The 144,179-nt window shown below is 40.5% G+C and overlaps 1 long non-coding RNA gene and 1 pseudogene across 2 annotated transcripts; both read right to left on the bottom strand.

Annotated features, from left to right (window-relative positions):
• Positions 1-39,815: 39,815 nt before the first annotated feature.
• Positions 39,816-42,238, bottom strand: LOC121034168 (40S ribosomal protein SA-like; annotated as a pseudogene).
• A 21,083-nt stretch (positions 42,239-63,321) lies between these two features.
• Positions 63,322-125,852, bottom strand: LOC121033601 (uncharacterized). Of its 2 annotated transcripts, none has more exons than XR_005792020.1 (4): positions 125,624-125,852; positions 76,609-76,891; positions 74,837-74,914; positions 63,322-64,644 (listed from the first exon to the last, which is right to left on the bottom strand). It is a non-coding gene; the product is annotated as an uncharacterized LOC121033601 (long non-coding RNA). The 2 variants fall into 2 exon arrangements; XR_005792019.1 differs by lacking the exon at positions 63,322-64,644 and adding an exon at positions 72,635-73,262.
• Between the last annotated feature and the right edge of the window lie 18,327 nt (positions 125,853-144,179).

Here is a 144,179-nt window from a genome sequence, read left to right as displayed (position 1 = left end):
TTCAACTCTGTCAGTTTTTTCTTCAGGTATTTGGGATCCCTATGTTCAATGCATGCACGTTTATGGTTGTTACATTTTCCTGAAAACCTTGTTATAACTTCTTTATTATTATAAAATGTGCCTCTCCTAGGAGGCTATTATGGTTTTCATTTAGCCTACTTAGTATGAATCTTCACACTTAATATTAATATGGAAAATGACATATTACCATCTTGATTATGGGCTACCATCCCAGACTTTTCCAGGGGCATTATAATAAATGTTTGCACCAAATTTTCTTTCTGAAATCCAAAAATTTCTGAATTCCAAAAAACAGCTGGCCCCAGGGTCTTAGATTAAGACTATAGAGCCAGTCAGTTTCTTATGGTTTCAATAGGTCCCAGGAACTGGGCTAAAACTTTCATGGGCATCTTGACATTTAGCTTTCTAGAGTAACTAGAAAATTAAACCACACTTCAGTCAATGGTATCCAGGGGAGCAGGTCACCCCCAGTTGCCATGTGGTGAGGCCAAATGAGCTCCACAGCCCAAGATCACAGCTGTCTGTTCTATTCCAAGCAAGTTCCTGTACTGCATGGCTCACAAACATGTAGAATCCCAGGGACAAGAAATTCCTGCTTGGCCTCCTCACTAAGAGGGAGCATCAGGCCCAGGAGATGAGTTCAAAAGGGCTGGGAACTATCATTGTGCAAAACCTGAGGCTTTTCCTCTTCCCACCAGAATATTAGCCTCACAACAGCTTAACATGAGGCATTGATTAATTAAGTAATCCATTTGGCTTTCTCCTAGATGAGGTTAGCTATCCTAAAGGACCAGCAGTTGTCAGCACAGAGTCATGGGGTCTGAGCAAGAGCTTTCAAATTGTTTTCTATGGGACCCTAGTGTACTGCAAAGGTGCTTTTGTGTTCCACAAAAGCCTGGATTCAAATTTCATTAAAAAAAAAAATAGGGGCGCCTGGGTGGCTGAGTCGGTTGAATGTCTGACTTCGGCTCAGGTCATGATCTCGCAGTTCATGAGTTTGAGCCCCACATCGGGCTCTGTGCTGACAGCCCTGAGCCTGGATGGAGACTGCTTCAGATTCTGTGTCTCCCTCTCTGCCCTTCACCTGCTCACACTCTGTCTGTCTTTCTCTCAAAAATAATTAAACATTAATAAATAAATATGTTCACACATATATATGAATATATATGCATATTATACTCATCTATTTAAATATTATAGATTCATGTATTATAAATACTATAGCAAACTTAACATGCACATTTAAATGTCATATCAAATTGAAATGCTCTAGAGACAACATTAATTGTGCAAGCACAAAAAAATTTGATTTTATACAAATCCTGGTATAAAAATTCTATCATTTCTTTGTGCTTAATTAGACTTCTTGTAACTGTATCAGTGATTCTAGAGGTTGTAGCTCTACAAGTGGTTTATTATTTTATTCAAGCCTGTACATGTCTAAAATTATTAGGTTGACTGCATGATTAATAAATGTGTGAGTCAGGATTGTCTTGATGTGTGCAACCAACAGAAAATAGAGAAAAAAATGGGATATAGTAATTGTCATTCATCACCCTCAATTTCACATATTCTTTAGAACGGTACTATGATTTTCCTTTATTAACTTTGTAATATCTTATACTATCTTATCTTATCTTATACTCAACATCTAACCTGTTACCTATCTTATACTCAACATCTAACCTGTACTTTGTTCTGACAGAGCCCAATGTTTTCAGCTATCTGCCTCCAGTGTGACCTGAGGGTGGAGAATGGGCAGAATATGAATCATATATTGCTTCATAATGGTTACCACAGACCTAGAAAGTTAAAACAACACTCATTATTATCTCAGTTTCTACCGGTCAGAAGCATGGACACAGAGAAACTGGCTTCTCTGCTCAGGGTCTCCCAAGCTGAATCAAGGTGTCAGCTGGGGCTGAGAAGCCATCCAAGGGACATTAGTCTCTTCCAAATCTATTCAGTCCATTGGCAGAATTTGGTTCCTTTTGGCTTCTTTGAGTTGTCTATTGCTGCAAAATAAATTATACTTTAGTGGCTTAAAACAATACCCATCAATTATCTCACAGTTAGATGTCAGAAGTCTGGGCATGGTGTGTGGATTCTTTCCTCAGGGTTTCACAGGGTGAAATTTGGGCATCAGCCACACTACATGGTTTTCTGCAGGTTCTGGGGAAGAATCTGCTTCCACACTCATTCAGACTGTTGAAAGAATTCAGTTCCTGGTGGCTACCGGTGTCAATCAGGGACTGTTCTCAGCTCCAACAAGCCACCCTCAGATCCTTGCCATATGGCCCCTGCATGTTCAAAGCTAATGGCTTAGAACCCTCAAGGTGCTGAATCTCTGTCACACTTGCAATCTCTCTCCAGCCGGCCACCAGAGTCTTATACAATGTAATGTAATCCCCAGAGAGATTATTCCTTCACCATTTGCCATATAACAATTTGACCAAGGAAATGACTATCCTATCATATTCAGTTTCCACCCACCCACAAGGGTAGGAGATTATACAAGACATGTACACCAAGGGTTGGGAACCTTAGGGTCTATCTTAGAATTGTGCCACCAAAAGTGGCAAGGGGAACCCTCTTCTCAGCTTCAGAGTGAAACTTATTTTGTATATGCCAATCATGATGGCCCTTTTCCGGGAATTTGTTTAAAACTATTGTGTGACCCAGGTGTAGGCAATAAGACACAAAGTGAGTCTGCTGGGACATTTCTAGGAAATGCTCCTCCCTGGTAACATGAGATCACCTCAATTCCAAATCTGTAGGTTTTCCAATGCAGGTGGGATGTCTGGTACCACTGCGGCCTCCTTATTCCCAGCGTGAGGATGAAAGCATCACACAAGGGAAGGCAGACCCAAGAAAACCACACAGAAGTGGGGCTGGAGCCCAAACCACCATGCCACCTCCGGACTTTTAGGGGAGACTTTTAATTCTTCTCATCGTGCAAGCCAGCTCGAATCAGGATTTCATTACTTGCAGCCCAAGATGTTCTGTGAATAAAAAAGTCAAGGTAAGATTTAATTTAGGGGGAAAAAAAGAGCCCAGCTGTTAGAAAAAAGTTTGAAAATCACAGATCCGCTAGATAGAGTCAGACAGAACTGGGATTGTGACCAAACTTCCAACGTTAATGAGCTGAATAGTTTTATCTATAAGATCAGGCAAAGTAATTCCTAACTTCATGAGTCATTATGAGGACTCAGAAGAGTTGCACACATGCAGCAAAATATTCCAAGTAAAACATAAGACTTGTTTCAAACAGGTGATTATAACCAGGAATTAGGGGGCAGGATGGAACAGGGGGAGGAGGATATGGATACCAGGAGAGAATGCGGGTGTGGGTATGATGGGATAGGGAGAATGAGACAGAAGGAAAGCTCTGTCTTAGGGGGTAATGTACCAGGCATTTCCTCACATCACTCCATATTGGTGTCTGAGCTCCAGGGAGAGAAGGGCTGCAAGCATATTTTAAAGTGAGGTTTACCCATATACACACATGTGGGGTCAAGTAGTTAGGGGCTGGCCAGAGCCACAGTGGTAGAAAAGAGGCACCTTCAAGGATATTCTTTCTCTCTGAAAAGAAAAACAAAGGAGCAAATATTGTTTGGGCAACACCCTTGAGATGTATCCTAGGTTCCAGAATTAGAAGGCAGGCATTAAAGAAGAAACTGTCAGTAAAGCAGCAATGTAGAGAGACAAGGAGAGGGTGAGGCAAGCATTCAGACAAACTTGCAGCATTTCGCATTCATTTTGCACCTCATCTTATGAGCCAGGCTCCAGGATGCCCTTTTTCTTTTTCCTTTTTTTAAGTTTATTTATTTATTTTGAAAGAGACAGAGAGAGAGGGATAGAGAGAGAGAGAGAGAGAGAGGAAAGGGTAGAGTGAGAGGAAGTCAGAGAGAATCCCAAGCAGTCTCTGTGCTGTCAGTGCAGAGCCTGATGCAGGGTTTGATCCCACGAACCATGAGACCATGACCTGAGCCAAAACCGAGTCAGATGCTCAACTGACTGAGCTACCCAGGCATCCCTAGGATGCCCTTTTAAAGCTTACACTCATATCTGCTAACTAAATGGAATTTTCTTTCCACTTTGATAAGGTGAGAGAGATCACAACTGATTACAGAGCAGTTTCACTTTTTTTAAAAAATTTGAGTATAGCTGACACACAATGTTACATTAGTTTCAGCTGTACAACACAGGGATTTAACAAGTTTATACATTATGCTGTGCTCACCACAAGTAGCTACCATCTGTCCCTACACATTCTTATTACAGTATCATTGATTATGTTCCTTATGCTGTGCCTGTAATTCCCATGACTTCCTCACTCCATAACTGGAAGATTATATCTCCTACTCCCCTTCAGCATTTTGCCCATCCCCCCAGCATCCCTTCCCCTCCGGCATCCATCAATTCATTCTCTGTATATATAGATCTGATTATGCTCTTTGCTTGTTTACTCTTTTTTGTTTTGTTTTGTTTTACATTGTACTTATGAGTGAAATCATAGAGTGTTTGTCTTTCTTGTCTGACTTATTTCACTTGACATAGTGCCCTCTAAGTCCAACTATGTTGTCTCAAATGGCAAGATCTCATCCTTTTTATGGCTACATAGTATTCTATTGTGTGTGTGTGCGTGTGTGTGTGTGCGTGTGTGTGTGTGTGTGTGTGTGTGTGAGTGTATATATATATATATATATATATATATATATATAATCACTTCTTCCTGATTCATTAGTCTATTGATGGACACTTAACTGGCTTCGATATCTTGGCTATTGTAAACAATGCAGCAATAAACATAGAGGTGTAGAGATCTTTTGTAATTAGTGTTTTCATTTTTTTGGTTAGAGTGCTTTTAGAAGGCTAAGTGTTTTAGTCAGTTCTTGTGTAGCAAACAATCCCAACATCTCAGTGGCTTATAATAAAGATAACATTTTTTTCAGTGCTAGGTCTATTCTACCAATAAGCTGAAACATCTCAGCTTCAAACTTCAGGTAAAGCTTATGTGTCCCATACACATCTTTCACCTTTCTTGGACCTGTGGGTGCTCAGGGAAAATTCTTCTCTTGATGAATCGTAAGAGGTGTGAGCAGAAGTACAACACACACTACCTCTTAAGACATCAGCTCAGAACTGGCCCATTGCCATTAGCATTCACAATCCATTGACCAAAGCAAGTAATATGGCCAAGTTCAACATCAATGGGGTAGGGAAGAATACTCTGTCCACTCTAGTAGAAGATACTTCGAAGTCACATGACAAAAGCCGTGGACTTATTATTCACAGGACTGTGAGAATTATGAGCAATAATTCCTTCTACCACAACAGGCCTTAGTGGGTATATAAAAGACACATCAAAGAGGCAGGAAAGAAAGCTAAAATGATGTTAAGGACAAAAAAAAATGTACCTGCTTTCATCTGGCCTTGAGCCTATCACACCCATAATCCACTGCCCATATAAATGTACATCATCTGCCTAATTTTGAAACTTCTCTTTGGCCCTTATTAGCCAAATCACCTTGATCAAATCACCTAACCTCAGGCTTCAATTTCTTCATCCACAAAATGGGGAACATAAAGACCCACCTCATATGACTGCTGTGTATACGTGAGATAATCTCAAGTTAATAGTTTACAGAAATTGCCAATAAGCTATCTATTTACAATAGTATTGTTACACACTATCCAAGACCCTTCTTTTGATCTGAAATTGATATATTTTATGCCTGCTATGTCCCAGGTACAGTGATGGGAACACTAAAATACACCTGTCATTGAAAACCTCACAAACTATTATTACACAAAATGGTAAATAAGTCATTATAAGACAGTAACTAGTATATTTGAGATCTGAATAAGGTATTACAGGCACCCAGATAAGAGGACTTTACAATATCTGGAAAAGAAAGAAAATAATTCACAAAAAAGGGTGAAATTTGAGCTAGGATTTGAAGATTGTAGAAGTGCTCCAGACAAGGCAGAAGGAAAGGACATTCTAGGACATAAATGCCATATGTGTAGCTGCACACCAGAATCAGTAGGTAATATTAGTTGTGTAACATCTACAAGAAAGCATGTTAGCTCCCCCATGTTGATACTAAATTTGCCCTCATAAAGAATTTGATGGCAGGAGGGGGGCAGCTATACAATCCCCTCCTAAAGGGAACAGTTGGAGTAAGCTTAATGGGGCTGGGGAATCCTTTTCAGCCACTTGAAGCTTCTGTTATCTTACACAAAGATTATCATTTGTGAGAGTAGATATTATGGAAAGAGAAACTTACAGAGTTTCAAACCAAAATAAATGCTTCCCCCTAGAAGATTATTGCATGGAACCACAGACTCGGGGAACACATTGCTCTTCTATGGGAAAGCTGTCTTGTTAACGTTAGCACAAGTAAATAGTCCTTTTCTGTTTATTTTTTCTTCTTATCCCATAAGAAAGGAGACAATGTAGACAGTTCAAATCAGAGTAGACAGTTCCCTTCTTTTTTTAAATAGCGATTGTTCTTCCCACAGGCTTTCTCAACACTCTACTTGGTAATACCTCCTTTGGGAATTTCAAACAATAAAATACATGTGCATTATCTTTTGGAAGGAAACATAGAAAGAAAATGATGATTTTTGTACATTCTTATTCCCCTCAGTTAAAGAACACTTCATATGTTGCTTCTTGAGTTTCAAAATGGACACTTACTAAAAATACCTAAAAGAAGGTCTGGCAGGTGCTATCAGAACAACACTCACTCAATTTCTTTTCCCAGCAGTAGCAACATTTTAATAATACCACCTCATATTTGCACAGTGTCTTGCCCATGACAAAGTACTGCTTTTGCATTCATTGTCCATTTTAATTCTCAAAGTAATCTTGGAAAGAAAATAACACTTTTACGTATGAGCAGACTGAGTTTCTGAGATCACCAGGTCGCTCCAGATACAACAGCTAATAAGTCACAGTCAAAATCTGAATGCGTGTCTCAGACTTTTCCTCCGTAAATTGGCAATAGTTAGCATGTTCTAGAGAATCCATAATCTTGGCCAGCTAAGGAACTCACTTAGTCTATGGATTAATGACATGGATTTTAAGATTCTAATGTCTGCTACATTAGCTGTATGTCCCAGGGAAGTTTGTTTATGGAACCTCAGTTTGCTTCCTCATCAATTGTATAGTTTGCTAGGGCTGCCATAGCAAAATACCCCAGACTGGATGGCTTAAACAAGAGAAATTTTTTCCTCTGGAGGCTATAAGTCCAAGGTCAAGGTGCTGGCAGGTTGGTTTCTTCTGAAGGCTTTTCTCCTTGGCTGGTGGATGGTCACCTTCTCCCTGTCTTCACAGGATCTTCCCTCTGTATGTATCTGTGTCCTAATCTCCTCTTCTTATAAGGACACCAGTCACTGTATTAGGGCCCATCCTACTGACCTCATTTAATCTTAATTAACCTTTTTAAAGACCTTATCTCCAAATGTAGTCATAGTCTAGATACTGGGAGATTGGACTTCAACATATCATTTGGTTCAGTCACTAACATCTATAGAATGGGAGGATGAACTCTGAAAAACAGTGTGGAGTTTCCTCAGAAAGTTAAAAATAGAACTACCCTAATGGCCCAGCAATTGCACTACTAGGAATTTGTCCAAAGGATACAAAAATATGGACTCAAAGGAGCACACACACCCAATGTTGACAGCATCAACATTGGTAATACCTCCTCCAATGTTGACAGCATCACTATCAACAATAGCCAAATTATGGAAAGAGCCCAAATGCCCTTCAACTGATGAATGGATAAATAAAATGCGGGGCGTGTGCATGTGTGTACATATAATGGAATATTACTCAGCCATCAAAAAGAATAAAATCTTGCCGTTTGCAATGACATGAATGGAACTAGAGTGTATTTATGATGCTAAGCGAAGTAAGTCAGTCAGGACAAGAAAAATTCCATATGACCACTCATACATGGAATTTAAGACACAAAACAGATGAACATAGGGGAAGGGAAGGAAAAATAAAATGAGATAAAAACAGAGAGGGAGGCAAACCATAAGAGACTCTTAACTATAGAGAACAAAGGGAGCATTGCTGGAGGGAAGATGGTTGAAAGGATGAACTAAATGGGTGATGGGGATTAAGGAGGACACTTGTGATGAGCACTGGGTGTCATATGTGAGTGATGAATCATTAAATTCTATTTCTGAAACCATGACTACAGTGTATGATAACTAATCTCAATTTAAATAAAATCTTGTTAGGAAAAATAAATAAATAAATAAATAAATAAATAAATAAATAAATAAATAAATGGGAGAATGGAAAGCTTTCATCATGATAAATTGTATTAGTTTTCTATTATTGCTATAATAAATTATGTCGAACTTAGTGGCTTAATACACATTTATATCTTACAATTCAGCAGGTCCTAAGTCCCACATGGGTCTTACCAGGCTAAAATAAAGATGTCAACAGAGCTGCCTTCCTTTACCTGGGCATGAGAGGAGGATGTGTTCCTGGCTCATTCAGATTCCCAACTTCTAGAGATATTAGATTCCTTGGTTCTGGGTTCCCTTCCTTCATCTTCAAAGGCAGCACCTGAGGGTTGAGTCCTTCTCACACTGCATCTCACCGACCCTTCTGTGATCACGTTTCTCTCTTTTTAAAAGCTCTCCACTTTTAAAGGCTCATGTGATCATATTGGGCCCACCTGGATAACCAGGGTAATCTCCTCACCTCAACATCCTTAGCTTTAATCACATCTGCAAGTCTCTTTTGCCATATTCACAGGTTCCCAGCATTAGGGTGTGGACATTCTTTGGGGGCTATTATTCTATCCATCATATAAGTGCTTAATGAAAGATAGCTATTATGTCTTTAATGGTTAGAGATAAACCTTTGCAAGCTAAGGAGCCTATTTTTTTTTTAATTTTTTTTTTCAATGTTTATTTATTTTTGGGACAGAGAGAGACAGAGCATGAACGGGGGAGGGGCAGAGAGAGAGGGAGACACAGAATCGGAAACAGGCTCCAGGCTCTGAGCCATCAGCCCAGAGCCCGACGCGGGGCTCGAACTCATGGACCGCGAGATCGTGACCTGGCTGAAGTCGGACGCTTAACCGACTGCGCCACCCAGGCGCCCCTAAGGAGCCTATTTAAAATTAGGTTGACTGGTTCAACTAAGTGGTTCCAACCAGGGAACATTTGGCAATGTCTTAAAGACAACTGGTGGGGGTGAGGGAGGGTTCATACTGGTCCCTACTTGGTTAAGCACAGGGATGCTGCTAAAGAATGCATAGGACAGCCCCCCCCCCAATAAATAATTAACTAAACGCTTTGAGTTAAGCTAATTGATCTATATGGAAAGAAATTTCTATCATGACCAAATGAACCACTGATGCCATAATCAAGTGGTCTCTTGTTCCATGAGAGGAAAAAACATGTTCTCTCTTTGAGATAGTGTTCTATGATATCTATAATACCTTTATCATTTTTGAGACATGGTATAAGTAGATGGTTTATGTCTTAATTTCACCTGGTCTAAGAAAACGGGAATAGACTTATTCTAAAACCTACACACACACATATACATATATACATACATATATATACACACACACACATATATATACACATATGCATATATATATATATATACACATATGCATATATATATATATATATATAAAGAGAGAGAGAGAGTCATTCCATTATTGAAAACCGAGCAAGGACCAGGCAGGCATTGTTTGAGGCATGCAGGATACGTCTGAGAACAATACAAAGGTTCCTGCTCTTGTAAAAGGTTAACATGATAGAAGAGGGAGATAGTCAATGAGGAAACAAATTTAAAAATTATAAACTGTGTGAGAAATACTATGGAAAAAATAGCTCAGAGACAGGGAGATTAGGGCTGCAGTGGGAAGGGGAAGGCAGGAGTTGGGGGGAGCAGGGACCCAGAGTGGAGGTATTCCATAGGGTAATATGTAATTACCTATTACATATTAGGTCAGGTCTGCCCTGACCTCCTTAAGTATAACTTGTCTACTTATGAAGACCAGATGCCATCTCATTTTCTTAACCTTATTTGCTAAGTATTTGCAAATTATATTTGTGAGACATAAACACTGACATAGTTTTGCATGTTTATTGAATGATAAAAATCAAATGGAAAAGAGATGAACCCATCAATATCAGCCCATCATAAACAAGCTCAGGGCTTGAAGCTGGAGCCCTTGAGTCACAAATTGCTTTTCCTTCCTTAAAGTCACTCTGCCTTCTCACTATACTCCAGTGTCAGGAACAAATAGGCATTATGTATAATGAAGCTCCTAGCTATGGAATAATCCGAGCCACCCCCCATTCTAAAAAACAAAACAAAACAAGACAAAAAAAACAGATCCAAGGACACATCAGGTGAGTTACAGCTCAGCGTATTATTTGTGCATTGTGTCAACTGCCTCATATTTGTCATTTAATATGAGTAAAGTGAAACATGAAAAACTGTTGTTGATTTAGTGATCATACATGCCTTTGATCCTTTTTAATAGCCATTAGATGCTAGAGAAAAGTTAACCTAAAGTACTATTAAACAATTCCTTTTTAAACATACTGGTCTCAACCAAAAACTAATTTCTGCCTTTGACCAATGAATTCAAAGATAAATAACGAATGACTTCCTGAAAAAGAGCTGGCTCCTAATTTGCAGCATGTCCTGAATTCCCAGAGCTATATTCCTCCATGATTTTTTTTTTTGTTCCATTCATCTTTTAGTTCTGGGTGCAAACATTTGGTCCTTGAATATTTTGAGGAGCACCACCATTTATTCTTCTAACATAAAAGAAGGATCCAATATAGAATACAACTGGGTTCCCTGCGATAAGCAGCATCTGATTATGACCATGCTATGAAAATTCAAGCCAGCAAGTTAAAACTTGTTGTTGGATTTGCTGCTTAACAAATCAAGGAGACAAATCAATATTTTCCGAATACAGCCTGGGGGAGAGCTATAGAAACAGAGGAATGATATTCTCAGCTTTCCAGGGAGTCCCTACAACAGAGTGGAAGCACACATTTAAAAATTAACTTTCTCCAAACATCCTTTTATGGCTCATTTTAAAAATATTTCTGGTTCCACATTATCCTGCAGTTTGGCTATTTTTTTAATACTCTCCCTCTCCAAATTCATTCCAGTGGGAGCTGCCCGTTGGCAACGGAGGCCCATGATTATCTCACTGTGTATAATTCATTTAGCAGCATAAAGTGCTTCTGCAAGTGCTGCCACAGCACAAAGAGAAAGTGCCAGCGTTAGCACTCCAGGGTCATGCAACCTGCCCCACCAGGCACGGTCATTTAGAAGAGACCCCCTCCGACAAGCTTTCTCACACCCTGTGCTGCACTGGGGAGGCTGGCCTAATACTACCCAAATGTCCCTATGAGGCAGCTGCTAACACTTCTACCGTAGGACCAGAAGTGCAATGACCTACCCCTCTCCTGCTTTGCTCCTCAGTGCAAGGTTCCTGAATAGCAGCATCAGAGACATCTGGGAGCTTGTTAGAAATGCAGGCGCTTGGGCTCCTCCCCAGACCTACTGAATCAGAACCTGCCTTTTAACCAGATCTCCAGGTGATTAGAGGACACTCTAAAGTTTGCGGAGTTCAGCTGTATGGGATGGAAGCCAAGAATGACAGAATTCTTCTCCAATGTTTTCTCCAATGTTTTCTGAGTTGTCACTATCATGGCTGGTTTTTTAGAAACTCTGGAGTTATGCCTACATCATAGCATTTATCATTTTTTACCTCTAACTAAAAATTTTCACATAAACCTCTCTCATCTGCACTCCATCATATAATAAGGTACTTTTATGTTTCAGACCTGGTTTTTGACCTTGTCTTTGACTTTGCACCATTCAGTGGCCTGGAGGTGATTAAGAGGATATGAAATGAATGCACTCAATTGTTTTTCCACTTTCTTTCTAGATGTTCAGAGACACTGTTGTGGGCAATTATTGTTTAGCCTTCCCAGCATCCTGCCCCACTTCCTTGTACCCAAGCCCTCCAATTTTCCTCTGGAAAACTACTTTTCTCCATTCTCAGGCTCTATGTTTCAAAAGTCCTGAATAGCCTTCTCCTCAGTAGCCACATGAGAGTTTTCCCGATCATGGCCTCTCTGATTGTTCAGGAAGCCCATACATCCCAAGCCAGGGCAGTGAGTGCAAACCACAGCATACCTGATGGAATGAAGTGAAAAAGGCAAGCTCTTCCCTCTGTGGTTGCTAAGCTGGTAAAATGGAAGCCTGGGGCTGCCTGTGGCCATCACTTCCTCTTCCTAAGGAAAGCCTGACTGAGAAGACTTCAGAGGCCATTGCTTGAATAACTGAATCATCCTGTGTGGATCTGCATAGACACTCTAGGCAAGGGGCAGACATTCACGGCAGTGAGGCCAGGACTTCTCCAGGTTCTTCCAAAAGAAGGCCCTCCTATGGTCAGCAGCATGCCTGAGATGAATGTTAATACTGCTCTTCCTGTGAGTGGTTGAGGGGGTGGGGTGTTATCTTGAGAGCCTCCTGTTATGAGTGCTCTTTGGTTTTAACAGGAAATAGTCACCCTTGGCCAGTACTGTCAGCAACATCCCCCAAGATCCTCAGCCTCCTTCCCAGAAAACCCCTCTTGATATATTCTTAGATTAGAGATGTTGCAAGTTGGCGAATTGCTTAGACATCACTTTTGCCAGTATGTTAGTACCATGGTCTACAAACCCCAGGGGGACAGGCATCCTGCCATTTAATCACCTGATACATACCTCATGCATGATAAATCACACTCAAACACACATACACAGCCAAAGCATCTGCCATGGAGTCTCTTCAGGCCAGAGGACGCCTCAGGTGTAACAGCAGTTGGACCTATGGACCCATGCTGAGTCTGCAATACCCAGTAAAGATCTTTTTAGGTTCAAATAAACATTCATACTCACAAGTCTACCATAGGCCACACTTGACATCCATCTATTAGGTTACAGGATAAAAACCAGAGCTTGCCTGAGGACAGCTTCAGGTGTTTTGTTTTCCCTGTAGTCCTTAAAGCAGTCTAAAAGCTCAGATACTAGAAGATGAGACCCATATCAGACAAGTACAGGATCTATCCTGACCTAAAATCTGCTAACTCAAAGGATCCATAGCTTCCAAGTTTCCAACAAGATACGTGCCCAGATATGAGTCCCAATGCTTAAGGACACCCAAAGTTTAGCTTCCCTATCAAGTATTTATAGTTCATTCATAGCCCTTCTAGTCCAGATGCAATTTGCCAAAGATCATTTTTAGCTCAAGCAGTCCTGCCTAGAAGCATAGTTGACATTCTGTCATTGTGAAGTTACCAGGGGAACTGAGCTAGCAAGTTAAAGGTCAAATTCTCATTCTGAAAGGGAAAGAGTTTTGTTAACCATTTGTCCACAAAGTTAACAAAGGTGGGAAACATCCTCAGAAAACACAGAGATAGCTTTAAAGAGATTCTGGTGCCCCGTAGTTCAGAAGGATACACTGGCAAAGAAATTATGTGGAAAACAAACACAAACAAAAAATAACCAGTTCCCTCCTAGAAGAACAGGATCATTTCAGAGATGGGCCAGGATTCTCCTTGCAAGGAGTGCCACGCACGGACTACTCCACCTGCTGAAGTACGGACATAGCTCTATCTGTCATCACTAGCCATGTTTTTTTTTTTTTTTTCAACGTTTATTTATTTATTTTTTTGGGGGGGACAGAGAGATACAGAGCACGAACGGGGGAGGGGCAGAGAGAGAGGGAGACACAGAATCGGAAACAGGCTCCAGGCTCTGAGCCATCAGCCCAGAGCCCGACGCGGGGCTCGAACTCACGGACCGCGAGATCGTGACCTGGCTGAAGTCGGACGCTTAACCGACTGCGCCACGCAGGCGCCCCAAGCCATGTTTAACCAAAGAAAACAAATGACCAGATATTTTTATACCAGTTCAACAACTCTTCTTGTAAAAGCTAAACTGAGGCATAGAGAAGGTGTGTTTTCTTTGGTTGTGTTTTTTGTTTTCTGAAAAATCATGAGAATAAGTGTAAGAAGGTGTCCCCTTCTGGCATCTGTGCCAATGGGACCTAGACTGACATAGCCAAGGGTGACTTCCACATACACAGTATGATAGTCAAAGATCCCCCATAGTCTTCTTCACCCAGTGTGTGTTTGCGTGCATGTGTATGTGTGTGTGTGTGTGCATGTGTACACACATACACATACAAGAAGTAAAGCCCACCAATATCTCAACTTTCCCAGTTTAGCAAGAAACTAAGAACAATGTTTATTTAGCTTCCTTGGAAACTTAGTGGCATTTGAGAGCTGTCATCTAGTTATCAAACTGTTACAAAATTTGGCAGGATATCGGAGTTGTCCAACATATCATATGGGTAGCAATACAGGTGTTGCCAACACCTGTAACCACCCCACAGTTTAAATATCATATTCATCAAAAGTACAAATGCCAACATCATCAAGCCATAAATGTTAGTTATATTGCCATAATTACCTCCAAATTCCATCACCATTAAGCACCCTATACCTTGAACCACAAGACCACTATTGTTTACAACTATAGTTAATATAACCCAGAGCCACAAAACTGCCAATATCTAAACCTATATAGACACTATCACCAGAAACACGTATGCAGTAGTATAGAAGTCATCTATTTTCACAATAATGCTGTTTAACAAATGAGCTCAAAACAAAGTGCCTTGAAAAACAACAACAACAACAAGATGCTCGTGTGCTCATGATTCCATGGACGGATGAGGTAGTTCTTTTGGGCTAGCCCAGGTTTGGCTGATCTCAGCCACACTTGTTTATTGGCTGCAATCAACGGGTAGGTTAACTAGGGGCTGGCTGCTTAAGGACATCCTCAGCTAGGATGACTCAACTCTACTACAAATGACTTGTCACCTTCCTGCAGGCTAGCCCAGGCTTGTTTATGGTGAAGGAAGAGGGATATCAGTGTGAACAAAAATACACGGGGCCACTTGAGGTCTAGGCTTAGAAGGGACATAATGTCATTTCAGCCACATTCTGCTCACTTAAGTGAGCAATAAGGTGGATTCAGATGCAAAGAGGGGGCGGGACACAATCTGCCTTGTAATGGTAGCTGCTGCAAAGTCCCAATGCAAAGGATACATCCAGGAATGCATGGAGAATTAGGACATTTTTGTAATCAGTCTACTGAAGATAACTTGAAACACAGTACCACATATATTTGGAATTAAAAATGACACCAATTGGTAAAGGCACAAGACCCATCAGGTGCCACTAGCTTTTGGTCACAAATATTTAACATCATAAGTATGTCACCATTACATGCTTAATACTACCCAGAAACAATATACATCTTAACCAAGCACCTTCATCAAGCACCTCCTGTGTAGCACAATGTCACAGATTAAGATATCTAAGTCATAGAATCCTCTCTCATTGGGTCCTGGTAAACAAGTCATGTAGCCTGTTATTTCTGTTCACCATTAAGTTATAAACTGCGAGAAGAAATTGATACTCTATTTCAATTGTACTTATTTTTTTACAACTCTCCCAGGAATACAAGAACATTTTGTAATACCATATCCTGACAAAGGGATCCCTAAGAGTAATAAATGACATATACGCATTAACTTTTTTGTTGTTCTTCAAATTGAAAAATATGTAAACGTAGGTTTTGGAATGGTCACCCTACCAGAATGTGTCAACTTTCTTCCTGTGAAAGGATCAAATATATTTCTTTGGGGGATCTTCCATGAGTACATTTCCCAGAAAGCATGTTTATTTTCTTGATAAGTAAATGTACTACTTTGAATAAGTTTCCTGGGAAGAAAGAGAAAATGAATAAGGTTGAATATTACTGGTCATTACTGAAAGAATCAGAAATTATTCACAAAATGCACATAGGTGAAATATGTTATATACCTACTGAAATAGTAAACTTGGCAGAAACTCAAGCTTAATGTGTTCTAGGACATGATTTTAGAAGAGCCGATAACCTTCTGTGAGCATTCACATGAACATGAGGTCTAGTCTTTTAAAAAAATTTTTTCATGTGTATTTATTTTTGAGAGAAAGAGACAGAACATGAATGGGGGAAAGGGCAGAGAGAGGGAGACACAGAATTCGAAGCAGGCTCCAGGCTCTGAACTGTCAGCGCAAAGTCTGACACGGGGCTTAAACCCACAAATCGTGAGATCATGACCTGAGCCAAAGTTGGACGCTTAGCCAACTGAGCCACCCAGGTGCCCCAACATGAGGGCTAGTCTTAAAGCCACCTACTTGTCCATATTCAAAGAAAGTGGACTCTTGGAGGAAGGAAGACAGAAGGACCTTCTCAAAGACCTCTCTATGGAAGGCCAGCAGCTCCAAACAAGCCAATATCCTCTTACATCTGACAGATGGGGTCACCAAGAGCCACCTCTATCAGTACCTCCAAAACTGGCGATGCTAGTGATACCACTGGAGGGAAGTACCAACTGATGGGGCCAAAGTCGCTGTTCCTCAGAAACAGGCTCATGTGGTCAAGGTCAAATAATACAGATAACAGAGGAAGATGTGAGCATATTTTGCTTAATTTTGTTTGTCCATCAATGCTGCTAGCAATCTATCCTCGCAGCTTTTAGATTTCACTGTGTGGTGTTTGCTGCCTTTTCCTGGAGGCAGGGGGAATATCCTGTGTATTGTTGGGTGACTGGTGAGTGGCCCTTGAAACTTAAGTAGAGGTCATTGAGGTAGGAGCCTAATTTTTTTTCAATTTTTTTAATGTTTATTTTTTAGACAGAGAGAGACAGAGCATGAGCAGAGGCAGGGTAGAGAGAGAAAGGGAGACACAGAATCCGAAGCAGGCTCCAAGCTCTGAGCTGTCAGCACAGAGCCTGACACGGGGCTCAAACTCACAAGCTGTGAGATCATGACCTGAGCCGAAGTCGGATGCTTAACCAACTGAGCCACCCAGGCGCCCCCTTTTTAAAAAAAATTTTTTTTTAATTTTTTTTTTATTTTTAGACAGAGAGAGACAGAGGTAGGAGACTAATTTTAAAAACCATTTCCATGACTATAATTTCAGGGTCACACTAGACCCAGGCATGTTAAGTTCCAATTATAAAAACTCATTCAACAAATGTTTATTGAACACATACTTCATGCCAGGAATTGTGCTAGGCACTGTGGATACTGCAGTGTAAAACAGACAAAGTTCCTGCTCTAATATACATTCAAACACAGAGGCCAGGTAATAAATTGGAAACATATAAATGACCAAAGGCATTACAGCTTGTGATAAATGTTAAGAAAGCATGAACAGAGAATGAGTTTGGGGAATAATGAGAGGCAGGAAGGCAGACCAGCCTACATTCAGTAGTGGTCAGGAAACAAGTCTAGAAGGTGACATTGAAGCCGAATCCCAAAGGATGAGAAGGAGGCAGGCATGCAAAGATCTGGAAGAACGGAGGAAATCAGAAGTGTGAAATCCCTAAGGCAGAAAAGGAGCTACTCTACAACCTTTCAGAAGGCAAATGTGGCCACAGCTGCAGGCCTGTGGGGAGACAAGCATGAGATGGAGACAGAAAGGGACGTCACAACCAGACAACGCAGGGCCATACGGGCCACAGAAGAGACCGCACAGTTTATTCTCAAAGTGGAAAGAAGCCACCGGCAGGTTTTCAACCAGGGAGTGGCATAATCTCACATGCTTTCTTTTAAAGATCCATCTGGTCGCTGGGTGAAGACTGCATTAAGCCTGTATTATCATATTTATTTAAATATTCTGAAATATCCCGGATATCAACATAAACGCCCTAGAGTGATATTGATTTGGACAAAGGTCTACAGATCACCTCATCTCCATATAAGAATAAACACTGCCTTAATCATTGCCAAAATCTGCATGCACCACACTTAATCAGATGTGTTAATTCTTAATTTGATGCTTGAGCTCCTCCTTGTGGTTGTATGGTTGAAGCTGTTTGGCAATACTAGCTTTCATACAGTGACTAGCGATTGGTGATCTTTTCTTTAAAAAAACAAAAACAAAAACCTTTTGTTTGTCAGTAAGAGGTGCAAAGCCTAAAATGCGGGTTTGAAATTTAACTAGTGCATTTTTTAAAAATAAGCTTATCTCCTGCTATTACAATCAGTACTTGTATAATATGTACTACATGGTATAGGGTGTAATACGGTTACATTCTCATCGAAACCTGTTGTTTTCTGTAACATTCTTGCCAACATCTGGTACAAATTAGAGTAAGATATAAGGTATTTTCCTTCCCTCAAAAATAATTCCACCAAATAACAGAACGTCTTTAACAAATCCACAGCGACAGAACAAAAAGAATAAATCTTAACGTTCCATCCTCAGAGTAAAAAATGAAGTGGGACATATTTACCTACTATGGAAGATGTGAATAAAAATAACCATTCTCTTCATTCATCACCATATATAGTTGGTGACTGACAACCTGAATTAAAGAGAACCCCAACCAGTTGGGCATTAGGGACTTCCTAACTGTTGGATCCCTTACTTAATAAGAATTACAGCTTCGGAAAATTGCTCTCAGAAGGCACATCCGTTCCAAAAAAATCTCATTTTCAACCCATTTTGATGTGTAGGAAGCTTTCATGCCATGCGATATCCCATGCAGATGTGAGCCAGAGGGAGGAAGAATATCTGTTCAGCCCGGGAGAGTTGGATGTTTTACCTGAGGATGAAGTCAAACCTTTACTGCCTTAATCCTCTATGTCTCTTCTTAGCTCTACTTATTATTCTCAGCATATTTCCAGTGTGTTTAGAATTTCCAAGTAGAGGCACCTGGGCTGTGTATAATAAAGAACACCGGGAACTGTATGGGGCCAGTGAGCCAGAAGGTAACCATAGTAATGGCACCATCCCTTGGATAGGCAGGAATATTGTGATAGATCATGTTTGAAACCTAAAAATATGCTCAAAGCATGAATGACAGTCACTGACTATTCAAGGTGGAAAACACATTAAACTTCCACTAATGTCACACTCCTTACATGTAGCTGACATAGCCCACTGAAGTACCCTGACTGTGATTCCTGTAGAAAATTGTACTTAACCACAAAGACCTGCTTTGGAAGAGCAGCAAAGCAAACTGCTACAGAATCCTCTTCCTGGCCACAACTCATAAAGGTGGGAGCACACTAAAGAAAAAATGTAAGTGCCTGCAGTTTCCTGCAAAGGAGTTACTGTATTTATTGGAAATGCAAATAAGTATTTCATGACGTAATACTGCTTTGCAATGGATGAAATGTAGCACCTCAGTCATAGCCATCACATCTTTTTGCTGTTAGTGTCAAAGAGTAATACCTCACTAAAAAAATGGAATCAATTTTGTGTAGAATTAGCTTACATAATAAATTCATAAAATGCAAAAACATTTGCAACAAAATAAAATTAAAATCATAGTATACACAAATACTTGAGAGTTAAAATGAATGTGCTCTATGTAAAATACATGATAATTTAAACTTATTGAAAATATAAAATTAAGACAAGTAACTGCAGATAGCCTGACTAGAAAATAGAGGGGCGTCTGGTGGCTCAGTCGGTTAAGCGTCCGACTCTTGATTTCAACTCTGGTCATGATCTCATAAGATCAAGCCCCATGCTGGACTGCTAGCATGGAGCCTGCTTGGGCTCTCTCCCTCTCTGCCTCTCCCCAACTCATGCTCTCTCTCTCTCAAAATAAATAAATAAAAACATTTTTTAATGAAAATATAAATTCCCTGAATAACAATTCAAGGAAGAGGTAAAAGTGTAATATCACATGTGGACTGTTATAAACATGATCTCCAACATAGTTTAGATCAGGACCCTTTGGGTGTAAATGATAGGAACTCAACACAAACTAGTGTCACTATTTCTTTTCATAACTAAGAAATACAAGGATACAAGGTGAAGAGGGTCACAGAGAAACAAAAAGTGTTCTCTTGCTCTTTGTCACTTCTGTCTCTCTTTTCTGCTCTGCTACTTACTGAATTTTGTCATCACTTTCTCCTGCTACAGACACCTTACTCTATGAAGCATGGTTTGGGGGGTAGAAGGAAATGACTACAGATATTCTTTGTCTTGGGAGCACCCAAGAACAGACAGAATTTTTCTCTCTCAGTGTCTATGAAATCTACAGAAAAGACTCCAAGGTGCCCCATTCAGGGCATATTCTCACCACTGCACCAGTATCCAAAGCTTGTGTGATAAAATATGATAGTTAGCCAGTCCTGGATCTTCTGTAGCCTGGTTTGAGGTGAGGGAGGGGCAGGAGGCAGGGAACAAGATATTGTGACTTGGAGCTCTTCTATACACAGAATACTCAAAGGAAGGTGCTGTCGCCAGAAGAAGTGAGTGGAGAGGGGAAGAAGAGGAATAGCTTAGAAGAATAAAAAGATACCCACTGCAGTGGCATTAGGTGAATCGATCACCAGCTTTAGAAATTTTATTATAGGGTATAAACCAATGGTGCAGTGGAGGGCAATGGGAAGCGAAGAATAGGAGGAGCCACATAGGAAGGCAGATTTTACCTCAAATATAGAAAGAACTTGCTAAAAATTTGAGGATATGAAAGATGCAAAATGTTATACCTCACAGAGTAATAAGCCACCTACCTCCAGAGGTATTCAGTCCTTAGCTGGAAGACAATTTGGCAGAGATGTTGAAAGGGGGAAGTAAGTTTCAGATGGGGTGAAGTTGAATCCACAGTAACCTTGACTATTTATGATTCTGCAAATTATGATATAATGAAATTTATCCTCAGACCTTGTTGGCTATTAGACATGTTGGTTCTTAGGGCCAGTCTTCTGGTGGAGATCACCAACTAGTAGTCCATGAGTCATACCTGGCCCACCTGTTTTTGATAAATATTTAAATAATTACCAGGGCACCTGGGTGGCTCAGTAAGTTAAGCATCGACTTTGGCTCAGGCCATGATCTCACGACTTGTGAGTTCAAGCCCCATGTCGGGCTCTGTGCTGACAGCTTGGAGCCTGGAGCTTTCTTCGGATTCTGTGTCTCCCTCTCTCTCTGCCCCTCCCCCCTCCCAAACATAAATAAATCTTTTTTTTTTTAATGTTTATTTATTTTTTGAGAGAGAGATTGACAGAGTGTGAGCAGGGGAGGGGAAGAGAGAGAGGAAGACACAGAATCCGAAGCAGGCTCCAGGCTCCAAGCCATCAGCACAGAGCCCGACACAGGGCTCAAACCCACAAACCGTGAGATCATGACCCGAGCCAAAGTTGGACACTTAACCAACCAATCAGAGCCACCCAGGCGCCCCGATAAATAAATCTTAAATAAAATAATTACCAACACTTCAAACTCTTGGAAAATTCATATAAAGGGTCCTGCTCTCCTGATTTCTAGCTCACCTCACTTATTTACACTGCCTCTCTTTCTCTTATTTATATTTCATTTTGCAATTCCTGTGTAAACCAAAATTAACACTATTCTTCACTCTGGTTACCATAGCTTTAGTCCTCTTTTTCTGTTAGACTGATCTAGATTCCACTACCACGATCATACACTTTTAACAGTTATAGCAACAAGAAAAGCAAGCATAATGATAAGAACTATAGGGTAACACTTACTGACTGTTCATTCTGTGCACTGTGCTAAAGCTGATAGATGCTACGTTAGTCAGGATAGACAAGACTTCCACCGTTGTAACAATTCCCAGTCTCAAGGACTTAACCCAGAAAAGTTCATCTCTTGCACACATTTCACATCCAATAAGGATCAGCAGGGTGTTTTAATCGACACAGTTACACAGGTAACTGACCAAGGGGCTGCCCAGACTCTACTATATTGCGGTTTCTTTTTTGATCTTCTCAAAACATTTATTAGGCTTCTTTCTCTTTGACTGCCAGAAATTCCATAGACCAACATCTGCATCTATAGTTCTTTGTGAAGCTTGTTTTCCAAAAATATTCTATTTTCCAGACTCTCCCCTAGAACTAAAAGTTCATTAGAACTTGACCTCCTTTACAAGTTGTATCTGATGACTGTACTGCCAAACATTTTGCCACTATGTAACATGGATTGCCCTCTTCTGACCTCTGAGATCACTATCCTTACCACCTTTTGCCCTCTATGAAGCCAATACTTAAAACATACATACTTTATGTTTTTATTATAACAGCATCCTCCTTCCTGTAAGATCTACATTATTTACAGTAGCCTCAGCTTATGCTGCAGTAACAAGTCATCCAAATCCTGAGTGGCTTCCTAATCAAAAAGTTTATTTCTCATTTTTGCTACCTATCTAATCACAGAAACTAAGCCTCTGCTCCACCCAGTCACTTAGGGACCCAGGCTGACTAAAGCTCTACAGTCTTGTATCCATACCATCTGTAATATGCTATCTTCTCAGTTGCCACAGCAAGGGAAGAAAGAGATTAGGGAATTACTCATCCACTTGCTAATGCCTCATTCTGGAAATGACACACAGTACTTTCACATTTGATTGGTCAAGAAAAGTCACATGACCCACCTAATTGCAAGTGATGTTGGGAAATCTTAAAGTAGATAGAAATTTTGGTGAGCACCAGTCTCTTTACCTCATTATCCCATTTAATTCTTTTTTTTTTCTTTTAAATGTTGGATCTTTTTATTAATCTTTTCACTACAGAATTCTGGAAATTTCTTTTATTTATTCACTTATTTATTTCACATCCAAGTTAGTTAGCATATAGTGCAATGATTCCAGAGTAGATTCCAGTGATTTATCCCCTATGTATAACACCCAGTGCTCATCCCAGCAACTGTCCTCCCTAATTCCCCTTACCCATTTAGCCCATCTCCCCACCCACAACCTCTCCAGGGACCCTCAGTTTGTTCTCTGTATTTAAGAGTCTGTTATGTTTTGGGGCGCCTGGGTGGCTCAGTCGGTTAAGCGTCCGACTTTGGCTCAGGTCATGATCTCACGGTCCGTGAGTTCGAGCCCCGCATCAGGCTCCATGCTGACAGCTCAGAGCCTGGAGCCTGCTTCAGATTCTGTGTCTCCCTCTCTCTCTGACCCTCCCCTGTTCATGCTCTGTCTCTCTCTGTCTCAAAAATAAATAAACATTTTTTTAAAAAAAGAATCTGTTATGTTTTGTTCCCCTCTTTGTTTTTAAATTATTTTTGCTTCCTTTCCCTTATGTTCATGTTTTTTACCTTAAAGTCCTCATATGAGTAAGGTCATATGATATTTGTCTTTCTCTACTGGCTAATTTCACTTAGCATAATACCCTCTTGTTCCATCCACATAGTTGCAAATGGCAAGATTTCATTCTTTTTGATTGCCGAGTAATACTCCACAGTGTGTGTGTGTGTGTGTGTGTGTGTGTGTGTGTGTGTGTGTGTGTTATATATAACATCTCCTTTATCCATTCACCCATTGATAGACATTTGCATTATCCCATTTAATTCTTACCACAATTCTTTAAGGTAGGTATCATTTTCCCCACTCTACAGATGAAGAAACTGAGACCCAGAGAACTTGAATGAATTATCCAAAGATAAGGTGAGTAAATCGAAGATTCAGGATAAGATTCCAAAATAAAAGAACCAAGCAGAGGAATTGCAACCAGAATACACTATCTACATCTTTCGGGTACTTCTAAATTTATTCATTTACCAAAAATTGATTTACCACACAGAAGTCCAAACTTCACCACCATAGTGTGATTGTGTAGAACTCATGACTTCAGACTCACAGGGCTTATTAATATGAGAATAAAAAGCACCCCCAGAACTTGTTTACTTTCCCATGATTAAAGAAAGTGGACTAGAAATTCTCAATTCCCTATCCACCTCAGGCACCACTGATTCAATTCTTAGGCCAAAGTGAAATTAAAGACTCAGATATCAGCCCTCCTGCTGTGCTACTTTATTACCCACAAAACGGTGGTGCCCTATCATGTGGTGGCATAATCTGAGAAAGGTGATCAGCATCATCAGTGCTTCTTTGTATTTACTAGAAAATTTTGAAATACTTTATTTCTCCTTCTTTTACGGAATTAGGCAATTGATATTACTTCCAAGTGGGATCCCCTCGATAAGAAAATTTACATTTCCATTGTTTTAACCCATTTTAAAACTGAGCATAAGAAGAGAGGGCAAAGAATTTTTTCTCCCAAGGTCTCACTACCGGCTGGTGAGGACGTTGGTGGGGAGGGTGTACATAGGGTCATTTGGGTTACACGGGTAGATCACAAGAGAAATATTTAGTCCTCCCCCCTGTTGTACTTACTCATGTGATGCCCAAGTCAACAAACATCAAGCCTTTTTTAAATTTAAATGGAAATCAGCAGGCTATCAACAGGTTGAGGACAACTAGGACTAAGGATCATCTGGGTACATTTGGAAACTGAACTGTGCCCACCAGAGGCCTGTTAACACAGAGATACTGAGGAGTTAGGAGAAAGAAGTCTGGAGAAGACATAGGACAGGCTCAGTAGCCTTTATATGAATGAAAGAGAAAAACCAAGCACAAAAGTTTTCCCTGAGTAAAGAAGCTTCAACTGCAGGATGGAAGAGGCAATTCCGAGTCTGAGTGAGCTCAGAGGCATAAACAGCACTATGTGTGACCCCTCTGACAAAGCAGAGCACAAAATCCAAAAGAAAAGCAAGTCATTCTACGCCAGTGATCTATTGCTGTATGATAAACTATTCCAATATGAGGGGTCTAAAACAATAATAATTTTAGCATATCTCATGACTCTAAGGGTCAGCAGTTTAGACAGGGTAGAAGTAGGAAAGACTCACCTTTGTGCCACAATGTCTGGGCCTCACTTGGAAAGAAGGAGAGGAACAGGGTGATTCAGACAGTTGGGCCCTGGAATAACCTGGAGGCTATTTGATTCCCATGTCTATTTCAGATGACTCAAAGTCTGGACTTAGCCAAGATTGTTGAACAAAGCACCTATACGGGGTATCTCGATGAGGCTTTGTCCTCTTGCAGTATGGCAGCTGGGTTCTGACAGAGAGTACCCAAGAGGGAACATCTGGAGAGAGAATATTCCAAGAGAGCCAAATAGAAATGCATGGCCTTTTATGACCCAGCCTCAGAAGCCACATAGCAACATTTCAGCCAAACTCTGTTGGTCAAAGCAATGACTGGCCTGCCCAGATCCTAAGGGAAGGGACTCAGACTTAAATTCTAGACTGAAGGAATATTAAAGAATTTGCAGCCATATTGTATACTTTTTGAATTATTGTTTAAATTTTTTTTTAATTTAAATCCCAGTTAGTTAACATATAATGTAATAATGATTTCAGGATTCAAATCTAGTGATTCATCACTTACATATAACACCCAGTGCTCATCCTAACAAGTACCCACCTTAATGCCCATTGCCCTTTAGCCAATCCCCCCTCCCAATATGCTACCAGCAACCCTCAGTTCTCTGTATTTAAGATTTTCTTATGGTTTGTCTCCATCTCTGTTTTTATATTATTTTTCCTTCCCTTTCCTATGTTTTGCTTCTTAAATTCCACATATGAGTGAAATCATATGATACTTGTCTTTCTCCAACTCACTTATTTCACTTGGCATAATACATTTAGTTCCATCCAGGTTATTGCAAATGCCAAGATTTCATCCTTTTTGATCTCTGAGTAATATTCCATTATATATATATATATATATATATATATATATATATATATATATACACATACATATACACACACACACATATATATGTGGTATATATACACACATATACATACATATATGTGTGTATATATGTATATATACCACATCTTCTTTATCCATTCATTAGTCAATGGACATTTAGGCTCTTTCCATACTTAGGCGATTGTCAATAGCGCTGCTATAAACATTGGAGTCCATGTGCCCCTTAGAATCAGCACTCCTGTATCCTTTGGATACATATCTAGTAGTGCAATTGCTGGGTTGTAAAGTAGCTCTATGCTCTATTTTTAATTTTTTTAAGGAACCTCCTAAACCTCCTGTTTTCCAGACTGGTTGCAACAGTTTGCATTCTCACCAGCAGTGCAAAAGCGTTCCTATTTCTCCATATCCTTGCCAACATCTGTTGTTTGAAATGTTAACGTTAGCCATTCTGACAGGTGTGAGGTGGTATCTCAGGGTGGTTTTGATTTGTATTTCCCTGATGATCACTGATGTTGAGTATCTTTTCATGTCTGTTGCCCATCCGGCTGTCTTCTTTGGACAAGTGTCTATTCATGTCTTTTGCCCATTTCTTCACTGGATTATTTGTTTTTTGGGTATTGAGTTTGATAAGCTCTTTGTCAATTTTGGATACTAACCCTTTATCTGATATGTCATTTATAAATATCTTCTTCCATTCTGTCAGTTGCTTTTAGTTTTTCTGATTGCTTCCTTCATGGTGCAGAAGCTTTTTATTTAGATGAGGTCCCAATAGTTCATTTTTGCTTTTGTTTCCCTTGCCTCCAAAGACATATTGAGTAAGAAGTTGCTGCAGCCAAGGTCAAAGAGGTTGTTGCCTGCTTTCTTCTCTGGGATTTTGATGGCTTCCTGTCTTATATTTAAGTCTTTCATCTATTTTGTTTATTTTTGTGTATAGTGTAAAAAAAAGTGGTCCAAGTTCCTCCTTCTGCATGTCACTGTCCAGTTTTCCCAACACCATTTGCTAAAGAGACTGTCTTTTTTCCATCAGATATTCTCTCCTGCTTTGTCAAAGATTAGTTGGCCATACGTTTACGGGTTCATTTCTGGGTTCTCCATTCTATTCCATTAATCTAGATGTCTGTTTTTGTGCCAGTACCATACTGTCTTGATGATGACAGCTTTGTAACACAGCTTGAAACCTGGAATTGTAATGCCTCCAGCTTTGGTTTTCTTTTTCAGGATTACTTTGGCTATTCAGGGTCTTTTCTGGTTCATTACAAATTTTAGGATTTTTTGTTCTAGCTTTGTGAAGAATGCTGGTGTTATTTTGATAGGGATTGCATTGAATATATAGATTGCTTTGGGTAGTATCGACATTTTAACAATATTTGTTCTTCTAATCCAGGAGTATGGAATGTTTTTCCATTTTTTGTGTGTCTTCTTCAATTTCTGTCATAAGCTTTCAATAGTTTTCGGTGTATAGATTTTTCACCTCTTTGGTTAGGCTTATTTCTAGATATTTTATGGGTTTTGGTGCAATCGTAAATGGGATCCATTACTTGATTTTTCTTTCTGCTGCTTCATTATTGGTGTATGGAAATGCAACTGATTTCTGTACATTGATTTTTATATCCCACGACTTTGCTGAATTCACGGATCAGTTTGTGCAGTTTTCGGTGGAGTCTTCTGGGTTTTCCACATACAGTATCATGTCATCTGTGAAGAATAAAAGTTTGACTTCCTCCTTGCCGATTTGGATGCCTTTTATTTCTTTGTGTTGTCTGATTACTGAGGCTAGGGCTTCCAACACTATGTTGAATAACAGTGGTGAGAGTGGACATCCTTCTCGTGTTCCTGACCTTAGCGGGAAAGCTCACTTTTTCCCCATTGAGGATAATATTAGTGGTGGGTCTTTTGTATATGGCCTTTATGATCTTGAGTTATTACCCTTCTATCACTACTTTCTTGAGGGTTTTTATCAAGAAGTGATGCTGTATTTTGTCAAATACTTTATCTTCATCTATTGAGAGGATCATGTGGTTCTCATCCTTTTTAAATTTTTTTTTAATGTTTATTTATTTTTGAGAGAGAGACAGACAGACAGAACGTGAGCAGGTGAGGGGCAGAGAGCGAGGGAGACACAGAATTCAAAGCAGGCTCCAGGCTCTGAGCTGTCAGCACAGAGCCCAACACAGGCTTTGAACCCACAAACTGTGAAATCATGACCTGAGCAAAGTTGGGCACTTAACCAACTGAGCCACCCAGGCGCCCCTCATTTTTTCTGTTATTAATGTGATGTATCACATTGATTGATTTGCAGATATTGAACCAGCCCTGCACCCCAGGAATAAATCATACTTGACTGTGGTGAATAATTCTTTTAATGTATTGTTGGATCCAGCTGGCTAATATCTTGTTGAGAATTTTTACATCCATGTTCATCAGGGAAGTTGGTCTGTAGGATCTTTGGTTTTGGAATCAAAGTAATGCTGGCCATGCAGAATGAGTTTGGAAGTTTTTCTTCCATTTCTATTTTTTGAACAGCTTCAAAAGAATAGGTGTTAACTCTTCTTTAAATGTGTGGTAGAATTACCCTGGAAAGTTATCCAGCCCTGGACTCTTGCTATTGGGAGATGTTTGATTAATGATTCAATTTCTTTACTGATTATGGGTCTTCAAATTTTCAATTTCTTCCTGTCAGTTTTGGTAGTTTATATGTTTCTAGGAATTTGTCCATTTATTCCAGATTGCCCAATTTGTTGGCATATAATGGCTGCTAATATTCTCTTATTATTATTTGTATTTCTGTGGTGTTGGTTGTGATCTCTCCTCTTTCATTCATGACTTTATTCAGGTCCTTTCCTTTTTATTTTTTATCAATCTGGCTAGGGGTTTATCAATTTTGTTAATTCTTTCAAAGAACCAGCTCCTGGTTCCATTGATCTGTTCTATTGTTCTATATATATGTTCTCTATATATGTATATATATGTATATATGGATATACATATATAATTGATTTCTGCTCTAATCTTTATTACTTCCCTTCTTCTGCTGGTTTGGGGCTTTATTTGCTGTTTGTTTTTTTTTCCCAGCTCTTTCAGGTATAAGGTTAGTTGTGTATTTGAGACCTTTCTTCCTTTAAGAAGGCCTGGAATGCTAAATACTTCCCTCTTATGACTGCCTTTGCTGCATCCCAGAGGTTTTGGGCTGTCGTGTTTTCATTTTCATTGGCTGCCATGTACTTTTTAATTTCCTCTTTAATTTCTTGGTTAACCCAACTCATTCTTTTTTTTTAAATATATTTTAATGTTTATTATTTTTGAGAGAGAGAGACATATAGAGAGCAAGCAAGGGAGGGGCAGAGAGAGAGGGAGACACAGAATCAGAAGCAGGCTCCAGGCTCTGAGCCGTCAGCACAAAGCCTGATGTGGGGCTCAAATTCACAGACCCCAAGATCATGACCTGAGCTGAAGTCAGCCACTTAACAGACTGAGCCACCCAGGTGCCCCCTATTAATTCTTTAGTAGGATGTTCTTTAATCTCCAAGTATTCATGGTCTTTCCAAATTTTTTATTGTGGTTGGTTTCAAGTTTCATAGCATTGTGGTCTGAAAATATGCCAGGTATGATCTTGATCTTTTTTGTACTTGTTAAGGCTGATTTGTCACCCAGTATGTGATCAATTTTGGAAAATGTTCCATGTGTACTCAAGAAGAATGTATTCTTCTGTTTTAGGATGAAATGTTCTGAATGTATCTGTTAAGTCCATCTGGTCCAGTCTGTTATTCAAAGCCACTGCTTCCCTGTTGATTTTCTGCTTACATGATCTGTCCATTGTTGTAAGTGGGGTATTGAAGTCCCCTACTATTATGGTATTATTATCAGTGAGTTTCTTTATGTTTGTGATTAAGTGATTTATGTATTTGGGTGCTATCACATTGGGGGCATAAATAATTACAATTGTTAGATCTTCTGGTGGATAAACCCGTTAATTATGATACACTGCCCTTCTTTGTCTCTTGTTACAGTCTTTATTTTAAAATATAGTTTGTCTGATATAAGTATGGCTACTCCAGCTTTCTTTTGACAACCATTAGCATGATAGATGGCCGTCCATCCCTTTACTTTCAATAGGCAAGTGTCTTAGGTCTAAGATTAGTCTCTTATAAGCAGCATATAGATGAGTCCTGTTTTATTATCTATTCTGATACCCTATATCTTTTGATTGGAGCGTTTAGTCCTTTGACATTTAGAGTAAGTACTGAAAAATATGAATTTGCTGCCATGTGTTGCTGGTACAGTTTGTGTTTCTGATTATGTTCTCTGGTCCCTTCTAGTCTTTGTTGCTTTTGGTCATTTTTGTTTTATTTTTTCTTCTCTATGCTCAAACAGTCCCACCACCACCCCCCACCTTAAAATTTCTTGCAGCACTGGTTTAGTTATCATGAACTCCTTTAGTTTTTGTTTGGGAAACTCTTTATCTCTCCTATCTTGAATGACAGTCTTGCTGGATAAAGAATTCCTGGCTGCATATTTTTCCAATTCAGCACATTGGATATAGCTGCCACTCCTTTCTAGTCTGCCAAGTTTCTGTGAATAGGTCTGCTGTGAACCTCATAAGTTAAGGACTTTTTCCCTTGCTGCTTTTATAATTTTTTCCTTGTCTGTGTATTTTGTGAATTTGTGATACGCTTTGGTAATACTTGGTTTCGTTGAATCTAATGGGAGTTTTCTATGCTTCTTGGATTTTGATGTCTCTTTCCCTCCCCAGACTAGGAAAGTTTTCTGCTATAATTTGCTCACATAAACCTCTGTCTTTTTTTCTCTTTCCTCATCTTCTGGGACTTCTATTATTTAGATATTCCTTTTTAATAAGTCACTGAGTTCTCTATGTCTTGTATCATGATCTTTTACCTTTGTTTCCATGTTTTTTTCCTACTTCATTATTCTCCACAATTTTATCTTCTAAATTGCTGATTCACTGCTCTGCTTCACCCATGCTTATCATCATGGCATCCATTTGCAATTGCATCTCGGTTATAGCATTTTTAATTTGGTCCTGACTAGATTTTATTTCTTTTATCTCCACAGAAAGGGATTCTATGCTTTTATCAACCCCTGTTAGTGTTCTTATTATCATGGTTTTATTTTCTAGTTCAGACATCTTGCTTATATCTGTGTTGATGAAGCCCCTGGCTGTCATTTCTTCCTGTTCTTTCTTTTGGGGTTAATTCCTTTGTTTCTTCATTTTGGAGAAAGAAAAAAATTAATAAAATAAAAAATAAAACTTAAATAATTAAAAACAAAACAAAAAATCTAATAAAGAAAGCTAGATCCTAGGTGTGCATTAGTCTGCTTGTTGAAAGAAGATTTATAGAGAAAAAAGGGAAAGAAAAGGGGAAAAGGGGTAAGAAAAATTTAAAAATTAAATATATATATAATAAAATAGAATAAAATGAAATAGAATTTAAAATTTTAAGTAAAAAAGTAAAAAAAGTGCAAATAATTTTTTCACTTTCTGTATTCAAGAAAGAAAAAAAAGAAAAAAAAAAAAAAAAACTCAAGCAAAGCCAGAGGCAAAGAAAACAAACATATAACTGAACCAGCAAACATAATGAAACCCAAATGAAGTTACACCCAGTTTCCCTTAGAACCAAAACTATGAAGCTCTCTATAGTCCTTACACTAAGCAGGTGGAGTGACTTGTGCTGGTCTTCTAGGAGATGTGCTTGGAGGATGCAGTTGGGCATTATTCTCCACTAGGTGGTGCTGCTTAGCTTACTGGGATGGATCAGTGTGGCATGCATGCTGGGGAGAGAGGAGAGGTAGAAAGGACTTCACCCAGCTCCCTAGTCTCTAGGGCACCGGAACTTAGCATTCTTACTAGCCCACAATAAAGCACCCCTCCTTTGTCTCAGGCCTCTGTCCACTCCGTGCCTCTACCCTGTCCATGTCCAAGCCATGTGCCTACCAGGCAGCACTTCCCTCCAGAGTTTTATCTCAGATGGGGTTGTGTTTCAAAACCCCACCCTTCAGAAACCCCTGTGGTTTGGACCCATGACAACTCCCTGGAGGGGGTTCTTGCTGAGCAATGGCTGGGTGCCACCTTGCCTCCAAAATGTTCATGTGATCACTCAGCAGAAGAGGTTCAGAGATTATGGCAAATAACCGCACACAACCTGGTGCCAGGTTTCACGGCACTTTGGCATCTTTTTCCCAATACCAGCAAACGTGGCTGCTCTCCTGGGTCCGCTGGGACCTTTGCCTGCAGGGAGGCCATATGGCCTCTACCAAATGCACTCCAAGCAGGGGAACAGCTTCTCCCCATGTGACACATGGAGCCCTCAGACCCCACTGCCTACTCCTGGGGTTTACCTTTATCCTCATCAGAACACCAGCAGGGACTAAGCTCCAAACCTTCAGACTCTGCACTCCACTGTTTACAGAATCCTGGTGGTACTGAAGCCCTCTCCTTTCTTCCCATCAATGGTTTGGGGGAACATATTTCTTGTTCAGTCTCCTACGAGTGTTTTACTCTTTCTCTCCAGCTAGTTTTGGGGGACTGCTTTTATTCAACAATCTGGATGTGCCACACTGTCCCGCTTTCTCTTTCTCCGTCCTCTCTCCACAGAACAGCTCCCTACCCTCTGTCGCTTTTCTTTCCCCCAGTTCACCTCTCTGCACTGTGTACCTGCTGAGTTCTATGGCTCAAGTTATGAAGACTGCTGTGTTGATCCTCAGGTCAATTTCCTAGGTGTTCACAATGATTTGGTGCTGACCTAGCTGCATCTCAGGGATGAGACAAGCTCAGCATCTCCATGCTACTCCACCATCATAACTCCTTCTCCCTGAAGTCAAATATTTTTTTTAATATTTTGTGATGTTATTTTATTTTTGAGAGAGAGAGACACAGCACAAGTGGGGAGGGCCAGAGAGAGAGGGACACACAGAATCCGAAGCAGGCTCCAGGCTGTGAGCTGTCAGCACAGAGCCCAATGCAGGGCTCAAACTCACAAACTGTGAGATCATGACCTGAGCCAAAGTCAGACCCTTAACCGACTGAGCCACCCAGGTGCCTCGCCATATCTTCAAATCATAACATACTCTTCCCCACTTTGGTTTTGCCATCTCAAGAGCTGCTGGGCCTCACTTGTGGCAGACACATAATTGTATGTTGACATGGTAGCATGCAGCATGAGACCAGCTGGTTTGTAATCATATATGAGATACCTATTAGGAAGACCTAGAAATACTTGAGGGGTACCTCACAGGAACCTAAGTTCCTGTGTGAATAGGAAAAGCACAAGCCAGAGAAACCAGTTTATTCTTAATAGTGTAGTTCCACCTTTAAGCACAGGCTAGAGAAATCTCAACAGGGTGGGAAGAACATGCCACATATATGCTTATAAATGGCCAAATAAAGCAGGACAACTAAAGAGGAAACCCACAGGGACTCTAAAAGACAGGAACTAATATACCACTTACTGCAATGCTACCCAATTCAGGATGGCTGCAGATTGCAAACTAGATGAGCTATTTTGTTCTGTTGAAATACGGAAACAAGCTGTGCTTTTCAAGCCAACTCTTTAAGCCAACCTTGAGTCTTCTATAAAGAATTGCAAGCATGATGCTCTTCAAAATGCCAGCCACGGATGCTCATGGAAATGCAAGTTTCATGTGCACAAGTGAGGAAAGGACTTTATGTTAGGAATTGGCTTTTCAGCTACACACACTCACCCCCTACCCTCACATCTTTAATAATAAAACAAAACCACACAAAATTTATTTCCAAGCACTTGATCATTCTGAAAAATCAGAGGGAACTTGAGCCAAAAGGGAGGAAAGTAACCCTTCTCCACAAAGGATAAATATCTGTCCCATAATTTATGGGGAATGCAAATCATCCAAGCAGCAGTCTATTGGCATCGACTGTTATTTCATTTAATTAAATGGCTATACAAGCCTCAGAATGCCATGTCTCCTGCCAGCTGACCCTATTCCCATGACCTTCCCTCCACAGAGTTCAGGGGAACATGATACTAAAGAAGGAGATTTCATTTTAACCTAGAGGGAAATATGGATTCGTACATGAAGGGAGGTTAAGTGGTGAGGGCTTTTCCCTTGACTAATTTGTGCCATCGAATCCTCTGTGATTACTGTGCATGAGAAACTTATACTGTCTTGTTGTTGTTTTAATTCAGAGGACAGTCAGCCTTGTTACTTTTTCATTATCATTCAGCTGAATTTTGCATGCAATGTGTCACTGTTTATGCTGTTTTTTAAAAATTCCAGAACTCAGCATTTCCTATACTCGCTTTTGCTACTAAAATCTTGATTCTTAAGCAATGTTGGACCTCCTGAGTATGCTTTGGGCACTGGAGTTATGATCCCATAATTAGAGTGATTAAGTCTTGGAAAATATGTAGGTGAAGTCTTAATGGGAAATTTCATGCTGGTTTATCTTACCTACCGACAGAGCTCAAGGTTCACGGGTCCATTCTAGGTCTACCTTAAATGAATCTACAGTCTCTGGTCTCCTTCTCTCTTCTTTTCCCCCATGACTCCCTCCTCAGTCTTTTTCTTATGATTACACTAATGGATTTTTCAAATCCTTTTATTCTGTTGTATTAAATAAGAAAGGCAATAAATTTTTACATATGCATATAGAGTATTTCCAAAATTCTAAAAGTTTCCCTCATGCCCCCTCCTAGTGAATTCCTTCCCCGAAAGGTAACCACTATTACCTTTCTGCTAGTCACCACAGATTTATTTTGCCTACTCTTTTACTTCATATAAATGGAATTAGACGATACAGTCTGTATTACTTCTTTCATTCATCATCATGACCATTAGAGTCCTTTGTGTTGTTGCATATAGCAGCATTTCTCTCTTTCTTATATTCCATTGTATGAATATACAATAGCTTAGTTGGAGATATTCTACTGCTAAAGATCCATTTCACTGCTGGTGGTACCCTCAGGCTTTTTTCTCTATTTGTTATTCTCCCAAGATGTCAACTCCATCATCAAGAGATGGCTTCTAGATGGCTTCTTCTCCAGACTCCATGAGGTAAGTACATGAAGGAGATATATTTAGGCCTTTGAGATCCTATCCTGGAGGAGATTCTAAGTCCTTTAGAGTCTTTTAAGTGAAAAAAGGAGGAGGAGGAGAAAGAGAAGCACTATTTTATTGTTAGTGTTAACCCCTTTCAACGTTTAACTTCTATGTCCTATTGACGGATATTTTTAGCACATATTTCATGCCATATACTTGTTAGGTCCTAGGAGTGAAGCATCATATAAGACAGATAAGGATGCTGTTCTCCTGAAGCTAACCTTCAAAGAAAACATCAGATGGTGATAAAAGCTATGGAGAAAATTAAAATAGGAATGTGCAATGAAAAACCCAGAAAAAGCATCTCTGGGAGACCACAAAATGATAAGAAATAGTCATAGCAAGAGAATCAGGGGGAAGCCAGCAGGAGGAACCATACTCTAGGCTGGCAAAACAACTATATTAATGCTCTTAAGTCAAGAATGAACTTGCCTTCCTCAAAAAATAGAAGGCAGGCTCATGAGGCCAGCATACAGTGGGCAACATGAAAGCAACAGCAGATTATATCAGAGAAGTAAGCAGGAATTAGATCATATATGACTTTGTGGTATAAAGTTAAGGTTTTATTCTAAGTCTAATGGGAAGCCATTAGAGGGCGTTATGCAGGAGAGCGACATTGCCCTAGAAATCAGATGGAAAATGACTTAAAAGAAGTCAGGAGTAGAAGCAAATACCAATGAAGCGGCAACTTCCTCAAAGACAGAGGAAATGGTATCTTGCACTAAGGTGGCAGCAAATGAGACAAAGACATGGACGGAGTTCAATATGTTTTGGACAGAATCAACAGAATATGCCATGGGAAAGATGCACCATTACATGAGGCAGCAGAGTGCAGTTAAAGGTAAGACACTCACCTGCCAGCTCTAAATCTATAGAGTTATAGCCATACAACCCTCCAACCCCGTTTTCAACTTTGGGCAACCACGATTCTATTCTCCATCTAAACAATTTTATCATTTTGGGGCACCTGGGTGGCTTAGTCGGTTAGGCACCCGACTTTGGCTCAGGTCATAATCTCACAGTTCATGGGTTCAACACCCACATCGGGCTCTGTGCTGACAGCTCAGAGCCTGGAGCCTGCTTTACATTCTGTGTCTTGCTCTCTCTGCCCCTCCCTTGCTCATGCTCTGTCTCTCTCTGTCTCTCAAAAATAAATAAACGTTAAAAATATTTTAACAATTTCATCATTTAAAAATGTCACGTTTAACCTTTTGATATTGATATATTTTTTTCACTCAGGACGATTCTCGTTATATCCACCCATAATCGTTGTGTGTATCAATAATCTGTTTCTTTTTGCTGCTGGATAGTATTTCTTGGTATGATTATTCCATAGTTTATTTAACCATTCACCCAATAAGAACATTTGGGTCGTCTCCAGGTTTTGTTTATTACCAATGAAGCTTCTTTGATAATTTGTGTACAGGCTTTATGTGAATATAAGTCTTCATTTCTCTGGAATAAATGCCTAGAAGTGTAATTGCTGGGTTGTATGGTAAGTGCACATGTTTTATAAGAACTTGCCAGGCTGTTGTCGAGAGTGGCTGCACTACTGTGTATATCCCACTGACAATGTATGAGAGACCAGATTCTCTGCCTCCTTGCCAGCATTGATACGATTTCTAGTTCTGATTCTAATAGGTATGTCGTGGTATCTCAACCTGCTCTTAATTTCCATCTTCCAAAGGCTAATGGTATCGAACATCTTTTAAAATACATATTTGTCATCTGCAAATCCTCTTCCGTGAAATGTCTATTGATGTATTTTGCCCACTTCAAGTTAGATTATTATTAATTCCTTTATTGTTACCTGTCAGAGTTTCTTTATTCTGGAAAAAAAGTCTTTTTGTCAAGTATGTGGTATGTAAATATGTTCTCTCGATTTGTAGCTTTTCCTTCCATCCTCTTAACAAGGTCTCTGACAGAATTGGGGCACCCGGGTGGCTCAGTGGTTAAGTGTCCAACTTCAGCTCACATCATGATCTCGTGGTTTCTGAGTTCGAGCCCCATACCAGGCTCTGTGCTGACAGCACAGAGTCTGCTTGGGATTCTCTCTCTCCCTCTCTGCCCTTCCCTCGCCCTCTCAAAATAAACAAATAAACTTAAAAAAAAAAAAAAAACAAGGTCTTTCGCAAATAAATCTTTAATTTTGATGGAAGAGGAAAAAAAAGAAAAGGTGCACCATTATGCTAAACAAGTATCCGTCTTCTGACTAGGTCTTACTCAAGACTCCTATACACTAGGATGATGGAGGAAAGAACAAAGAACCTCAGGGGGAAAGATGATCTTGTCTCACAGTAATCACTTCCATTGGCCCATGACATACAGAAAGTACTTTCGCGTACACATTCTCACTTTGTTCTTACAACAATTATATAAGGGAAGGAAGCAGAAATAAAAAGTGCAACTTCACAATAAAAAACCTCAGAAATTGAAGGGCATAATGGACTAATCCAAGGATTCAATTAGTAATTTAAAAAAAAAATTTTTTTTTCAACGTTTATTTTTTATTTTTGGGACAGAGAGAGACAGAGCATGAACGGGGGAGGGGCAGAGAGAGAGGGAGACACAGAATCGGAAACAGGCTCCAGGCTCTGAGCCATCAGCCCAGAGCCCGACGCGGGGGCTCGAACTCACGGACCGCGAGATCGTGACCTGGCTGAAGTCGGACGCTTAACCGACTGCGCCACCCAGGCGCCCCAGTAATTAATAATTATAATTAGTAAGCTCCTAATCCAAGACTTGTACCCATCCTTTTGGCATCTGTCCTCCATATTGTTTTCCTGAGGTATCTGCTCTAGTGATCATAATAAATCCTAACTTTTATTGAGTGCTTTCTCTTTGCCAGACACCATTGCAATTCATGTCATGTATCACCTCTTTTAATCCCATAATGTAAGTACCATTATTACAGTCCTTATTTTGCAGACCTGTAAACTTAAAGCTAAGAGAGTTTAAGTGACCTTTCAAAATTATCACAGCTGCTAAATTCTGGAACTAGAGATTCAGCCAAGGCAAACTTACTCCCAAGCCCATTTCCTCAATCATAATACTATGCTATTATAGACAGAATAAGTAGAGTCTGTTAAAAATCCCATTTGCCACCTCCAGTGTTAAGTTTCTTAAAATAATTTCAAACACTAATATTCTCTGAGACTTTTAAAAACACCATACTGATAAATTAATATACAAACACTCTAGACATTTTCTTCCTCAACCATGATATTCATTGAGGAATCCATTTCTCAGCTTCTCTCTCAAGCCTCTGAAAAATTTCCGCAAGAGGAGATCTGATGATTTGCCCTTTTACCATTTGAGCCCTAGAAACATCTATCTTTAGCCACCAGTTTAATTAAAGATGTGTCAAAACATGAAGGCTGTCAGCAAGGTTGACTTTATTATTTTCTCAGAAAATATAAAATATCCATTATGGAGCCAGCACTTCATGATTATAAACATCTCTTGGAGACAAATAATTTAACAATAGACACACTACCTCATCCAGACTGAAACGACTATTTGTGAGTTCTCCTCCAAGATGTCTTCTATTATTTAATCAAATGTTAGCTTACTTCTTTTTTTAAAAAGATCCAATGCAGAATGCTTATGATAAAAATTCTGTTTTGGTTTCATAAATCTAGCATCTGTTATTTGAATACGTTCTTTTAAATTATATACCATTTAGAGTTAGAAGAGACGCTCAGGACTATAATCTAAGTGTTTCCAGTTATAGTTGGACAAGCATAGTTTCACAGAGTTTACTATGTGTCCAGGGGCCCCCCCAGTGAGTTGATGACAAAGCCAGGACTATGTCTGGTCCAGCACAGCAATATTTTACCATCCCTCTTTCTGTGTTACCTTTACTAGCATATTAACATTCTCTCTCTCCAATAAAGAAAGTCTAGAAACTTAGTCTCTAGTTATCTACATAACCCCATATATAACCATACAGTGATCTATATAAACAGACTTTCATATCCTTTGGAACTGGGAAAACTCCTCCAGATCCAGTTCTGATGGGGCTGCACCAACTACCTCAGACAGAATGAGTCCTTCTGTCATTGTGTTCCCAGAAAGTGATGCTCACATTTCAACTATAATAGTTATCACAGTGTGTTCTAATTTACCCTGTTTAAATGTGTGCCTCCTCTACAGGACTGTGAGTTCATCTATGCAAAGACAGTGCCTTAATCCACCTTGCAAACCCAAACGCTTTGCATAAAATATGCATTCAGTAGAAGTTTTTGTGTATTTGTTTGTTTTTAATTTTTTAATGTTTCATTTTTGAAAGCAACTGACAGAGAGAGCAAGCGCACACACTAGTGGGGGAGGGGCAGAGAGAGAGGGAGACACAGGATCTGAAGCAGGCTCCAGGCTCCGAGCTCCGAGCTGTCAGCACAGAGCCCGACTCAGCAGAGAGCCCAACGTGGAGCTTGAACTCACGAACCGTGAGATCATGACCTGAGCTGAAGACGGACACTCAACCAACTGAGCCACCAGGCGCCCCTGCATTTAGTAAAATTTTTTATGAATGAATGTGTTAAGGAATCAATCAATTTCTAAAGACTACCTTGTCCACTCCCTGAATCCAAGAGACAGAAGTGACTTATCAGTGTCATAGAAAAACATCTTTGTCATCATACATAAGTAAATAAAATAAATTAAACACAAATAAAACAAAGTAGACAGTTGAAGAGATTATTCTGGGTAGGAGAGGGGAAGAGATTATATCAGAGTGTACAATCTATACCAGATTGTATCAAATCAGATATCAGGAAACAGAAACTACACAATAATCAAACAGAAGTTTAATATAAAGAGTTTTTAAACTGAGGAGAATAACTATAAAGATATACAAAGAACTCTAAAGGATACCTTGGATCAAGGGTGAATCCAGGGAAGGAGAAACTTTGAAAAACAACCAATCTGGCTCCCTCCCCAAGGCTGAGGTTCAGATCTCCTCAAAGATGTGGTTGCAGCCCAGGGGATGGTAAAGAAGTTCACTAGGTTGCCTGAGTTACTAGGCAAGCCGCAGCAAGCCCCGCCCCCTAGGTACAGCGGAGCTGTGGCTGATGTGGCATGCAGGGCGAGTCCGGGCACCACGGCGGGTACCAGGCCTGGAGCACACAGCGCCTGCGCCCGGAGAGCCACGGGAAGCAAACCTCTGGGGCACAAGCCAGCAGGGGTAGTGGGAGGGCACACAGAAGGAGCTGGCAGGGCACTGGGGGCTGGAACACGCAATGCTCACATCAGAAGGGCCAGAACAAGGTGGTCACTGGGCCCAGGCTGCTAACTCAGGGACCGCCCACTCAGGTACGTGCACAGCTGGGGCAAAACTGTGCCCCACACCCCTGCACCACACACACGTCCCCTGCACCACACACCCCCCCTGAAGGCGGCAGGAGCAGGGGAAAGCAAACCCAGCAGCCAGAGCAAGGAAGAGAGCCCCTTCCTCCCGCAATGTCCCTCCAGCTCCCTCTACTGACAAAGCTCAACCTCATCCCACTGAAAAGAAGAAATGCCCAAAAAAGTCCAATCCACCACCATACAGCAAATACTGAAGGACAAATCTAAAGCTGAGAGACAAGAAACTCATACGTGGGATGGGATATTCAACAAATAAAGGACGTTTACCCTCGGTTATAATGTCCTTTTGCTCTGTTTCCTCAGTTGCAAAATGAGAAGAGTAATGGCATCTCCATTATATGTGGCGTAAATAAAAAGTATTGTGCCTACCTAGAACAATGACAACACACGCGTTGGTCACAGTTGAGCGCCTGGCGCATAATAAGAATTCAACCTCAAGGGCACCTGGGTGGATCAGTCAGTTAAGCATCAGACATCAGCTCAGGTCATGATCTCACCGTCAGTGAGTTCGAGCCCTGTGTGGGGCTGTGCTGACAGCTGGGAGCCTGGAGCCTGCTTCGGATTCTGCGTCTCCTTCTCTCTCTGCCCCTCCCCCACTCACACTCTGTCTCCCTCTGTCTCTCAAAAATGAAGAAATGTTAAAAAAAAAAAAATTTTTTTTTTAAAGAATTCAATCTCAATCAGGGGCGTCAGGGTGGCTCGGTAGGTTAAGCATCTGATTTCAGCCCAGGTCATGATCTCCTGGTTCGCGGGTTGGAGCCACGCATGGGGCTCTGCACTGGTGGTGCAGAGCCTTCTTGGGATATTCTCTCCCTCCCTCCCTCTCTCTCTCTCTCTCCCCCCCCACCCCCCTTTTTCTCACATGCTCTCTCAAAATAAATAAATAAACTTAAAAAAAAAAAAAGAATTCGGTCAATGTTTGCTGTCATCACTTTCACCAGAAAGCAGAACTGGAATCAGAGGGCCCAGGTTCCATTCTCAGCCCTGCTGTTACTGGACTACAGAGCAATCACTGCTTACAAAGCCTTCGTTTCTGCTGCCGTAAAGTGGCCCTTTCCCACTTTTTTGCGGGGGTTGGGGGAACTGCTTGTTTTCCGTTTTCTGTTGAAGTCTGTGAAAGAAGAGCTTAAGACCACTCAGTGGCTGTTCTTACCCAAGCAGGGACGTGAGCGGCGGGAGCTGCAGACCAGTCCTCGGGAGGAGCCCGCTGAAGAGGCCCGAAGGGCACCTGCGCCCTTGGACCCGCCTGTGGCCCCGGGTTGAGGATCCACATGTTGGGAAGCTGGAGCAGCCCATTCACCCTGAAACGCCTCCTGTGTCACGGTCTGGTCAGCAGCAGCCTGCACTTCCTTTCCGAACTCTTCGGGATCTCTGCAGAAGGGCAGATCACGTGTGCCCTCTGGTGCGTGGTCGGGGCGGGTGCCGCACATGCGCAGAACTTTAGGGCCCTCGCTCCCGCCGCCTGCGACCTGCTGAGCGAGCTCCCTTACTGCCCAGTGGGAAGGAAATGTCCACACGGTGCAGAGGAGCATCTGTGTTACACAGGTTAAGGCACAGAGGTAGGCAGGACAATGCAAGATGCCTCTGTGAGCGGCTGGTGGTCAGCCATGGGATTCGCATCCGCCGGAAGTCGTGGCTCTGGGAAGACTGCCGGGACCAGGTTGGTGAAGGTTCCAGGAATGAAGCGGTCAGCCATAGACGTGGCTCTGGTGGCAGCAGCCAGCTCCAGCACAGCTCCCTGGCCAGTATTCTTGAAGGAAATGACATTGACATCAGCCGGGTTTTCAAGGGCAGGAGCTGCCAGCAGAAGCGCCTCTCGGGTTCTGTTCGGATGTGTGACTCAGATGCCATCGCTGTGTACTGTCCCATTTGGAAGACAAGGTGGGTGCCACCTTAGTGGGCTCCTGCTGCAAGGAATGTGAGGACATCTTCACTTGCAGGACATCAAGGGCTCTGCACAAGGTCAAAGTTTCCCTTTAAGTGACATGGGAACCCAGAACAACCCCTCTCTGGGTAGCATGCAAAAGACTTTTCTCCCTTTTAACATCCCATTTTTCCATCTCACATACCCGACATCCGTGCCTTCTGTTCCACACCAGGGAAACACATTTTGGGGTGTGTAGTGAGCCTAACCCTCAAAACTATAGCTAGAAGATAAGAAAGTAACGGCGAAGGCATCTACAAGACAAAAATAACAATCCAGTGTGACAGTTTTTTCAAAGTCTTTTCTAAATGATAGCACATTTCAACTATTATCAAGCATTAATTCATTAGGAAGTTTGCCTACTGGATAGTAAAGGGCACAGAGAAACTAGGTTTTAGAGACACATTCAAAGGGAATGAGGGATTCTGTGCAGGAAGGCTGAGGTGGGATTGGATAGAATGATAGAGCCATGCTTCTCAAACTTTGATATGCATGTGATCACCTAGAGTTCTTTTCTTATAATGCAGGTTCAGGTTCAGCAGGTCTGGGGTGGGGCCTGAGATTCTGCATTGCTAATGACTGCTGGTCCACAGACTACGCTCTTAGCAGTGCCATGGAAACAGGCGGTCCAGGTATCCAGGACCTCTATGCCTGTGGGTGTGGTGCAAATGACGAGCTTTTTCAACTTAAAATTTTTGCTTGGAGTCAATGAAGTCACTGCAGACGTCTGGCTTCCAAAATATCATCCGGGAAAAATGAGCTTCAGAAATGCCAATCTCTGAACTCCCATTGCTTCCAACATTTTCAAATAACATCAAAAACAGGCCAGAATAAACATAAGCAGGACTTGAATAAATGTAACAGATCAGAAAGTATTGAAGTGATCATCAGATTATTCCAGGTGCTCCCAAAATTTCTCACTTTTGAGGGATCCTTGGTGACCCATGATTTCCTCAGTGTCCTCAGCCTAAATGAAATAACCAACTGTTCTATTTACTAAGTAGTCAGGTCCCTACTTAAGAGTTTTTGTTTTTTCTGTTTGTTTGTTGCTTATTTTAGGTCCAAATAACTTACTAGCTATTTGAAAACAATGATACGCTTAAACTGAAGGAAAATATGTTTTTATTTCATCCTCAAATAACCACAAGTAGTTACTAATTGGGATGTGTGTGTCCATAGGGCACTGCATAACTTCTCAAATTATGGAATCAGATTGGACACTGCCCACATCCCGCATTCCACTCTGCTTTTCATGTTGTAATAGTTACTTAGTATAGCAACTGTAAAAAACACAGCTTCACAAATATATGACACCACTGAGAAGAATGTAGTACAATCTTATTGAAGAAACTGAAAACTATCCTGAGCTAGTAGTTTATGTGGTATCCAAGAAATACTGAATATTGCTATACTCCCCTCAAAAATTGAAAATTTTCTGAGGCACCCTAAGGTACTTTGGCTCAGTTTAGGAACTGCAGGATTTTACCCTTCACTAACTAATCATGACCAAAGGCAAAGTAAGAATTTTAAAAGAAGAAATTTTTGCGGGACTGCCAAAAGCAATACAACAAAATTCCCCTTAGCGATTAAAGAGAAATCGATTATTCTCTGTCTTGTTAGAACAAAGGCATATTCTTCTTAAATTAACATTAGGATTCTTGAGACAAAATGCTACAGTGTTTTCAAGGAAATCATCTTCCTGATATTTTCTCAATCACAACACATCACTTTCCCATCAGCAAGAAGGACTTTGCATATAAATATTATTATTCTTTTATTTTCTTATGTTTACCCTCTATTTCTTTGACGTTCGATTTCAAATTGAACCTAAGGAATAATTTTGAACATTTAAGCTTTACCAAAAACAAAAACAAAAAAAAAAAAAAAACACAAAAAAACCCTTGATTGATTCAAAGTTTTACTTTATGTACCTACAATTTCCCAGTAGTCCTATTTCTCAATCAGAATTTGAATAATCTTTACAACTTGTATTCCCCCAAACTCAGATTTAATGACTCAGTAGGTTCAGAAAGAGAGATAACAGCTGCAACTCATCCCGCGGTGCTATTCAGTAATGACAATGTTATACCACATTAGCAATTGTGACATTAATAAAAAGAAGCCCATAGGATTAACCAAAGACAGCTGACTTTAGTCAAATGTAGGTCAGGCTTTGTTTGCTCAGAAGCTGGTAATAAATTCCCAGGTAAGTGCTCTCGTGTGTCACACATATATGTCAGGAGCATAATTTCAGCCCCACTAAATGATTCACATTTTTAAGTTTCTGTAAGCCATTTTTGAATTATTGTTAAGCATTTAATTTCACTGCCGGGCCTATAGGCTCCTTAAAATTATTAACTTATGTGACATTACAGCATGTTTTTCCTTTAGGTACCACTTAAAAACACCTTGGAGAATTTCATGTTCACCTTCCAGATACTGAAGTTCTTACTAGAAGAGGCTCAGGGGTCACCCCTAATTTATAGCATAATTATGGGGAAAATGGTGTTGGTGGCTAAGCTAGCCATCTATAATCACAAAGTCCTCATTGTCACGGGAAATGTCATTGTAAGCCTAATGTGAATATTGCATTCTTAATCAAGTCTTGTGGTCTGCTTTATACAAAAAAGAAGTCCAGAACCACACAATCCTAAGATATATTTACAAAATATAAATACTTTGGAAAACATTTTAGCATTTTTAAAGGTTATACATACACCTCCCATATGATACAGACATGGTATTTGTCCAAGAAATGCAACCACATGTCCACAGAAAGACCTGCACAAAAATATTCATAATGGTCCCAAACTGAAAAGAATCCAAACCAACAGACAGATGGCTAAAGAAATGGTGTATACTCATATGTGGGAACGCTACTCGACAATCAAAATGAAAGCACCACAGATCTATGCAACAATCATGGACGAATCTCTAAAACACTGTGTTAAGTGATAGTAGCTAAACATAAAACAGTATGTGATGCATGACTCCCTTTACACGCAATCCTAGCACAGCCAAACCAATGTATGGTGGTAGAAGGGCAGAGTGGTCCTGGGGTCTGGAACGGTGCAGCACTGTCTGGGAGAAGCCCAAGGCACTTTGTGAGTAACGAGGAGACCCTATCTCAATGGGGTGAGGTATTGTGTACATAGGCATTTGTCAAATTCATCAAACTGTACATTTTAGATCGTACATTAACATGTGTATGAAATATGCCTCAATAAATAAAATATACGTGGGTATTCTGCAAGCTCTTTAATTGTGTACTTAAACTTTATTAAGTCAGACACCTTTATTAAATATTTATGTCACTGTAAAATGTGATGAGGTCTTTTAGATATAATCAAAAAGAGATGTCACCCGAAACAGTTACTAATCTAGTATTACCCAATTAAGGGTAAAAAAAACAGCATAGTTAACGAAATAGATAATTTCAATTTATTGACATCTTAATTCTTTCTGCATGCAAATGGCATAACTTGAGAGATCTGTGTTTATAAATTTGAAAAATCAGAAAGATATCAACTGGCATAAATGCAATTAAGTACTTAAAACTTTATACCCAAATATATCTATTATACCCAAAAGAGTAAATGATACAAACATCATTTGAATTTCTAACACGAAGCAGAATTCAGTCGACTCTTCCAATACAGGATTTGCCCCTGCCACCACTCTGATTCAGGGCCTTGTTTTTGTTTGGCTTTGTTTTTTAAGTGCAACAGATTCCTAACTGGCTTTCCTAATTTTGCTGTCATCCTCCTTTGATTCATTTAAAGCCATCATATTAATCCTTCAGCACAGCCTGCAAGAGTGTCTCCCACCATACATCACAATTAAGTCAAGGTCATCTCCCTAGACCGTCATTCAAAAACTGGTGGTCTGACCACAGTCTGCCTGCCATTATACCTAATCTCATGACCCCTTTTTCCCTGGTCTCCCATCAGTGCACAGATCTGCAGTGAGGCAGCTGGATGATGCTCCCGTTCCTGCCACTGGGCCTTTGCTTAGGCCACCTGTCCATCTGAATTTTATATCCTTTTGTCCCTACCTTACCATCCATATTCATCCGGTTTTCAAGACCCACTTTAGCTATCACTTCCTCTTTAAGGACATTCTTCATTTTCCTCACCCTCAGAGTAACCTTTCTTTCCTATAAACACTCATCACGTTGCATGCCCAGTTTTCATATCATAATCTTCATTGTCTCTTTTATATTGTGAAGTGGTTTGGACTCCAGCTCCATAGACAAACACACAGCTTACAAACTTAGCTCCCTAGCTATCAGAACTTAGGCAGGTGGCTTCATTTCTCTATGCTCCTGTTTATTCACCTGTTAAAAAACTAAAATTAAAATGGTACTTTCTTGGGGCGCCTGGGTGGCTCAGTTGGTTAAGCCTCTGACTCCTGATTTCGGTTCAGGTCATGATCTCATGGTTGTGAGATCAAGCCCTGTGTCAGGCTCCACACTGGATAAGGATTCTCTCTCTCCCTCTCCCTCTGCCCCCTCTCCCCTGCTTGTGTGTGTGCTCTCTGTTTCTCTGTCTCTCTCAGAAAACAAAAACAAAACAAAACAAGACAAAAAACAAAACAAAACAAAAAACAGTACCTTTCTTATATAATTGTTGTGAACAGAAAATTAGATGATATAGTGCTTACTCCGGCACACATTTTGAACGTTCAATACTTGCCCCCAAACCTGCTTGCTATAAGACAATAAAGTCTCTAAACAAATTAACTGTGTTTAAAGAATTGGAAGAACTTGTAAATGGAGAGTTTTGAGGACTCTCAAGTTATACCGGAAGGTTGGGGGAAGGTAACTTTCGCTATGATTTCCAAAACAGGGCATACGTTAGCTTTCAAAAACTGCCGAATGGTGATGTTAACTCTAGGCAGGAACAGTCTGGTGAACAGGAAAACGAAAACAAAAACAAAAAAAGGAGGAGTAGTCCAAGTACCAAAGAGAAATGAAAACACATGTCTACATGAAGACTCCTACATGAATATTCAAAGCAGCTTCAGGGGCGCCTGGGTGGCGCAGTCGGTTGAGCGTCCGACTTCAGCCAGGTCACGATCTCGCGGTCCGTGAGTTCGAGCCCCGCGTCGGGCTCTGGGCTGATGGCTCAGAGCCTGGAGCCTGTTTCCAATTCTGTGTCTCCCTCTCTCTCTGCCCCTCCCCCGTTCATGCTCTGTCTCTCTCTGTCCCAAAAATAAATAAACGTTGAAAAAAAAATTAAAAAAAAAAAAAAGCAGCTTCACTCATAATAGCCAAAAACTAGAAACAAATGTCCACCAACAGGGAAGTGGATAAACAAAATGTGTTCTATCCCTACAACAGAGCATCACACAGCACTAAACAGGAACATGCCGCTGAGAGAGCAACGGTGTGGAGAATCCCAAAGTCTTAATATTGACTAAAAGAAGCCAAACACACACACAAAAACAAGTGCATGCTGCATACTCTCTCTCTATGAAATTCTAGAAAGTGTAAGTAACCTATCATGACAGAAAAATCGGTGGTTGCCTGAGGATGGGGGACGGGGGGAGGGGTGACTGCAAAGAGGCAGGAGGAAACCTTGGAAGCTGGTGGAAATGTTCTGAGTCTCCGTTAGTTACAGTGGTGGTTTGAAGGGACTATACATACTTCTGTCAAAATTCATCAAATTGTACATTTCAGATTTATGTAAATACACCTCCATCTAACTATTTTTTAGTTTGTTTTGATGTTTATTTATTTTTGAGAAAGAGAGAGCGCGTGCAAGCAGAGGAGGGCAGAGAGGGGAGACACAGAATCTGAAGCAGGCTCCAGGCTCCAGGCTCTGAGCTGTCAGCACAGAGTCAGAGGTGGGGCTTGAACCATGGACCATGGGATCATGACCTGAGCTGAAGCTGGACGCCCGACCAATGGAGCCACCCAGGCGCCCCTCCATCAAACTAATTTTTGAAAAAATAAGCAAAAAGTAAACAGCTTTAAGTCAATGAGACCCTGAAAGAGGAGTGGGGCTTATTGGAACACAGTACATTTTCATTAAGAAAACGCCATATTTGTCTGGCAGTTTTTCCTTCTTCGTCAGGGCTGCTGGGTTGCAACATCTGGGAAATACAGTAGATGCAAAGCATCTGAACCTCCGCACAAAAGTTGAAGAGATGTTTCATGATACACCATGACATGAAGTAGAATTTTACATGATAAGTGCAAGGACAATTGAAGAATTGAGTGATGATTCCCGTGTCATCCTATGCCAGACCACATAGTTCCATATCCAGGCTGTTTAACATTTTTCTCAATTATTTGCCTGAACACCTAAGAGCACAGCCATCAACTTCATGTTGACTGAACACTGCTATGTTAAAAGACAAGAATCTAAATTATCTTCATAGGCAAGGGCAGTAGTTTAGATCTAACAAGGTGAAACTTCACAAGGACAGCTATTAAATAACTGAATTGAATCCAAAATCTAGCTTTCCAAGTATAAGACAGAAGTTTCATGCCATACCAACAGGACATTGGAACAAGAAGCCTTAGGGGCATAATCAGTAATAAGTTCAGTGTCAGTTAACTATGAAATGTGACCCTTAAGGAAGTTAATACGACCGTCGGTTACATCAAGAAAGATACAAACTTTAATAGAAAGGAGGTGAAATTCTTGTTCTGTTCTCCACGATAGGCTTACACTAAAATATTGCATTAGTGAGAAAGCAACAAGGGCTTTTTAGCCTAGAGAAGAGAAGACAAGACTGAAAGGTAGGAGCAGGGGTGGAGCAAGGAAACTAGGGGAAAATATGCCAATGGTAATGTCAGAAATAATAGATGGCTGCAAAACCTTTGTCAATTCTCTCCATCAAGAACTGGAGTTATATTTCCCAGTATTTGGATCTGGCCTATTCTGTGGCCATTTTGACCAAGAGAATGAAGGGAAAGTGATATCGTGCCAGTTCCAGGCTCAGTCTTAAATAAGACTGACACCTTCCATTACCTATCTCTGAGAATCAAGTCACCATGTAGTAAAAAATCTCAAGCAGCTTCATGTAGCATAATCGAGGCAGCCAGCCAACAGCCCCAGTCAAGCTGTCTGCCAGCCCATGTAAGTAAGCCACTTAGAAGTACATCTCTAGGGGCGCCTCGGTGGCTTAGTCTGGTAAGTGTCGGACTTCGTCTCAGGTAGTGATCTCACGGTTCGTGAGCTTAAGCTCCGGTTTGTTATACAGCAAAAGAAAACTTGCATCTTCAAATATATGAAGAGCTATCATATGCTTGGCCGCATGGGCTAGAATTAGAACTGATATGCATAACTGATTGCAGGCTAGAACTCCAAAGATAAGACTAAGCAGAGAAATCCAGAAAAAGGGAGTGCCAGAGTTGTGGGACTTATGTGGTGTTAGTACTGGCCTTAAGGAAATAAACAAAGAATCTAGATTAGAATGCTCCAAAATGCATAGCTAGCCCAGGCTCAATTTCAAATGGCATCAGTTCCTAAGAGTTCCGTCTGAAGGGGCAGAGATGGGCGTCATAGTTCCAGACGGATCCTAGTCATTCAATGGTTGGGGGTAGACAGACAGGAAAAGACTGGAAAGTTGTTAAGATCCCAGTTAAAATTCAGAGTGGGACGTCGTCAGAGTGACCACCCCAAACCAGATGGAAACAAAGGCACAAGGGCCGGGGACCAGAGTGGGAGCTTAAATGGTGTAGCTTGGAATGCCACCACCCACCCCCAGACCTATCAGACATCAGACATGGCCCTTGATCCCATTCTCTGATAGGAGTGCAAATCCTAATGTGCCATCGGGCTAGATTAAGATTAATTTAGAAACCAGCCAACTGAGGAGTTAATTTAGGAACTGGGATGGGCAAGTAGACAGAGAGCAGCTCTTCAGTATCCTTAGCTGGGTGGGGCTCTGAGAAGAGGTTTCTGAGGGGAGCTACTGAAAAGTAGGTTTCAGTTTAATACAAGAAACTGTTCTCAGTCAGAGAGATCTATTCCAATGCTGGAGGAAGGCTGAATTGTCACTTGCCAGCAGATCTACAGAGAAGATGCATTCATCTGATAAGAACTGTGTCAAATAACTTTTAAATTCCCTTGCAACCTAAGATTTCCCGACTCCACAAATACACAAGAGGGCAAAGTGCTTGCACAGAATACGTCGGTGTTCAATAAGGGGTGGATGGACAAACAGACACACGTATGAATGAACAAATGGATAAATGGAAGTGGATGGATGGATAGATGAATACTGCAGTCTGACATTTTCAAATACTCAGCACCACCTGTCCACACACACACAAGCTGTGGGAAATAAACTGGACTCAGGAGAGAAGACATCAAAATACATTTGTGCCCGGAAGAGTTTGCCAAATGCGGACGTATCCAAATATATGTCGCATTTTTATAGTTATGAAAGCAGTATCCGAAGAAAATGAGAATTTCATATGAAAATCTCTTCATCTGTTCTTACTAGGTCAGTCTGAGCAGGCATCACGATGACCCTGTCTAACATGAAAGTCGGTAAATCCCGTGCAGCTCTTCTCTCACAGTCAGGATCCCCACATGCCAGGACAGAAGAGACGCTAAGCAACAGAGAGGCGCTGACCAGCGTCCAAAAGTTCTACTGCCTTTTCTTCCAGGTGATTGTTCATCTTTCATTTGTTTTTACATGACTTGCATCTATTTTCAACCACTGCTCCTGTCACACCCTCCCCAACGTGGATGTTTCTGCAAGCTTCTGACCCCGAGTTTTTACCGTCCCTTCAATAGTAGGGCTCTTCATGGCAAAGGTCTTATTTAAATAAATTTGCTGACATCTTCATGCACAAAGAACATCTTGCTCGCTCAGGCAGAGAATGGAGCTCTGAGTTCTATGGAGTGGTTTGTAAATTTTTTTAGCCCCAACCCAGAGCCGGAAGCATTTTGTATCATGACCTAGTACATGGAATACATCTAAGACAATACAATAGTTACCTAACTCCGTGCCATGCGTTCTAATATTTTCTATTCTATTTCATTTTTTAAGCTGCCAATCAGAACCCGCTAATTTGATTTTATGACACACTGATGCATGGGGACCGGTGCTCTGAAAAGCACTACTTAAGCAATAATTATCAATTAGTATTTACAGTGTGGCAGTGGACCAAGTGCCCCCAAACTGTGTTATCAACATGAGAAGCAAAGCCCAGATCCCCCAAAACCTAGAACTTATATGCCCACTTTCTAAGAATGGAATTAATAAGAGTTAATACATAACGGATGACATTAACTAAATGTAGAAATTTATTCAAGAAAATGAAGGGCTGCAGGGATTTGAAAGTACTGAAGTCCAGTCAAGGTGTCCAGGATGTACACTGTGACACCAGTACTCCTGGATTACAGTTCTAATGTGAAAATTTGACAGATCTATTCCGTCTTGTGTGAGGAAATCCTGTCGATGGCAGGAGCTGACTATATTGGGGTCTTATAAGTGGGCAGTCAAAAGAAAAGGACTTTTTAGTGGGATTCCCATCCAGGACCCCTGAACACAAGTATCCAGTCTGCTCGGAAGCTTAGGGACAAGAGGGAAGTGGGGCATCAGGTTGACAGCTCAGTGACACCTGTCCCCTTCCTGTTCATTTGGATCCACTCTGTAACTTGTGATTTAAGCATTCACTTTCCAAACATGATTTCCTAAAGTGGTAAGAACACCCCACCCCGCTAATATGAATTTCTCCTCTGCTTGCCAGCTACGTTTTTCATTGTGAAGTAATAGATCGGGATCCTGATTAACATATATCTTGTGGGCTTGGTTGTATGATCCTTTCTGCGGTGAGTAAAATATCAAGGTTGTGCGAGGCAAAGAACCGGACCTACAAAAGGCCAGCCTTGTTGGCATGATAGCCCTTGAGAGAGAGCTTGTCTGAGTAGCCAGGCAGCCTCTCTGCAAGAAATCCCTCTTTCAACTCTATCACTCTACCTATAACAAGTTATTCAGAGGTTGATAAATGACAAACCAAATAATAATGTATTGGTTTTGTAGAGGCAGGCATTGACTCTAGCCAGCTAGAGCAAAGAAATATTATTGGGACCCTGCTTTCCCGTATGAGGGCTGTGTGTGGTCCAAACTCCCACAGACTAATGTTAATATTTTTAAGAGAAGACTAAACAATTTGTGTCACAGGGTCTGATGGCCCATATCATGCCTTAATATTTAAAATCAACTTCTGAGTCTGGCTTTTCTATGCTCCTCAGTGTCATTCATTCACTCCGCACACATTTCTTTAGCACCCAGGTTCAAAGGTCACAAAGGAAATAAGGAAGGGGTCCACCCTCAAGGAAGTCAAAGACTGGAACAGAAGAATAATTATAAATCAGTGTGAGAAATAGCACGGTACGCACTAGAGTCATGGAATCCTGTAGGATCAGCTCAAGACAGGAAAGTGGAAGATTTCACAGGGAGACATTTGAGATAAATTGTGAGGGAGAATTGGAGATAAAGACACAGGCCAATGGAGAATCTGGGGAGAGAGAACATGCACAGGAGTTTGGACTGGTTTGATTATAACAGTTCCCATGAGTTTAAAGGACATTTTAGAGACACCTGGGTCATTCAGTCAGTTAAGTGTCTGACTCTTGATTTTGGTTCAGGTCATGATTTCATGGTTAAGGAGACCCAGCCTGGCATCAGCATCCGTGCTGACAGTGGGGAGTGTGCTTGGGATTCTCTCTCTCCCTCTCCCTCTCTCTTTGCCCCTCCCCAGTGCATGCTCTCTCTCTCTCTCTCTCTCTCTCTCTCTCTCTCTCTCTCTCACACACACACACACACACACACACACACACACACAATATAAATATACATTTAAAAAAAGAGGACATTTTTAGGGGCGCCTGGGTGGCTCAGTTGGTTAAGTGGCCGACATCGGCTCAGGTCATGATCTCACAGTTCATGGGTTGGAGCCCCACGTCAGGCTCTGGGCTGACGGCTCAGAGCCTGGAGCCTGCTTTGGATTCTGTGTCTGCCTCTCTCTCTGCCCCTCCCCCACTCACGCTCTGTCTCCCTCTGTCTCTCAAAAAATGAATTAAAATGTGAAAAAAATGTTTAAAAAGGGACATTTTTGTTGTTACAGATTTGCTTTTTTTGTTTTTTGAAAGAGAGAGAGTGTGAGAACACGCACACATGGGGGAGGGGAAAAGGCAGAGGGGTAGAGAGAGTGTCTTAAGCAGGTTTCTTGCTCAGCACAGAGCCAATCAAGGGGCTCAATCCCATGACCCTGGGGTCGTGACCTGAGCCAAAATCAAGAGTCAGATGCTCAACCGATTGAACCACCCAGGTGCCCCACAGATTTGCTTTATTTTTAGGGAGAAGAGTATCACAATCAGACTTTCACTTTTTAAATGACTTTGGCAAAAATGTAGTGCAGACCGGAATAGGTGGCAATATTAGAGACAAAGTCCAATAAGCTTACTTAATGACTCCAACACTAGATTTGTTAGGGGCTATTTAGAAACTAACTGACACACACAATACTATTATACTAGTTTGCTTTTGTTTTCTGACGAAAGTGGGATTAAACCTAATGTGAACTCTTGCCACAAGAAATGCAAATAGTTTTCACGATGATCTGTATTGTTCTGCTTTTTCCAAAGCCAGCCAAAATGATGAGAATCTTTTAAGTAGGAAAGCACTACCACCTTTAGCTGATTTTTCAAACACATTGTCTCTTTTTATGTAATCTTAAAATGTATTATTGTGTGAAAGGACACTCATTAGAAGTGGCAATGCTTGGCAACTTTCTTTTCTTTTTTTTAATGTATATTTATTTTTGGAAGAGAAGACAGAGCATCAACAGGGAAGGGGCAGAGAGGGAGGGGGACAAAATACCCAAAGGAGGCTCCAGGCTCCAAGGTGACAGTAGAGAGCCTGACATGGGGCTCAAACCCACGAACCACGGGATCATGACCTGAGCTGAAGTCAGACGCTTAACCAACTGAGCCACCCAGGGGCTCCATGCGTGGCAACTTTCTGCTGTTTCCTAAATTATCATGTATAGGAGGTCCAGTCTCTACAGATGTCCAATTCCCTCTGCTGGATGGGTGAGGTTTTAGAGTACCACGAGCCCAGCCAGCAGGGGTGGGGGATGTCAGGTGCCCAGGTCCAGTATCAGGTATCAGTGATAAGCAATGGAGATGCCAGGAAGGACTGGGATGGCTGTCAAGCCCAAAACACACACCAGAGAGGAAGGGTCTAGGTGTTCAGACAATAGGATGGAAGCAGGTAGGATGGTTCAAAGCCAACATGGTGAGGAAAGATCCAGAATGAGTCCTGCACCAGCCAATGAACAGTGGCAGTGACTCTTTCTCTCGGTTTTTTTGAGATATAGTTACTATACATTACTGTGTAAGCTTAAGGTGTACAGTATAATGATTTCATTAACATATTGTAGAATGATTACCACAGTAAGTTTAGTCTCCATCATTTCATGTAGATGCAATAAAAAGAGAAGACAAAAATGGGGAAAAAATTCATTGTGATGAGAACTCTAGGATTTACTCTCTTAACAACATATATCTATATCTATATCTATATCTATATCTATATCTATATCTATCTATACACACACGCACACATATATACATATATATATATATATATATTACAACAATGTTGTTGTATATATATATAACAATATATAGCAATATATAGTTGTTGTATATATATAACAATATATATTGCCTCCCTAGAACTTGCCTTATAACTGGGTTTTTGTACTTTTTGACCACCTTTCAGTAGTGATTACTTTAGGGGGTGCAGTGGTTAAAGCCATACCCAGGGAGGGGAGTGCGTTGAGGTTGTTTTATTCCCTCTTAGTTAAAAAGGATTAGTGTTTCTGCCAAATGCACATTACTTTATAAATGCTTATATGATATCAGAAATAAGCATAGCCAAGCAAATTTATTTCTAACATCAAAGTTTGAAAGGACCTGCAGGCAAGAAAAAAAATCTTATTTTTCTTAAAATAAGTTTGAGAGTTTCTTGTAATTTTTCCTGAGCCATTGATTCATATAAAAATAAACTGAGTAAAATAATGTTGATTTTGTTATGATGTCAGAACATGCTCAAATTGCCAGTTTTTGTTTAAGCTAGCATCTATTTGTTTACATAGTTATGTTTGCCATATTACAAAAACAACTATATGGTTCAGGGGAGCAGATACAAACTGTTGACATACCGCCTTACTGAACTACAGTGAAAAAGCAGCATTGCCACTGGGGCACCTGGGTGGCTCAGTCGGTTAAGCGTCCAACTTTGGCTCAGGTCATGATCTCACAGCTCGTGAGTTCGAGCCCTGTGTCACGCTCTGTGCTGACAGCTCGAAGCCTGGAGCCTGCTTTGGATTCTGTGTCTCCCTCTCTCTCTGCCCCTCCCCTGCTAGCTCTCTCTCTCTCACTCTCTCTCTCTCTCTCTCTCAAAACTAAATTTTTTTTAAAAAGGCAGTATTGCCACATTTAAAATATATTTAAATAAAAATATTTATATTTATGGGGTGCCTGGGTGGCTCAGTCAGTTAAACGTCCAGCTCTTGATATCGGCTCAGGTCATGATCTCACAGTTAGTGAGTTCAAGCCACACATTGGGTTCTGTGCTGACAGTGCAGAGCCTTCTTGGGATTCTGTCTCCCTCTTTCTGCCCCTCCCCTACTTGTTCTCTATCTCTCTCAAAATAAATAAAAATAAACTTTAAAAAATACTTATATTTAACAATAAATACATTTATATAAAATATATTTTAAATATATTTTTTTTTAATTTTTTTTTCAACGTTTATTTATTTTTGGGACAGAGAGAGACAGAGCATGAACGGGGGAGGGGCAGAGAGAGAGGGAGACACAGAATCGGAAACAGGCTCCAGGCTCTGAGCCATCAGCCCAGAGCCTGACGCGGGGCTCGAACTCACGGACCGCGAGATCGTGACCTGGCTGAAGTCGGACGCTTAACCGACTGCGCCACCCAGGCGCCCCAATATATTTTAAAATAATAAGAAGGCAGCCACCTAATGTAATGTTTTCATGGACTCTACATGTAACTTCATCAAGTACTACCTTTCCACTTGTACATTCAGAATGGAAATCATATAGTGTAGAAGGTCAAAGTTGGAAGATTTCATTTATGTACTTAAAAAGCCAGAAACACCAATACAAACAAAAGACCTCTCTAGAAGTTCCCTGATTACTACTTTACATAAGAGTAAATTCGGGAAATACAAATGATTTCATTGTTCTCCAGGAGTTTTAAATGAAAATGAAGCACCGGGTGGCTCAGTAGGTTAAGCACTTGGGCTCAGGTCATGATCTCACGGTTCACAGATTCCAGCCCCATGTGGAGCTCTGTGCTGACAGCTCAGAGCCTGGAGCCTGCTTCAGATTCTGTGTCTCCCTCCCTCTTTGCCTCTCCCCCGCTCACGTTCTGTCTCTCTCAAAAATAAATAAGCATTAAAAATATTTCTTTAAGAAAATGATTCAACTAAAAAGCATCATAAGTTGTTTTTCATTTCAGTTGCATGTTTTCCTTCTATTCTATATTTCCTACTATTCCATGTATATGTCACCACATGCCCAATTAGCAACTAAGCATGTACTATTAGCATGAGAGTATTAGAGCCAGCTTAGGCTTCTATGATGGACCAGCAATACTGCTCTCTCCAATTTCACTCACAGAAGTGGCTTAAAGTGCTCTACAAATTCAAAATAATAATGAAAAGAAATGGATGAGCTTTTGAAAACGCAAAAATATTAAGGTAGTTAATTGTGCTATGCATATTCTTATATATGAGGCTATTTGAAAATGTACAAAATTACATTTTATTCAAGATTTCACTGATGTTTTAATGTAAAAACACCTCCTCTCTATATTAGTTCATCAAAAGAATATAGAGAGAAACTGAGATTTCATTTTTAACTGCTGATGCTATTATAATATTACAATGATTATTTTTACCTGTGACTTACATAAGAAAGAAACACTGGGGCACCTGGGTGGCTTAGTCGGTTGAGCAACTGACTTTGGCTCAGGTCATGATCTCACAGCCCGTGAGTTCGAGCCCTACGTTGGGCTCTGTGCTGACAGCTCAGAGCCTGAAGCCTGCTTCGGATTCTGTGTCTCCCTCTCTCTCTGCCCCAACCCATGCGCATTCTGTCTCTGTCTCTCTCAAAAATAAATAAACATCAAAAAAAATTAAAAAAAAAAAAAAGAAAGAAACACTTACAAATACTTCCCCTACTCCTAGACTTTTGAAAGCTACTTGAGGGGCATCTGGGTGGCTCAGTGGCTTAAGCATCCAACTTCAGCCGAGGTCATGACCTCATGGTTAGTGAATTTGAGCCCCGTGTTGGACTCTGTGCTGACGGCTCCGAGCCTGGAGTCTGCTTCGGATTCTGGGTCTCCCTCTCTTTCTGCCCCTCCCCTGCTCGTGCTCTGTCTCTCTCTCTCTCAAAAATAAATAATAAACATTTAAATTTTTTTAAAAATAAATAAAAGCTGCTTGAGATTACTATAACCAGATTAGTGAGGTCAGAGTCAATCAATACTTAATTATCACAAGGTTGAGGAGCAAAATCACGTGCTTTAGATATATGAAAGAAGTTTAAATGAAAGGTCTATTCTCTGGCACACACACAAAAAATGTAGCAAATGTGGCTGCCTATAAGAAACTTTGATTGTGTTAAAGTTTCAAGTCACAGGTCCTTGTACCTATTAAAAGAAAAACTCTCAAGATTACAGGAAACATTTGCCATTCTTAGTAAACCTATTTTGGACAGAAGCTCAACCTCATGATGACAAGATAAGGAATAATCATAAAATGAACTTAAATATTATGATAAATGATACATAAATATTTTCTATCCTTATTCTTTCTCAATAAAGGACAATGATTTAAATCAGTGCTTTGCATTTTCTAAAGTCCTTGTGTTATGGTTTCTTTATTAAAAGTTTTATTAAGTGACATTGAAATTATTTCAACTCTAATTTTAAACTAAGAAGAATGAAAGAATCTAGGACTTATAATAATTCATTTCTGCATTAGCAAAGATTTTTTTCTTTAGTCATGAAAATTCAGGTGAGAAGGGCATAGTAAAACAGCCATTTTTATCTATTTTTTGATGAGTGAATAAATTTGTATAACCTCTTGAAAAGGCAATTTGAATATGTCAAGAGCCTTCCAGTAGTTATTCTTTGTTGCATTAAAAATTGCCTCCAAAACAACAGACATTTTTATCTTACAGATTGTAGCTCCAGCTCAGTCTTTGATGAGGTTGGAGTCAATGTGTTGGCCAGGGATACATTCATGGAAAGGCTTGTCTGGGGCTCCTGGGTTTGCTTCCAAAATAACTTCTTGCCTGCTATGGGATGGAGGGCTTGGAGCAGCCCGTTAGCAGAGATCCCCACATGGACCTCTCTGCAAAGTTGTTTGACCATCCTTACAACATGTCGGTTGGCTTCCCCAAGGCAAGTGTCCCAAGACAAAGCAAGGAAGAAGTCACTGGCCTGTTACAATGTAGTCTCCAACGTCACACCCACCACTTCCACCATAGTCTATTCCTTAGAAGTGAGTCACTAAGTTCATCTCATACTCAAGAGGAGGGGAATTAAGAGCCATCTCTTGAAGAAAGGATTAATCAAAGAAATTTTAGACATACTTTAAAACCACAACAAGCTCTTAAAATATTTTGGGAAAGTTCTCCAAATCTGTCTCTGGCTCTCTCTCTCTCTCTCTCTCTCTCTCTCACACACACACATGCACACACACACACACGTGCACACAAACACACACACACACAGACACTTTTATGCTACTGTTCATTGCAGTGGTATTTACAAAACAGAATTATAAAAACCTTCAGTATCCAACGGTTGGGAAAATGTTGAGTAAAGCAAGATATGTGCATGTTATGTAGCAACTTCAAATAATGTTTTGCAAGAATATTCAATAGTATAGGCAAGGGCTTCTACTATAATCTTATGTGGGGAAAGCGTTATATGAAAAATATAAATGGAAAAATATTTAAAAGAAATGAATCAAAATGTTAAAACCAGTTGCCTTCAGGTGTTAGAGTTGAATGCTTTTATTCTCCTCTCACTATTTTTTAGTATTTTCACGTAACGAAGTGTCCAGTTTCCTCTACTCCCAGCTCATGATGTACTTACATGCAGTCTGTATGCAATGCTCTTTTAAAACATACAAGTATGTTTATTAAACAATTTCCTAACTTTTAACAGGAGAATTTCTTTAGTCCTTTTAAAACTATCAAATTAGTGATGTTTTTCATTATGAAACCTCAATCTGAGAGACACCGCAAAATAGACATTCCTGTCCATTGCTGATAATGGAGAGAATGCCTATATCCCCCTCCACAAGGGATCTTGTTAGGTTCAGGAGAGGCCTGGAGCGGTGCTGGGAGGAGACGGGACACATGCCATGAAGGGCATTTGGAGACCAGGCCTCAGTACAAGCAAGGTGGACAGCTGACCCCAGACAGTATTCTTGGGCCCACAGGCTGGGAGCAGGCATTGTGCCAACACGGCTCATATGAACTCATGTTATAACTTACATATAGCCTCTCTTAGGCACTCACTTGAGGATTTTCCACAAAACAGAACTGCAAGGGGGCTGGCTCTCTTGTGAATGGGACTCAGGGGTCTGACCGCTCAGCCTCCACCCACCCCATCTCATCCATGTTCTTATTACAGACCATTGTGACAGATACTGTCTGCACTCCACCCAGATCCCCTGGAATCCTCCTTAAACCTCTGAGCATCTACCCTCCAGCACTCATACCTGATTCACTCGTACCAAACTTGTGTCCCAACATATACACACGCACATGCTCACGCATGCTTACACACACACACACACACACACACACACACACACACACACACAACAAGCAGTCCTTAGCCAATGACTGATGGAAGTAAGAATGTGAATACCCAGCTCCCTTGTCTCAAGCCAGCACAACCCTGAGGGGTAATTTATGCTCAGAGCTTTCCTGGAGGTTAGTCTGAGACTGGAAGTTGGCCTGAAATATTACCGTCTCGGTGTCTCTCCTTCCCTACTCTACTTCCCCACACACTTTCCAATTCTTCTGGGAGGTCTTTCTTAATAAACCCTTTGTATAAATTTCTCTTTTCCGGGTCAGCTTGTGCCGAATTGATGAAAAGCCCAAAGGCTAGATGGGATTGAAGTGCCTGTAGACCAGGGATGTTAAGGGCCTTCAATTCAAAGAACATCCAACACAAGAATTGCCTTGCTCCAAATGGCCATAGCACCCTGACCAAGAAAGGGAGTGGCAAGGGAGGGAGAGGGAGAGTGAGATGGTGGTGTGTGTGTGTGGGGGGGGGGGTGGATAGAGAACTCAGTTCAGATCAAATCCATAAAAAGTACAAGGTTTAGAATTGGTTCAGGAGGAGGAGTTAATTGATGACATTGCAAAGGAGTAGCCAGAGAGAGGTAGGGAGAAAACCAGGGGAATGGGAAAACAAGAAAGCTAAGGGTTCCAAAAAGGAAGGAGTGTCAGCAGAGTTGGGTGCCGCCAAAGTCACACAAGGCAAAAATGGGGTACTGGCCATTCAGTTTTCTCCGTGGAAGTCACAGGTGCCCCTGACAAGTGCAATGTCTAAGGGGAGCTGTGAGGGTAGGGACTGAGTAAGGAATGAGTGATGTAAAGGAAGAGGAGAAAGCTGGCATGCTGGGCCATGAATAAGTGCGGACTGATGGGAGAGTGGTTTGAAAGGAATTTGGGGCAAGGGAAAGTTTTGTAAGAACATGTTTGTATAGTGATAGGAAAGATTCAGTAAAGAAGGCACAATAGTTGGTGCGTGAGAGAAAGGAGAAAACAAAGAACAGAACATGAACATCAAGGGATGGGATAGAGATCTCCCAAATGTGTTTACCCTTCCCCAAGGGCCCCAGTTCTTAAAATCCGAATGCTTGTTTTCCTGCCCAGCAGCCCACCCCTGACCCCTTCCCAGGAGAAAGGAAATGCATTAATTTTTCACAATGACTCACCCTCCTCAAACAACAGATTGAAAGACTTCCTGCTAAAGCTCACATAAAAACCATAATAAACCTCTTCTCGTTTATTTGGTTCTCACACTGTAGGCTGTCTTAAATAATGGTCAGGGCAGGTGAGGGAGGTTGACTTCGATTCTTGAAAGACAAAACTCCTCCACTGGAGTGTCTCCTCTGGACTTCTGTGACCTCTGTGGAAGTACACTGCTCAAATCTTTCAAGACAGAGCTTGCTGCAAGGAATGTAGTTAGTTGACCACCTTCAGGTGCTACACCTTTGAGAGCTGTCCCAGCATTCACGCTGAGACCATGCTCTTCCCAGGGTGTGCCCAGCCAATGACAGAGCACCACAGGGCAGCTAGAACCACGGTTTCCTGGCCAACAGAGACTCCTTTAACTGGCACTCTTGGCTCTGAAGCTCCTCACCAGCCTGATCGAGATTTTCTCAGAGTTTGCATTTTAATTTCAGGTTCTTCCTCCAGATCCCGCTTCCTCCACTCTCTCCTTCCACAGATGTCACACCTGCCACATGGTCTGAAGATTCTAATCATTCCTGTGGCCTCTGCCCTTTATCTTTCACGGGTATTTCCTACAGCAAACCTCTTGCATTTCTAATTGTGTGTTGGTGTCCGTGTCCTGCAGGACCCAGAGTGACACAAATTCCTCTTCCGTTGGGTATCCAACACATGCCCCAAGATGAGAACTGTGTCAGGCACCTGGGTGTCTCAGTGGGTTGAGCTTCCAACTTCAGCCCAGGTTATGATCTCATGGTTTGTGAATTCTAGCCCCACATGGGGCTTGCTGCTGTCAGCACATAGACATCCTTTCAATCCTCTGCACCCCTCTCTCTCTGACTCTCTCCTGCTTACGCTTTCTCTCTCAAAAATAAATAAAACATTCAAAATTTTAAAAAAAATTTTTTAGAGTTTTATTCATTTTTGAGAGACAGAGAGGGACAGAGTACAAGCGAGGGAGGGGCAGAGAGAGAGGGAGACACAGAATCCAAAGCAGGCTCCAGGCTTTGAGTGGTCAGCACAGAGCCAGATGCAGGGCTCGAACCCACGAACTGTGATCATGCATGACCTGAGTCAAAGTCAGATGCTCAACCAAGTGAGCCACCCAGGTGCGCCTATTCAAAAAAAAATTTTTTGAAAGATTAGGATTGTGTTAGCACACCATTTTGATGATTTTACATATATACACTTCAACCCAAGACTTGGCATCTGTAGAAATATTAAGTAGAATTTTTGTACTTTCAAGACATGGATGATTAATAAATTGTTATTATTGATAGCTATACTAGTTTTATAAATGATTATTATAACCTCCAAAGGATCTGGCACCAACTCATATTTGTCTGTTCCCCATTGAGTAAGTATAGTTCAATAGATTGTTATTCTTGTTTGCTCTTTTCCAACAAAGAAATCACAGTGTACAGTTGCCAAATGAATAGACTGGAATAATGTCATGATACAAATAGAGCAAAGGATGCCACCCAGGCCTTCTGTGCCCATAGGGTTCTTGGATGCAAGCAAAAACTAACTTAAGCAATAGGCAATTTACCAACATGATATAGGGTAGTGGAAAGGAGACTGACAGGGTACCAGAGGCCAAGGCACCAGGTTTGGGAATGGATTGAAAGAACCAAGGGAGCTCTGAGGGCCAAGATGCTGGGAACAATACTCAGCAATCATTTCATGGTAGAAAATCCCAGAGAGCATTTCGGCCATTGCTGCAATGGGTCACCTGCAACCATCTCTGATACCTGTGTGTCCCACTGCTTGAGCTCAAGTCAGACAGCTGCCATGTGGCTGTACCAGGGAAAGGGAGAGAAGAGATCCAGAAAATTCACTTTGATGGTGGAGGGTAGGGGGTTGATGGGGGACAGTCACCATTTCTACCAGGGCTATGAACAAAGGGAGAAGATATTCCTTCCCAGCAATTTAAGATGGTATCATGAAGGTACTAACTGCTGGGAAGATGAAAATTAAAAAGACAAAGTTCCACCACACACATCTAGATCCCAAACCAGTCCTTTTCCATCATCTGAAGGGATGGGAAGTTTATTCAAAGAAAATATTAGAGCAGTGGTTCTCAACTTTGGCTTATGGAAGAATCATCTGGGGAGCTTTTATGAATCCTAATGCTCGGGTCGAAACCCAAACCAATTAAATAAGAATTTTAGGGGTGGGACCCAGGCATCAGTACCTTGTAAAGCTCCCCAGAGTTCACATGCAGCCAAGGTTGAGAACAGTGGTATTACTAGACAGCCCAATACACAAAACAGACAAAGCAGCCCTGCTCCAGTTGGGCGGGGAGATTGGCAATGCTCCCCTCCTGCTGGTCCCTGAGGCACCTCTGAGGAAACCTTTTATACTAGCACTTAAGATGGGTTGTAGTTGTACACTGTTGACTCCTTTATTTTCCCACACCCAGATCCACTCTGTCAGTTTGGCTCAAGCTTCAAAAGATAATCAGAATCCGACCACATCCCCCGCTGCCACTCTGGCCCGAGCCAGCATCCTCTCTGGCTTGGATGCCATGATAGCTTCCTAATGGGTCTCCCTGCTTCTAACCTGGCACCCTTGCCCCCCAGAGTCTGCTCTCAACACAGCAGTATGGGTGATTCATGTCTAAGATAAACTAGAGTGTGGCCCTCCTCTGCCCAAAACCTGAGATGGCTTGCATTTTGTTCATAGTAAAGGCAAAACACTCCGAGCCTCTACACCAGGGGTCAACAAATTTTTTTAGTAAATACTTCAGACTGTGTAGGCCATATGGTCTCTGTCACAGCTACTCAACTCTGGCCATGTTAGCCAGAAAGCACCCATAGATGATGTGTAAATGAGTAAGCGTGGCTGTGTGCCAATAAGACTTGTACAAAAACAAGCAGAGGGGCTAGGTTTGTCCATAGGCCGGTATTTGCCAACCCCTGCTGTATAAATCACACCCCTTGATGCAGTTTCGGCCTGATATCTTCCTGTCCACCTCTTGGCTCTCTCCTTTCCAGTCACATTGGCTCCTTGAAGCCACTGGAATGTTTTAGGCACTCCCCTGTCTTAGGGAGAGGATTCTATGTTCTTCTGCTCTCAAAGATTTTCCTTTGGCTACCCCTCACCTCGTTCAAGGCTTTGTTCAGATCTTACCTTCTCAATTAGGCCCATCGGGACACCTTATTTAACAGGGCACCTGCCTCCCCACCTCCAGCCCCATGGCACCCTAGATTACCCTTACTCTTTCCCTTCTCTGATTTTCTTTCTTTCCATAGCACCTGTCACTCTTAAGCGCACTTTAGAATTTACTTATTAAGCCGTTTACTGTCTATCCAGAATGTAAACCGCACAAGCACAGAGTATCTGTCAGGGTTCAGTCAGAGCAACAGAACCACTGTGAGAAACAGAGAATGGGAATTATTGTCAGGATTGGCTGGTAGGCAGTTGTGGGAGCAGGTGGGGCAGTTGTGCAGGCTTCTGCATCTGGTTGGAGCCCGAAGACACCACAAGTCAATGATTCAGGAAGGAAACCTGGATGCAAATGAGAACAGGGACAACATGGAATTCACAAAGACAAATACAGACAAAGTGGAACATAACACCTGTCACTCACTGACTCCAAACTCAGTGCTGTGGGCATCTGCAGAAGTGGGCCCTTTGCCACTGAGCAACACCACTCTGGACTTCAGGACACAAAGAAACAGGAAGAGGAGACCCAGCAGGATCCTAAGGTCACCCAATACTGCACAAGGAAGGTGACGCAGCACGTCATCTCCAAAGTACGGGAGCTACAGCGGTGCCTGGCCCCGCACTGACAATCAGGGTCTAGTGGCTGCAGCTTTCCTCATGGTGTTCAGACCTTTTGCAGATTTCTCTTATGGTCATCCCTAACCCAGACAGAACCTTATAGACAGAAAATTCTGGGGAAGGTGCTTCCAGCTTAGATACGTTGGCACATTATAAAGCCACCACAAGCAGGAATAATATTGTCTGTTTGCTTTATTGATGAATCAGAATTCCTAGAACCCCAAACAGTGCCTGGCACATCGTAGGTGCTTTAAAAAATAGTTGGTGAATGAATGACGGATATGTTGATGGATATTTGATTCATGCCAGCTCCTGTACTAACACGTAAGTTCATGAGAGCAGAGGGCATGTGTTTTATGTCCGCCATTGTATCATCAGCACCCAACACACATTCAGTCTCTATGCAGGCTCTCATTTCAAGAAACACTTCCCAGTAGCCAAAAATAAAGACACCTGATGGTATCTCCGCAAGAATGCCAAAAGGTATCCAACACAGACCCAAGGCAACGTTTCCTAAAATCCTTTCTCCAAACTCCAAAGCCACTCCGAGACTTTTGCATCCCTCCCTCAGCTCCCAACCCCCACCAAAAATCGCTCCCTCGCCCACTCTTCACCACGCCCACTTCACCTTACTACGTTGATTCTTCTCTCCCTTACCTTTCTATGTAAATCTCCTTATCCTACACCTCACCCACCACCAAGCACCCTGACACACATCAGAAGACCACAATAATCTGGCAGATTCAATCTCCCTTAGATTATATGTGTGTGAGTGTACATGTAGGTCTGTATACATCTTCTATTATGTAATTTTAATACATTTATTATATACTATTTATATATTGAATTTCTCTTCTCCCTCCTACTAAATGAATAAACAAACTCTTTATGGACAATAGGACTGGGAATACATGACAAATTAAGTCCTTTGGATACTAATGTGATAGAATAAAACCAGGTGATATTTCAAAGGTAGATGATGATAGATAAAGTGACACATAAATGGATGAAAATAGTCTGTGAACTCAAGTCATAATAATGTTAAAAATAGAAGAAATCAGGATTATTGAGAAAATTACACAGATGGTAACAGATATGAATTTGTCATTTAAAATATTTTTTTTTAAATTTTTTTTTCAACGTTTATTTATTTTTGGGACAGAGAGAGACAGAGCATGAACGGGCGAGGGGCAGAGAGAGAGGGAGACACAGAATCGGAAACAGGCTCCAGGCTCTGAGCCATCAGCCCAGAGCCCGACGTGGGGCTCGAACTCACGGACTGCAAGATCGTGACCTGGCTGAAGTCGGACGCTTAACCGACTGCGCCACCCAGGCGCCCCTAAAATATTTTTAAAAGATGATTTTGTTTGATGTCTTTGTGCTTATGTTATCTATTAAACAATAGTAATAGAGTCAAAATTATTGGCTTCATAAAGGCACTGACAGTAAAGAAATAGATGATATAAAATACTTTTTGGCTTTGAAATGCCATATATATTATATATATATATATTATATATATATATATATATAAAATATATATATATATATATATAATATATATATATGTGTGTGTGTGTGTGTGTGTTTATATTCAGGAAGAGTCTAAAATTTACCCTGATAATTCACAAAGTGGAAAATTCACAGGCGAAAATAATCCAGCCTTAGCCTTATTCAAACAGAGAATTAAACGTTCTCTGGATATAATAGACAATAGAGGACAAAGAACAGGGCTGTACATCTCTGGCACATTTTGAGCAGGGCACAGAAATTCCCAGGAAATCCCCAACCCACTGCCACGGTTATTCTGAGGCAAGGTCAAATTCAGGAGGGAGGTAAATCATTCACTCTTAATACCTCCTGAAGCTTTTTGCCTAGAACAAAGATAAAGACTCTCCCTAGACTTCACCCCCAAATCAGGGAACAACCTCATATTATCTAAAAGATGATCCAATGTGGGACGCCTGGGTGGCTCAGTTGGTTAAGTGTCCAACTTCAACTGAGGTCATGATCTCGCGGTTCACAAGCGACGGCTTGGAGCCTGGAGCCTGCTTCGGATTCTGTGTCTCCCTCTCTCCCTGCCCCTCCCATTCTCACTCACTTTCTCCCTCTCTCAAAAATAAATAGAGATTAAAAACATTTTTAAATAAAAAAATAAAAGATGATCCAATATGTGTGAATAATAATAAAGCCAAGGGTAAAAATCCATCAGCCCCTGAGGTTTGAGGTCAATTGATTCTGGAATCAGTCATCTCCAGAATAAACTTCCCTGTCTTCCCTGGGACAGACTATGCAAATGGTCCTCACTAGCTTTCCCTTACTCTAGAGTGGCTAGAATCAGACAACTTTGGTGTTGTTTAAAACACAAGTCACTACCAACTGTTTCACAAAGTCCCCACAGTCTCAAAGCGGACAGTTTCTACCTGAGAAAACAGCACTGTTCAGCAATGAGAGAGCTTCAGTTACAGACACCTGTAAAAGCCAACTTTGTGACTCATTGTTAAGTAGTCATCTCAAAAGAATCATCGTTATGAATTGATTTGCAATCAATTCCCTATAAATGAAAGCCCCGAGTAACTCAATTCAACGAATCATGTGAATCCAGAGAACAATGTGAAAAATTAAGAGTGAATCACACTAATACAGACAGAGGTGAGGGGACAATGTGGTATGATTGAGTCAGATTTCACGGCTAAAATCTGAGAGATTTCAGATCTCTCAGATCTCTCTTCCTAAACAGTGAGAAACCAGGGAAGACCCATTATGCTCCCATTATTGACATGGGAAGACAGCTTTTATTTTTCATTTATTTATTTTTTTTAAATTTAATGTTCAGTTATTTTTGAGAGAGAGACAGAGAGCAAGCAGGGGCGGGACAGAGAAAGAGGGAGACGCAGAACCAGAAGCAGGATCCAGACTCTGAGCTGTCAGCCCAGAGCCCCACACGGGACTGGAACCCATGATGATCCAAACTGAAGCTGGCCGTTTAACCACCTGAGCCACCCAGGCGCCCCTGGAGGGCAGCTTTTAAATGGCAAGAGGTATCTGTCTGCTCTCAGAGTGCTTAACACTTCCTAAATGCATGACCTAAGTTATTCACTCAGAAAATCTGATGAAGCCCCTTCATGCTTATCATCATCATCATCATCATCATCATCATCACCATCATCACTTGACAGTAATGAACTGGACTTCCACTTTGAAATAACAAAAAAATTTTTTTTTCTTAGGCATAAAAGGAACAGAAAGTTCCATTATATACCCTCCTGAATTTTCTGCTTTCCCCAGGGGAGAGAGGAAATGACTCAGCTTCCTCTAAGTACTGGCCATCTCCATTTCTCCAACTTATTTTTACATACATGGTAAAAATCCTATACTCATTCAGCAAATATTCATAGAGCACGTACTATGTGTCAAGTACTTTGGACAAACATACATAACCTATCCTGCCAAATTTATTATTAAGTGTATCTTTTTCAAATTGTGTTACTGACATTTTTCTTTGGTTTAGAACCACATATGCAACAATTCTTCAAATGTAATTTAGGGATATCCGTGCTCAGAGCAAACGGTTTTATACAATAATTTTCCCACCACTGAATTTTGTATCTTTTTAGGTCAGCTAGAGTTCACCTCTGAGTCATTTTTTTAGGGAACTTCCTTTGGCAGCTACTTAGCTTACCTTTTCAGAAATGGAATAATATATGCAAGAATAAAATTCTTGTACCATTCCTGTACCAAATCTTTGCCCATATATCCCTGTAATCTATAATCTATGCTCTTCTAAGTTTTAATACTATAGAGAGTGTATCAGAGGGAAACAGTATTTTACCCCTTTGCAGGCCACCTGATTTTCTCCCCAGATGCATTGGAAGCATTTAAAATTTTTAAAAATTACCAGGATGTGTTAAGGAACAGACTGATGCTGCCTTAGTCCTCACGATACACATACACAGGTCTCACATAGAGCAGGCAAATTTTCCTCCATTATATATCTGAATGTCACTCTCATCCTTTTGCCCTGATATCCTTTTTGGAAACCTCAATTCTCTCTGTTTAATCGCTATGTTCTGATCCCCAGCTACCCATTTATCATTATTTTAAACTCTTTTTCCTTTTTCTCTCCCTCTTGAAGAGTGGCTTCTCCATTGTTCTTTCCGTCATTGGCTCTTCTGGTTATTTCCTACTTATTCAGCCCAGAGGAAGGGACAGCTTTACTCTGGCCTAGCGTTTCCCCCACAAACTGAAACGATGGGTTTACTTATTTCTCCCGACGGCCCTTGCGATTCTTCTGTCAGATTATGATGCAGAGGGCTGCTTGATGTCAATGTCTATTTCCTATTCAGCCTCAAGTGAACGGTACACAGTGGGAGCCAAAGGCATTCCCAGCAGAGAAATGTCTCTGCGCAGCTTCTTCCCAGCACTGGTGAAGTTGGAAAGCCTCCAGCATTCTGCTTCTGGCTTGCTGTTTGCCAGGCCTCCGTGCCAGGTAACAGCTGTGCCACTGCCCACTCCCTCCTTGGTCCTTCTGCCAGCCAAATCGGGCACAGGCCACCCTGCTGGATGCATTTCCTGTGGCTGCTGTGTGAAACCAGCTGCCTCCCACTGCTGTTAATTCTAGTTTTCTGCGCTGTCAGAGTGGAATAGAAACCCAAAAGTGTGTTCTAAGTGACCCCAGGACCAACCCTGCACATTTCCAGCCTGTACTCAGTAGAATGAGAATGTTCAGTTCAACCAAGGTCTCCTCCGTGACTGCATCTGAGGGTAACTCCCCCTGTCACACTGTCCTGCTCAGAATAATTATGGCACCCATAAACCCTAGAGATCGTCTTTGCCACTAACGGATGCTGAACTGAGCCACAAAACAAAAGCCACCATGTGCATTTTAAATCCTGTATCCGGTCCGTCAATACACCACATATGATCACCTAGAAACCGTAACTCGGACCATTACTTTGCAATAGTTTTGGTTCTCCTCTTGATACATTCGAGAACGCATGACAAAAAGCTGGATAGTTCTCTCCTCTCTTTCCTTACCAAAACTATCTTCTTACTCTTCTCCAAATCCTAAACCTAACCGAGGGCTCCTAGGGCAGTAATCCACAGCCCCCAGGCTGCTGTGAGAGAAACACAGATGCACAGACTATTTTGCCTTGTGCACACACACACACACACACACACACAATCCTTGTTAATAACATTCTCACTTCAGAGTTTACAAAGTGCTTGCACTTTGCTACTTCCCTTGCTCTTCGTAAGATCTATGTAAGAGAGAAAACATGAATACCTCTGTCTCAGGGATCACAGGACTGTGCCCAGCAGCCTTTACAGCTCTACCCCACCAACACCACTGCCCTGAGCATCCTCTTGTAAGTTCCCATTACTCAAGTCTCCCCAGACTCTGGCAATCTCTCCAGTCTGCCTCCCAAACTTGCTTGCTCAGTCTTACGGGGTCTCTGCTGCTGATCCTTCCCTTTGGGTCCATGAAATAGGAGTGGGCATTTCAGACATCCCCTTGCTCCCTGCCCTGCCCTCCCATAGCCTGGAGCCCTGGTTCCACTCACACTTTGTTCCGTGTGCTATGGAACTCCCTCAGCTATGAGCGAGCCCCGTTCATTCCCACACCGAGGCTGGAAACTCAGTCTGGGCTGAGCCCTGATCTCCTCAGTTACCTAGAGAAAGACAAATAGACATGTGTAAATTAGGCCCCAGAGGAGGCTTAATATACAGTGAATACGTGATCTGCCAGGCCAGGCAGCCCAAGCTAGAAATGCGATCAAATCATCCACTAGGAGTATGACCCTGGACAAGTGTCTTAACCTTTTAAAGTCTCTATTTCCAAACGATTAAAAAGATATGATGATAATACATCTTCCTACCAAAGACTTTTTGCAAATATCAAATGAGATGGGTATGAGTTAAGTGCCCAGCATAATGCTTGGGCCCTGGTAAGCTGTCATAAATATTAACTGTCATTATTACTATTATTATTAATGAGGTTAAAAATGAGTAATGGCAGACCTAGAAATTGAATCCTTCTCTATCTCTTCATTTCATTTTTAATAGCACATAATTATAGAAAATTAGTACATGATGGTAGCCAGAAATGGTCACTTAATTGCTTTTGACTAAATGTGGAGAGGCTTGATTACTTTAAGAGCTTACTAGAGGTCAGAAAAATATTACTTGCCCTAGATAAATATTACTTAGCAGTTTCTATTATTTCATTAGACTTCTCTGACAGAGAGCTCTAAAGAAAATATCACTACTGGCAGGTGAGTTGAAACACATTTTCTTGGTCCTTGTTGTAAGCAAATGTATGTTATTAAATCCAATGGCTTTCCCCGGGGACTCTTGATAGCCCACTGCTAAAGGATTCTGGGTGGAATTACTCTCTCTTAAAGGTAAGCTCTGGAATTAATGCACAGAGTCATCTGTGCAATTAACACATGTAATCTTGCAGTAACTTTCTTGGAAGCTAAACATGACCTAAGGAGGCAGTAGTATTTTTTTTTTAATTTTTTTTTCAACGTTTATTTATTTTTGGGACAGAGAGAGACAGAGCATGAATGGGGAAGGGGCAGAGAGAGAGGGAGACACAGAATCGGAAACAGGCTCCAGGCTCTGAGCCATCAGCCCAGAGCCCGACGCGGGGCTCGAACTCACGGACCGCGAGATCGTGACCTGGCTGAAGTCGGACGCTTAACCGACTGCGCCACCCAGGCGGCAGTAGTATTTTTGATGGCCCTTGACATAAGGGCGGCTTCAGAATCTTTCCTACAGTAATAATATCCATTACAGTGCATGGTCCAGAGATAGGCTTTCAAAGCAACCACAATACATGTGTCAAGGTCCGTCAGGTAATAAATTATGTGTGTTCCGGTGGAACCATATTAGCACTCCCAGTTTTTCTCAAAAGCGGTTCTATAGTAGGTTTTTAATTTTATTTGATGGACAAATTGGCCAAAGTGTTTAACGTGAGCCACAATCTTTATGGATTTTGACAGATTATCTTTTGATGGTTTGTAGCAAATCCTGCTGCAGGAGAGGCGATGTGTTCTTGTTCAGATGGTACACTGATCTCACATTTTGCAAGCTTTTAAGGCATGCTTCCAGATTTCCTGGCAAGGAGAAAAACTCTGGGACAGCTAGAGGTCTAAATGGATCCAGATAATCTCTCTATAAAACGCTTAGTTATGGTTCCTCAGGGTTCACCAGCACAGTGGCTTGCGCTCCGTTGTCCCAAGGTTCAGCTGGGTGTGATTTTACTCTGACAATGACCCCGAAAAGATGTAAAACCCATGGCAAATTAAACATCAGGCAAGCAAACCTAATCTAGATGAGAGAATAACTACTCTGGGCCAGGGATGGTGATAGACATTTCACATTCATGAGCTCATTTGATGCTCATTTCAATGCTGTCATGTAGGTGCTATTATTAAGCCCATTTAAAGATGAGGAAACTGGGGCATCTGGGTGGCTCAGTTGGTTGGGAGTCCGACTTTGGCTGAGGTCATGATCTCCTGGTCCATGGGTTCCAGTCTCGTGTCGGGCTCTGAGCTGTCAGCATGGATTCTGTGTCTCCCTCTTTCTCTGCCTCTCTCTCTCTCTCTCAAAAATAAATAAAACATTAAAAAATTCAAAGATGAGGAAATTAAAACTCAAAAGGATTAAGTCACTTGCTCAAGACCAAACAGCTGGGTGGCTCATACAGTTAAGCATTTGACTTTGACTCAGGTCATGACCTTATGGTTCATGAGTTTGACCCTGCATCTGGCTCTATCTGGCTCTATCTGGCTCTCTAAGGACAGCTCAGAGCCTGGACCCTGCCTCAGATTCTGTATCTCCCTCTCTCTCTCTGCCCCTCCTCTGCTCACACTTTGTCTCTCTCTCTCTCTCTCTCTCTCTCTCTCTCTCAAAAATAAATAAACATTAAGATTTTTTTTAAAGACCAAACTGAAAACAAGATGAGGAGAACTCAGCCAGATGACCTGATTCTAGAACCCCAGCTGTTTGTTAACCAGGGTCCAGTCAGACTTGCCCTTTTTTTCTGATTCTAGAATATTCCAAAAAAAAAAAAAATCCCACACTAGAGTCTTTGCCAACTTAGTGCCTCAGCTGTGAGCACTCTTCTCACTGATGACTTCTTGCTGTGTCATTCACAGCTCAGAGTAAATGTTCCGTACTTGGAGAGGGCTTCTCAGTCACATAACATGCTCCATCGTCTCAAGCAAGGGACAGAAAAGTGGCAGTAGTTATCCATCATTTCCCGTCCATCACTGGCTGAGGGCTGCCCCTAGGGGCTCTTCTGGCCTGCTCTGTCCATAGACAGAAGCTGTGACCTGCACACAGAAATGATGAGCGCTGAAGAGCCGGCTTTCAAGATGCGATGGCTTAGAGGTTCACTAATATCTTCAAGAACCAGATAATTTCCTTCTCTACATTCAGCTACCCTGAATGTCAGGTTTCCTCTCGGGAGTATTTCTTTCATGGCCATAGGCCACCTGCCAAGAACAACTGTCTGCTTACTTCCTCATTCATATCTACTAAGACTGACAGACCATCTTTTCCCATTAAGAGTAGAAAACTTCCCAGACATTTCCAGAAAACTCGCCTGCACATCTCACTGCCTCAAACTCAACTGTGTGCCCATTCCTGAACAGATCTCTAGTGACATGAAAATATTATGTGCTGATGGACTTCGGCCCAGATTCTTAGACCAATCACTGGTAACGGGATGACGTTACTATGACTGGGTGGTATTAATCCGGGCCAACCACTGAAGCTGGTCTATTCAGCCTTTCCTGAGATACATGGACACTTGGGAAATGGTTTGTTCAGGAAGGAACGAGGAGAAAATGGATGGGAATAGGCTATCAAGTATCGACTGCAGTTAATAACCTTGTGGCTATTTTAAGACTTTCCTAAGTCTTTGGTATTCTTATTTGTGTAGGCAAACAACTACAACTTCTAAGTACCCCCCAACCCACCCCAGTCAATATCACATGTCCTGGTCTCATTTATGTCATAGCACTTATCACCATCTAATATGTACTTGCTTGGTTGTTTATTCACTTAGTCTGTTTTCTCCACCAGGAAACAAGCTCCAGGAGAATAAGCATCATGTCTGTCTCATATACTGCTATAGCCCTCACCCATAAAAAAAAAATGCCTGGAGTACAGGAGATGCCAAATAATAAATAATAAATGCTTGCTAAATGAATGCCTGAACTAATAAATAAATGAATCAATAAATAATGGCTCTTACTCCACAAAGCAGGATAGTGGGAGAGAAGTACTTTGAGGGCCCTGATGGGGAGTCCCTTAATCCATGGCAGTGCTAGGAGGAAGCAAGAGACTGCAAAAGGGCCAAGGGAATAGAACTCCTGCTTTCCAGGTCTGCTGGGTCCCACACTGAGCTTTGGGCAAGGTACAACCAGTCTGTCTCAGCTCTGTAGATTTCCCTGGTGGAGAGCAGCTAGAACTAGGAGGAGGCAAGGTAGGGGTGATGTCCCCTTGTTTAGAAGAAGAGGTGGCTATTTTGAGAGACAGAACAGCCAAGGCAGAGGAACAATCCTGGGCCAGTAGAAAGCCATGTCCTAAAGTGGCACAGAGAAGCCCTACGCACATACCCAAAGCCCAGCGGTGTGTGTTCTCAGACCACTTGGCCTCCTAAACATACTAGAGTTCATCTAGACCTAGAAGATATGCCACAGAAATGCAAACAAACAAGACAGACCTCACTGGCCTGGAAAAATTGACCATTGTGGAGATAGTGAAGATCTAACATATTAACTACATCCAGCATACTAACGGTTTTGGACATACCAGCCACTCTGAACAGAACAATCATGCCCAAAATATGGATCCGCTGAGGTTTGTGAGCTGGCGGATGCCCTGACCGCTCTGTACTTACCGGTGCCTTGGACAACAGCAGCAGTCTCCAAATCTCTATCAGAGGTGGAATCCGGGTTACAAGCAAGGGCTGGAGGAACTGTCACGAAATGGAGGAGACACACCATTGTTACACAGATGATACGTGATTTGACCAGTCTAGAATTATAATGACCAGTCTAGAATTCTGACTCCTCTACACTCATGTCAAGCTTTAGTAAATGCATACGTCCTGCTCACTGTTATTGCTCTGGATACAATGCTTTACTTGTGGAAACTCTTGGTTTGCCAAAACCAAGAGCCATTGCTGGCCCCTTGCACTCAACTCTAGCCCCAGCATTTTCTGGGACTTTGCTTTCTAGATTTAGATGTAAAAGCATTGGTGTCACAGGGAGAGGGGGAACAGAGAATTCTCTGCCTCAGAAAACAGTACCTGTGCAACAGAAGACCTGCACAGAATACTGGTTAGTACAATGCTTGCACTCAAGGAGACAGATGAGTGGCTGATATGGAGCTTCTCTTCTCAGCTTTCTGGGCATGTGCAGTCCATTTCTGTTGGCACAGCTCGGATGGACCATCTATTGCATTTTTTAAACTAATCCATTATCTTTGCAGTTTGCTGAAATTTCTCCAAGATTATGCTAACAGGTTGAATTATGGCCCCAGCTTTTAATGCTAATTTTCCCTTTGCTTCAGAGGGATGATAGAGGACCACCAGCCCGGGCTATGTGGAAATCTATTAGCCTTCCCAAATGGAACTCTTTGATGTAAGCACATGCATTTTAAAATGTCACGTCCTTCTGTGTCTCCCTCTCTCTCTGCCCCTTCCCTCACTCACTCTGTCTCTCTCTCTCTCAAAAATAAATAAACATTAAAAAAATCTTTTTAAATAAAATATCCATGTCTTTTCATTTTCAGAGGTACACTCTCAATATCAATCTTCAAAGAAATGGCCCTTGTCCTTTTCTTTTTAATATGTCCTATAGTAGGGTGTCTTTCTCCTGATCCTAAGTTTTGTTTTGTTTTGCTTTGCTTGTTTGTTCTGTTTTGAGAGAGAGAAATGTGGGAGGAGAAGCAGAGAGAGAGGAAGAGAGAGAATCCCAAGCAGGCTACACACTCAACACGGAGCCTGGCGAGGGGCTCAATTTCATAACCTTAACATTATGACCCGAACCAAAATCAAGAGTCAACGCTCAACCAGCTGAGCCACCCAGGTGCCCCCTGAGCCTCATTTTTTTATTGTTAATTGAGGTATAACTTAAATACCATAATTATACTCAGCTTAACAGTTGGGCTCAGTAAGTTTTACCCAGATGTATAACCACCACCTAGATCGAGATATGGAACACTCTCATCACTGGAAAAGACTTTTACATCGCCCTGATACCATCCACATCTTCAGAGGTAACCATTAATTCAACTTCTAGCACCAAAGATGAATGTTGATCCAAACGCATGTCCTAAACTTTTTTTAGGGGCAAGTTGCTTCAGACTTCAGGGCACTACACTTTGTCCCCACCTTGATTTCTTGTCATAAAAAATGGAAAGAGAAGGATCAATGGTGACAAAAGGAAAGTGAGACAGAGAAACTTGAGATTCTAGCTATGGTAGTCATCAGGTCATGGTTCCGAATGTGAACCGTTTTGTCCTTCAAGGAATTTGGCAACGTCTGCAGACATTTTTGGTTATCACAGTCAGGGGTGATGAAGTGCTATTAGCATCTAATGGGTGGAGACCAGAATGCTGCTAAACAACCCATGTTACGCAGAACAGCCCCCCACAGCAAAGAATTACCTGGTTCCAAGTGTAAACGGGGCAAGGTTGGGAAATCCTTATTGAGAATATGGCTGCCTTTACATGGGGGTTGACTTAATAGCTCTTCCTATCACCCTTGAGGCTCTTTATTTTGTTCCGATGTAAAAACTTGGGTGTAGTCCAAAAATAATAATCTCAAGTCATCTCCATCAATGATAGCAGAAATTTCATGCAGAGTTTGACTCTGTCTTTCCTTTAGTCTCCTCCTCCGCTGCCCATTTCAGTCTTCTCTGTGCATCTTTTCAAGGCACTGTACTAGAAACTGGCAGAAAAGGTGTCAGACATAGCTAGCCTGCTGCCACAATTACCAGAAGTCTCTATTTATAACGTGTATATTAAAAATGCAATCAACATCAACATTATTACTTTAAGTGAAATGCTTTTGTGACTATGAAATAGGGAGCAATTTTACCTGCCGGGAATTCCAGGAGAGTAGATGAAATGGAACAAATTGTTTCCTGGACTGTCAACCTTAGCTTTTTCTAAGGAAAGGCTGTTAGCAAGGTCCTCTTTTAACAGTGTGTTATTGATCAGTTTCCCAGGGAAATTTGCTAGCTCTGCAATGTAGGTCAGAATTGCAATTTATAAGTGACCACTGATGCTTTTTGCCTCTAAAATAGCAAATGCTGCAATCAAGGGCAATGCATTCTAATTTCCCCTCCTGGATTTTAAAAGCATCTCTTGAGCCTCATTTTCATTAAGATATAAATTGTGCAAGTGTGTGAGAAACACAATTAGAAAGAAAAGGCCAATGACAGTTTTATTTCCATTGCATTTCATCAGACAGTAAGAATTTTACAGGAAAATACCCACATTCTCTCCCCACTCCTACCCTCAATAGCAAATTCTTGATAAAATACATTTTATGTATGTCAGGCATTGTTGAGGAATTAGGTATTTAAGGTAAGCAAACTTTCCAGTTAAGTGAAACTTAACCTTTTAAGCAGGAAAACTAGCATTTATTTTTTTAAACAGAGGAATCTACTATCTTTGTCCATAAAAATTCTACTCATGCTTTAAAGCCCCTTCTCCTCCTTCATGAGAAGTTTCCCTTATTGACCAAATCAAAATGAATCACTTCTACTTAGAATTCCAGATGTATTTTAATCGTGTTTCCCTATGTTGTGCTTATATTGAGGGCCATTCGAAGAACATGTAACCAAAATAAATGTTTGCTCCCTCAGATAGATGAGCTGTCAACCCAAAAGGTGATGGGCAGAGATGCAGATAGACAAAGACACTTTAAAGAGGATTAAATGAGTCAAGGTATCTAAAGCACTTGGAACTGTGCCTAGCACATCATAAGCCCTGAATAAACACTACTACTGTAATTATTGATTTTATTATTAGGATTAAGTAACATGAATTGCTCCTCGAGAATAATGCTTGACTGTAATGGAAAAATGTACCTATCAGATACAGAGCTGTGCATCCTTGCGAGCCCAGAGAAGAGAGAGTGCCAGAGGCAAATATCACTGGACCCATCCCGATAGTGTCCAAGGGAGAGGATGTCTTTACCTTGTGGAGGCAGTGATTCCTGTAACTGACTACACTCTCTCTCCTCTTTCTCATTCCAGGCACAATGATCAGGATGGTAAACTGGTGTTGCAGGTTGATAGGCTTCACAGAGAATACATGCCAAATGGACTGCCATATTGCACATATTTTCTAAAAAAACTGGGTGAGCTTACGTTCATATGGAAATTTGGCTCTCTGTATGGAGTAGCCATGGACATAAGGTGACCATTGGAGGACATGTCTGAACCCTTTGGCACTTATCTTCCTGTGCATAAATAAATTGGTGGGGGGTTTTTTGTTTGTTTTGTTTTTTGTACTTCAGGCTCTGTGAGTTTGGTTATTGTGAATCTATTCCCAAAAAATCAGTCCCCCAGTGGGCCAACAAATTGGGTTTCTGAGCCTGACCTTTTGGCTGGGAAAAATTCACTAAGGCATCCTGAAGATAGTGTAACACTTTTTCCCACTGCCATGCATTTAAGCTATTATTTCTACAAGTTCATCTACCCTTAATGCATTATTTTTATTGCCTTATTACAATTATTTTTATTCTCGATCACATTGGATGTAAATTCCCCCAAGAGTAGTAATCATTCATTTTTACCATCTCCCATGGTGTTTAAAATTTGAAGTGCAGATGATGGGGTAGAAATGATTTTTTTTTCTTCTTTTTAATTTAAATTCATGTTGGTTAACATATAGTCTAGTATTGGTTTCAAGAGTAGAATTTAGTGATTCATCACTTACATGTAACACCCAGTGCTCATCCCAACAAGTGCCCTCCTTGATGCCCATCACCCATCTAGCCCATCCCCCCACACACACACTTCCCTCCATCAACCCTCAGTTTGTTCTCTATCATTAAGAGTCTCTCAGGGTGCCTGGGTGGCTCAGTAGGTTAAGCGGCTGACTTCAGCTCAGGTCATGATCTGACGGTCCATGAGTTCCAGCCCCGCGTCGGGCTCTGTGCTGACTGCTCAGAGGCTGGAGCCTGTTTCAGATTCTGTGTCTCCCTCTCTCTCTGCCCCTCCCCCATTCATGCTCTGTCTCTCTCTGTCTCAAAAATAAATAAACGTTAAAAAAAATTTTTTTAAATAAAAATTTAAAAAAAGGTCTCTCATGGTTTGCTTCCATCTCTGTTTTTGTTTTATTTTTCCTTCCCCTCCTATACTCACATGTTTTGTTTTTAAATTCCACATCTGAGTGGAATTATTGATGAATGATTGGTGAATGGATAAAGAAGATGTGATATATATATATATATATATATATACACACACTATATATATATATATACTATATATATACTATATATATACACACTATATATATATATATACACTATATATATACACTATATATACTATATATATACACTATATATACACACTATATATATATACACTATATATATACACTATAAATTTTTTTTTTTCAACGTTTATTTATTTTTGGGACAGAGAGAGACAGAGCATGAACGGGGGAGGGGCAGAGAGAGAGGGACACAGAATCGGAAACAGGCTCCAGGCTCTGAGCCATCAGCCCAGCGCCTGACGCGGGGCTCGAACTCCCGGACCGCGAGATCGTGACCTGGCTGAAGTCGGACGCTCAACCGACTGCGCCACCCAGGCGCCCCTATATATACACTATATACACTATATATATATATGCTATATGTATACACTATATATATATACACTATATATATACGTTATATATATACACTATATATATACGTTATATATACGTATATATACACCAAATATATATACACACTGTATATATATACACATGTGTATATATATACACTGTATGTATATATAGTGTGTGTATATATATATATATATATACTAAGAAATATTACTCAGTGATCAAAAAGAATGAAATCTCACCATTTGCAATGACACGGATGGAATTAGAGTGTATTATACTAAGTGAAATGAGAAATGAGTTTTTTATATATTCTTAGTGAGCATTTCAATTGGAAAAAAAAATATTTGTCAAGAAGAACTGGACAGGTTTAATCAAATTTTTATATGTACATACCCTTTGACCAGTTCCACCTCTCAAAATCTACTTTAGAGAAAAACTTCTAAGCATGCACAAGAAGATATGGATAGGCTGTGGTTTAGCATTACTTATAATCATGAGCAATTGAAACAACCTACATATTCATTAAAAGAATGCATAAATAATCCATAGTATATCCATTCTATTGAATACAAATGAGCAATTTAAAAGAATGAGGGAATTCTAATGTTCTAATGCAGAAGAAGATGTAAGTAAGCTATATTGTTGGAAGAGAGAAATGAAAAGCAAACCACACACACAAATATTGGATTACATGATACAATTCATATAGACCAAGAAATACTGGGACATGATACCATACATCTTCTCTGGGTATATTTACACAAATGTAGATGCATACAAAATTTTGGAGGGGTACACTGAAAATCAATAACTATGAATAGGGAAAGCAATATGTCTAAATTTGGGATTACAACTTATTTATAATGTTTTAATTGTGTACCAATAAGAATGTATTCATACCTTAACCATGTGATCATAACTGAGTTTTAAAAAGGAACAGTTACTGGGGTGCCTAAGTAGCACAGTCAGTTGAGTGTGTGACTCTCTCTCTCTCTGTCTCTTTTTTTAATATTTATTTATCTTGAGAGAGAGAGCCCGAGTAGGGGAGCGGTAGAGAGAGAGGGAGAGAGAGAATCCCAAGCAGGCTCCGCACTGTCAGTGCAGAGTCTGATGGAGGGCTCAATCTCACAAACTGCGAGATCATGACCCAAGCCAAAATCAAGAGACGCTAAACTGATTGAGCCACCCAGGTGCCCCAAGCATCTGACTTTTGATGTCTGCTCAGGTCATGATCTCAGGGTTGAGGGATCAAGCCCCACGTCAGGCTCCAAGCTGAGGATGAATCCTGCTTAAAATCCGTTATCTCTCTCTCTCCCTCTGCCCCTCTCCCCTGCTCCTGCTGTCTCTCTCTCTCTCTCTCTCTCTCTCTCTCTCTCTCTCTCTCTCAAATAAAAAAAGAGAGAGAGAAAGGAAGGAAGAAAGAAAAAGAAAAAGTTAACTAAATGGCATAAGAGAAGTCTTAAATAAATTGAGACATCATAGATACATACACCTAGATGAAAAAAAAATTGTAAAAATGTCAATTCCTCCCAAGTTCATTTATTTTTTTACATGTAAGCATTTATTTTAAAGTTTACTTATTTTGAGAAAGACAGAAACACTGCAAGCCAGAGAGGGGCAGAGAGAGAGAGAGAGAGAGAGAGAGAGAGAATCCCAAGCAGGCTCTGCACTGTCAGAGCAGAGCCTGAGGTGGGCTCAAACTCACAAACTGTAAAATCAGCTGAAACCAAGAGTCAGACTGAGCTACCCAGGTGCCTCAACTTCCAAGTTCATTTATAAGATAAAAGTAATCAAAATAAAAATCCTATTATTTGGGGGAAATTTACACAACAATTATCTGATAAAACCATTAAAATTGTTATGAAATAAATGAATCACAAGGGTAACCTTATTGTCAGTAATTAAACTGTGCTGACCCTCTGGTTAAGAGAGGGCAGGAGGTGGGGGATGGGTAAAATGGATGACCCGGATTCAGAAGGACACATTTGTTTTTAAAAAAAATTTTTTAATGTTTACTTATTTTTGACAGAGAGAGAGAGCATGAGTGGGGCAGGGGCAGAGAGAGAGGGAGACACAGAATCCAAAGCAGGCTCCAGGATCTGAGCTGTCAGCACAGAGCCCCACACGGGGCTCGAACTCACAAACCATGAGATCGTGACCTGAGCCGAAGTCGGACGCTCAGCCGACTGAGCCACCCAGGCGCCCCAGGAGGACACATTTTGTGACACATACCAGGTGATGTATGGAGATGCTGAATCATTAAATTATACATCTGAAATGAATATTACACTGCATGTTAACTAACTGGAATTTGAATAAAAACTTTAAAAAAATGTATTGTAAAACTGGCACAATTCTGAAGATGTTAAAAAAGGAACAAAACTACAAAGACAATCTCTTAAAAATCACAAAACTAAAGGGCAAAAAATACTCTTTGGGAAAGCAAATTGATAGCATATATCATGGAATTTATTAGGGTGACAGTTTTTTAAATGTTACTTTAATGTTTCTGTTTAAGTTCACATCGATGTTACAATTAAAATCAAAAGAACTTAAAATTAATGTTTTTTAAGTTTAATACCTACTTGTATTTTACTTTCTTTTGAAGTTTAGTACGCAAACACGAAGGTATGTAGATCATAAGGGTACAGCCCAAAGAAATATCAAAAAGTGAATAAATCCAGGCCAAGAAGCAAAATAGGACAGCACCCAGAAATTCCCCGTCTGCCCCTTTTCCATGGCTAGCCTCTTTATTCCCCAAATTAGCAACTATCCTGACTTTTAACACCACAGCATGATTTTGTCTTTAACTTCATAAAAATAGAGACTGTGAAGTACGTTTCACTTTGTGTCTTGCTTTATTCGTTTAATATCATGTCCGTGAGATTCAGGTGCGTTGTTACCTGAACTTTATAGTCTGTTTTCCTTGCTATATAGTATTCCACGGTGCACATATCACCATGCATTCATTCCAATGTTAATGCACCTGGGTTGTCTTCAGTTCTACCTACTAAGAGCAACAGTTACTCTCAGACAGTATTAAGAGATTTAACCACTTAGGGAAATGGATTGGCCCTATCTACCAAAGTCAAACTAGCATTCCTCATTAGCCAGCAACTTTGCCCCAGATACATACCAAAAGAAATGCATGCTCTTGCTTACCAAAATAAAAGGATAAAACCATTCCTAGCAGCATCGTTCTGATTTTGTTTGTTTGCTTGTTTGTTTGTTTTTAAGAGAGAGTGAAAGTGGGGGAAGGACAGAGGGTGAGGGAGAGAGAGAATCTTAAGCAGGCTACATGCCCAGAGTGGAGCCCAGGGCGGGGCTAAATCTCAACACCGTGAGATCATGGCCTGAGACGAAATTAAGAATCAGACGCTTGGGGCGCCTGGGTGGCGCAGTCAGTTAAGCGTCCGACTTCAGCCAGGTCACCACCTCGCGGTCCGGGAGTTCGAGCCCCGCATCGGGCTCTGGGCTGATGGCTCGGAGCCTGGAGCCTGTTTCCGATTCTGTGTCTCCCTCTCTCTCTGCCCCTCCCCCGTTCATGCTCTGTCTCTCTCTGTCCCAAAAATAAATAAACGTTGAAAAAAAAAATTAAAAAAAAAAAAAAAGAATCAGACACTTAACGGACTAAGCCACTCTGGCGCCCCTTATTTTTATTATAATAAACATGGCAGTGACTACCCCTGTCATCTGGGTTTGAGGTAAACAGGGTAAACGTCGTGGATATATTTTTACACTACTCAAGATGCCGTGAAACGGTGTTTTATACCCTATCTCACTTAGGTAAATAAAGTCATGACTAGACATGAACCTAAATACTAAACTCCAGCCTGCTGGAAATAATACCACGTGCAGGACTATCGTCTGCCAACCTTGCTACTGTGCTTTGTGAAAAGAGCTACACATCAGCCAGCTGCCAGTCTTCACGGCAGCTGAAGAGATTTTATTTCCTTATGAACTTGAGTATTACAGGGAGCTTTCCATTTAATAATTAGCTTCACTAATGACTTAATTGTCATATTAAATTACTATTAACCCAACCTGAAATCCACTTCATTAACTTCAAAAATATAAGGCCGCTGCTAAATTGAACTTAAAATGTCAGCAGCTAAAGTAACAAAAAAGAAAGATATGCACCCTGTGATTTTCAAACCTCTTGCTCCATAGAAGGTTATTTTAAAGACAGAAATAATTCCGTATGTTCTATGTTCTGAAATAACTGAGCATCTTCATTTTAAATACCTTTTTAATCAAATTACAAACTCAGCCACCTCCCCAAAAATCTGAGAATAGAGAAATTACTTCTCAATATTTGAAACATTATTGACATGCAAAGCCATTCCCTATTAAATAACTTAAAATTTCAAGTATATACCAAAAGCTAATTTTACAAATTTTTGTTTAATAGCAAAATAATCTAAATTATTAGGGGATGGCAATTTATTAAAATAAAACCACAATGTAGGTTATTCTGGTTTTATTTAAACACTTTGGAAAATTCATTTTAAACACAGATTTCCCAAAAGGCCAGCAATTCCACTCCTTCCAAAAGAAACCCCCATCCATGAGAAATGAAAATGTGTCTACACAAAGACTTGTACAGGAAGGTCTAAAGCAGCTTTTACTTATAGCAGTCAAAAGTGGAAATAATCTACCTATCACCTGATGAATGATAAAATGTAGTAAATCCACCTAATGGAATATTTTTTAAAATTTTTTTTTCAACGTTTATTTATTTTTTGGGACAGAGAGAGACAGAGCATGAACGGGCGAGGGGCAGAGAGAGAGGGAGACACAGAATCGGAAACAGGCTCCAGGCTCTGAGCCATCAGCCTAGAGCCCGACGCGGGGCTCGAACTCACGGACCGCGAGATCGTGACCTGGCTGAAGTCGGACGCTTAACCGACTGCGCCACCCAGGCGCCCCAACCTAATGGAATATTATTCAGCAACAAAAAGCAGTGAGTTACTGATACTAAGTAAAACATGGATGGACCTCAAAAACATTACACTAAGTGAAAGAAACCAGACATGAAAGATCACATACTGTATGATTCCATTTATATGAAATGTCCAGAAAGGGAAGGTTTACAGACAGAAAGTAGATTCATCAGTGCCCAGGGCTATGACTGCTAAAGGGCACAAAGTTTCTCACTGGGGTGATGGAAATGTTGTAAAATGAGAATGTGGTGAGGGACGCACAATCCTGTAAATATACTAAAGATGGCCGAGTTATTCACTTAAACTGGGTGACATCTATGGTATGTAAATAGTGCCTCCACAAAGCAGTTTTTTTTTTTTTAAAAAAAAGATTGAATTTTAGGAAATGAGCCTGAATATGATGAACTGATTGCAGTATGACATCATTGCATGTTATGACTTTCTGTTCATCTGCTCAAAAGTCCTAATGTTGCATCATCTTCGTTTTCATGAATTAAAGCTCCCTGTGCAAAAAATAACAACACATCATAAAAATATAAAAATATCCCATTAGTTAAAATAAAAGGACTCAAACAGATGCAAGAAGGTAATTTATAAACTAATACAACTTTTAAACAATGTATACCTAGGGGAAACAAAATTAGCAGAACTGTTCATAAGGATTTTGTTTTTCCCATGAACTTGCTTCTCCGTTCAGGATCCAGAGCAAATTTTTTACACTGTGAAGCAGATCACGTCATTGTACTGAGAAAAGTCTCCAGCAATAACAACAATCTTTGTGTCACTCTTAACCTCAGTCTGTAAGGCCTTCTGTGTACTCCCCTCACCTACTTCTCTGAACTCAGTTCATATTGTGTTCCTCACGGCTAGAAAAATACCAGCCATACTGGTTTTCTTACTGTCCTTCCAAAAACCTCAGGTTTGTTCCAGCCTGAGGGACTTTGCACTGGCTATGCTTGGAAAGGCGGCAAGGCATAGTAGATAAGTGTGCACACTGGCTCCAAATTGCCTGGCTTTCTGCCTGCGTTTAGATTGGTGTCATTGTCTCTGTTTCTCATTTACGCATCTGTATAATGGGAATAATAACTAGGCATACACCATAAAGTTGTTAGAAGATTAAATGAAATAATTTTTGAAAAGTGCTTAGAAGAGCTTTTGTAGACAAATCTTTTTTTGAACAAATATCTGCGATGCACTGATCTTTCCCCAGATCTTTTCAGAGAAGGCCTTTTATTCAGAACTCAGCTCAAATGTCATTAGGTAGTTCCCAGCCCCGTTTACTCAGTACACGTTTATTAAATGCTTGCTTTATGCCAAGCACCGTTTTGGGTGCTGGGCCTATGCCATGAAAAAAACAAAAATGCTGTCCTGGTGGACTTGACTTCTAGCAGGGGGAAACAGATGGTAAGTAATGACCACAGCACATAGGGCATGTCAGAAGCAACACGTACTGTGGAAGAGAAACAGCACAAAGGAAATGGGCAGGACAGAAGTAGGAGGGGAGAGGAGCTGTTTATCTCTTTACGTGGGGGGTCAGGGACACTGAGAGGAGACATATAAGGAAGGTGACTCATAAGTTAATGGAGTTTACCAGGGGTTGTGTGCAGGAAGCAAGAAATGACAGTCCACTAGAGTGTGTACTAGTGTGAGGTCATGAGAAACACTCAAATTTTATCTTTCTAATAGAACTTCTAGCTTAAAAGATTCAATTTTTTTTTTACTTATTTGTTATAACCTCTTCCCTTCCCAAGCCCCATCATGAAAGAAAGTCCTATAGTGACAAGGACCCTGTCCATCATTTTAACCGCTACAACTAAAGCACACACTGGGTACTAAATGCACGTCTGCGGAATGAGTGAATGGAAGAATGAATACGTGAGTAAATGAAATAAATTAATGTGAGTTTAAATCCACTTTCTACCCTGTACAGATACTAAAGGATTTCACATATACGTGGAATCTGAAAAACAAAATGAACAAAAACACAAGAGACAGACACAGACTCATAAATAGAACAAACTGGCGATTGCCAGACAGGGATGGGCAAAGCGAATGAAGATGAGTGGGAGGTACAGGCTTCTGGTTATGGAACGAGTAAGTCATGGGGATAGAAGGTAAGCACAGGGAGTAGAGTCAAACGTATTGCAATGGTATTGTCGTGTCGCGACAGATGGTAGGTATGCTGTGAACACAGCATAACACGCACATGTGTTGAATCACTATGTTGTACACCTGAAACTAATATGGCATTGTGTGTCAACAATATCTTAGTTTTAGAAATCCACTTTCTATCCTTTATGAGCTATGCATATGATTTCAATGTATGATAAGTGAGACACTTCAGATTAATGAAAAGGACTTCAAAAGCTGTTGCTGGGATAGCTAACAATTTAGAATAAAAATCAACCAGATTCTTAGTTTATACTATACACAAAAATAGATGGCAGATGGTTTAAAGAGTTTAATATAAAAAAAGACGTCTTAAAAAAACAAAAAGAAAATGTAACTTAATTATTTCAGGTATAAAAGGACTCTCCAAAAGTAGAAACTACCAAAAAACAAAGATTGATAAGTTTGATAACATGAAAATCCTTAACTGATGCACAGCAAAATCACTATAAACAATATAAAACCCAATGACAAACTGAAATAAACATACAAAAGTTACTACATATAAGATCATGTGATAATATCCTTCACACAGAAATGACACATATATATATATATATATATATATATATATATATATATATATATATATATATATGAAAGAATCCCTCATGGAAAAATTTGGCTAAAGTATAGGAACAAAGAATTTATGAAAACATATAGAAATGTTTAATAAACATAAAAACATTCAACGTTACCAGGAATCACATATATGCAAACTAATGTACAATAAAATAACACTTTAACTTATCAAATAGATACTGATTTCTTTTAGCGCTAATACCAATGTTGGTTAATAGACATCATCATTCATTTTGGCTCACATGAGTATGAACTGATACAATACATCCAAAGGTAATTCGTTAGTATGTAGCAAATACTTTTTTTTTTTCAACGTTTATTTATTTTTGGGATAGAGAGAGACAGAGCATGAACGGGGGAGGGGCAGAGAGAAAGGGAGACACAGAATCGGAAACAGGCTCCAGGCTCTGAGCCATCAGCCCAGAGCCTGACGCGGGGCTCGAACTCAAGGACCGCGAGATCGTGACCTGGCTGAAGTCGGACGCTTAACCGACTGCGCCACCCAGGCGCCCCAGTAGCAAATACTTTTAACATGTTCGTAGCCATTGACTACACAATTCTACTTACTATAAAGAAATTATCCAAGATGCACACAAATGTGTATGTCTAGCCAATGGAAAACTAGACTGATTAAAATGTTATCATTAGAGGAGAGGTATTAATTGTATTTAAAAATAATAGGGTGCCTGGGTGATTCATTCAGTTAAGTAAGTGTCTTGACTTTGGCTCGGGTCATGATCTCACAGTTCGCGGGTTTGAGCCCTGCGTCAGGCTCTGTACTGACAGCTTAGAGCCTGAAGCCTGCTTCAGATTCTGTGCCTCCCTCTCTCTCTCTCTCTGCTCCTCCCCCACTCATGCTCTGTCTCCCTCTATCTCTCAAAAATAAATCTTAAAAAAAATTTTTTTAAAGAAAAATATTCACTGTACTATATCGTTAAGTGGAGAAAAAAGTTATAAAGCAGATTATACACAATGATCTGAAATTTTTAAATGTACATATACAATTTTTACAGTGGTGGTAAATACATGAGCAATATACATATGATAAAAGTGATAGAATTCTACACACACACTTACCAGTGTCAATTTCCTGGGTTTTGATATTGTACCATAATTATGTAAGATGTAACCATTGAGTGTAACTGAGTAAGCATACATAGGACAGCTCTGTATTATTTTTGTAATTTCTTGTGAATCCGTAATTATCTCAAGATAGAAGGTTTTTTCTGTGCATATGCATTTTGGAATATAGGGAAATACAACAAATTGCTAACAGTAGTTTCTACTGGTCTATAAGATTTGGATGATTTTTATTTTCATCACACTTTTAAACTTTTCTTCAATTAGCAAAGATTATTTTTATAATCAGAAAATGTTATTACTGTATATTGCTTTAAATAATGTAAAAATTGTAAAATATCCCAAGAATTAAAACCTTTTTTTGAATACCAACAGTATTTTTTACAAAGATAGAAGAAATGATTATAAAATTTGTATGAAACCACAAAAGACTCCAAATAGCCAAGCAACTTTGAAAAAGAAAAATATGGAAGCATTGTAATTCCAGACTTCAAGTTACATTACAAAGCTGTAGTGATCAAAACAGTATGGTACTGGCACAAAAGAAGACACATGGATCTATAGAACAGAATAGAAAAGCCAGAAATGAACCCACAACTATGTAGTCAATTAATCTTCAATAAAGCAAGAAAGAATATGCAATGAAAAAAAGTCTCTTCAACAAATGATGTTTGGAAAACTGGACAGCAAGATGTAGAAGAATGAAACTGGGCCACTTTCTTACACCACACACAAAAATAAATTCAAAATGTATGAAAGACCTAAATGTGAGTGAGGAAACCATCAAAATCCTAGAAGAGAACAAAGGCAGTAACCTTTGACATTGGCCATAGCAACTTCTTACTACATATGTCTCCTGAGACAAGGGAAACAAAAGCAAAAATCAATGCCTAGGACTTCATCAAAATAAAAAGCTTCTGCACAGCAATGGAAACAATCGACAAAACTAAAAAGCAACCTATGGAATTGGAGAAGATATTTGCAAGTGACATATATATGATAAATGGTTAGTATCAAAAACCTATAAAGAACTTATCAAATTCAACACCCAAAATACACATAATATATAAAAATGAGTAGAAGAGATGGATAGACATTTTTCCAAAGAAGACATACAGATGGCCAACAGACAGATGAGAAGATGCTCAACATCATGCATCATTAGAGAAATACAAATCAAAACTATGAGATATCACCTCACACCTGTCAGGATGTCAAAAATCAACAACACAAGAAACAACAGGTGTTGGTGAGGATGTGGAGAAAGGAGAAGCCTCATGTACTGTTGCAGGGCATGCAAACTGGTGCAGCCACTCCAGAAAACAGAAGAGAGTTTCCTCAAAAAGTTAAAAATAGAACCACCCTACGATTCAGCAATTGCACTACTAGGTATTTACCCAAAGAATACAAAAATACCAATTCAAAGGGATACATCCACCCAGATGTTTATAGAAGCTTTATCTACAATAGCCTAACAATGGAAACAGCCCAAATGTCCAATGACTGATGAATGGATAAAGAAGATGTGGTACATATACACAATGGAATATTATTCAGCCATAAAAAAGAATGAAGTTTTGCCATTGCAATGACATGGATAGGGCTAGAGAGTATTATGCTAAGCAAAGTAAGTTAGAGAAAGACAAATACTGTATGATTTCAGTCTCGTGTGGAATTTAAACAAACGAGCAAAGGAGAAAGAGAGAGCGGCAGACCAAGAAACAGACACTTAACTACAGAGAACAAACTAATAGTCACCAGAGGGGAGGTGGGTGGGAGTTGGGTGAAATAGGTGCTGGGGATTAAGAAGTGCATTTGTGGGGTGCTTGGGTGGCTCAGTCAGTTAAGTGTCTGACTTTGGCTCAAGTCATGAACTCACTGTTTGTGAGTTCGAGCCCCGTGTTGGGCTCTGTGCTGACAGCTCAGAGCCTGGAGCCTGCTTCGGATTCTGTCTCCCTCTCTGTTCCTCCCCAACTCGCATTCTCTCTATATCTCTCTCAAAAATAAAGATTAAAAAAAAAAGTGCATTTGCTGTGATGAACACGGGGTGATGTATGCAAGTATTGAATCACTATATTGTACCTCTGAAACTAATATTACACTATTCCTATGTTACACATATTCCTATGTGTTACACATATTCCTACACATATTCCTATGTTAACTGGAATTTAAATAAAAATATTAAAAAAGAAAAAAAATTTTTGACTGTGCATGTAAGTATATGTATATATATACATACATATATATACATATATATATACATATATATACATATATATATAGTAGAGAAATGAGGAAAGCTGGATGAATGGATGATAGATAGAGAGCTATAGATAAACAGATATGGCCATTACAAAATTATCAGATATTGGAATGAATTATCACAAAAATGCTTCTGATAAAGAGCATGGATATGTGAGTCACAGATACAGCTTTCATATTATTAGTGGTTGGTGATCATGCTGTTAAATAAATTCAGTTAATAGTCATTATTAACTGATTGATCAAATACAACTGCAGATGTGAACATCAACTGCACTGATCAAATACAAATGCAGATGTGAACATCAACAAATGTCAATTACAAATGCCATTAATAGTCTTGTTTCTTCTTCTCCCCTCTCTCCACGGATGAAATGACCTTCACCTGTTTCCTTTCCTTGCCCTCAACTGTTACGGTAAAAACAGTTGGAAGTGGAAGAAACCGCAATTTGCATCCGGTTTCTTCTATTTAGCATCGGTGGTCATGAGCAAATCTCTTACCCTCTCTGAGTTTCAGTTAACTCAGTAACATGGAAATACTAATACCCACTTTCAAAGTGGTTGGGAGAATAAACTGAGAAGTTATATACTTCTAGTAGGACCTAGTAGGTTCTCAGTAGGTGTGAATACCTTCCTTTTCTTTCCCTACTTACTGCCCATTTCTAAATGCCTTGTTGCTAACTCTTTGAAGTCCTTATTTGCTGAGAAAACATGTAGATAAAAAATAGTGGAGGCTAGGGCACTCATTTTCTCAGCAAGTTCCCATTTTAAGAATTAAACATCACTAAAGGGCTCCTCGTTTTGGAGGATGAGGCAGGGAAAGGGAGTAGAGGAGGACAGAGGCTAACATACTTGATTTTGTCACCACGAAGAGTCCAGTGTCGTATGGAGGACAGCCTCTCCCAGTTAGAACAGTTGTTGGAGATCCAGTTTTACTCAATCAACCAAGAGTGTATTTCTCTGGAAGAACTCCTCAGCCCTCCAAAGACAGCTAAGAGAAATTCTATTCTTGAAGCACTATTTCTTCTCCATGTCATTTCTAATGCTGCCGAATGCCATTATGCAATGATTTTAGTAGAAGACAGCTTTTCAAAATGGCATATTTTCTCACCTATCCTCAAGAATTCATCTATATTTCAAATGGCCTAGTTTCAAGCTGTTATATCAGTCAGGCTAACACATGGTCTCCGACTTAGCAATTTAGGGAAGGGGAATGGGGGGATGAAAGGACTTAATTTGCTACTCTGATATAGCACAGCCTCACATCTTAAGATTCGGATGGGCATTAAGGAAGGCCCTTGTCGTGATGAACACTGGGTGTTATCTGTAAGGATGAATCAATAAATTCTACACCTGAAACCAATTTGACCATATATGTTAATGAGAATTTAAATAAAAACTTGAAATAAAAGAAAATTTTTTTTAAGATTCTTCACATCCTGGGTTCGCCTCCTCTGCTTTTCCACGTTGCCTCAGACTCTGGGCATTTCACATTCAGGTTGTCCAGACCTGTTTCCAGCTGACTTTCACAAGCCTCCTCGAGAACAGCCCACTGTGGCTATTCCTCTCACTCAAATAAATAACAAGAAGGTGTGTGCTCCATAAATAGCAGCAAGTGAGAAATGAAGACCTGCCTGTCTTACACCTGGCTCACAATGCAGCAAGCTGAGGGATCTTTAGTCTCCTGGCGTAATTATATAATAACCCCTCTGGTTCAGAGCTGCGGGAGTCCTTCCCATTTATATCAGTGTCTGAGTTGTTCCCCTTTTACCATTTTCGCAACTGACCCACGTCTATTCTCTCAGTTCTAATCTAAGTGAATGGAATAGATTCTACAGAGTCAAACAGGTAGGCGTAATTTTTAAATGTACACATGTGTAGACAGAAATTTCTAGTGTTGCATTGTAGTGGGCATTGGTTTTCCATGTTCTGAGCCTAGATGGCCCAGCTTCCATCTATCCTGGGTGCCAGTGCTTCCAGTAAACTCCTTTTCTGTGAAAATTTAGCCAGAATCAGTTCTGTTGTTTGCAAACAAGAACACTGAGTGATCTAACCTTCAAGACAGCATGATGCATTATCATAATTGTAGATAATAGCAAAAAAAATACCTAGGGAACTTTAGATAATGTGAATACTAACAAAATACGTACCTGAAAGAAAAATGTTACTGAAATACTATTTGGGGGACAAAGCTATTTATAAAACAGTATGTACAGTATGGTTCCAGTTTTGCAAAAAACCACATGTATGTATATGTCATATTTAACTAGAAGGAGATGTACCCAAATGTTATTAGCATGATCTTCAAGAAAAGGACGTGCCTACAGCCCTTATTCGATTCTTTTAGCGTCTCCACATTTGCTGTATTTTGTACAATGAATACGTATTCCTTTTGCAATGTGAAAAAAATGATAAATGTTATTTTAAGAAAAGCATGCTCAAGGATGAACTTACAGAATAATTAGGGGTTAGTTGCTGATTGAAAACTATGTGGGCAATTAATGAAATGTTATTCCAAAGACTCGCCTTTGTAAGAGCTCTTGAATCTTAATGATACCACTGGAGTATATCACCTATTGTTACCCAATCCTCAGAAACTCAACGTGTACAAATAGGTCATGTTGTTAATCGTGACTCACAAAGATGAATCATGGCATATAACTCACGCTACTGAAAGATTGTAGTTAAACATACTATCAATCTACATATAAAATTATCCATGCTATTTTGAGAATCCAAGTATCTTTTTTAAATTATTAGACTACATTACCTTGGTATTTGAGAAGCTACTTCTTCATAGCAGTTAAAACAACACATTATAACTGCAGACACATATAATAAAGGAAAATATTAATAAAGAAAATTAACACCGCATGAGTTAATTTAGCTAGATTGCTATTTCTAAAATAAAAACAGAAAATTTTTAGAAGCTTTTAAGTTTTCCTAGTTATATTTAAATTTTTTCCATATCTTAAAAAACTGTGCCATTACACCGGCATGAAAATGTATTCACCTCACATCAATTCCTCTCCTGCAAGAATTCTTTAGAAACATTTGTCTGGTTTTTTTTTTTTTTTTTTTTTTTTTTTTTCCTTTTTGTTAAATATTCTGTATTATGTCTGGTTTCGTTTAAAAGGTAGGGACAAAACTTTCAAGTACTCTTAGAATTTATTATTCTCCTTCAAAAGTATTTGGAATCAAGTATCCTTAATGATATGATCTGTTAAATGCTAGTTGACAATTAGAAATTCTACATCTCTTGGCTATAACCATTTCCTAGGATTCGGTTATCTCCTTCTACATCATTGGTTCTCAAATTGTTTGGATCTCAGGACCTCTTCATACTTGAAAAATTACTGAAGAGCCCAAAAAGCTTTTGGTTCACATGGGTGACATTTTTCAATGTTTACCATATTTGAAAGTAAAAGAGAAAATTTTGAAATGCTTATTTACTCATTTAGAAATAACAATGATAAATTTGTTACTATAAATAGCATATTTTATACTTTCCCAAACCCCAGAAAAATTTAGTGAGATAATAACATTGTTGGAAATTTTTGCAAATTTCATTAATGTTTGGCTTAATAGATGACAGCCAGATGATCCTGTCTGCTTCTGTATTCACTCTGTTGCAGACATCACACATCATTCAGTCTTTAGAAAAACTCCACTGCATACTCATGAAAAATAAGAGTGAAAAAGACAAATAATGTCTTAATATCATTATGAAAATGCTTTTCATTTCACAGATGCTCTGAAAAGATCTCAAGGAGCCCAATCCCCTGGGCTTCCCCAAGCCACCAGAGACAACAGTGAATTGATATCATCTCATAATTATGCAGAAACTGAATCAGATATCTAACACATGGCACAAAATATTTTTCTGGGCCCAGGAATACTGTCCTGATGGCAGCTATTTGCCCTTTAATCCACAGCAAAAGATAAAAGTCTCCTTGGGCCTTTCACTGAGATACAAAGAAAATTACCCCATCGCCCCAGTTTTCAGTTACAAGCATATTACACCCTCTCTTTGGACAATTCCCAATTCTGTCCCTCAGAAAGAGATGCAAATAATGTTTGTACCTAAATAACTAAAGGATACTAAGGAAAAGAGCACCTTCTATCCCCATCATAGACTATCCCAAAGACAGTTCCTGAGGCTACCTTGACTTTGTCATTAGTCTTCAAAAGAGATTGTGAATTAGAATTCAACTAATAATGGTCAGGCATCTATCATGCATTATACACTGTGCTGACCACTTCATTTGCATTTCCTCATTTAATGCAAGGAGGATTCCTACCTTCCTCTGTGAAACATTACTATTTGATGGAAACACTTTAGTGGCCAATGATCCATCATGGCCAAACCATCATCTAAGATGGAAGACTGAAGTTTCGAAAAGAGTACAGAAAGTTAAACTAATGAAAGAAACGAAACTCTTATAACTATCTTCCACTCATACACCCAATCATAGATGAACCTAGGTTTCCCCGGGCCCTCCAAAAAAGATACTGACTGATGCCAACGCTATGTTGTACCCTCACGATCAGTGCACGCACACACACACCCTACTTAATGACAGGGATGATACCAATTGAGTTCCATTTTAACAAGACTCAGTTAAGTTTGTCCCGAAATTATTAGTGCCAGTTGGACTTGTTATTTTAATTATTTAATTTAATTGAATATCCAATAAACTGATAACTATGAAAATTTAAAAAGTTGTTTATGTGAAATCTCAGCTGAATGCTTTTAGAAAATTTCAGTAAAGGCAAGTCCCTTAAGAACACTAGAATTGAGGGGCACATGGGTGGCTCAGTCAGTTACGTGTCCGACTTTGGCTCAGGTCATGATCTCACAGTTTGTGAGTTCAAGCCCCACATCAGGCTCTGTGCTGGCAGCTCAGAGCCTGGGGCCCGCTTTGGATCCTGTGTCTCTCTGTCTCTCTCTCTGCCCCTCCCCTGCTCTCTCTCTCTCTCTCAAAAATAAAATAAACATTAAAAAATATTTAAAAAAAAGAACGCCAGAATTGAGTCTGGGTATAACAACTTTTAAAGGACTGAAGAAAAGGGAAGAATGCTGGAAGGATTCTATTCTCAAATTTCTCTACAGAATGTCCTAGTGCTCAAAGGGCTGGTTTCTTCCTTCCTTTAAACACCAGATTAAATATCACCTCCTGAGAGAGGTTTGTGCAACCCACTAGTCTAAGTAACCCTCACCTCTACCCTATAATTCTATGCCACAGCATTCCGATATCATGGATTTTTCCTTCTGAGCATTTATCAATAATGTCTAATTAATCTTATTCATTTATTTACTTGTTAAGTGTCTGTTTTCTCTCTGGAATTTAAATGCCATGAGAGCCGGAAACATATTTGTTTTATTCACAACTATCTATCCAGAGCTCTGCACAGTGCCTGATATATAACAGGTGTTCAATAAACATTTACTGGATGAAGTAACAAATAAATGATTTTGCTGTTAAGAAATAGTTACTTGTGGGGCACCTGGGTGGCTCAGTCGGTTGAGCGTCCAACCTTGGCTCAGGTCATGATCTCACAGTTTGTGAGTTTGAGCCACGCGTTGGGCTCTGTGCTGACAGCTCAGAGCCTGGAGCCTACTTCGGATTCTGTGTCTCCTTCTCTCTGCCCCTCCACCCCCGCCCCCCATTCATTCCCTCTCTCTCTCTCTCTCTCCAAAGTAAATAAATTTTTTTTAAATAAAAAAAAAATAAGATTATACTGTGCAGACTGTTTTTTATCTATTTTGTTCACCTAAAATGTCTCGCAAACATCTTTCTTTGACAGATTCTGCTGATTTTCATCTCCATTCAAACACAGCAGAGACTTCCAAAATATGGAAGCTAACTACTTCTTTATATTTGAGCGTTTGGAATGATTTTTAACTCATTCAGATAAAATCTGAAAGAAGCATTGTCCTTCTCTTTTAAAGCTACTCATTCATTAGCTGTAGTGATTTTCTTTTTTTACGTGATGTCATCTAAGTACTCTCGTTTTCTGTTCTTTTGTATTTACAAAAAAGATGTACGTTCTATTTTAGCATAGCTCTTCCCTGTATTACATCATATCTCATATTGTTCCAACATGGGAGAAAACAATGGTCACTTTTCCTCTCAGACTGCAAGAGTTTTCCGCTCAAACAGCAACATTTTTGTTGACATTTATTCTACATGCCGCCTCTTCGTTCTGTATTAATCATTTCATTTTCATTCTTTGCATTTCAACATTGAGATGTTTTCTTTCCATAGAATGTTCTTTCTTGCCTGGCTCCTCATAAGTATACGAAGGTAGACACCATATTTATGGTAATTGTTCTTCTCATTGTTTTAGCCATGTTACTATTTTTCCAAATGTAGTCAACTTTTCTTTGTTTTGTGTCCTATCAATTGATCAATAACCATTTAAGTCAGTATCTCCAGGTCCCGGGTAAGTATTCCACGAATTTTTTAAAATATCAGATGACACTGTTATGCTTCTCTGCTCTCAACTCTTGTTTGTGACTCTGTTCTCTACTTCATACACACTTTTAGTTTTTTCTTGTGTTACTTCCATAATTAGAAAGAGTGTTAGGGCTACAAGAAGTGATCTTTCAATATTCAAATGGCAAAAACAGACATTCCATGAGGACCAAAGAGAAACTGAAGCACCAAAACACAAGCAATGACCTATCCACATTAGACAACCCCCTAGGAAATTACCTAAAGTACTACGAATGTATTGTACAGGAAAATAGGATATCCGTAGAAAGCAAGAAAAAATGAACAAAGGCAGATATTCTGCTGCGGTTTCTCTAGTGGTTAAGTAGATGAAGAGATATAGACAGTAGATAATATTTATCAATATCAAGAGATGTCATTATCCCCAAAAGGATGGAGAATTCTGGCTAATACTGGAATGTAAAATGCATTTGGTACAGTAGGGTAATGTGAATACCGTCCTGTTGGAAAAGGACTTGTTTCAGCTAGAAAAGGGTGAGTGATATCACACACCCATGGTTCACAGACAAGTCACCTGCTATGGAACCATGAGGATGGTAAATCAAGCACCACCCAAAAGGGGAAGCAAGGACAACTCACTTCACAGAAACTCTCCATTCACTAAGAAATTCTTACGCTGAATTACTCAAAGGAAACTCCATCCTTTCTGTAATTTCTCCATTTTGACCAAACCAAGATAGGCGCCTACTTTCCTGTTCCTATTTCAGCTAATCCTCACTGATTGAGTTTCCTGCCAAATACCTAACTTATTGATTTCTAAATCTATAGTAATGATATATGGGAGTCTTTCAGGTATTAAAAGAGCTACCAGTTTTTGAACTCCTAGTTTGTACCAGGCAATAGTAAGTGTTTTCTACATACAGTATTTCTTATCCACGAAACAAATGTATGAGGCAGGCATTGTGCTGATTTTACAGAGGAGGAGATGGACGCATAGGTGAAATAACTTTGCCAAGATCTCCCAGCTAGCAGGGGAAGAGGAAGACTTGGAACTTAGTTCTAATTCCCAGCGTACCCACACTTGCCACATTCTTCCGCCTTACCTTGGAGAGTAATATTTTGACAACACACAGCGAGGCATTTATTCATTCATTGACATGGAAAAGTAGGTTTAATTCATTTTGTAATCACTGAACCGGTTCAGAACAATTACACACACTCTAACTAAACTTGTAAGGGAAAAATGAAATGTCTTTAACAAATGCTTTCCACCTTTGAAATGCACAGGATACTGACAACAATCCACTGTTACCTGCCTTTTAAATTGTGCCAGTTTTCTGCCTGAAACATTTAAGGACAAACAGAAGTTTAAACCATATTTTGTTGGAAAAAGAAGGCAAGAACTTCATATATGTCCACTAACCCCTAAGGTAGTCAGAATTTTTCTTTCCAATTGATCTACTGGAGATTTTTTTCAATCATTTTTTTCTCTTCTACCCTATGAAAATAAATTGGGCCATGTCCAGTAGTCAAGTGCTCTACAGCACGCTTGTGCTCCTATGTGCCCACGCAGGAGTAAACGCAATCCCCATGCATGGTACTCGCAGAGACACTCTCTCATCGGGAGCCGGTTTAACGTCAAATGCGCTAAGCCAAGTCCTACCGTGTAGAATTGCCTATTTTTCACAACAGGAAAAACCTTTATTAACTAGTCAGATTATTTTACCACCCCCTGGCAATAGTTCTGTAAACTCATCTTTCTTCGTGGTAACAAGAGCTGGAGCCATTTCCAATCCTCCAAAATGGTAGCCACAAAATCTGATTCAAAAATTACTGCACAAAGGTCTCTTTTATGAAATAATGCAAACGAAAAATAATTAAAATTAAGCCATTGACAATTTCCCATCATAACCATTCACAGAAATATTCACAATGAAGATCTTCACTATATTGAACTTTGCAAGGTCCCCTTCTCTAGTTAGAATAGCTGAAGTGTTCCTACATAAACATTAAACTTACATTAAAGGAGTAAACCATTAAAAATCAAGTAACAGCCATACTCAGACATACTAAAAAATAACATCTATAAAAAAATATCAATTACCTAGTATTTTCTATTCTACTCAAATGAAAGCCAGTATTTTTATCCTTTTATATTTTTTCAAAAAACACTTAATATGGTCAAGTAAATGATAACGGGAAGAGGAAATACATTAGTTGTAAAAAATTCCATTTGCCCTTCTCTGACATGAAATAATGGTGGAAACCTATGCCTTTATTTGTACATATTTAATTATATAATAGTCCAACTATGGCTAATATCAACATTGCACTATGAGTCCTGGCATAAGAAACCACCCCTCAGTTTTACAAACTGCCATGTGTGAGAACTGAACTATGCTAGGGACAGTGACGCATACAAAGATAAAACATCCTACCTGCCATCAGGGTGTATGTTAAACAGAACAATTCTTGAAGCATGTGCACCAAAAAAATTATTAAGCATGTGAGAGGCACAAAGAAAAATGCCTTGGAAAAAAATGTAATGTTTGTTTCAGATGAATAAAATCAACAAAATCATAATGAAAGAGTTACTGTCTGGACCTCCGCCAGGAATTTGGATAGGGCTTCAAAGGGTGGTGTGGAGGGCAACACCAGCACGATACGAAAATAGGAAAGGAAAAGACAGGTTGGCTAAAGCTTCCAGTTACAAAAGGGACAGACTTGGGGAGACTGTGTGCAAACCTAAACATGGTAAGCTTACTCGACAGGCAAGAAAAATTTTGAAGGTTCTCACTCCTCTTTGAAACGTTTGAGCAAGAGGAACACACTCTGACTTGTCCTCAAAGAGGTCACTGCACAAAGGGTCAAAGTAAATAATTTGAAGACGAGACAGATTGTCAAGGAGTCTCTCGCAATTGAAGAAAACAAAAGGCTAAGGAAATTGAGTTAAGGCAATGAGCAAACATATAATAATATAAGCCACTTCATCTCATATTTTGGTTTGCCAAGGTGTTAAATACACACGAGAATATCTTCCATCCTACAGCTATAGCCTCAAATGAAACATTAGCAATAAAAAGAAAAGCCCACTAAACAGCTCATTGAAGAAGCTATACACATGGTAAATAAGCATATGAAAAGATGCTCCATATCACGTTATTAGGAAAATTCAAAATAAAGCAATGAGATACTACTACACACCTATTAAAATGGTCAGAGTCTGGAACACTGACAACACCCAATGCTGGCAAGGATGTGGAGAAACAGGAACTATCATTTACTGCTGGTGAGAACGCAAAATGGTATGGCCATTTTGGAAGACAGTTTAGCAGTTCCTTACAAAACTGAATATACTCTTACCATCTGATCCACCAATCCCACTCCTTGGTATAAAAGTGAAGGACTCAAAAACATATCCACACAAAAACCTGCACACAGATATTTACAGCAGCTTCATTCATAATTGCCAAAACTTGGAAGCAACCAAGAGGTTCTTCAGTAGGTGAGTGGATAAATAAACTGTGCTACATCCAGACAACGTAATATTACTCAATGCTAAAAAGTAGAAATGAGCTGTAGAGCCATAAAAAAACATGAAGGGGGGCACCTGGGTAGCTCAGTCGGTTTAGCATCCCACTTCGGCTCAGGTCATGATGTCACAGTTTTTAAGTTCAAGCTCGCATCAGGCTCTGTGCTGAGAGCTCAGAGCCTGGAGTCTGTTTCGGATTCTGTGTCTCCCTCTCTCTTTGCCCCTCCCCCACTTGTTCTCTCTCTCTCTCTCTCTCTCTCTCTCAAAAATAAACATTAAAAAAAAGACATGAAGAAACATTAAATGTATATCCCTAACTGAAAGAAGCCAATCTGAAAAGGTACCTATTATATGATTCCAACTATATGACATTCTGGAAAAGGCAAAACTATGGAGACAGTAAAAAGATCAGTTGGGGAGCATCTGGGTGGCTCAGATGGTTAGGCATCTGACTCTTGATCCCCCCTCAGGTCTTGATCTCAGGGTCATGAGTTCAAGCCCTGCACTAGGCTCCACATTGGGCTCTGCATGGAGCTCCATGTTGGGTGTGAAGCATACTTAAAAAAAAAAAATCAGTTGCTGCCAGTGGTTATGTGGAAAGAGGGATAAATAGGCAAAGCACAGAAGATATCTAGGGCAATGATATGATATACTGTGTATGATATTATAATGGCAAATCTGTTGTTATGAATTTTTCCAAACCCATAGAACGTACAACACCAACAGTGAACCATATGTAAACTTTGGACTTTGGGTGATTATGATGTGGCAGTGTAGGCTCATGAATAGTAACAAATGTACCACTCTGGTGGAGGATGTTGATAATGGAAGAGGCTATGCATGTGTGGGGGTGAGGGGCATATGGGAAACATCCATACCTTCTGCTCAATTTTGCTGTGAATGTAAAAGTGCTCAAAGGGTGCCTGGGTAGCTCAGTCGGTTAAGCGACCTGACTCTTGATTTCGGTTCAGGTCGTAGTCTCATGGTTTATGAAATTGAGCCCTGCATCAGGCTCTGTGCTGACAGCTCAGAGCTTGCTTGGGATTCTCTCTCTCCCTCTATCTCTCCCTCTCTCTGCCCCTCCCCCGCTCATGCTCACTCTCCCTTTCAAAATAAATAAACTAAAAAAAAATTTAAGGCTCTGAAAACTCAGGTCTGTTTTTTTTTTTTTAATTTTTTAACATTTATTTATTTTTGAGACAGAGAGAGACAGAGCATGAACGGGGGAGGGTCAGAGAGAGGGAGACACAGAATCCGAAACAGGCTCCAGGCTCCGAGCTGTCAGCACAGAGCCCGATGCGGGGCTCGAACTCACGGACCGCAAGATCATGACCTGAGCCGAAGTCGGCCGCCCAACCGACTGAGCCACCCAGGCACCCCTCAGGTCTGTTTTTAAAAAACACATTAACTAAATTCAGAAATTCAAGATAATGCATATAAAATTTAGGTACACTGTAGAAATCCTAACAACTGTTCATAAATTTCATTTGGGATATTTATAAAGATTTTGTAACATTAATAATGTCTACAACAATGTTATACTCATTTTGAAACTGAATTAGAGGTACCTATTTTAAGCTATATATTTAATGTACTTAAATTCTCTAAAAATGTTTAGAATTCATCTTATTACAGTAAACATTGTTGACATTCAGCAAGAGCTTTAGAAAACCTAGGGCTATTCAATCTGCACACGGTTTTTATTTAGCTGTGGTGGTGTTGTGTTGAAAATGTATGCACGTTGAGTTTTTCTTTCTATAGATAATTAATTTGTATCTATGGATTTCTTTCCTCATAAGGTTGTTGTGGGATGCCACTAATGTTGGGTAAGATTTGAAGTATAAATATTAAGGTCCTGTATGGTCTCAGAGGTAGAAGCCCATTATACTTTTATGAATTAACAGTTACACTATAAAATAACTATAGATTCATGTGAAACTCCTGGTTCAGTTTCCATGAGCACAAGTATTAGGGGAAAAATTGAAATGCGTTGCAGAGTAGCTTATAATTAATCTGAATTTAAATTTGCTAGTGTTTTCCAAAACTCGAATAGGAATAATTCTGTCTCTCCCTCCCTGTATCCTTTCATAACAAGAATAAAAATTCCATGATAGCAATGGCAATTTATTGTTAACATAAAAATTACACAATACGTGTGCAGAAACTTTACTGAGACACTAAGGGACTTAAGTAAATATATACTGACCATATACCTGGATTGGAAGACTCAGAATTGAAAAGATACCAATTCTCTACACAATAATATGTGAATATAATACAATGCCACATAAAATCCTAAGGTACTTGTGGAACAGAGGGGCCTTGAAAAAAAATTCTGTTTGTTTAGAAGAATAAACCTGAAAATTGAATACCCAGAAATTTCTTGAGGAAGAATACAAAGGTGAAACTTACTCTACAATATCTTAAATATATTTCAAGTTACAAAAATGAAGTCTTGACAAAGAAGCTAGAATAGACATACAAATCATTGAAACAGAATTAAAAAGTGGTTAATAATGATAAAGGAAGACCTTCAAACCAGTGGGGAAATATAAATGTTGTCTGGTTAAAGAAGAAAATTTTATCCCTAATTCACACTTGCATTCAGATTAAAATCCAAGTAAATTAAAGATACAAGTATTACAATGTAATTACACACAAAAAAGAAGGAAATTCAGGTGGATATTTGTGCAATCAGTAGGAGAAAGAACCTTCTAACCGTGACATTACAAGGAAAAAGTCAATAAATCTGACTGCATAAAGCTATTTAACACTGAACTGCAAACATGCTGAAAATAAGATCAAATGACAAATTTAGAGGTAAACAATAAGATATGAGGCCAAAAAATTATCATAAATATGAGATACTAGTTTTCACATCTATTAGTCAGGGTCCTGGCAGAAAGCAGGACACGCTCAGGCAGAGCAGTTAGGAAGTTTAATATAAGGGGGCTTCTTACAGAAGTATAGACAGTGCTAAGGGAAACCAATCAGGGATGGTGAAGCACCCAGGGCTAGCAATAGCCCAGAAGGGAGCCATTGCCCACCCTAGGTCAGAGAGAGCAAGAGAGGAGCAGTTCTTGGCACACAAAATGAGTAGAGACCACCAGACAGGAGCTGTGATGTTTGGTAGAAGGATACAGCCCATCCACCATCAACCTGGCAGAGAGGGAGCAAAACAACAAATGCCTTGACCTCACCGTGCTCCCATCTGCCCATCTCCTGCCAATGGCTTTACTGGCTCACCCATGAGGGAGCCAGAGGGCAAGGAGCCCACTAATGCTCCAAAGAGCAGGATGGAAAAGGGTGGAGAGTCATTCTGGAGTTGCAAATGGAAAGCTTGCCTTTGGAAAATATTTTTAAATGATTAATCCTGGTGCTGTAGAAGGTAGGGAGAACTGGGATTCAAATACACGTTGTGGTTGTGTAAGTATTTATACCCTTCTGGAGGTCAAGTGGACAATATGAAATGTTTATATCCTATAACCCAGATATCTACTTCAAAGGATCTATCCTTCAGAAATACTCAAAGAGCCAGCATGTGTGTGTGTGTATGTGGACACACACATATCACTAGTCATCACAGCATTGTTTATTATAATTAAAATTTTATAGCAACCTTAAGATCAAATGGCTATATATTATTAAAATATATTATTGGATTAAAAATGGAATAGTATGCATAAATTAAAATTAGTCTTGTATTTGTTTTTGAAATTTTTTATTTCAGCTTTATTGAGGTATAAAGTATATTGACAAATAACTGGCTTATACTTCTTTTTTTAATGTGTATTTATTTATTTTGAGAGAGAGAGAGAGAGAGAAAGAGTATAAGCGGGGAAGGAGTACAGAGAGCGAGAATCCCAAGCAGTCTCCACAGAGCCAGACGCAGGGCTCAGTCTCACAGCCATGAGTTCATGACCTAGCCAAAATCAAGAGTTGGACACTTAACCGACTGAGCCACCCAGACCTGTATTTCTTAATAAGGAAATACGATCATAATAAACCATTAAGTGACAAAGTTATATATGCCAAGAGGAAAATGGTGAAATTATGTATGATTTTTACTTATTATATTTATTTCTGGTTATATGTGTTTTCTAATTTTTCAAACAATGAACATGAACTATTACATACTAGCTGGGCTTTCAAAGAAAAGGAGAAATCCAAATGTAAAATTAACTCTAACATTAGATATTTTGGATTCTTTTCAATTTGGTTTCTTACTGGTTTCAAAAGCAAAATGTGTGTAATTTATTAACCAAAGGAAAAAAAAAAAAAACCCGAGATAGAGCAGTGCATTGGGGTAAGTGAAGGGCTCTGTAATAAAAAGCCTAGGGAATGGAGGGCTATAAATATTTATGAAAGAATTGTATTTGGTGAAGGAAGGAGATGTTTTTAATGATACAAAAAGGTATATTACAGAGTTGTTTCAGCCACAAAAGTGACAGGATCACCAGTCATCAAGCTCATCTTTTTCTCTAGCTTCTAAAACACAGTGTCAAGTTCACAGCATAAAGTCCATTATAAATTGCAGTCCAAATTTTACATTAATACCAAAATAAGACTAACAAAATTTAAGTGTCAAGCAACAAACTGAACATAGTATTATTTACACCTAATAGATAAACCAAAGGTTTTCTTTTAATCCCTCAATTTCAGTTAGATTAACTAGTTGTTCTTAGGCATTAGGGAAAGGCAGTTTATTCACAATCAGAAAATTCATCTATGAAATAAAATTATGTATCATTCTGAGAGGTGCATTAAAAAACATTTCTGGCTTCAAGTTAAAAATGACAGGTTGACCAAATACATTTCCCTCTGTTCCTCCTAAGACTTCACTAATGAGAGTGAAGGAATAATATATACATCTACCATTAAAAAAAGAGCAGGGGGGAATCCCCTGGCAGGCAGGCTTCAAGAAAATGCTGAAAGATGCAAGGGAGGAGGTAGGGAAAAAGGCATAGCGTAATGTGTGCATGGAGGCAGATAGGGAAACAAGGACACAAAGTTACCGGACTTCCCTACGGAACCCCAGAGGGGCTTAGCATTGGAAAATAATCTACATCACAAAGAACAAGATGTTAGGCTGGAAACAGAATGATGAATTGAAAGGAAGTTTTGTAGCCTTCTCCCAAAATGACCTCCAATGACCCTTACCTCTTGATATTCATTTGTTTAGTCCCCTCTCCCATATTAAATTAAATAATGGATGGCTTTATAACGCCAATAAAATACAGCAGACGTGACAAGGAATGGTTGCGGAGGGTAAATCACAAGAGGCTTCACAGCTTCCACGTTGTTCTCTTGAACAGCTCGCTCTAGAGAAGCCAGCCGCCATGCTGGGAGGGCGCTCCTTGGAGAGGCCAATGTTGAGATGCCAGCACTGGCACCAACTCTCCAGACACCTGAATAGACCCCTTGGAAGCGGATCTTCCAGTTCCAGTCAAACCTTCAGACGACTGTAGTCCCAATTTATGAGCAAACCAATCCCAAACCACCAGTCAGAACCACTGCCAACTTTCCGACCCCCAGGAACCTCCAGAAGTGAGAAATGATTATTGGTTTTTAAAGCCACCAAGTTTGGAGGAAATTTGTTATATAGCATAATAGCTGGAACAGTCAACATAGGGATGGATCAAGTACCACAACTTCACACCAAATGTTTCGCGTGGGGATCAGCTTTCCCAGGCAGGGAGTCAGAAACTTCTCCCTTAGACAAGATAACCTCCACATTCTCATTTTTGGGATACCTAAGAGTCCCAGTACTGGTCGGCTCCCTGCTTAACCACTCCGCAGCCAAAGGTACCAATCAACAAGCCCCAACCTTGCAATAGAACTCCCAGTCAACTTTTAGCAGCTCATTTTAAAATATGAATCAAGAATCACCAGATATTAGTAAAAAGTCTTCCACATGAAAGAGAAAGGCCAGCGTGAACAAAGAGAGGTTCACTTTTCAAAAAGCAGGGGGAGGGGGGTCATGGGACGGTGGAGAGATAGTGCTAGAAATAAAAGAGAACTACAAAAATCTCTACTTGATAGCATTGGAGAAAATTAACAAAATATTGAAACTATTTTTTTTTAAACATAGGATGATTAGGGGCACCTGGATGGCTCAGTCGGTTAAGGGTCTGCCTTCTACTCAGGTCATGATCTCACAGTTCGTGAGTTCAAGCCCTTCATTGGGCTCTGGGCTGACAGCTTTGGATTCTGTGTCTCCCTCTCTCTCGGCCCTCTCTCTGCCCCTGCTCGTCCTCTGCCTCTCTAAAAATGAATAAATGTGGGGCACCTGGGTGGCTCAGTCAGTTGAGCATTCGACATCAGCTCAGGTCATGATCTCGCAGTTGGTGAGTTCCAGCCCCACGTAGGGCTCTGTGCTGACAGCTCAGAGCCTGGAGCCTGCTTTGGATTCTGTGTCTCCCTCTCTCTGCTCCTTTCCCGCTCATGTTTTGTCTCTCTCTGTCTCTCAGAAAATGAATAAACATTAAAAAAAAGTAATAAATTTAAAAAAAATTTAATGAATAAAAATGAATAAACATTAGAAAAAAAATCAACACAGGATGATATAAATAAGTAAAGTTCTTTGAAATTTAAATATGATTTCCAAAATTAAAAATTCAGTAGAAAAACTGGAAAATAGAATTGAAGAGATTCCCTGAAGAGTAGGATTCAAAGATGAAAAATATGAGAGAAAGAAATAGTCCTAGAGGATCAGTCTGGGAGTCCATAAAGCATCAGATCAGTCGAATATCTAGGACTTTTTTTTTAATGGTTATGTATTTTTGACAGAGAGAGAGAGAGAGAGACAGCTGGGGAAGGACAGAGAGAGAGGGAGGGAGACAGAGGATCCAAAGAGGGCTCTGCACTGAGAGCAGAGAGCCCAACGTGGGGCTCAAACTCATAGGCTATGAGATCATGACCTGAGCCAAAGTCAGATACTCAACCAACTGAGCCACCCAAGCACCCCTAGTATTTGGTTTTTCATAAAGAGAATGGATAAACAGGAAAATGTGCCAAAGAAATGAATCAAGGGGTGCTTGGGTGGCTCAGTCAGTTTAGTGTCCCACTTTGGCTCAGGTCATGATCTCGTAGTTCATGAGTTCAAGCCCTGCATCAGGCTCTCTGATGTCACCTTGGAGCCTGCTTCAGATCCTCTGTCCCCCTCTCTCTCCATCCTCCTCCCCCCGCCTCTCAAAAATAAAGACATGGTGAAAGAAATTTTAAAACTCAAAAAAAAAATATGAATCAAGAAATTTCTCTAGAAGTCAAACCAAAAGTGTAAAGGAAAAGAGAAAAAGACCTATAACAAGACACATTATGAATGTAGAACACTCACTATAAATTAAAGATCCAAAAGAGGAAGGAAGGAAAGGAGGGAGGGAGGGAAGGGAGAAGGGCGGGAGAACACTAGATTGCATACAAAGCAGTAGCAATGGGGACTGAATTGAATTTTCTCAAGAGCGAGCAACGCTGGAGGGTAGAGACAGCAGTGTGGTGGTGATGAGCATGGACTCTGGAGTCAGTTTGAATTCTTTGTGTTTCCACCTACTAGCTGCCTGACCTCATGTTAACTACTTTTACCAGCCTCCAGGTCAGTGTCTGTGGCTGTAGGTAGTCAGATCCACAATCAACGAAACTGAAAAAAGGATAGAGACTTCTGGGTTGGGTTGGACAATACAGTTAATAAGAGAAAGTCCCAGCTTCGTGATAGGAAGCAACACTCGTGACAGCCACCAGGATGAAGAACTAGGTTCTCAATCTGTCAGCTGAGGTAGAGGGCTGACCTCAAGGAAAAGGGACCCAAAGCCCATTCTGTGGGACAGTGACCAAGAGGGCCCAAAACACTGCAAGAGGATCTTCAGTCCCCTTCCCAAGAGAAAACTATCAGAGAAACCAGACAACACAGATGGGACAGGACCAGTTTGACAGACTGATTCCACGGGGTGAGAGTTAGATTCATACAGCTGATTCACCACCAAACCCAGACCCTGGGGCCCCGGACAAAGACTACACCTACACCTTGATTCCTGGAAAGAAAGGCAGGATGGTCACTTCCAACGCAAGGTCAACTTATCCAAGAAGGGTCATAAATAAGCCTTGATATGTTCATTAAACTGTAATAAATGTCTCCCACCTTCAACTATAAGAGCTCTGGGAACAGAGATTGCATCTTGTTCCTCTTTCTCCCCAGTGCTGAGCTCTTGGTCAGCACTCAACAAATAAAGGAAGGAATGATGCATGATTCTATATATGAGAGGTGCTTTTTAGAGACCACTGAATCCAAAACTAAAGAATTGGGACAGATAACCAGACTCAGGACTCCTTCCTTACCCAACTGTAGCCTCTCCTTGGAAGCACTATTGCCCCTACTATTCGGGCATCTGCCGTGTGTATACTCCCCCCTGCCGCTGCCCCACTCTGGTCATCTCCAGACCACACCCTCTGAAGCCAGCACTGTCCTAAAAGATGCCTGCCCCCTAGCAAGGGCATAAATGGCTAATCATCCACTCTGATCCAGTTAATCAAGAAGGCTAAGGCTGCCCAAAGTTCCCCTAGCTCTTTTCCTCAGGCATGAGGATCTGTTCTACTTGAGGAGAACGTCCCAAAATTCCAACTTTCTTGATTTTTTTCCCTGGCTGTCTGTCCTCTCAGGCGTTCTTGTCTTTTCTTCCACTTTTGGGGACACGGTCCAAACTCACCGCCCAGTAACTATGGGAACTTGCTCAGTAACATACAGACAAGGAAACGTAGTCTCAGAGAATGAGTAATTTACCCCTGGTCAGGGAGTTAATAGGTGTTGAAGATAAGATTAAAATACTGCTATGTCAGGCTCAACAGTTTGTGCACTCCGCCAAACCTTCGAAACTCTCTAATCTTCCACAAGTAGGCTCCCTGATCTCAGCAGCCCCACCTTCATATCCAGGACTGTACCCCTGACCTCCACTTGCCCTGTCCTTCCTGAGGGAGGAAACATTCTGTCAGAATCTTCATGCCTTGTAAATCCTAGACTATACTTTGTTGCACAAAGGTCACATCCAAACACAAGTCTTAGAAACACTTGAGTTTTTGCATTTATCCTGAAAATATGGCCTCTAGCTTCAAAGGGGAAAAAAAAAAAAACACCGTAAATTTGGAACAAATCCAGGGGGCAAACCTGTCTGAAATGGGGAGAAGTGATGTAATGACCTACTACTCTCGAGGAAATGAGGCTTTGCCGTGGCCATGTTCATATACCAACTGAAGCCGGACATACCAATCACACCTGGAAGAAGACCCTAATTTAGTGAATACTTAAGAATTATTTGAATTGGCAAGTTAGGACATCAATCCAAGCGGCTATGAGACCCAGCTTACAGAGTCATTTCACTTTGTCTAGGTATACACAATTACTGAAGTTCTTTAAGTTGTTTCTTCTTCAAAGTGAGTAAATATCTCTTCCTGTACTCTTACTTACAGTATTCTTTACTTAGCAACATACTTTTTGTCTTGATAAAGAGAAACCATAGTCAAAATACTTTCTGAATAATCACAAATTTTAAACTGGTAATGCCAGGATTAAAGAAATTTTAATGCAATACCTAAACTATCTGTGAAGTTTAAAAACAAAGCTAACATAAAGTAAAATTTTAAAATAATAATAGTAAAGTTAACACCTTGATTTATAAGTGGTACTTCTCACCACCATGGGGCATTAACAGCCATAAATTTGCAAAAATTTAAAAATGCCCCAAAATATTACTGTTCATTTAATTCCATTCTTCTCAATTAGTATGTGATTTAGAATTTAAACCAATTTTGATCAGCTTTTCTTTTTTTTTAGTATTTGTTTATTTGGGGGAGGGGCAGAGAGAGGGAGACAGAGGACCTGAAGCAGGCTCTGCGATGACAGGTTGACAGCACAGAGCCTGATGTGGGGCTCAAACTCAGGAACCGCGAGATCATGACCTGAGCCAAAATCAGACGCTCAACTGACTGAGACATCTAGGCATCCTGTGATCATCTTTTCTCAAGAAGCTGGGTTTTTTCCTGTATTTTATTTTCTAAAGTGGTTATTCTTGATATTATGTGCGTTACGATATCTTATCGATCATTTGATTTTATCAGCTGTCTTTTCTAAAAGTGTTCAATACCATAGCCAAGAATCGTAAAATTTATAGCCCAAGTGGGAGCACTTCTGAGATCAAAAGGGGACACTATTAATAAACTAACCAGGCATAAACTAACTCTGTCCTAGGCAAACCAAGAAGTATGGTCAGCCCAGCCCAGTGATTCCCATCCTGAGAATATATCTTGAGTAAACGTTTTCAAAGGATAAAGCTAAATACACAAAGGTAAAGCTAAATATATGAAGATGCTATAGAATATAGATGAGTGAAAAATGAGAAGCAACCTAATATGGGGAAAATTAAGCTAAGGTATGAGAATGTTAGCTTACTGATTTACAGATATGATTAATTGAATTTTATATACTCATTAAAACTAATCACCAAGAAGATGGTGAAATAGCATAAAATGGCATGAAATAAAAATACTTATGATGTAATTTTGTAAAAAAAGAACACAACTTCAAATCATCACTGGACTCAGCACTATGTAAAATTATAGGCAGATATATACATAGACATAGACATGGCCAGCTATATAATTTGGGGGACCTTTATGAGTACAGGACTCTCCCCCACTGCAAAGGGAACATACCCATGAAGTCTGGGGACAGACTAAGCTAGAAAAAAAGTAAGTGAAAACAAGTGACTTGCTTGTTAGGTTCATAGGATCATTTGTTTGTTTCACTTTCATTATTGCTATGGTGATATCTTCTTTTTCATACATTAAATAAAAATTTTTAAAAATGGTAGCACATCTTTAGGTCAACATATAGTGAAATAAACTTTGTTTTGGCAATGTGAGCATTTTCTGACACCCTGAAAACAGACATAGTCTAGGGCTCTTGTTCCTAATTCTGCCTGAGTACCCACATTTCCTTGTCGCTTTGTATGTTCCAAATGTCCACTCTTCACTTAGAGATACTGACGCAGCAGGTCTGAAACAAAGCAATTAAAACCTAGTTATATAGCGTTCTGGGCTGGCTTTTCCAACAGAAGGATGTCAAGTGTTGGTTTTGGCCTTTGAGATCTTATTCTCTTTCAAAAATAACAAATTTTTCATAACTTAATCATGATTACAAGTCTTGTGGGCAAAGGGTTTTGTGGCTTATTGGTTTGTGGTTTTGACTTTTATGTTCTGTTTTTTGTTTCTTTTGCCCATTTTTTATTCACTAAACCTAGGTATTCTCACCTATAGATAAGCTTTCAAAATAACAAATATCCAAGCTATTTAATTCTTTGGTAAAATAATATTACATTTGCAAGAAGACCAAGAAGAAATGTCAGATACAGAGAAATCTGTTTAGAGAATTGTTGAGATTTTTCTCTATATGGGTCTTCCAGAAAAGATCTGGCATGGCTTTATATGGGGCTTATTATGGCAAACCACAAATCTTATGAATAAGAACAGTGTTCCGGACAACAGGTAATCAACCAAAGATACATGGAAGAAATCTTTATCCAGGTAAATGGTGCATGCAATTCTTAGCACAGGCATTATCTCCTGGCAACGTCTGTTATGGATAGTGGCAGGGTCAGAATTGGGGCAAGGTAGGGGAGGTGCCTAGGGTACAAAATTTAAGGTGGCAATCACTCTCAAGTGCCAACCGCACTCTTGTACAACTCTGAGAGCAGGTGCTTCCTTAAATTCTGCGCCTTAGGTACATGCTTGCAAAACTCTGGGCACAAGGGTAGAGATTTATATCACGTGTGTTGTGTGTCTGTCTTCTTGACTCTAGAACCTAATAACAATTTTTCCCTCTATAGAGTTTTAATTTTTTTTAATGTTTACTTATTCATTTATTTTTTTGAGAGATAGAGAGAGACAGAGTACAAGCAGGGGAGGGGCAGAGAGAGGGACAGTCACAGCATCCTAAGTAGGTTTCAGGCTCTGAGGTGTCAGCACAGAGCCTGACAGGGGCTAGCTAGAAAGCCACAATGATGAGATCATGACCTGAGGGGAAGTCAGTGGCTTAACTGATTGAGCCACCCAGGCGCCCCACCCTCAGTAGAGTTTTAGAGAAAATTCTCAATCATCAGTAAGTAACTATTTGAATTGGACGTTATCTTCAGAAAATCTGGCTTTCGAGTATCTATTAATGATATGTCAGTTCATGCCTAATTAAATCTTTTGAGGACATAAACAGAATCTCTGTGCCATTTACTCTGTGCCATTAAGACTTAAAATGACCTGTAGACAAAACGTGACCCAGTACTTCCCCATTGTAGAGAAGGTAAGAATCAGTGACCCTCTGTAGACAAGCTAGCTTTACCTTAGCATGCTGATTTTCATCCATCTGGGAGGTAAAACGGAATGAGGAAAACAAATAGTCCTCACAGAGAGGAAAGACAGATGGGGCAATCATTGTTCGCTCTGGCTACTCACATCTCAGCTCCAGGCACTGTTTTCAACCTACAGCCCACCGAGTCAGGTATTTTGTCTCTTGCTGTTCAGCATTTGTGGAGCAAACTGTGCCACAGCACCAACCGTATCACCTGAAATCTTGTTGGAAATGCAGAATCCCAGGTCCTGCCCCAGAGTTGCTACATCACTACGTGCATTTTAACAAGATCCTCAGGTGGTTTGTAGATGCCTTAACACTGGAGAGGTATGCTCTCTTCCAGCCCATCCTGTCCCCAGCAGAGTTTGCAGTATTTCTATCACACTCAAAGGGACCACACACATCAGAGTGAGCCTAGACTTCCCTTGGCTGCAAGTAGCTACAATCTCCAACCCCTGACGTGTTTGTCCAACCCCTACAATGGGTTCCTACCACAGTTACTTAATTAGCAGACTGAGGTTGGCACTCTGTGTTGATTCATATTCTGTCAGTCCTCTGTGCCCCAGAGGACTTGAGAAATTTGGGGGAGAACTGTTTGGTTGTCACAATGATTGGGTGTGCTATTGATATTTAGTGGGCAGGAGTCGGGGATGCTAACTGTCCAGCAATCCATAGATAGTTCTGTATACAAAGAGTGGTCCCACATGCCACAAATATTTCAACTAGCCCACTGGGCAATCCTGTAGGTGAAAAAGGTGTCTATCACTATCTGAGCCTAGAACTGAACTCTGTTTCACACGTAAATACATAACATTTGTGCAGGAAAGCAACCACTGTGCAAATCAAGGGAAAGGTTGAATTTGTTTTGATCACAATTTTACCAAAACTTGTCCATGAACTTCCTGAAGAATCACATTAATAATGGCAACACCTCTCCTGGCAATTCAATGGTGAATTCAACACACCTCTGTCAGACTACATTTGTAGCTTTCCCTTGTTCAGTGAAACAGTCTGATTTCTTCATTATGTCTTCTAGGTCCAAAATGTGTTCCATGTGCCAACAGCATTTACATCACCAGGAAGCTTGTAAGAAATACAGAATCTCAGGGCCCACCCAACACCTGATGAACCAGAATCTGCTCTTTAACAAGACCCCAGGAGATTTGTACACACAGTCAAGTTTGGGAAGTGCTGTTCTAGTGGATTTGGGGAAGCACAGTTCCAATGCTTATTTATTCAAATAAATATTATTGATTACTTTTTTCTTTTCTATTTTGTAATTAAGGCATACAGACTTTTTACAATTATGTTTCTACAAAAAACTGAAAGAGGCCCATAAACACAGCGAACAAACAGGTGGTTGCCAACAGGGAGCGTGGTGGGGGGATGGACAAAATGGATGAAGGGGAGTGGGAGATTCAGGCCTCCAGTCGTGGAATGAATAATTCATGGGGATGAAAAGTACAGCATAGGGAATATAGTCAATGGCATTATAATAACATCGTATGGACAAATGGTAGCTACACTTGTGGTGAGCAAAGTATAATGTATAGACTTGTCCGATCACTACATGTGCACCTGAAACTAAGGTAACATTGTGTGTCAACTCTGCTCCAAAAAAAATAATGTGTGTAGTCTATTTTATGTTAAGTGAGTGGGCATAACAAAACGTTTGTTTCAGTTAGAGGAAATTGAGTGTGTCAGGATTGAGAGCCACTTAGTTGGGACCTGACCATCTGCCCAGCAACTGATTATTAACTGTCTTTAACCCACAACCACTATCTGAAGACTTGAAGCGACCCATATTATGGTATCACCATTGACTGAAATGCCACCCACTAACCAGATGGATCCCTTTGGATACCCACATGAACACAAATCAAAGCCAAATCCCAGGGTTCTTTGGCATTGAAACTGTCTTTTCCCTAGCTGGCCATCTTCTTTCTCTTGATGGTCTGTTGACAAGTTAGCCCCACCCTGCTACAAAATTTTCCCGGATCAATTAAGTTTTTCAAATCCTAGGATGTTCTGCCCGTAATCCCACCACAGTTATGAAGAAGGTACAGATAGGATCTAGTGGCATTCAAACTTGAGGATTCTATATGAAACTTCCTGAGCTTCCAGAATGTTCCAATTCACATCCAAATGAATTTTCAAAATACGTTTCCAAAGCAAAAGTAGATGATTTGACAAGAGTGAGAGAGGTTAGTGCTCACACTTGTATAATATGCTATCTTTCCTTGTTATGGAACAAACAGGAAATTGTTCAATTATAAAAGCTAAATGATGGGATCTTAGTTTGAATTATGCTACCGTAAAGAGAATTAGGAACTGAATCATCCAAGTTTCAGTTTCACAAATTATCTAGGAAATCTAATCATTTTCAAATATAGATTTCTCCCACTGTCCAAAAGTAGAACATTCCTGTAAAATCTTTCATAAGCCAAAATGGCATAAAGCAAAGAGTATCTTCTGCTTTGTGAAAGTTCGTGTTAGTTCACTTAGCTTTTAGGAAAGACCTACATTAGTAGCTGTTTTCTCTAACTGAAAAAAATCCAAAGAAGATGTTTGCTTTAGAAAAAAATAAAAGTAAAAAAAAAAAAATCTGTTACCATACTAATGTCTCTTGTAAAAGTTAAGTGGAATAACACAAACTTCTGGAAAGCAGGGGATACCTACTTAGTAATATTTTACACTGTGTGAATGAAACATGACTGAATTATCACTTGGGCAAAACTTGTATTTTTTATTTATATTTTTAATGTTTATGTATTTTTGAGAGAGAGACAGAAACAGAGCGCAAGAGGGTGAGGGGCAAAGAGAAGGAGACAGAATCGAAAGCAGGCTCTAGGCTCTGAGCTGTCAGCACAGAGCCTGACATGGGGCTCAAACCCACAAACCATGAGATCATGACCTGAGCCAAAGTTGGATGCTTAACTGACTGAGCCACCCAGGTGCCCCACTTGGGCAAAACTTTTTGAGGCTTATGCATCAATATATTTGTAATACAACTTTTTGATGCAGTTCCCAGCAATAAAAACAGAAGTATCCAATTTACCAGTAATATTCCTGGATAGGGGCTCAGTATAAATCGTTTATACAGATCACATTATGCAAATTTTTCTTCATTATGTACCTGAAATAAACTTTTCCTTGGCATCCTAACCCGAGTCATTATCTCTAATCTTGTAGCTTAGTTAATAGCATGATTTGTTCCATAGCATAGCCAGTAGACCCTTATTTAAGATACTTCAGATACAAAGCAGAAAAAAGCACTTGAAAAAGTCAGAAAACCAGTGCTTAGCTATTGTTTTGCCAGTTATCAGCACTGTGATTTCAGGCAATACATCAAACTGCAAATCGCAGTCTCCACATCTACAAAAGAAGACAGTGGATCAAATGGTCTATAACTCTTTCCAGCTTTAACGTGTTGTGATTATACCCCAAGAACAAACGTGCATATGTATTCTTTAAAGTGTACAGCAATTTTATACCCTTTCTGAATTCGCCCTTGATATTAGGTCACTTGGTGATCTTTCAAAGGATTATAACTGCCAATTCGTGGTTATACAAGTCCATGGAAGGAAGCAATGTCATTCTTGATACAAAAATCAGGTGTAATTCACCTCCGAAAGTAGTATTTTAACTCTTTTACCCTCTTGACTACAACTAGCCAGGATTTCTAACTAAGTGGAATTCAGAAAGACAGACGAAAACGAGATGAGTCACCAACTCCAGGGCAAAGGAGGGATGTAGACATCAGGGCATCAAAAATGTTAAGAGACAAAGGGGTGGGGGATGAGGCAGCTCACACTTAAGAGATTAACTTAATTCCAGTGGCTTAAATTTGATCCGTTTGAAAGACTGATTTGTACGGGTCATAATCCAACTTTGGAATAGAAGCTTTCTCATATTTTTGCTACAATATAAAACAGATTGTAGGTGTTTACTAAACAGTCCTTGCAACTTGGCAAAATCTGCCAAAACGTAAAATGTATATGACCTTCGATTCAACAGCTCTATTTCTTCAACTCTATTCAATGGAAATATTGGCACACAGAGACAGAGAGATGTGTCCAAGGGTGTTCACTGCAGGATGGCTTGTCCTGGAGAAAAATGGGAGACAGCCTAAATAAATGACGCACAGCAAGGCAGCGGTCATGTCCACTGCACGCTCATTTTATCTTGAAGTAATTTCAGACTTCAAGGAAAGTTGCAAAAACAGCACAGTGAATTCTCCAAATGTCAACATTTTATCACAGTTCCTTAATCCTCTCTCCTTCCCTCCTCTCTCTTCTCTCTCTCTCTCCTTCCACACATACACACACACACACACACACACACACACACACACACACACACATATGCACGCACTTTGTTATATACAACAAAATTTAAAAACTGTTTTTCTCTTGGGCCCAAGACTAGGCAGTCCATTTACTTGTCAAATATCTTGAGTCCCCTTTAATCTGGAATAGTCCCTTGGTCTTCCTTTGTCTTTCATGACTTTGACATTTCTAAAGAGTACAAGCCAGTTATTTTGTAGAATGCCCCGCAATTTGAGTACGGCTGATATTTCCTCATGATTAGATTATGTGGAAATTTTCATTTTAGTAAATATATTTATAATGACATGGTAGACCTCAGAATATTCTGCTAATGGAAAAGGGACCATGTTGTCATGGTCACAGTAGTAAACAGATGGCCCATTCAAAGGATTTAACTAAAATTATTTTATTTTTTTTTTCAACATTTTTAATTTATTTTTGGGACAGAGAGAGACAGAGCATGAACAGGGGATGGGCAGAGAGAGAGGGAGACACAGAATCGGAAGCAGGCTCCAGGCTCTGAGCCATCAGCCCAGAGCCCGAAGCGGGGCTCGAACTCACGGACCGCGAGATCGTGACCTGGCTGAAGTCGGACGCTTAACCGACTGCGCCACCCAGGCGCCCCTAACTAAAATTATTGTAATGAAGGGGCTCCTTTCAGAGGTGTGGACAAGGTTAAAGGAACAAGAAAGGGTAAAGGGAAGCAACATGAGTTGGTAATACACCCTGGGATTAGCAGGAATGGGAGGCTTTACCAGCCTTGAGCTGAAGGAGCAAGAGAGCTAAGGAAGGACTTCAGCCACAGAGGCACATGGATCAGGAGACAGGGTCAAGGTTTTAAATATCCCAGTTTCCTTCCTTACCACTCTCCAGTCAACTACTAGTATCTCTTTTAACCAGAACCAACCAAAAGCAAGAGGACCAGGGAGCCAAAGTAATGCAATCCAGGGGTGTCTAGGTGGCTCAGTCGGTTGAGAGTCCGACTTTGGCTCAGGTCATGATCTCGTAGCTCATGAGTTCAAGCCCTACTTCAGGCTCAGTGCTGATAGCTCATAGCCTGGAGCCTGCTTCAGATTCTGTGTCCCCCTCTATTTCTGCCCTTTCCCTGCTCATTCTCTCTCAAAAATAAATAAAATTTTAAAAAAAAGTTTTAAAAAGTAATGCAATCCATAGAAGTCAGCTTTCCAGGGCAACAGCAGGACAGAGAAAGGTAAAGAACAGTTCTTGGGCAAAGGGACAAATAGAGAACAACCAGAACAAGGAGCAAGTTCTTAGAGTCTAAGGATATGAAACAAGATGTCAACTTGGATTTTTCTCATGGTGCAAAATTTCACCTAAGGGTCAGGGCTGAAAATAGAAGGCATTAAGCACTTCATGTTTTATGTGCACAAAGCAGTCAAAACTGGGGTCACCCTCCTTCCCACAGACCTTGCAGAAAGAAGCAAACATGTAGAACATGTACCAGCACCACATGACCCTCCTCCAGTCTACATAAAAAGAGAAATGAGAGGGGAGGGGGTCACCAGCCTCAGAATAGCAATTCATGGGAAGAGTCTATTCCTTCAGCTCCCCTCGGGAGCTCCTCCCCCTCTTGTCCCCTCCCCCAGGACAAGATAGACTATTTCTAGTGAGGTTCCAAGAAAATTGTTTGTAAAGATTGGGTGACTGCAAGAAGAGATTGGCATGCAATCCTTAGCTGCATGCCTGGTAGGCCAGCAAATCTAATAATTTGCTCCATGCTCCCCGCATAGGAGAAGAGAATTGGAGGGAGATGGCAAGTGGCCAGCGGCAGGGGGTACCAGGTAGAGAGAAAGTCAGAACTGCCCCCATTCCCATCAAGTGCTCGATTTCTGACAGAGATAGAAGAAGGGATCCTACACGTATCTGGAAGCCTTAGAGATAGTGCTGGCAAGCAGTTGAGACTGAAAGAAGTCTTCATTGAACCGCCAGGGTTGGGTATTGCATGGGGACAGAGGTGCAGCCCATTAAAGAATGGATGCCATCCTTGGCTGGAAGAAGTATCTAAATATGACAAAGGGCTACCGATGCCCACCACTGCTGAATGGAAGCAAGCCTCTCTTGCAAGGGCCATATTGATACTTCTACTGCCTTCTTTTAGCTCATAAAGGCTAAAAGGCTGCAAGCAAGCTCCCCACCCCCTCTCTCCCATAGAGCCAGCAGCTGGAGCCACACACAGATCTGGCCGTCACTGGGGTTGGGAGAAGGAAACTCTCTCTGAATTGCATTTAAGACTGAAGTTTTTAAAATTTTTTTTTTCAACGTTTATTTATTTTTGGGACAGAGAGAGACAGAGCATGAACGGGGGAGGGGCAGAGAGAGAGGGAGACACAGAATCGGAAACAGGCTCCAGGCTCTGAGCCATCAGCCCAGAGCCCGACGCGGGGCTCGAACTCACGGACCGCGAGATCGTGACCTGGCTGAAGTCGGACGCTTAACCGACTGCGCCACCCAGGCGCCCCAAGACTGAAGTTTTTAAAAATATATAACCACAAATATTGAAATGAAATCATTCTAATAACTGAAAGTAACAGGAAAGTTATGCAAAGGGACTGAAATTTCATTAAGGAACCTGTATACCACCCAACAAGAAAGGGAAGTTTAAAATATCACTGGTGGGGGAAGGTCATTTTTTAAAAAGTCAGTCGTTTCAGAAAATTTCATATGTATGTTCCAGTGAATTGTGCCCCTCTACAATTACCTTCATATTTTCAAAGCCATATACATGTGTGCAAAGAAAAAAGTTTGTTGGGGGCGCCTGGGTGACCCAGTCGGTTGAGCATCCAACTCTTGATATCAGCTCAGGTTGCAGTCTCACGGTTGTGAGATCAAGTCTCACATCAGACTCTGTGCTGAGTGTGGAGCCTGCTAGGAATTCTCTCTCTCTCTCTCTCTCTCCCCCCCCCAACCCCTTCCTGCCCCTCTCCCCCAGTCATGTGCACTCTTGCTCTCTAAAATTTAAAAATGAAAAGTGTATTGGGCCACATATCAAATTGTTAATAGTAATTACCTATGTGAAAGAAAGTGAGATTTTGGAAAGTGCCAGGATTGAAGATAAATCATCTGCCTTCTTTGGTGTTTGAAACCTAAACTCAGCATGTATTTGTGTATTAGGTGTGGAATTATTACAAGGGGGGAAAGTTTTCTTGCATATTCTCTAGGAGGCACTGTCAACTTCTCAAGTGTGAGTAATGGATCGTGAGGATCACAGAAGATGATACATGCAGAGTCTTGGTCGTAAGCCCTGGCACAGGAGATGCTCACTTCATTCCCTCTCCTTCACCCTCCCACCGCACCTCTGCCATTAGGAATTTACACCAAGCATGATAGCCCAATTATCATTTTCTGTTTAAAAGGAAAACGCTATACATATTGCAAATGCAATTACTAGCTCATTCTTCATCTTCTTTTTAAAAACCAGCACTAAATATGATCTTTACCAATGAACTTAGCTCTTTTTTTCAGGGTGTTCGATAGCTTTATACTTAATTCTTCTCGGGTTCCTTTTTCAGTCCTCAAAAATGTGTTTTCCACTTACCATGAACACAGGAATGTTCAACTTCTGCTTAGTTCTGTGGGACCTATATCCAGATCAACGTCTCCTGCAGAGCACCTCTAATGTGCCTCTCAGAAAAGCACACATGCAATCCTGAAAGTGAGAATGAGCCAGAAAGCCTCAGCAACTTCTCCCTGTATTATTCTCTCCCATTACCTCATCGGCTTCCACCTGCTCCCGTTCCTGGCTCACATCCGGATCTCATCTCCAGTACTTGCCCTGCTGAGCTGGTGATGCCACAAATAACTCCCAGCTTCCCATCGTTGGTTCAGTCTACACACACTTACAAGGGCTTACTATGTATTAGGGCTATATTTGGGGTCGAATAAAATACAGCTCCATTGGCCACACACCAAAGCCACAACCTTCCCTTTGTCTACCAGCCCCAGGTCAGCCAAGTCCTCTATGCCGAGCTTAGCACGAGTATCAACTCTGTGGTTCTTTATAATTTCAAAAGTGATTACCATGATGATGTGTGCTGTTTATACTTCAATGTGCTTGGCAAAAAAAAAAAAAAAAAAAATCTAAGCTACAGTTCTGCCGGTGATACCTCTCTGGGTCATAAAATGTTAACAGAGTAACCTTAATTTTATGAGCAGTGAAAGTCGTTAACAGTCATTTTTAAAAGACATTAATCTAACATAACAAAACCAGACTGGACAAGACTATGGTATGGGCTTAAGTCCACTTTGCAGGTGAACTTCTCCAGCGTAGACAAAGATCCTCATGCGTTGTGAATGTGACACAAACTTTACCTTTCTATTACTGTACTGCCTGTAACTCTAACCTCCCTGGAAGACTGCAAAACAGGTTAGGGATGTTAGTTTGAAATTCCTGATTTACGGGGATTGTCCCGGCGCTCTGCTTATCTCTGCTTAAATGAAGTTCATATTAATTTAACAATTCAGATATGAGCACATCCTTAACTTTTCATTAATTCCTCTCTTATCAAAATAAAGCTTTTGGTAGCATTGGTTCTGCATTTAGTTTCTTGTATTTGAGAAGAAAAGAAACAAAATTTCAAAGAAAACAGAATTTAGTGGCTAAAAGATAAGGGAAATTAAAAAGCTCATGGCATGTGAAACTTACCTCAACCTGGCTTTTGGGATCAACTCAAATACTGTGTTTGCTAGGAGAATATCATAGGGCATCTTTAGAATCGTGTTGTAATAAATTCAATATTCAAATTCAGTATTTCAAAATCTTGGATAGTATGTTTTCTGGATTTTTTTAATAATAAATAGATCACCCAAAATAAAAGAAATATAATCTGCTATCATGTGGGCTTACAACTAGAACCAAAAAGCTTCTATTTAGATAGGGTGTTATGGCAAGTGAATCTGATTTGTTTTAAAACCACGGCTCCTTTGGAATCTTTAAAACCTGTTCCCTCCATTCCCTGCGCTGCGTGAAACTCCTTATCCCCGCTTCCTCCCTCCCTCTCAAATCACATTCCTTTTAAGTATGAACTCACTCAACTGTTATCCCTCGAGCAACTTCACACCAAACTATTCTTTAACAATATTTCAATCCAGCCAGAACCAAATTTCAAGAGAAGGAATGTGACTTCAAGCCAGAACCTTGTCTTTTTATAGAACAGAGTAGAATCCACAGCTATTTGACTTGTACTGTACATAGCGTGTAGCCAATGTCATGTGCATGAGAGCTTATTAAGACAATTTGATGATGAAATACCCTCCCTGGGCAAGAAAGCCACAAGGAAATTCCAGAGAAAGGAGCAGGGCCAAATCCTGCAACAAATTTAATTTAGCCTGCCAAATCATAACATGTAATTGATAATAGCGAGCAAAAAAAAAAAAAGGACAGAAGTTAATCCTTAGGCACTGCACTTATGATATTCAGTTATAGCATGGAAAATACATATAATAAAATAGACCAGAAGATTAATGCTTATAAATCTGTTAGCCTTTACAACACCTATTCCACTTAACCTAATACACCTGGTAAGGTAGCAAATAGAGGCCCTTATTCATTATAGTTTAAATTACAAACATAACGTCCTGCAAAATTATGCGTTAACAAAGACAGGTGGCCATTTTAATATTCACAGAGTTAACATACAAGCTACTGCTTCTTTTGACCCTCCAGAAAAGATACCTTGGTTTGGAACAATCACTTATTGACTGCATCCCTAATTAATAACTTCTAAGAAATTACAGGAAACAAGAGAAGTCCCAAAAGAACAAAAGAAGATGGGAGGCTGCCAGATATGGTTCTAAACTTTCCAGTGCGGTAGGAGTTGGATTCCACAAACTCTAGACAAGTACTGTCCAATGGAAATAGTATAGCCACATTTCAAAATACTAAAAGAACCAGGTGAAATTCATTTTAATAGTACATTTTATTTAACTCAGTATATCAAAACTATTATCATCTCTTCATGTAATAAACATAAAAAAATTATTAATGAATTATTTTAAGTATCTTTTGTGTGTTTTCAAAATCTAATGTGTATTTTACATTTATACTACATTGTAATTAGGACAGGCCATATTTCAAGTGCTCTATAGCCACGTGTGGCTCTCGGCTAATATCGGGCTGTGCGGCTACTGACCTATAAGCCACTGACCCCAGCACAATCTGGAACCTGATTGTACCTTGGCAAAGCCTGAGGCAAAAGCCTGTGTACTACCACTCTACTAAAGGAGCAATCCCATGAAGTGGAAAAGAGGCCAGGGCAGAGAAGGAAGGCCACTGAGTTGGCCACTGTGTGGAAACAAGGGCAATTGTTCCACCTCCCACCATCTTCGGAGACGCATCAGCTAGTACGTCTCAGCAGAAGGCAGGATTTATCAACTCACTTCCCTCTCACTTTGACCAAAACTTGCTTCACAGGACATTAACTCCCCCACACTTTCAGGTCACATATAACACGATCCCAATTCAGCATCTCACACCTCCGGGGCTTTGGGGAAAGCCCAGAGCGGCAAGCAAATACCACACAGCAGGGACAGGAAGCAGGGCACTGTTCAGTTGTGCCCACGTGAAGCTAGTTGCCATAGCAGCTGGGGAAAACAAGGGGCCAAGGACCCCAGGGACAGGAGTGTGGTGAGGATGTGAGGTGGTGGGTAAGAAATGTCTGACACAACTGAAAAACTAATGTAGAAATGACTAAGAGTCACCACTGGTGCACCCAGACTGAGTCACATCAAACTACATTTAGGCTATGGCTTGTTTAAGACACCAGATGGGTAGATCATGTTTTGACTTGTCTGGATCTTTATATTGGCCATCTAATTTTCAAGTCTAGTGTGCCTTTAATTCCTTCCTACTAACCAAACTCTGCCCTGGGTACTCCCCAAAGTTAAGATCTGTAACGAAGGAATTTAAAGGCCAGCAGCCTAATAACCAATGTCCTAGGAGCCTTACCCTGACTCTTCTCTGCTCCTAGGTACCAGTTCTCACGACTGGACTCCTGCCTATCCCTTTCCCCTATTTTCTTCCTCCTTCCCAAGGTGCTGGAAATCAGCGTCTGCCAGCTTCCATCTGCCTGAGGCTTGGCCTGTTCTACCTGCCTCCTTCCCTTCGTTGCTTCCTATTTCTTAAATCTCTGTTTCCCAGAGCACTGATCTGCCTAGAAGCCAGATGACCTGCCTTATTGGATCTTCCTGGAAGACCCCCTGGTGTGTCCCTATCACCCTCATCTCTACAAAGGACCCTCCTTCAGCATTGCTGGACTTCCCACGGCACCTGCAGCTTGATCTATCCACCACCTCCACCCTCCCCACCCTGTACGCCTCTACTATTCATTCTACCTTAAAAGGACATCTGTTCTCCAGAGTGCAAAGATCAGTCCTTTGGCCTTTCCCAGCTAGGGCTTTCTCATGGGGCTTCTGCTCACCATCCTGCAATTTGCATACCCCTTCCCCTGGACACACACAACCCTGTGCCAGGGTTCATGGCTTGGTGAGCAGAAACTCCCTTGTGCAAGTTACCACTTGCCCAACTTCACATTTGGCTTCACTTTTGCTGCCTGAAGCACATTTCCCCCAAACGCTTTCGAAAACTTTCTGCTTCTCGTCTCTTCTTAAACATTCTCCCTCAGAGAGGCTCTCTCTCTCTAGCCATCCATTCCAAAGTAGGCCCTTGTTTCCATCTCACGTTACCCCCAAAGCACTTGTCATAATTTATATATTATATATCCATTTGCTTACTTGTCCTCCTCTTCAGACTGTAAGCTCCATTGAAGCTGAAATTACTAATGTGTATCCGGCCCCCTTCATAGAGCCAAAATAAGTATTTGTTGCATGAAAGAATAAACGAATGATCTATTTATCTAGCAAGCAAGCTCCTTATGTTAAAAATCAGGGGAATGGCACAGATCAGGGATCGGGATCACAAAGGAGTCAGACAGGTAACATAATACATGAACCACTGGTTAACAGCACTAAAAAGTGGCACAGTTTGGGGCACCCTACAAAAAGTCCCTACCTCCCAAAGAATTCAAATTCAAATCTCAAGCACACCCTACTGGCCCAACAGAACTCACCCTGGACTAAGTGTTCGCCAGCATTGCTGGACTTCTTTCCAGCTCCCACAGCTTGACGGCCAGCTTGTAGACCAAGAACTCAGGACCTGATGGGTACAGTGCTCTCTTTAATCTCTTATAATAAATAACCTGGTTGGCAAACTAACCTGGAATTTTACTCCCAGGACTGTACATACAGTCTTCCCCCAATTCCTTTCACATCTATCTTCTCCACCTGCACTTTGCTGATTCCCATCCGCCCTTCCTCAAGAGGCTCGTGTGACCATGCCCACCCCTTCCCGTCCTGTGTGATCCCATGATGCCCTGCACTCCTATTCACCTGTTTGACTTCCCCACCAGACTTCAATTAAGGGAAAGGTCTGAGACTAGTGCCCTGCTGTGTCTTTGATGCCTGGCACTGGTGCTTGGCATAAATCAGAATTGAAAACATTTACCAAATAAACGATGATTCTGCCATAGGGATTCCTAGCTGGTTGAACCACACGCCCGTAGAAAGCTAAAGAATGGATCCAGATACAGATGCAGGCTCCACCCTCTTCAATATCTTTTATGAATGACTGCCCCAAACAAGCTCTGCTCTGACATGCGAAGCATGCAAAGCTGGGAAGGAGAGTCCGCGTATTGGGAAATGGCCAAAGGAGAGGAGACAAGAGATGGTGGTTGTAGTGAGCGTGGGTTGAAGCCTCGACTTTGTAAACCAACTTTAAATATTTTCATGAGGCCTGGTGTGCTGGATTTGTGGAAGAGTGTGGGGGAGGAGGTGTGGTTCAAGGTAGGAATGTGCATCTGTTTATTGGATTCACGTGGTGGTGGTTTTACAAGCCCGAGGCTGGAGCGGTTCCAACTGTTTCGCTTTTGCTTTGCCAGAGAGCCTCTAAGAGCCATTTTAAAAGTAGCATTGCTGACAGGATTCTATAAATTAATCTGTGTGTACTTTTCTCACCCAAGGTCTCGATTTATAACAGCCTCAGTTAGAATACAGCCTCCTCTCTTTCCTCATCATATGCATATAAATACAACTTGTTCGTGCTCCTCTTTAAACGTACTATTTACTTATTCTTGAATTTGATACCAGAATTGCTAAATGTCTGCTGAAGTTTAGGAGAGTGGAATTGATATAAATGGGGTCAAGGAACTCACTTACTTTTGGTGTTGGCCAAACTTCTAATGCAGTTTCTAAAATCTACCCAACGGGACCCTTCAAGGCACTGTCATTCCCTAGCGTATTGTCTAATGAATGCCTCCCTCCAGGAATCAAACCTGTTAGTAACTAGCAAAATCCGCCATTAATGCTTGCTCTAGGAAATTATAAAATTTGCGATGCTATATGAATATAGCCTTATTTAATTCTCACAGCAGCCTGCTGAGATATGGGTACTTGTAGCAGGCCATGTAGGCACCCCACATATCCACTACACCCCCGTCGTCAATTCTCCAGAGAAGGGAGGAGGCTGGAAATGGAGTTTACAATCGATCATTCCTACATGATGAAGGGTCTGTAAAAATCCCTCAGGTACTGGGTTTAGAAAGCTTCTTGGCTGGTGAACACATCTACCTGCTGCAAAGGTTGACACACTCCAACTCCACAGAGACAAAAGCTCCTGTACTCAGAATCCTTCCGGGCCTCACCCTGTGTATCTCTTCATCTGGCTGTTCATCAGTGTCCTTTATCATATCCTTCATGTGTAAGTGTAAGTAAGTGTTTCCCTGAGTTCTGTGAGCTGTTGTGGCAAATGACCAGCTCCAGGGAGTGGGCTGTGGGAACCTCTTTTGTAACCACATCACACAGAGGTCGTGGGTAACCCGGGAACTCTTCGCTTGCTATTGGTATTTGAAGTTGTGGGCAGTCTTGTGGGAGGAGCCCTTGATCTATGGGGTCTGCACTAACTCTGGCATGTCAGAATTAAATTGAATTAAACTGTGGACATCCATCTGATGTCACACGGAATTGCTTGCTGTGTGTGTGTGGGGGGGGAAGACCCACATATTCAGCGTCATGTGTATTTTGTGTGTGTGAATAAAGGAAGACTCACAAGAGAGCTTTTCCTATACACACCTAGTGATTTTCACCTACTAAATTCACACACTTGTTTAATCTTCTCCTTTGAGTGTGGGCTAAACTCATTGACTCACTTCTATCACATAGAACACAGCAGAAGTGATGAGATATCACCTCCAAGATAAGGTTAGAAAAGGCTATGGCTTCCATTATGGAGGCTTGTCTCACTTGCTCTCTCATTCTCTCCTGGATCTTGCCATGTGTCACAGACTGAAGTGTGTCTCTGCCGAAGTCCATATGTTAAAGACCTGCCCCCCAGTGTGGTGGTATTTGGAGATGGGGTCTCTAGAGAAGTCATTAAAGCCAAATGATAATACAAGGGCTGGTGTCCTTATAAGAAGAGGAAGAGACATCATATCTCTCTCTCTCTCCGCACATGCACAGAATAAAGACCACATAAGGACACAGTGAGAAGGCACCATCTAAAACCCATAAAGAGAACTTTCAGCAGAAGCTAAAACTGCCAACATCTTAACTTTGGACTTCTAGCCTCCGTAACTGTGAGAAAATAAATGTCTGGCATTTAAGCCACCCAGTGTGTGGTGTTTCGTTACGGCAGCTTGAGTGGACTAATACACCATGTCATGAGGTAGTCCTGTGGACAGTCTCATTTGGCAAGGAACCAAAGCTTTTTGAACCACCACATGAGTGAATTTGGAAGCAGATTTCGTCAAAGCTTCAAATAAGACCACAGTTCTAGCTGACAGTTTGACTGTCACCTTGAGCCAGAAGCACACAGCTAAGCTGCACCCAGATTCCTGACACACAGAGACTGTTTGTTGTCATAAGCTACTAAGATCTGGTGGTAATTTGTTATGCAACAATAGATAACTAATACATGGAAGTAACAAACAGTGTCAAGAGATTAGGTAGGTAAAGTGGCTAACCAGAGAATCAGCCCCAAGTGCATTGCCAAAAAAAGGTGTCAGAGCAGGGAATTGGGAATTCCAGCGTGCAGTCAGATCAAATAAAATAGAGATAAGGAGGCAAAAGCAAGAAACAGACAACTAGCCAGGCAAATGAGAAGCCATCTTTGTAAATTCTTACAAAATTCTTTGTAAAGAAAGAGGGGTCCCAGGCTGGGGTTGGATTTGTCCATGCTTCACCCTGAAAGGTTTACTTCCAATATCCATAACAAATAGGTAAGATGGTGTCTTAGTTTGGGTCACCCCAGAAGCACACTTTGAGATGAGGATTCAATTAAAAGTAGTTGATTTGGAGGTGATCCAAGAAAAACACCACTAGTGGAGAAGGGAAGTGTCATAGTCTGTTCAGTCAATGCCATAGTCTGTTCAGGCTGCTATAACAAATCACCATGACCTGGGTGGCTTATAAACAACAAACATATATTCTCCATAGTCCTGGAGGCTAGTCCAAGATAAAGGCACAGGCAACTTTGGTCTGGTGAGGGCCTCCTTTCTGGTTCCTAGATGGTGCCTTCTAGCTATCACTCACATGGCAGAAGGGGCTAGTAAGCCCTATGTGTTGTCTTTTACAAGTGCACTAATCCCATTCACATGGACTCCAGCCTCATGACCTAAGCACCTTCCAAAGGCCCTACCTCCTAATACCATTACATTGGCCATTGGCTTTTAACATATGAATTTGGGGGTAGGAGGGAAGGTGCACACAAACATTTGGCAAATAGCATCCAATAACGAATATATTAGCATGTGAGTTGTCACTGTGGGCAAGTGAACTTTAATGCCACAGGGGAACTGTGGGAGACAGGGTGGAACATGCATGTCAGAGTTATCCCTCCCAGGAACATCCCCACCAACTTCTGTCTGATATCGGTTGAAGGAGGGGGAGGCCATGAATTCCCAGTACCTGTTGTGTATAAAGACAGACACATGCTAGTCATGAGAAGTTAGCTTGTGTGTGTGGATGTATAAGTGTCAAGAGGATAAGAATGAGACACTGAGAGCCTCTGCTGCATATAAACCCCCTGAAGGAGACTAAAATTGCTTAGGCAGCAACTACATACAGTCTATCTAAATGAAATTGTTGAAATTTATTATCATGAAAACCTGTTGAAATGAAGATGGCCATTATGCTTTTTGAGAGATTTGAAAAATAGCATTTAAATTCGGATGAACTTGGTCTTGCTCTTGTATTAAACCTTGATCTGAGTCAGAGACCTTTAAAACGTTACTGGCTTCTCTGAGCCTTAGTTTTCTCACCTGTAAAATAGACACAGTAATTCCTACTACAGTTGGTAGTTATGAGATAATTCACTGAGGTTTGTTTTTTTTTTTTAAGTTTAAACCTGCAATGATAATTTAGTGATGGCAACTGTGCCTCAGCAAGGATTGCTTAAACGAAATTAGTAATACCGCATAAAGTCAGTATTTGCGTATGCTATAGACTGACTGTCCCCTCCCCCCGCCCCACCCCCCGCCTCAAGTTCATATGTTAAGTAAGTCCTAACATCCAGTGAGATGGTATTAGGAGGTGAGGCCTCTGGGAGTTGACTGGGTCGTAAGGGTGGAGCCCTTCAAAAAAAAAAAAAAAAAAAAAAGACCTCAGAGAGTTCTCTTGCCCCTTTCGCCTTGTGAGGACACGACGAGAAAACAATTGTTTATGAACCAGGAAACAGGTCTTCACAAGACACCAAATCTGCTGGCACCTTGACCTTGGACTTCCAAGCATCCAGAACTGTGAGAAAAAAGTTCCCATTGTTTCTAAGCCACGAGGTCTATGGCAGACTGTTGTAGTGGCCCAAATGGACTAACACGGTGTCCTTAGGATAAAAAGGCCAATAATGCCTATCAGTATTGAAATAGTTGGTCTATGAGACATTGTACAGGCAAGTATTTCTTACTACTTTCTTTCACATTCCAATGTTAAAGTAACACTAAAAACCTAATGTCGTTTTCAGGCATAGCCAATAAAAATGTGCTATTTCCTCAAACCTGCTTTTTCTATAAAGCTTTCTTTATTAAAGAAATAAACAATATAGAAAAGAAATAAACAATCAAAATGGTGAGGGGTGCCTGGGTGGCTCAGTCGGTTAAGCATCTGACTTTTGATTTCGGCTCAGGTCATGATCTCATGATCTCATGGTCGTGAACTTGAGGCCCATCTTTTGGCTCTGCACAGACAGTGCTGAGCCTGCTTGGGATTCTCTCTCTCTCTCTCTCTCTCTCTCTCTGTCCCTCCCCACTCACTCTCTCTCTCTTCTTTCTCTGTCTCTCTCTCTCAAAGATAAAGAAAGAGAGAGAGAGAGCATGCGACAGAGACGTTTGCTTCTGGAAAAATCAGAGCTGGAGAAAAAATTTAAATTCATGAAAAATTGCCAACAAGCAAAGCAGGGCTAATTGGCCAAAAATAAATAAACTAACTCCAAATATGTGAGAAATGAACAGAAACACAGAACATTCCTGTAAGTATCCCAGGGTTCATAAAAATAGCTGAAAACCTCTAAAAGTCTCTGTTAAACAGACACAAATATTTAAGGTCACACTAAAATTGGCAACACTGGGGCGCTGGGTGGCTCAGTTGGTTAGGCATCCAACTCTTGATTTCGGCTCAGGTCGTGATCTCACACTTTGTGAGATCAAGGCTCGTGTCCAGCTCTGCACTGACAGTGTGAACCTGCTTGAGATTCTCTGTCCCCCTCTCTCCCTGCCCCTCCCTTGCGCTCTCTCTCTCTCTCTCTCTCTGTCTCTTTAAATTTATTCATTTAAATAAAAAAGTAAATAAATAAGTCAAATTGGCAATGCTATCACCACAATGCACAAAATTACCAATATGTGACAAACTTCTATGATTGGAAATATTTATATTTGACCGATTTTTGTTTCAGTCAATTGCCTCATAACCTCTACTATAACCCAACACAAGGCAGATATTTGAGAAATTTTAGCTGCCCTGTATTTATCAGTATGCTTTCGGCATTTAAAAAAAAATTGTAATGTTTATTTTGCAGGGGGGGGGAGGGGCAGAGAGAGAGGGAGACACAGAATCTGAAGCAGGATCCAGGTTTTGAGCTGTCAGCACAGAGCACGAGGGAGGGCCCAAACCCACAAACCACGAGATCATGACCTGAGTCGAAGTCAGAGGCTTAACCAACTAAGCCACCCAGGCTCCCCTGCCTTTGGCATTATTAAAGGAAGAAAATGCTAACAAAGGTTTCTGAGACCCACCTTCAAGCCCAAACCATCTCCAAAAAGGCCCTAAAAAACCCAGTTATGGGAAATCGAACAGGAGGTTGTTTGTGAAGTGCTTTGGGGTTTTTTATGCAAGAAAAGAGTAAGGAAGATGTAGACATTGGAGGAAGCTGACCAATGCATCAAACTGGACAGTGGTCTAAATAGTCTAGGTTGCACCTCCCAAAATAATAAGGTGTAGGAGGTCCAGAAGCAGTGCTTGGAATAGGCTGACAAAATGGAATGGCTCAGAAGCTACATCTGTGAATGCTAAGTATCTAGTGAGGCATTCTTTTTACTAAACCAGACAAAAGCCAGAGACAAATCCTTACTGTGGTCAGAAAAAGCAGTCCAAAGCCCACCAGAAACCTCTGATCTCTACCACATGTATAACCCCGCAATGGACAAGGATGACTCAATAGTCCAAAACAACTCAGTGAAACTATGTCTTTAGGAAGATTCCTTGTACATGGACTTTGTATTCACCAGACTTTGTTGATTTTTCCCAAAGATCTTATCACTAAGAACAGTATACATTGACCAGGGAACGTAAACATTCTGATTTTAATGGCATAGATACCCAAAAATATGCATTGCGACTCACATTCCAGTTTACTACCCACCTACTGCTGAATTGAAAGTCAATGGGAATCCACACGTAAAAGTATAAGACACAAATCAGTATGCTTTCAGTGTCCTCTTCCATGGCTCCATCCCAGGCTTAGCCTGAAACAACTTGCCAGCCGCACATTCCTACAAACATATTCTATGCTTGGATGTCAATGGTTACCACCAAACTCTCTGAATCCATTCATCAAATTCTGTTCACATGGTTAAAGGCAATTCTGTTTGGGGAGTTGCTAAGCAGCTTTGTCTCTTTCCTGGAGATCCATGATTAGTTGTTAAATGTCTTAGTCTTGTCGGCTCCACTGTTGCTGGGGAGGTGAGCTGCCCGTTGTTAGGCAGTGGGGCAATCAACAGCTTTACCTCTGACAACAGCTGTACCACCTTCATCTGAGGAAGCCATTGCCACCGAGCCATTGAGAGATAGTGCCGGGGGCCCCCCCCCCCACTGTTAATTTGGCTCAGTGTCTCTCTTGGCCAGAGTGATTTTATTTGGAAATCTATTTGATCTAGGTTTAGAGAAGGTCTCTGCCTTCATAAAGAATGAACAACGGCCTTATATCAGGGGCTCCAGGCCAACAGGTTAGAACTTGCAGAGCACTAAGGGCTTGCCTAGTCTTCAGGCGGACAGATTCAACTCTTGGATGATTCAGACGGTGTTTACCCGATGGCATCCGCCGTCTAGCAAAGTCAGCAGGACCCTGTGTGCCGAGTGGCTAGTCGTGTTTGTTTTGCTGGGCACGAGGAAAAGATTCTAGTCAAAATGTATGACCGGTGACCAAAATATTCATACGGTCTTGGTCCGGACTGCCTCGACGTGAACGAATAATCAAGAATATAAAAAAACATAGCCCAAGCCCTCGGGACCAGATCTTACTTTCAAACAGCGTCCACCCACCACACCAAACCTGCTAGCACACAGCACCATCCTGTATGCGTAAAGCCAAATCAACAGGGTGTCTGACTGGACACTTCTCCTCAATACACACCCCAGGGCTTGGGAACTGGACGGATGCTTTTAAGCCCAGATCCACCCCCTTACAATCCCGGAAACATCGAGCAAGACACAAATCCCTCTGAGCTCCAGGTTTCATGTCTATAAAATTGAGAGGATAAGATTAACTTAATAGGTTGTTAGTGAGTCCGTAATACATACCAGCCATTCTTTTAGGTACTAGCCATACAGAAGTGAAACAGAAAATAAACAAAAAGTTCAGCCGTTACGAAGCTTAGATTTTTCTACTCCTCAAAACTGTTCAGAGGAGTAGAAAAAAGAAGAAAACAATTATAATGATATCAGCACATAGTAAGTGCTTAATGATAGGTCCTCCCACTAACCCCCTCCCTCAGTTTTGTTTCACAATGATAAGTGCTATAGAGATGGAAGGAGAAAACATAGAGTGTCATTTCTTTTTCTTTTTTTCCCCCAAATATGATTTTATTTTATTTTTTTTCAATATATGAAATTTATTGTCAAGTTGGTTTCCATACAACACCCAGTGCTCATCCCAAAAGGTGGCCTCCTGAATACCCATCGCCCACCCTTCCCTCCCTCCCACCCCCCATCAACCCTCAGTTTGTTCTCAGTTTTTAAGAGTCTCTTATGCTTTGGCTCTCTCCCACTCTAACCTCTTTTTTTTTTCCCCTTCCCCTCCCCCATGGGTTTCTGTTAAGTTTCTCAGGATATAGTGTGTCATTTCTGAACTGTGTTTGGAAATTAAAAATACAGGGGCACCTGGATGGTTCAGTCGATTAAGCGTCCGACTTGGGCTCAGGTCATGATCTCATGGTTTGTGGGTTCCAGCCCCGCTTTGGGCTCTGTGCTGACAGCTCAGAGCCTGGAGCCTGCTTTGCATTCTGAGTCTCTCTCTCTCTCTCTCTGCCCGTCCCCGCTTGTGCTCTGTCTCTCTCTCTGTTTAAATAAACATTTAAAAAAATTAAAAATACAAACCTCACCTAGGCCAATATTTTTTCAAACTTGAAATTACAAAAGAGTTGTAAAATCAATTCAGTGAGTTAAGGCAAGCACTTTTTCTAAGCCAAAAAAAATGGAAAGGAATGGAATGGAAATGTAATAAGAATAAGTATTGATTCCTGAAGTTTTTGAGTGTGTGTGTGTGTGTGTGTGTGTGTGTGTGTGTGTGTGCGTGTACTGGCTCAGGATGTAAAATGCATTTCTGACTATAGGTCAAAGGTTTTCAAAAAATTTTTAAAAGCTACTTATCTATATATAATTTTAAAATAAAGGAAAGAAATTTTCTTTTGGCTTTTGTCACTTAACTACTTAACTCCTTACCTGGTATTTACAATGATGACTTCTATAACACTATACATCAAGACAAATTAGTTTTTTTTAGAAAATGAAAGACTATGCTCTAAAATGGAAAACGTTTTGAAAGTCATTTTCTATAGTCCCATATACTTTACTTATTTCCTGGAATGTCCATCCCAGAAGTGGAACAGATGGAATGGGGGCAGACAAAGGGTGTATTTGCTCCTTCTAAGCACATTTTCCAATAGTAACACTTTCTCAATAATTTCTAAATTACTATGTTTACATGATGATGCTTAAAACTATCATGAAAAACATTAAAGGGAGATGTAAAAACAAGATTGCATGGCAGGGAAAGAAAGTAGACAAAGACCATCTTTCTCCTCTCCAATCAATGGGCCAAGTCTTGCCCAACCCCTCAGACACAGCAAAGAGTCATGACCCCTGCCTACAGAGATACTGACTCTGATTTTCAAACCTTGTCATGTTGCTACCCTAGCTTAGAATAACCAATCTGTATAAAGGATAATGGTTCTAATTTATTACCACACTTTTCCGGTTAGTTTTATTCTCGTACCACCTTCCCACTTTATTGGGAACTAACCTAAGTTCATTCAGTCGTGAACAACTAGTAGGCTTTTTTTGTAAATATCAGTTGCCTCAAAAAAGCAGATATTGTTAATCATTTTTGTGTCTTCTCAGAGTAACATTTTAAGTGTATAATATAAAAACCTTAGGGATTAAAAAGAAAGCAAAATATATTGGGAGATGGTTGTTGAAGTATTTTTAAGTACCTGTGATGTAAAGATACACAGAATTCTCTATTAATACATTAAAAATAGGCCTACTAGTGGGTGTCTTATCACTATAATTTCAGGGTAATGATGAAATGACATGTTGAGGTATCTGCAATATTTGTAATAATGTCATGAATAATGTGTCATGAAAATAAATGTGATTTCCGTTAGGGCCAAAGGAAGTTAGTAACACCAGGATGTGTTGCAGACATTCTTAACGGAAGGAAATTCTAATTTCAGTTAGAGCAAGAGAGAATAAAAATGTAATACATTTTCATATCCAACACCATGAACATCTTGAGTTCTACCTATGCGAAGTGTCCATAGACTGCAGGTTCAAAGCTCCTTGTTAGAGGTGAAAGGCAGTTCCAGATCTCTCTATAACCTTGCTACAAAATAACAAAGAAGGTAAATGCCTGATGGAATCCTGCCACTTAATTAGCAGGCAATCCCAAGACGATCATGTATCCTGTTCTTTAAACTTGATGAAATCCCAGATTTCATCTTTTTAGAAAGTCTGACAGCACCTTGCAGGAAAGGCTTCCCAAGCCAAATGTGCCAAAATTCAAACACCAGGACTCAACTAACCCTCAAGTAAAGTCAGACAACCAAGAATCTTTCTAATTAGTGACTGAATATAAGACTGCCTAAACACACACACATACACACAAGACTTCCTAGGAATCATACTCAAGGCATTTTCAGGGCTGCTGCATACAGTTGTGTTGGTTGAGCACGTCAGAATAGATGCTGATTAAAAACAACCAGTATAGGGGCGACTGGGTGGCTCAGTCGGTTAAGCGTCTGACTTCAGCTCAGGTCATGATCTCACAGTTTGTGAGTTTGAGCCCCGCATCGGGCTCTGTGCTGACAGTTTGGAGCCTGGAGCCTGCTTGGGATTCTGTATCTCCCTCTCTCTGTTCCTCCCCCACTCACACTCTGTCTCTCTCTGTCTCAAAAATAAATAAAGATTTAAAAAAAATTTTTAAAAACCACAACCAATATAGGCATAACAATATGTCCTAGATGAATTTTAGCCTTGCCCTGTTCATGCAAGGGTAGGGAGTATCTTCTATACAACCCCTACATCTTGACCACTAAGGTCACCAAAGAAAGTCCATTTCTAACCTGTAATATACTCATTAACAAAGCCTCTTATATTGATCAGAAATGAACATAAGTAAAATACTCACTTAGTGTGGCCAACTCTGGAGCATGACTTCTTGATTAAATACTAGCTAACCACTTCTAGAGGGTGTAATCCAGGAACTATCTCTGTGTATGGATAAAAATGAACCCAAATGTGTGTGTGTGTGTGTGTGTGTGTGTGTGTGTGTGTGTGTGTATGTGTGTGTGTGTGTATCAGACTGAATTTTTTCCCAAGTCATGCTGAGTTTTCTCCCAAAGAATTATAGACCAAATACCCAATTATCACTATCTAGGTAAAAACAACTGATTAGTTTATTAACTTGCCAAATTATTTTGGAAACAAGAAAGATCTCTTACACCTACCACTGAAAGGAAATTTTTCAAACTTTATCTTTGAGCTGAGGTGCTTCAGTTATCTTCCATTAAATGATATTTTGCAAGCTTTGGGAAATCTCCAAATGTCATGAAGTTTTAAGGAAACTAAATCCAGTAGAGAGATTCTGTCATCTCCATTATGAAGCATGAAGGGATATAGTTAAACAAGCCTGTCTAAAGACTAAAAAGGATCAGAGATCAGAACATGGAAAGCTCATGATGAAAACAGAGCTCTAGAAGAGGATGAAGTTGTTGCTTTTTGAAAGCAATGAGTTGGAACTGTGTGTGAGAGAAGACATTAGTACAGGACGATTAAAGAAGCATTGGAGAAGACTGAAAAGGAAGGCATTTGGGATAGAGAGAAGGGAGATTTCTACCTTCCTCCTTTAATATCGAAGCAATCTCAAGTGTTCAGACAGCAGTGCACATTCTCCTAGGCTACACCTAATGGAATATAGGCATAAAAAAAAATCAAATCCAGGATCATGTGAAGAAAATTAGGAAGCTAAATACTTTGCTAACCCAGGAGTCAAAAAATTGCCGAAAAAAATTCAGTCTAAAGACTATAAAGACAAAATGGCAGCTATAAAAAGGAGAGCTGTAAACTAAACCAGTTGTTATGCAAAAATAACTTTAAGAATATTTCTAACAGCAGATACACTGAATCATGACCAAAGCAAAGCTGACTAGAGTACACAGGACTCAACAGGTCATGATTATACTAGAAATACCATTCTCTTTTCTTCTGGGACAAAGCTAGACAACATTTCCCAGCATCCTTGATAGTCTTGTAGGCCATGAGACTTAAATCCGACCAGTCAAGCGAGCAATAAACCTCACTTTAGGTCTGACCCACACAAGCCATTCATGTACACCTCCACACTTTCTCTGGGTTCCTGTAAAACTGTAAAACATGGAATAAAAGCAATGTGCAAAAAATATGGCTACCTATCAGTAGGGTAATTATAAGCAACTTTGTTTGGCTTCTTTCCAAAATTTGTACAATAACCAAACATCTTAAAATATTTTTGTTTTATGATAGAGTACATTAATAAACAAATGTATATGTATTAGCTTTTTTAAAGTAAACTATTTCTGGGGCACCTGGGTGGTTCAGGCAGTTAAGCAACTGGCTCAGGTCATGATCTCACAGTTCGTGGGTTCAAGCCCCACATCAGGCTCTGCACTGACAGCTCAGAGCCTGGAGCCTGTTTGAGATTATGTGTTTCCCTCTTACTCTCTCTGCCTCACTCCCACTTGTGCTGTCTCTCTCTCTCTCTCTCTCTCTCTCTCTCAAAAATAAATAAATAAACACTTTTAAAAATGTTTAAAAGTAAACTATCCCCACTTTCTGCGATTACTGCAGATGGTATGGATTCTCATGTGCTTATTCACTAACATCCAGGAATAATGTCAGCATCTAACAAATGGAGTTTGAAAGAACAAACAGTTTCCGGTGTCCTTAGCATTTTGCTTATTTGTCAATGCTCCTCTTAAAATGTGACAATCTCAACTAAATAAAAAACTTGACGTAAAAACAAAATACTTCACACATCCTCCTCACGGTGCAAAGCACCCTGTGACTATTATGTTCCTTACTATACCTCCAGGCCTATGTTTTTACAAACATGGCTCAAGATTACATTTGAGAAGTTTTGGTTTTTTTACTAGAAGGAACATCACACGGTTGGCTCATATTGATCTTATAATCAACTAAAACTCTTAAGTCTTTTTCACATAATTTGCCATCAAGCTTGATTTCCTTCATCTTGCACTTGCACAATTCATTTTTTTTACCCCCAAATGCTGAACTTTAAATTGATCCTTGTTGAGTTGTATCTTATTTGTTTTGGTTCATTATTGGAGTCTACTGAGATATCCTTAATCCCTGATTCTGCAATCTCATGTATTATCTCTCTCTGTATATGTCCTCTAATAACATTATTAACTCCCCAGTCTCTAAAATTGGGGCTAAGACTATTCAATGGATAAGAAACAAGAGGGCAATTTTGCTGAATGCCATTAGAAATCTCATCCAGGCATCAACACTCTTAGGATGTTCAAGCATTATAGAATGTTAAATTTGAAAGGAATCCTCAAACTCATTCAGTACAACTTCTAAGACTTGTCCCATCCCCCACAGCTACTGGTTATTCAACACTGTCATGATTCTATCTTTACAGACAAATGTGCTCATCATTTCCTTCCTACCTCTATTTTACTTTCTTAGAGAAAAGTTTTTCCTTAGAGAACCTACTCTACTCCATCTCTGTAGGAAGTAATCCTAGTTACTGACATTTGATTTTGTCCCCTTCACCTTGGCTGATTGGAATAAGAGGGGGCAACTAACAAAGCAAGAACACATCTAGAAAATAGCATTCATCTATTTATTCAACAAACACTTAATGATCACCTATTATATACCAAGAACTGTTCTAGGCCTTGCAACATATCAATGATCAAAATAGACTAAGATTTCTGCCCTTATGGAACTTGCATTCTATCAGAGGAGAAAAATATAGATAATAAATAAAATATATAAATAAATGACATATTTGATAGAATATTTATTAAGTCCTTTTTGAGAAGGTGACATTTGAGCAGAGACTTGGAGCAGGTGAGCCATGCAAATTTCTACGAAAGGGGCATTTGAGCAGAGGACACAACCCATGCGAAACACTAAGACAAAGGGTAAATGGTATGTTCAAGGAACAAGAAAATCAATGTGGCTGCAGCAGAGTAAATGATTTGGGGAAAAACTAAGAAGTGAGATCAGAGATGTAAGTGAGTCGTCATAAGGACTTTCATTCATATGTTGAATGAAAGGAAAAACTATGACATGGTTTTAAACAGAAGAGTGACGTGATACGGTTTACATTTTAAAAGGATTACTTTGGCTGCTATATCTAGAAGGAATAAGTAAGATCTGTCAGAATGTTGTTGTGGTAATCTTAGTGAGAGATGGTAACTTGGACCAGGGTGGTAGTAGTGAGAAACGGTAGTGGGAGATCTGGTCAGATTCCACTTTTATTTTGAAGGTGAAATCCACAGTATTTTCTGATGAATTGCCTGTGATTATGAAAAGGAGGAAAGAGTCATGCCAAGGTTTTTGGCCAGAGAAACAGCATACTTGGAGTTACTGCCATCAACTCTGATGGGAAAGGCAGGAGATGGACAAGATTTGGAATGGGAGAGGAAGATCAGAAAGTCTGTTTTGGACAGATTGGAAACATGAGTTTGGAGTTTGAGTAGAGGTCCAGGCTACAGACATATTGGAAGTTGTTGGCATACAAATAGTTTTTGAAGTTATGAGACTCAATGAGCTTAAAAAGGATGACAGTTAATAAAAGGACTTAGGGGCACATGGGTGGCTCAGTCGGTTGAGCCTCTGTCTCTGGATTTTGGCCCAGGTCATGATCTCAAGGTTTATGTATTCGAGCCCCAAGTCTGGCTCTGGGCTGACAGCGTGGAGCCTGCTTGGGATTCTCTCTCTCTCCCTCTCTGTCTGCCCCACCTGTGCTCATGATCTCTCTCTCAAAATAAATAAATAAACTTTAAAAAAAAAATCAAAGGATTTAGCCCTGGAGCACTCTGACATTAAAAAGTTAGGGAGACAGAGAAAGACTCAGGGAAAGGTATTAAAACAGAGCTATAGCTAAGGTAGAAAAAAACAAATAAGCCAAGATAATGTAGAAGCTTGGAAGCCAAATGAACAAAACACTAGAAAGAGCATTCAACTGGGTCAAATGATACTACTGGATCAAGTGAAATGAGAACTGAGGTTTGACCATTCGATGCAGCCATGTGGAAGTCATTGCTTATATTGACAAGAGTGGTTAAAATGATATCATGAGGCCAGAAAACAGACTAGAGTGGTTTGATGGAACATAAGAAGAACTGGAGACAGTAAGCTCAAAAAATATTACAGAAACTTGGCTCCAAAGGGGAACAAAGAAGTGGGGCGTAGAGTGTCGGTGGATGTGTTATCGAGAAGAGGGTTTTGGGTCAGCTGAGTGGCTGAGTTGGTTAAGTGTCTCACTCTTGATTTCAGCCTAGATCATGATCTCACGGTTGGTGAGATCGAGAACCACGTCAGGCTCTGCACTGACAGTATGGAGCCTGCTTGGGATTCTCTCTCTTCTTCTCTCTCTGACCTTCCCCCACTCACTCTCCGTCTCTCAAAATAAATAAATATACATTTCAGGAGCTCCTTTTTCATCCCTGATGACAATGGGTAAGGAGGTTTGGAAAGGCAAGGTTAGCACCAGTGAGTGAGCCTCTTCTTGATTCTGAAAGGTGGGAATGGAAGCTTTAGGGGAGGTGTGGTCTTAGTCCCACTGCACAGATTCATTCTTGACCAATAAAAATATGAGTATTCCATTTTTACCCGTCTTGTGAGTCAAATGTGGGTGTTTTGTCAATGAGCCATAAAACTTGTACTTCCAGAATTTGTACTAGAGACAGGTCCTTGACATGTGGGGGAATGTGGACTCAGAATCTGAGGATACCCCCACTTGGTGAGAGCTAGGATATGTCATGCAGAAAGAGCATAGAAAGCAGCAGCTGTTCTTTGGAAGAGAAAGATAAAAGAATGAATCAGAACTTAGAGAGATGCAGATAGAGGAGTAAATGGAGAGAGACTGAGAGAGAGAAGTTGAAAGCAAAATAAAGCTGCCTTGGTTTCTGATGACTTACTTGCCATTTATTGCCTTTGGATTATAGCAACACATTTCTTTCGAAGCACTAAGAACCATTGGTTAAAACTGTATTCTCAATTTTTTCTGTGAAAAGACCTTAATTTTATATGTCTTTAATTTCTGAAATCTGTATTTTCCCCTTTTGGAAATGGTATGAATGACTATCTCCTGTCTCTCTCAGATTCTTCAAACATTATCCATCAAAATTAAATAATCCTATATGAGAAGTCTGTCAGAATCATGGAGTAATTTACCTGAACCTATGAGAATTTTCATTTAAATACTTAGGTGCTCTCTTATTACTTATCACCCATCCCAAGCATCAATTCTCTCTTAACCACATTTGACAATTATTCCACTTAATAGGGAAGCCAGAAGTATTCATGGAATTGAGCAGTCCTGCTTTCTCTCTGTCGTCTGTTAATATTGCACCATATGCCCTGGCAGCTGTCCTCTTTCTCCTTTGGTAGCCACATAGTTGATCATCGTCCTTTGTGTTTTATAAGGCCCAGCTGTTATCACTGGAGTGAGCTTGGTCATGAGGTATCCTGTGAACTCAGACACAGTGGGAAAGAGAGGAAACCAGTTCTGTGACAGGAGACCTGGCCCAGCAGTAGAGCTGGCCTTTGAATGGGAGTAACCAGTAATCCAACATTGAATATCCAAAGGGTTGTGTCAAAGTCATGCTTAATTGAAGTTGCTGTCAGTATTCAAGAACTTCTAAACCTGGGGTATTTGGAGAGCAGCTTAATGCTCAAAGCCAGATGGAGCTCCCTCTTCACCCCTAATGATGGGGGTAGACAATTAAGGGGAAGCAAGGTCTTAGTCTCAGGGAATGAAGCTCCCGGATGATGGTGATATAGGTTAAACAGAGGTGTGGTCTTAGTTTTACGACACAGATTCACACTTGATCCTTGAGAGAAAGCTGCTGAGATCTAGGTTCAGGATGATGCTTTCAAGCTGATCCCCAAAACTGCATAGAACTTAGGAGACATCTGGTCCAAGCGAAGACAGTCCTGTATGGCAAGAGTGAGAATATGGTCCAAGAGAAAGTAGAAATGTTATTTAAAAAGCCAAGACAGTGGCCCTTTCATTGAGGATTGTATCTGTGTGCAGGATTAATGATTCAGATGGCACCTTAGACTGAAGCACTTAGACTGAAGTTAATTAGCCGTCAACTACACAGTCCACATTACATACCACCACCCACACTGGTGGGAGGGAAGTTCCAAATCCACTTCCTGCCGTAAATAGGAAAGGCTCAAGAATGAGCTTCCTACGTGAAAAGCTCATGTTTGCATCAACAGGTGCTTTCCCCGTTTCCCCTCCAAAGCATTATTAAGATTTTTTTAAGCTACTCCACCCTTGATCAGGATCTCTTTTTATGTCTTCTGATTGAGGAATCATCACAATCGACTCTCTAAAAGGTTGAAATCGATATTCATGTGGGGAGGGGAGATCATGGGCCCCTGCCATCATATTCTATCCCTCCTCCCTTCTGTGCACTCTAAGATAAAACAGTCATGTCCTCTTTATTGACACTCCATGCTCCCAACCAGCTCTTCCCTATGGACCAGGATATAGTAAATTCCTTTAATGCTTTCTCTACCGCATGGCAAAATAAAGTCAGCAAACTCAAGAATTTGTAAGAAATTCCAGGCTGCAGAAAAAAATTCCATAATCTGCCTGAATAATTAGCATCTCATTTTGTTCCCATCTCTTATTTCTATATCATTTTTGAGATTTCTTCCAATAGGTCTCACTCAAATCCCCCATTTTGTCTGGGCATCTATATCATACTCCCACATCTCAGTAATGTAAGTCCTCACCAGTTGGGCTGATAGCAAAGTGGAAAAAGGTGTGCACAGCATGAGTACGATCAGTATAATATAAAATAATATTTACGGTATAAAAGAGAAGACGACCAACCACTCTGGTTTGCCTGGAACTTAAAGGGACTTTCAGAATGTGGGACTTCAGCGTTACAACTGGGAAAGTCCCAGGCAAACCAAGACAAATTGATCACTCTAAAATAATAAACAAGCACTTAACCTACACCAAAAATCACCAAAATTTCCTCTAAGTTCCTCTTCACTGGGCTTCAAATGGAATTGTATTCCTCCATGGCTGTTCTTTAAAACTGCTACTACAAACAGCGTGCGGGCCCCCTCTATACTGGGGAAAGGGAGCATCCCTGAAGTCTTCTTTTTGTTTTTTTAATGTTTATTTTTTGAGAGAGAGAGACAGAGGTAAGTGAGGGAGGAGCAGACAGAGAGGGAGACACAGTATCAGAAGCAGGCTCCAGACACGTTGTCAGCACAGAGCCCAACACGGGGCTCGAACTCACCAACCACGAGACAATGACCTGAGCGGAACTCTGACATTTAACCAACTCAGCCACCCAGGTGCTCTAAGGCTTCTTGTTGTTGTTG

The sequence above is a fragment of the Herpailurus yagouaroundi genome, unplaced genomic scaffold (genome assembly GCF_014898765.1).
Source record: "Herpailurus yagouaroundi ecotype Mexico unplaced genomic scaffold, PumYag 159, whole genome shotgun sequence".
Classification (NCBI taxonomy): Eukaryota; Metazoa; Chordata; class Mammalia; order Carnivora; family Felidae; genus Herpailurus; species Herpailurus yagouaroundi.
Note: the sequence above shows the minus strand (reverse complement) of the source record. Positions and strands in the feature narration are given on the sequence as shown.